The sequence below is a fragment of the Calypte anna genome, chromosome 27 (genome assembly GCF_003957555.1).
Source record: "Calypte anna isolate BGI_N300 chromosome 27, bCalAnn1_v1.p, whole genome shotgun sequence".
Classification (NCBI taxonomy): Eukaryota; Metazoa; Chordata; class Aves; order Apodiformes; family Trochilidae; genus Calypte; species Calypte anna.
Genome location: NC_044272.1, coordinates 5,613,855 through 5,749,075, shown reverse-complemented (window position 1 = coordinate 5,749,075; position 135,221 = coordinate 5,613,855). Strand labels below are relative to the sequence as shown.

General features: G+C 45.4%; 8 protein-coding genes across 12 annotated transcripts; 6 read left to right on the top strand and 2 right to left on the bottom strand.

Annotated features, from left to right (window-relative positions):
• The first annotated feature begins 16,987 nt into the window (after positions 1-16,987).
• On the top strand, positions 16,988-22,050 carry SDR39U1 (short chain dehydrogenase/reductase family 39U member 1). Of its 4 annotated transcripts, XM_030466079.1 has the most exons (7): positions 16,995-17,061; positions 18,006-18,112; positions 18,349-18,431; positions 19,053-19,174; positions 19,832-19,975; positions 20,194-20,634; positions 20,685-22,050. In XM_030466079.1, the coding sequence occupies exons 1-6, from the start codon at positions 17,046-17,048 to the stop codon at positions 20,607-20,609; spliced, it is 888 nt and encodes a 295-aa protein (XP_030321939.1). In that variant the 5' UTR covers positions 16,995-17,045; the 3' UTR covers positions 20,610-20,634; positions 20,685-22,050. The 4 variants fall into 4 exon arrangements, with proteins under 4 accessions (XP_030321940.1, XP_030321939.1, XP_008495060.1 ...); XM_030466080.1 differs by having other exon boundaries at positions 16,988-17,033; positions 20,194-20,739; XM_008496838.2 differs by having other exon boundaries at positions 20,194-20,739.
• Positions 22,051-36,846: 14,796 nt separating this feature from the next.
• DAD1 (defender against cell death 1) lies at positions 36,847-39,020 on the top strand. Its single transcript, XM_030465901.1, has 3 exons — positions 36,847-37,137; positions 38,188-38,338; positions 38,831-39,020. Exons 1-2 carry the CDS (start codon positions 36,903-36,905, stop codon positions 38,316-38,318), a joined length of 366 nt encoding a protein of 121 aa, XP_030321761.1. The 5' UTR covers positions 36,847-36,902; the 3' UTR covers positions 38,319-38,338; positions 38,831-39,020.
• A 5,342-nt stretch (positions 39,021-44,362) lies between these two features.
• Positions 44,363-124,297, bottom strand: LOC103531214 (M1-specific T cell receptor alpha chain). Its single transcript, XM_030465835.1, has 6 exons — positions 124,240-124,297; positions 123,599-123,894; positions 57,447-57,522; positions 46,424-46,687; positions 45,924-45,971; positions 44,363-44,765 (listed from the first exon to the last, which is right to left on the bottom strand). Exons 1-6 carry the CDS (start codon positions 124,286-124,288, stop codon positions 44,656-44,658), a joined length of 843 nt encoding a protein of 280 aa, XP_030321695.1. The 5' UTR covers positions 124,289-124,297; the 3' UTR covers positions 44,363-44,655.
• Positions 75,555-86,569, bottom strand: LOC115599782 (Ig heavy chain Mem5-like). The gene is given in 8 exon segments (XM_030465832.1): positions 75,555-75,667; positions 76,279-76,398; positions 76,846-76,908; positions 77,501-77,785; positions 79,475-79,523; positions 85,698-85,934; positions 85,936-86,027; positions 86,496-86,569. Coding segments are annotated over 7 exon segments (906 nt in total). The 5' UTR covers positions 86,557-86,569; the 3' UTR covers positions 75,555-75,667; position 76,279.
• Positions 99,003-102,443, top strand: LOC103531211. Its single transcript, XM_030465836.1, has 2 exons — positions 99,003-99,346; positions 101,833-102,443. The coding sequence occupies exons 1-2, from the start codon at positions 99,026-99,028 to the stop codon at positions 102,154-102,156; spliced, it is 645 nt and encodes a 214-aa protein (XP_030321696.1). The 5' UTR covers positions 99,003-99,025; the 3' UTR covers positions 102,157-102,443.
• On the top strand, positions 108,215-111,716 carry LOC115599783 (feather keratin Cos2-3-like). Of its 2 annotated transcripts, none has more exons than XM_030465834.1 (2): positions 108,215-108,526; positions 111,369-111,716. In XM_030465834.1, the coding sequence occupies exon 2, from the start codon at positions 111,390-111,392 to the stop codon at positions 111,687-111,689; it is 300 nt and encodes a 99-aa protein (XP_030321694.1). In that variant the 5' UTR covers positions 108,215-108,526; positions 111,369-111,389; the 3' UTR covers positions 111,690-111,716. The 2 variants fall into 2 exon arrangements, with proteins under 2 accessions (XP_030321694.1, XP_030321693.1); XM_030465833.1 differs by having other exon boundaries at positions 108,441-108,697.
• Positions 124,298-125,161: 864 nt separating the features above from the next.
• On the top strand, positions 125,162-126,127 carry LOC103531216 (olfactory receptor 6F1-like). Its single transcript, XM_030465779.1, has one exon. It carries the CDS (start codon positions 125,162-125,164, stop codon positions 126,125-126,127), a length of 966 nt encoding a protein of 321 aa, XP_030321639.1.
• Positions 126,128-129,296: 3,169 nt separating this feature from the next.
• LOC115599808 (feather keratin Cos2-3-like) lies at positions 129,297-129,701 on the top strand. The gene has a single exon (XM_030466030.1). It carries the CDS (start codon positions 129,297-129,299, stop codon positions 129,594-129,596), a length of 300 nt encoding a protein of 99 aa, XP_030321890.1. The 3' UTR covers positions 129,597-129,701.
• The last annotated feature ends 5,520 nt before the right edge of the window (positions 129,702-135,221 follow it).

Here is a 135,221-nt window from a genome sequence, read left to right as displayed (position 1 = left end):
AAACAAGGCAATTTGTAATATCCTGCTGCTTCTAACAAAACCCTCCCAGAGAATTGTCCAATCTCCTTTACCTTAATCCTTTGCCAGAGGCCCCTCAGGCATTTTAGTCTGAACTGGATGCCGAGGCACCACCTGAAAAAACACACAGTTTATGTTTTTTACTTCAGTACTGCTCATAACGTTTAGCACTTCCAGCAGCCAATTTCACAGTGCTCACCTTCCAAATGTCATGTCCCATTGAGATGAACTGCCTGCTCTACACAGCTTTGCAACCTAAAAAAAAAAATTAAAAAAAATCCATTAATGCTACTCATAGAGCAATGGCATCCACCTGCCCTATGACAGACTTTACCAAGCCTTGCTATGACATTCAGTAACCACCTGCTTTGCTTTTTGTTCCATGTTCTGGACTTCTGCATCTGAAAGCAATAAATCAAACTAATCTCAGGGATTCTAATAAATATTGAAAGCACCTCCCCACCAACACCAAACACTGACTAACCTTCCAGATGGCACCCTTCTCTCCTCCTCCAGCCTTTTCCTGCTCGTCTTCGTCACACAGCATCTGAAAAACAGTATTATGCAAGTCACTGAAATGCTGCTCAACAGCTGGAATATTCCTTTAGGGCTCTTCCAACAAACCCTGACACTACAACTCCAGGCAGGGCAGCTCCAAACCAAACACTCAAACAAACTCAAGACACACACAACCCGGAAAACCATGAGACTATGTCAAGAGAACACCAAGCAAGAAGCATGTCTCCGGCATCCAAGACTGCTTGGCAAGAAGACCTAAAGCAATGTGACTGCGAAGCTAGGAAGTGAAGCGATGGATGCCAAAAAAGATGGACTTCAAGACCATGTTTGTGTCCATGAGGACACAAGGATGTGGGGATCGATTCCCGCTCTGGGAAAAATCTATGACCAGAGATGCTGATGCAGGTGGCAATGATGTTTCAGAAGATGACCATCAAGAAACTTCCAAGATGAAAGACCAATCTGTGGTTTACATTTGTCATGCAAGAAAAAGATGCTGCTGACCAGCACTGTGCTGATCAGGAAATGCTTTCCAGGGATGATGCCCAAGATGCGGGACTTGCTCTGTGGGGACACAGAGGAGCGTCAAGGCCTGAGGAAGGTCTAAGACAAAGATGAACAACACAAAATGTGGAAAATCCATGGAGGCTTAAGGACAACACATAGTCACCAATATGGTTAAAGTGAAGTCGTCTATTAACAATTTACACTCGCTTTATATAGAACCCTTGTTTATATAAGGATATCTTGCAGGTGACTATATCTTGGCCACAAATCCTGTTCTCACAGAACTTCTGTTGGCTACATCATTATTCTGTTATCCTTCTTTTCTGCTGCCAGCCTCTTATCTTTTTCCCATAGCTCATCTTTCAGTAACCTTGCAACTAGGCCTCAAGGCCCTTAGCTTACTCTAGCTAAAGCTAAATAGTTAGGATTGCTCACATGTCTTTTTTCTTCCAGACAGTTTCCCAACATATCCCCCTTTTTGTTTTTGAGCAATCCTGATTGCTTCATTATGCAAGATAACATGCTAATGATACGTTGCCATAAACAACATACTAATAATACAAATGCAATAATAACATACTAATAATCAAAACCAATAATAACAAATATAATTGATAAACCTTGTCTAATTAAATCTCTAAGCTATCCCCATATCCTTAAATGATTTAACCATTCATCTAACCTAGTATATGCAACAGTTAATTTTTTCATGTTATCTTAATCGTTTTCTGTTGTGAATTGACTCTGAAAGATCAGATAAATTTATACTATACATTCCATCAAAGTCTTCACAAACACAACCTAAAAGCTAACAATAAAAAGTCAGTGGCAGCACGATATTGTAAAACTGCATGTCTGACACTATCAACATCTTTTAGCATCTGTGTTAAAATACCAAAAGTTAAGTTCATCTGCTTAGCAGTGCAACAGAATAGCACAATCAACAATCAACGTATAGATGAGGGATCCCATAACCAACATATAAACCATCACATGAATTACAACATTAGCAAAAGCCAGTAATCAATGCAATACAAAAAAGCACATTTCACACTGCAGTGGAAGGACTTATATACTTTTTTAGTATGAGGAAGGTCAGGTGTCCACTGGCACATAGAGCCAAGGGGGTAGAGAAGGCTTATCCAACAGAAATTCATCGAGGGGGCCCCAAAAGCGTCCCCAGACCCCTCCCAAGTCATAGCACGGTGGAGTCCTGGTTTTCCGTTCTCTTTTTTTCTTTTTTTTTTCCTTTCTCTTTTTCTTTTTTCTTTTTCTCTCTTTTTTTCCCTTCTCTTTTTCTTTTTTCTTTTTCTCTCTTTTTTTTTCCCTTCTCTTTTTCTTTTTTCTTTTTCTCTCTTTTTTTCCCTTCTCTTTTTCTTTTTTCTTTTTCTCTCTTTTTTCCTTTCCTTTTTCTTTTTTTTTCCTCTTTTTTCCTTTCTTTTTTTTTTTCTTTTTTCTCTTTTCTTTTTTTTCCTTTCCTTTTTTCTTTTTTTTTTCTTTTTCCTTTCTTGCTCTTTTTTCCTTTCTTTTTTTGCTTTTTTTCTTTTCTTTTTTTTCCTTTCTTTTTTTTTTTTTCACCTGGTAGAGCTCCAAGCAGAATACAACCCCGAAGCAGACTGAGCCAGTCCCTAAAGGTGAAAGCTTATATGCCTCGGCTCGGCCCGGCCCGGCCCGGCCCGGCCCGGCCCGGCCCGGCCCGGCTCGGCTCGGCTCGGCTCGGCTCGGCTCGGCCCGGCTCGGCTCGGCTCGGCCCGGCCCGGCCCGGCCCGGCCCCGGCCCCGCCCGGCCCGACCCCACCCCGGCCCCGCCCGCCCCACTGCACTTCCCACAGTCTTTTGGGAAAGCTCCCTTATCAACCTGACTGCCCACACCTGGGCTATCCCAGCCCCAGCTGGAGCCCTTCAGAGAACATCATCCCCTGCTCTGGCCACAGCTGGGAGCTCTGTCCCCCAGTGCTGCCAACCCCAGCTCCACCCCCACCCCACTCAAAGCAGGAAAATGTTCATTTAGACTCCTCAGAAATCCCAGTAGAGCTGAAGACAAGGCTCAGAGCCTGAACTGAGCCAGAGAAAAGGAAAGAAAAAAGGAGAGCGAGGGAGAGAGAAATTGGGAGGGGTGGGAAAGAAGGGCACAGCCACACCCATAGGGGGAGGAGTAAAAGGACAGGGCCACAATGACAAGAAGGGGGCAAGGAACAAAGCCACAACCAGTGCTGCCAATGAGCATCACACCAGCCACTGCCAACCTCTTCAGCACCCGGCTCCTCAGATCCCCCATGGTGTTCTGCTCATTTCAGAATCTGATGCTGGGCCTATGATTTCTTGACGTACAGAAGATACAAGCAAGACACAAAAATTCCTGTTGTGTTTGTCAGAAGTCACCTGCCCCCTAACCCTCCTGGCTACCATCCCAGCTCACCCCAAATGCCCATCCAATCCCAACAGGGCGTGCTCAGCACCTTCAAACACAATTGGAAAGTGCTGCACTGAGTTGCCACAAGTTACTTTCCCTTGGCACCAGCCTGACTGAATACCATACATCTGCCACAGCCACTCATGGGTATGGAGCTTACCCACCCTGAAGCACAGCCCTGCTCAGAGCGGGTGGGACCTGGCACAGGATGGGGGCACCCACAAGGGTAAGGCTAAAAATGGGCAGGGGAGGGTTCTGTGTGGGAAACTGGGGGCAACAAGGATACCCTATGAGCAATGGGGATCTCTGTGGGGCGGTGACAGACTCTGGGGCAGCCAAGACTCTAATGGGGCATTGGGGAGTCCTTTGGGGCTTTGGAGGACTATGGGTGGTTAAATGCCTTATGAGGCACTGAGGATCTGTGTAGAGCAGTAAGGGTTCTAAAGGGCAGCTGAGGGGCCTATGTGGGCAGCTAAAATGCCCTGTGGGGCGCTGGGGGGCCCCTTAACGGGCTTACTGGGGGACTCTGGGGCAGCTTTGGATGCCCAACAGGGCACTGGGGGTCTGTGTGGGGAACTATGGGGCAGCAGGGATGCCCTACGGAGCAGTTAAAATACCCCATGGGGCACTGGGGTCTTTGTGGGGCAGGTTGGGAGACTATAAGGCAGCTGAGACACCCAGTGAGGAGGTGACCATGGGTCAGGTGGGGGCTCACGCTTGTTCCTAGGGGTTGGCATGTGTCCTGTTTCCCCCCAAAACACCACTCCGCCAGTACCTGTTCCCACCTGCGGTCCAAGGCAGGGTGGCTCTCCTGTCACCTCAGTGCCTCCCTCTGCTGCCACAAGCCATGTCTGCTGCTGTGCAGACATGTCCCTCTTATGGGCGCAGGTCCTGCCCCATTCTCTGTGGACATACACACAGGTGCACAAGCCCCCGCCCCCTCTCGGGTGTGGACATGCCCCCCCCCCACAACAAAACCCCTGTCTAGAGGTCTCATGCACACCCACCCTTTGTGTAAAAACCCCGCCCCCTCCAAGAAGACACACCCCAAGACACGAAGCTGTGCCACCTTGTTGTGTGTGTGTGCGTAGGCACCCACTCTGATGCAAAAAGCACACAAGTCCCACCCTCCTGAGATTGGACACAACTTCGGGAGAATGTTCCCGAATATTCCGAAAAGGCAGGGAGTGTGACCCCTTTGCCATGCTCAACCCCATGTTTGAGGGGCCAATTAGATCAGCCCATATTCTGCGCTTCCTGCCCCAGGGATTCACACAGGTAAACACACCAGGTGTCCATAAACGTTATGATGTTGGTGGCGGGGGTGTGGTCACAGAAACACTATATAAGTAAAAGTTACTGCGCAATAAAGTTGAAGCTTGTTTACCAACCATATTGGTTGCATTAGTTTTCCCTCACCATTTTCCAACAAGTGGCGCCTGAAAGGTGAAAAAGGCCCTGAACAATCAAAAAGTTTGAAGAGTTTTTGGAAAAAGTTTGAAAAGTTTCGGAAATCGACAGGCACACGCCCCAGAAGACCGATTTTCGCCAGGGAAGCCTTGTGGAGGACCGAACTATCGATAAGCAGCCAATCCAGTTTGGCAGGTAAACCACTGAAACCAATAATTTGGCTGGGAACGGAGGGCAATAAGTTCATCTCGACGCAGGCGTCAGGGAGGTGAATCGTGCCTGAGCGAAAAACGAACGAGTTTCACTCGCCGCTGGAGAAGGGCTACCGGTTTTCAGTCTTAAAAAAATTGCAAAAGGCCCGCTAAAGGCTCAAATTAAGGCTGCACCAAAATAATAAAGGGATAGTTAAGTGCGCAAAAAATGGAGAATGAAGTAAGCCTAGACCTTTTTATTAGCTTCTTAAAGAAATGTGCCATAAAAGACTTAGACCTTAAAAAGACCCAGCGGCGCTTGTAGAATATGCCCGCACATACCAGTTTTTTACTGACCCTGCTAAATTGTTTGATGAGAAAGAATGGAAAAATTTCGAGGATATTTATGGCATAAGGTAATAAATGAGGATAAAACAGCTCGTAAGTTAGCGAAACTGTGGCTTGCAGTAATTACTTGCTTGCAGCATTACTGCAGAGAAAAAAAAATGCTGCGGTAGCCACTGTAAACTTAGAAGGCCAGCTGCTACCAGGGTTATATCAGTTAGGGATTGATTACGATCCGTGCCCCCCCCCACAAGGGAAAAGATAATTGTACAGCAGTTGTCTTCCTGTACCTCCTGTGCAATCAGCAGACAAACTATTTATCCAAAAGCAATAAGTGGTCCTACGTGTCAGATGCACTGTCTCCAAAAACCAAACAGTGCGATACGTGCTAAGAATTGAACACCCCAATGCACACGGCCGCGCACTGAATATAAGAAGATACAAAACCATTGACCAGCATTGAAAAGGAGAAAAAACGAAGAAAAAAACAAAGGAGAAAAAACCAAACTAGAAAAAATGAAAAAGAAAAAACAAGAAAAAATGAAGGAGAAAAAACAAAGAAAAAAAAGGAGAGAAAAAAAAAGAGAAGAAGAAAAAAACGAAGGAGAAAAAAAAGTAAGGAGAAAAAAAAAGAAGGAGAAAAAACAAAAGAGAAAAAACGAAGGAGAAAAAAAGGGAAAAAAGAAGAAAAAAGAAAAAGAAAAAAGAAAGAAGGAGAAAGAAAATAAAAGAAAGAAGAAGAAAAAAGTAGAAAAGAAAAGAAAAAAATAATTAAAGAAGGAAAACAAAGAAGAAAAAAGTTAGAAAGAAAAGAAGAAAAAAAAGAAGAAAAAAGTAGAAAGAAAAGAAAAAAAGAAGAAAAAAAAAGAAGGAAAAAGTAGAATGAAAAGAAGAAAAAAAGGAAGAAAAAAAGGAAGAAAAAGAGAAATAAGAAAAGAAAAAAAGAAAAAAGTAGAAAGAAAATAAAAAGAATAGGAAAAAAGAATAAAGGAAAAATAAAAGAAAAAAAAAAGAAAATAGTAGGGAAAAAAGAAGAACAAAAGAAAGAAAGGAGAAAGAAAGAAGGAAAAAAGAAAAAGAAGAAAAAGAAAAGATACAGAATAAAAAAGAAAAGTATGAGAAAAAAAGAAGGAAAATAGAAGGAAAAAAAGAAAAAAAAAAGAAAAAAGGAAGAAAAATAGTAGTAAGAAATTAAAAAAGAAATGAAAAAAGTAGAAAGAAAAAGAGAAGAAAAAAGAAGAAAAGAAAAAAAGAAGAAAAAGAAAGAAGAAAAGAGAAAATAGAAGAAAAAAATAAAGAAAAGGAGAAAATAGGAGAAAAAAAGAAGAAAAGAAAAAAGAAAAAGAAGAAGAAAAAAAAGAAGAAAAATAGTAGAAAAAAGCAGAAAGAAAAGAAGAAAGAAAAGGAAAAAAGAAGAAAGAAAAAGGAAAAAAGAAGAAAAAGAAAAAAAAAGAAAAAAAAAAAGAAGAAAAAAGTTGAAAGAAAAAAAAGAAAAAAAAGAAAAAAGAGAGAGACTTATGGATTGGAAACTAAACTACACAACTTAATTGAAACAGTAATGATAAACAGAAAAACTACTAAATATATAGATATATACAACTATACAGGAAAAATGATACCACATTCCTCCCCCCCTCCCCCAATAACTCTCACGTCACCACCCAGGCTGCAGGCAGCCCTGGGAATGTCTAGCCTGGACTCCTGGAGTTGGCAGCATTGTGGAGTTGGAGGCAGAACACACAGATCCAGGCCGGCACGGATCAGGAGCACAGGCAGAGGAATGGATGGAATCCTCCCAGGATGCCAAAGCAAACAGGGAATGGGTGAAGAAAGGGAAGCAGGAAGGCAGGAAGGGCAGGAGGCTGGAAGCTGGAAACTCGAAGCTGGAACCTTGTGATGCCTCAAATTTATACTGAGTATGACATATATGGGATGGAATACGCTGTTTGGTCAATTCTGGCATCCATCTTGTCCGTTCCTCCCCAAAGGAGGCTGCAGGTGGGACCTCTTTATTCCTTCTGGAGGGTAAAATGTTCCTCAGAGCTGAGCAGTGTCCTTGGTTCTGCCACACCAGTCTCTAGCAGTAACTATAAACATCAAGTGTTATCAATCCTAGAAGCAGGACACTGTCTGAGAAACTTGCTGTTAATTTCAGCAAGTGCATCTACATACAAGAGACTTAGCTAAAAGCAAGAGTACAAGACAGAAAATCACCTTTATCCTGGCCCAACCAGGACATTCCCCCCCCCTTATTCCATACCATTTGCGTCACGCTCCAGTCATTACTATCTCTTACCCCTAAACATGTCTATACACAAATTATTACTACCTCTCTGTACTAAAATTCACAAAGTAATTCAGTCTATGATTGCAGATGTTCGTCTATTGAAGCATCTTCTCAAAACAAGGAGCAATTATCACAGTTTATTTCCATGGTCCACAAGTTGCAGGTTGCAGATGTTAACTTCAATGAAGTTAATGGATGCCAGTCGATGAACCTAGTTCTGGTTTCATCACCACAAAATCATCCTGAAAAACACTCACAGAACACTGTTAGTTTATGCAATAATTCACATAACAATAGTTAATGTGGGATACAAGATCATGACTCCCAAAGATTCCATGCATTACTGATTAAGCTAGACAAGCAAAAATTAGGAATTCTCACCTAGTGTTAGATTCCCTTGTGGTACACATTGTACTTCTCCATCTTTCATCATCACCCACCAAGTGTGTCCAGGCCCTTGAGCAAAAGCAACCCCACGAATGGGTTTGCCTTTGCCTGAGGCAGGATAAACCGAAACTGTTTTCCCCAGCAGATTCTTTTCATGCACCACAGGCACTTTGTCCCCATCTAGGAATCTAGGACTGTTGTCAGAGGATGTAGGGAGGCAATTAGGAAAGCTAAGGCCTCCTTGGAACTTAACCTTGCAAGTCAGGTTAAGGATAATAGAAAGGGCTTTTTCAAATACATAGCTAGCAAAACTAACACTAGAGGCAATATTGGCCCACTAAGGAATGAGCTGGGAGCCCTGGTGACAGAGGATATAAAGAAGGCAGAGGTGCTGAACGCCTTCTTTGCCTCTGTCTTTACTCCTGCAGGGTTTTCCACATGAGCCCCAGATTCATTTAGCCACAGAAGTAGTCAAGATAGATGAGGAGTTTGACATGGTAGATGAGGATTGGGTTAGGATCAGCTGAGTAATCTGGACATCCATAAGTCGATGGGTCCAGATGGAATGCATCCAAGGGTGCTGAGGGAGCTGGCGGAGGTCACTGCTAGGCCACTCTCCATCATCTTCAGTAAGTCATGGGTAACAGGAGAGGTGCCTGAGGACTGGAGGATAGCAAATGTCACTCCAGTCTACAAGAAGGGCAAGAAGGAAGACCCGGGTAACTATAGGACCGGTCAGCCTCACCTCCATCCCTGGAAAGGTGATGGAACAACTTGTTCTTGTCACTTCACACAGCACCTGCAGGATGGACAGGGGATCAGACCCAGCCAGCATGGGTTTAGGAAGGGCAGGTCCTGTCTGACCAACCTGATCTCCTTTATGATCAGGTGACCCGCCTGGTGGATGAGGGGAAGGCTGTGGATGTGGTCTATCTGGACTTCAGCAAGGCCTTCGACACCGTCTCCCACAGCATCCTCCTGAGAAAGCTGGCTGCCCACAGCTTGGACAAGCGTACTCTGCACTGGGTTAGGAACTGGCTGGAGGGCCGGGCCCAGAGAGTGGTGCTGAATGGGGCTGCTTCCAGTTGGCGGCCGGTCACCAGCGGTGTCCCCCAGGGATCAGTACTGGCCCAGTCCTGTTCAATATCTTCATGATGACTTGGATGAGGGGATTGAGTCCATCATCAGCAAGTTTGCCGATGACACCAAGCTGGGGAGAAGTGTTGATCAGCTGGAAGGCAGGAGGGCTCTGCAGAGGGACCTGGACAGACTGGAGAGATGGGCTGACTCCAATGTGATGAGCTTCAACAAGGCCAAGTGCCGGGTCCTCCACTTTGGCCACAACAACCCTATGCAGCGCTACAGGCTGGGGACAGAGTGGTTGGAGAGCAGCCAGGCAGAAAGGGACCTGGGAGTCTGGATTGACAGGAAGCTGAACATGAGCCAGCAGTGTGCCCAGGTGGCCAAGAAGGCCAATGGCATCCTGGCATGTATCAGAAACAGCGTCACCAGCAGGTCCAAGGAGGTGATTCTGCCCCTATACTCAGCCCTGGTAAGGCCACACCTTGAGTACTGTGTTCAGTTTTGGGCCCCTCAGTTCAAGAAGGATATTGAGGTCCTGAACAGGTCCAAAGGAGGGCAACCAGGCTGGTGAAGGGACTCGAGCACAGATCCTATGAGGAGAGGCTGAGGGAGCTGGGGCTGTTCAGCCTGAGGAAGAGGAGGCTCAGGGGAGACCTCATTGCTCTCTACAACTACCTGAAAGGAGGATGGAGTCAGGCAGGGGTTGGTCTCTTTTCCCAGGCAACTCTCAAAAAAGACAAGAGGGCATGGTCTTAAATTGTGCCAGGGGAAGTTCAGATTGGCTATTAGAAAGAATTTTTCACGGAAAGGGTGATCAGACATTGGAACGGGCTGCCTGGGGAGGTGGTGGACTCTTCGTCCCTGGAGACATTTAAAAAGCGACTCGATATGGCACTCAGTGCCATGGTCTAGTGACTGTGGCGGTAGTTGATCAAGGGTTGGACTCGATGATCTCTGAGGTCCCTTCCAACCCAGCCTATTCTATGATTCTATAATTCTATCTCCAGGCATATCAAGGACATGGGGGTCATCAAGAGCAGTCAGCATGGTTTTATCAAGGGTAAATCATGTTTGACTAACCTCATAGCCTTCTATGAGGAAATTACTAGGTGGATAGATGATGGAAGAGCAGTAGATGTGGTTTATCTTGATTTCAGTAAAGCATTTGACACCGTCTCTCACAGCATCCTTGTAGATAAGTTGATCAAGTATGGGTTTGGTGATCAGGTAGTGAGGTGGATCAGGAACTGGTTGAAAGGAAGGAGTCAGAGAGTTGTAGTCAGTGGGGCAGAATCTGGTTGGAGGTGTGTGACTAGTGGAGTCCCTCAGGGGTCGGTACTGGGACCGGTGTTGTTCAATATCTTCATCAATGACTTGGATGAGGGTATAGAACGTACCCTCAGCAAGTTTGCTGATGACACTAAGCTGGGAGGAGTGGCTGACACACCAGAAGGCTGTGCTGCCATTCAGAGAGACTTAGACAGGCTGGAGAGTTGGGCAGGGAGAAACATGATGAAATTCAACAAGGGGAAGTGTAGAGTCTTGCATTTGGGGAAGAACAACACGATGTCCCAGTATAGGTTGGGGGCTGACCTGCTGGAGAGCAGTGTAGGTGAAAGAGACCTGGGGGTCCTGGTAGACAAGAGGATGACCATGAGCCAGCAATGTGCCCTTGTGGCCAAGAAGGCCAATGGCATCCTGGGGTGCATTAGAAAGGGTGTGGTTAGTAGGTCAAGAGAGGTTCTCCTCCCCCTCTATTCTGCATTGGTGAGGCCGCACCTGGAGTATTGTGTCCAGTTCTGGGCCCCTCAGTTCAAGAAGGACAGGGAAGTGCTTGAAAGAGTCCAGCGCAGAGCTACTAAGAGGATTAAGGGAGTGGAACATCTCCCTTATGAGGAAAGGCTGAGGGAGCTGGGTCTCTTTAGTCTGGAGAAAAGGAGACTGAGGGGTGATCTCATCAATGTTTTCAAATATGTAAGGGGTGAGTGTCAGGGAGATGGAGTTAGGCTTTTCTCAGTGGTGACCAGTGATAGGACAAGGGGTAATGAGTGTAAATTGGAGCACAGGAGGTTCAAGTTGAATATTCGAAAAAATTTTTTTCCTGTAAGGGTGACAGAGCCCTGGAACAGGCTGCCCAGGGGGGTCGTGGAGTCTCCTGGAGACATTCAAAACCCACCTGGACACGTTCCTATGCGAAGTGCTCTAGGTGGCCCTGCTCTGGCAGGGGGGGTTGGACTAGATGATCTTTCAAGGTCCCTTCCAACCCCTAGGATTCTATGATTCTATGATTCTACTGTGTTTAGAAGATCTGACTGAGCAGGACCAGCTGGACTGATGGAACCCCTGGTGTTACCTATCCAGGTAGCTTTCGCCAAGTGCTTGTCCCAGTTTTTGAAAGTTCCACCACCCATTGCCTTTAAGGTAGTTTTTAACAGTCCATTGTACCTTTCAATTTTAACTGAGGCTGGGGCATGATAGGGGATATGGTATCCCCACTCAATACCATGTTCTTTGGCCCAGTTATTTATAAGACTATTTTTGAAATGAGTTCCATTATCTGACTCAATTCTTTCTGGTGTACCATGTCTCCACAAGGCTTGTTTCTCTAGGCCCAGGATAGTGTTCCGGGCTGTGGCATGAGGCACAGGATATGTTTCCAGCCATCCTGTACTTGCCTCCACCATTGTAAGCACATAGCGCTTACCCTGGCGGGTTTGAGGCAGTGTGATGTAGTTGACTTGCCAGGCCTCCCCATACCTATATTTTGACCATCTCCCTTCGTACCACAGAGGTTTCAACCTTTTAGCTTGCTTAATTGCAGCACATATGTCACAATCGTGGATAACCTGCACAATAGCGTCCAAAGATAAATCCACCCCTCAATCACGAGGGGTGTTCCATCCCTGCCTTGATGACCTGAAGCGTTGTGGGCCCATTTGGCTAAAAACAGTTCACCTTTATGGTCCCAGTCCAAATCTATTTGGAACACTTGAGCAGCCTCATCTGCTCGTTGGTTGTTTTGATGTTCCTCAGTTGCTCGATATGAAGGTACGTGGACATCTACGTGACACACTTTTACATCAAGTTTCTCTAACCTAGTAGCAATGTCTTTCCACAGTTCAGCAGCCCAGATAGGTTTATCTCTATGTTGCCAGTTGTTTTGCTTCCACTGCTTTAACCAACCCCATAAGGCATTTGCTACCATCCATGAGTCAGTATAGAGACAAAGTCTCGGCCACTTTTCTTGTTCAGCAATGTCCAAAGCCAATTGGATGGCTTTTACCTCTGCAAATTGACTTGATTCACCATCTCCTTCATCTGTTTTTGCAACTAGTCGTGTAGGATTCCATACGGCAGCTTTCCACCTTTGATGGCCTCCCACCAGACGACAGGATCCATCAGTGAAAAGAGCATATTTTTTCTCATTCTCTGGTAGTTGGTCATATGGTGGGGCTTCTTCAGCCCGTTTTACCACTTTTTCTAGCAGCATTCCAAAGTGTTTGCCTTCTGGCCAATGTGTTATTGCTTCTGCAATTCCTAGACGATTGAGTCTTCCTATCCTAGTCCTCTGTGAGAGTAAAGCAATCCATTTACTCCAGGTAGCATCGGTAGCATAATGGGAAGATTCTCTACCTGTGTACATAAATCCCAGTACATGTAATCATGGCACCAGGAGGAGCTGTGCTTCAGTAAATTACCTTTATCCTGGCCCAAACCAGGACAGCAATTTGTACATTATACAATTATAAATTTGTTTTTGTTAGATTTATGATACAAAAACCTGTGAGATAACTGTTTGGCTTTCATTTTTGAAGGATGATGGAGAGAGGAGAGGGTAAAACTGCAGAGTCAAAAAAATCCCCAGTGCTGCAATATATGAGGTTACCAAAAAGGACTTTTTGCTTTTTTAATACTGCTGGCTGTACCAAAACATGCAGAGGAATGAATTTTCATCATCTGAGCTGCTGCAATCAGGAACCACAAAACCAGAAACACCATCAACCTGAGAAAGATGTGCTGTGCTTCCATCTTGAGAATGACTTTCTCCTTTTTTTGAAGGAGTAAGAGCCTTGTTGCTGGTGACTTCCACAGACTCTGTTGGGATCTGCTCTGATGGGGAGTTTCCACAATGCAACATCTTTGAATGAGAGGCATTTCTGTTTTGGACTCTCTCTTCCCATATTCTATCAATATTCATGCTGAAGGGCAGTTGTTCCCAGTCTCCCAGCTTAGCTTGCAGCAGTCCAGGGATCAGAATCCTTCATCGAGAAAAGGCACATCAGGTAACTGGTATATTCCTGCAATCACCAGGCTCGTCTTCATCTTCCACAAAACTGCTCTTTGGGCACACTGGTCACTTACCTCACCCAGTCACTTTCGGTGCAGATATTCCACTTTGCTTACTCACTCTGCCTTCAAAAAAGATTTAACACAGAATGCAATTGGATAGCCACCAGAAGCAGAACCCCTCCAATACTAGACCCTGACTAATTTTCTGATCCCACTCTGCTATTTTTTTCCTTCTTAAAAATACATCCTTCCACTTCCATCTGAAAGACCAGTATTACACAAGTCACTGAACTACTGGGCAGCAGCTGGACAATTCCAGGTATCTCTACCCAATTTAGGAACCCGATCTAGAGAACTACTACCTCATGATACTAACAAAAAAGGCCCGAAAATATTAAGCCTCTGTACATGCACTTAATGACTCTGAGGATCAATCTCCTGCATTAAACAGGAAAAAAAATTCCCAAGTGAGTCCCATAACCATCAGTAAAAAGCATCAAAGCAACTGCCCACCAAGCATGAATGAGTCTGTTAAATCTAACATGACTGTATGGCCTAAAAACACCAGGTGGACTCTTACCAAAAACCTCGAATATACGACCCCTCAGCAGCCACTCTCCCACTGTTGCTCAATAGGGCTCCCAAAACTCCGAATGAATGGGACTGGCAAACAAATGCAAAGAGTGACCACTGAAAACTTTTGCTGGCCCTAATTCTCACATGGAATCTCTACCCACAGCACCTCGAACAATCGGGCTATGTGTTTGCGTTTTACCAAAAACCTCGAATATACCACCCCTCAGTGGCCACTCTCTACTGTTGCTCCATAGGGCTCCCAAAAGTCCAAACGAATGGGACTGGCAAAACCATGCAAAGAGTGACCACTAAAAACTTTTGCTAACTAAAACTTTTGCTAAACTTTGGCCCTAACCCTTACATGGAACCCTACCCACAGCACCACCAACAATCAGGCTATGGGTTTGCGTTTTACCACAAACCTCGAATCTACCAGCCCTCGGCAGCCACTCTCCACTGTTGCTCAATAGGGCTCCCAAAACTCCAAATGAATTGGACTGGCAAAAAAATGCAAAGAGTGACCACTGAAAACTTTTGTTGGCCCTAACCCTCACACAGAACCCTGCGCACAGCACCACCAACAATCGGGCCCATTTAATTTAGCAATTCATGTCATCCTAATGTAGACATTCTGCTGTGAGGAAACTTGGATGAAAAGCTCCCTCACCTCCCATTATACTAGTAATTTACAGGGTATATTCTTCACACCTTATTCAGGCATGTAATTTAGAAAAGTATTGCTATTAGAATCATTCTGTTGTCATTTGAAAGGAAGTGTAATTTTTAGAAGCTGATCCATCCCATCATAAACTGAAATTTTTACTTGTGTTTCCACCCACCCATTTATTCTTGGTTTGGGCCAGGATAAAGTAATTTTCTGTCTTTTAATTTTGCTTTCATCTTAGTCTCTCATAGAGTAACTGCACTTGCTGAAATCAACAGCAAATTTCTCAAACAGTGTCTGCTTATGCAATGTTTACCGTTACTGCTAGAGACTGGTATGCAGAAGCAAGGCCACTGCTCAGTTCTGAGGAACATTTTGCCCTCCGGAAGAAGAAAATTAATAAAGAGGTCACACCTGAAACCCTCTGTTAGGGAGTAATGGAAAAAATTAATTACCAAAATTGACCAAACAGAATATTCCATCCCATACAGGTCCCCTCAAATTTGAGGGACCGCAAGGGCCAAATATCTTCCTTCCTTCCCTTCCTTCTTTGCCTCTCCCTGTTTGCTTTGGCATCCTGGGAGGATTCCATCCGTTCCTCTGCCTGTGCTCCTGAGCCATCCCAGCCTGAATCTCTGTGTTCCTGCCTCCAGCTCCCGACTTTTGCCAGCTCCAGGATTCCAGCCTGGACTTTCCCAGGGCTGCCCTGCAGCCTCAGTGGTGATGTGAGAGTTATTGGGGGAAAGGAGGGAGGAACATGGTATCAATTTTCCTGTATATTTGTATGTATTTAGTAATTTTTCCTGTTTATCGTTACTGTTTTATTAAAGCTGTGTAGTTTAGTTTCCAATCCGTAAGTCTCCCTCCCTTATCCTCTCTCCTTTCTTTATCAGGGAGGGGGATTAATATAGAGCATCTGATACTTGGTTTAATTGCCAGGCAAGTGTTAAAACCATGACACACTTCCACCCTAAACAAGTGAATCTTACCATGTTTGTGTTACTTCAGAAAAATTAAGGAAGAACAAAGTTAAGATGGATATGTGTCACTGTTGAACACATTCTACAGATAATTTTGCTTTTGTGAAAATATTTTAATAGTTATTTCTCTCAAAATTTTCAAGTTTTTATTAAAACTAAACAAAAAATTCAACGGAAAATTAAAAAAAAAAAAAGTTGTCTTTTAATATATATTTATTATTCTGTTGTACATCTTTGCTCTTACTGATTGCTCCTCTGTATGGTTTTTAAGTTTTCAAATGTTTTGGCTAGATTTTTTTTTCCTGCAAGTTTTCAAATGTTACATTAAATATAAAAATTAACCCATATAAATAGCAAAGAAGGAGTTAAGGTAATGTAAGCTTGTTCTATGGGCTTCCCTGCTATCCAGTGGAGGATCTGGATGTCTCAGGTTTTCTGTCTCTGTATAAGATATGGATAGAGTAAAAGTCATAATACCAGCCCTATGGAAATGTTTTGGTTTATTGCCATGTATATTGCCTTCTTTATATGCTAACTGTAGAAATTATACATATACATATAAACTCCCTTAATGTCTGTGGCAGTATTTTTTTTTATAACTCTTTATTTTCAAGTCGATGCTGCTTTGTTTCTTATTTCTCAAATCTCTCATTTTGTGCTGTTGCCTTGGCCTTGACAAGACAACTGGCACTTACATGTATGTTTCTCCCCAAGCCTTTAGTGTTTCTCCTGTACCCTCAGTCTCTCTAAAACTCCTCTTTTGCTTATGACTTTTCAAGAAATATGTTTCCTGTAAAAGACTGACAAAACAGTCAATGCTGGTTAGTGGAGAGGCAGATATTAGATCTTTCATATTGATCAGAAAATCCTACAACTGCTCAGACTGGAAAAGACCTTCAAGATCATTGAGTCCAGCCTCATCCTAACCCTTTTACTCTGTTCCCGAAGTCCACCACTAAACCATGTCCCCAGGCACCACATACAGGCGATTTTATACACATTCAGGCCGGAGACTCAACCACCTCCCCGGAGAGCCTGTTCCAGTGCTTAACAACCCTTCCCGTAAACAAGTTTCTCCTGATATCCAACCTATATCTCCCCTGGAGCAACTTGAAGCCATTTCCCTGTCCTGTCCCCTGTCACCAGTGAGAAGAGACCAAGCCCACTCTCACTACAGTCTCCTTTCAGATGTTTGTGAGAGTGATGAGGTCTCCCCTCAGCCTCCGTTTCACCGCTCCGAGGGTTTCGGTGCTCCGGGGACTACTAGGTCCACGGGATTCAGGTCTCCGGGCCGCTCTGGGCCGTTAGCCGCGGCCCCTCCTCCCGCGGCCGTGCGCGGGGCGGGGTGGACATGCGCGTGCGCGGTAAGCGCAACCATGCGGGTGTTGGTGGGTGAGTGCGGGTCGGGGGCAGTCCGGGTCGTGCTCGGTATCTTTGTGCGGGAGGGTCCGGGTACCGCTGCGCTTGGGTGTGCGGGGCAGTTCGGCAGTCCGCGGCCCTGTTCCGCTCCGCTCGGGGCTGCTGATGTGGGAGTGGGTCTCACCCAGGCCGCTGCTGGGAGCGGGGTGAGCGCGGGAGGCCGTAGGGAGCTCGTCCCGGGGGGGCTCGTCCCTGGGGCGGTCTGGGGACTCTGTGAGGGGACAGCGGTTTGGGAAGCGGGAGGGGGGGGGGGGGGGGAAGGGGGCTTGCAGGGCTGGAGTGGGAGGAGTGGTGATGTGCGGAACACACAAAAATGATTTGCACAACACACGGAAATTTATAAAGTGTCAGGGGCATCGCTTCTCCTAACCTGCACACCGGAGCTCAATGCAGGCAGATATTTTTCACACAAAATTATACATATGCATTACATAAACATGCATTTAAGAAGAGAGCTTATGCAAATCATGTTAACGTAAGTTCCCACCCATCTCCGCATGCACCCTGTCCCCGGGTGGTCGTGGGCAGGGGTCTCCTGGAGGAAGGTTCCAAGTCCTCCTCAGGATGTCCTGTACACCTTTGTTGAGCCGGCAGTGCTCCACACCACAGAACTGCTTTTTTCTGCTTCTTTTCTGAGGAGTAAACCTTGAGGACAATGCATCTTCGGCTTCTTGCTTACCTAGACAAAGCTCCTCTTCTCTATGACAAAGACAAATGAGTTCTCTTTCTAACCCTGCTTTTCTACATTTTAACCTGTTATTTTCTAAATGTGAATCAGTGGTGTCCTCTGGGTGCTGAGCAGGATGGAGGGGTCTGGGCTCAGAGTGGGGCCCCCAGCAAGGTGTCTGTGATGGTGGAGATGCCCGTGCAGGTGTGAGGGCAGCCCGGGCAGCACAGCAGTAATGTCTTTCTCCTAGGTGGTGGGACTGGATTTGTGGGCAGAACCCTGACCCAGCTGCTGCGGAGCCGTGGGCATGAAGTGACCCACATCTCTCGAGAAGGGGGCAAGGATCGGATTAGCTGGGTATGAAATGAGAGCACTGACAGAAGGGAGAACGTGTCAGGGCTGGGGCACAGGGAACAGGGAGTGGGGCGGGTGGCTCCTGGGGATGTACTCGTGGAGTTCTGTGTGCTTCATTGGGATGGGTACTGCTGTACCTTTAAAGAGCAAATCCTCTGTTTATGCTGGAGTTCTGAGGACTGGGAAGACTTGAGCAGAGGGGAGACTGCATGTGTGATGTTTCTGTTGCCCTCGCCTAGGGAGAGTTGTCCCACTCTGGACTGCCTCTTTGTGATGCTGTAGTGAATTTGGCTGGTGAAAATGTCCTCAACCCTTTCCGAAGGTAACTTCATCCCCAATAGTGCTGTTGGGGCAAAGTGAAGGCAAGATAACTGGGTGCTGTTCAGAAAATGTAGAAGGGATCTGGAGATGAAACAAGGTGTCCAGGAACCGTTTGGGTCACATAACCAATGTCCTCAAGTATCCAAAATACTTCTGTGGGTATTATCTGGCAGAATTTTTAATGACATGTCAATTATGAACGGACATTTGGAGACCAGGCAATGTAGTTCCACATTTCCAAAATGACATGGGGCGCCTACATTTAGATAATGCAATATCAGAACTAAATTTTTATTTTTATCAGGGTGTTTTTGGAAATGCCTCCACTGGGCACTTGGGAAGAATTCACTGCAACCAGATTTGGTGTCCCTCTGTTACCTTTGGTAGCACCTCTGCTACCTTTGTCCTGAGGTAGTCCAAAACCTACAGCCTTTTCTGGGAAGTGAAGAGCCACCATTTCTCAAGGTCCCCATGCATTTAGGTAGTAAGATCCCACATCCTCACTGTGGTCTGGGGTGGGCAGGAATTCATGTGATCACTTCTGTGCTTGTGAGCAGGTGTCTGCTGGGCCCCCCTTCACTGCTGATGTGGAAATTATAATCAGTGGCTCTCCCTTTCACAGATGGAGTGATGCCTTCTGCAGGGAGGTCATCAACAGCCGGGTTGAGACCACCAGGACCTTGGCCAAAGCCATTGCTAATGCTGAAGAGCCACCCCATGCTTGGGTCCTCGTCACTGGCGTAGGTATTGGTTGTGTCTGGCCAAGGCATGACTTGTGCTGACCTGGAGAGGTACAGTTCTGGGCAAACACACTTTTGGAGGGACATGTCTTGCCTTGAAATGCCAGCTTCGTTGCCATCACTGCCACTGTGTTTAGGCAAGCTATGATCCACTTTTTAATACTGCTGGAGAGGAATTTGCATCCTTTTGCTTTCTCTTGGTGTTGTTCAAACAAGTCTTTTTCTCCATTTTCTTATGAAAGCTTTTATGCACCCTGTAGAACCAGTTTGTTTGAGCAGAGGCTCAGCTGAATACCTGCATCTTTGCATTTCTGCTAGCCACTGTCTTTAAACCTACCACAGTTTAGCATCTGAGATGCCTAATTTTGGAGCAAGGGCCATTCCACTCAGCCAGCTCAGTCTGTTGCATACTCATATAATAGGCTCTTGGGGTTTCCAGGTCAACCTGAGTATTAATGCATCCTGCTGAACTTTCAGAGTGTATTGGTAGTTCAAAAAGTTGTCAGCTTTGCCATTTGAGAGACTCTGTGCTGTTCAAATAAGGATGTCCTCAATGGAGTGGTCAAGTTTTGGTCACCTGGAGGCAGAGGGGCCGATTTGGACAGGGGGTGGCTGGTGTTGTGATCAAACCTTGACCTCCTTTCTGGTTTTACACCCACAGGCTACTACCGCCCTAGCCCCACAGCTGAGTATACTGAGGACAGTCATGGTGGGGATTTTGACTTCTTCTCTCGCCTGGTGAGCGCCTGGGAGGCTGCAGCTCTCATCCCTGGGAGCCCAACTCGTGGTGTTGTGGTGAGATCTGGTGAGATTGGTGCATCATACCTGTTCAGGGTGGATTTACTTCAGTGCTGGGGCAAAAGGGGGAAGAGGAGGGAGGACATCAGGTCTGTACCTCTCATTGTAGGGGCAGTGATCCAGTCCAGCCCATTAAGGATTGTCCCCTGGTTGAAGGTCTGAGGGTGAAGGGAGCCTTTGTCCTGTGCAGAGGAAATCTTGGTCTCATTCTTGTTTTCCTCCCAGGGGTAGTGCTGGGCAAAGGTGGTGGTGCAATCTCTCAGATGCTCTTGCCGTTCCGTCTGGGATTAGGAGGTCCCTTGGGCTCTGGGCTTCAGCCCTTTCCGTGGATCCACATTCAGGACCTGGCTGGGATTGTGTGTCATGCCCTGGAGACTGAGAGCGTTCAAGGAGTCCTCAACGGTGTCTCCCCATCTTCCCCTATGACCTCCAATGCCACCTTTGCTCAGGAGTTCGCTGCAGCCCTGGGGCGCCCAGCACTGCTCCCAGTGCCTGCCTGGGCAGTCCGGGCTGTCTTTGGATCAGAACGAGCCGTCATGCTGCTGGAGGGCCAGAAGGTGGTACCAAAACACACCCTGGAGAGCGGCTACCAGTTCATCTTCCCTGACCTGTCTGCAGCTCTGAGGGACGTCGTGGCTTGAGGACTCACCTGGGTTTAGCCCTGGTTTAGTGACCTCACTGGCTCACATGGCTTCCCCTGGGTGAAAGAGGGCAGTCCTGCCTGTTCTTAACACTTCCTCATCCCAATACAGAGAGAGTGAGCAAACTCTTCACCTTCTGTCTCCTTTTGTTCATCCCCAGTTTAGGAGTCATCCCTTCTCACCTGCTTTTGGGAAGGTGTACAATGCCCTGGGATTGTCAATTCTGAATCTTCCATCATCCCTTTCCCAAAGTGCATGTGAGCTGCTTGCAGAGCAGCTGGGGGTGTATGTAATGTCTCCTGAGAGACAAGGGTGGCAGCAGGAAGGAGTTGTTTGGGTGTTTTAGTTCTTCATGTTACAAGACATCCCTTTTCTTGCTTCTCCCCATGTCTTAGCCCTAGTTACACAGAGACCCATTTAAGCTTTACTGCTTTGCCTTTCTCAGTCTCATAGGGAATGGAGATGTGGGAAGAGATAAAACCTGAGGAGATACAAAGGGTGCTGGTTGCAGATGGCTTGAAGACTTGGCCATCTTGTTTCTTGTGGTGGCTAGGTACCAAGTACCAAGTTCCTCAGAACCTCCATCTAAGTTTAAGCCCAGACTCAGGAAGACCCAGGGCTGCAGTGTTTAATTTTGACGATGATAAGCAAACCTTGGCTCCCATGGTTCAAGACTTGTGATCCTAATTACAGTGTTGTGCTATCCCAACACTGGCACAGCCAGCCCTGTTGTGCTGAGGGCTAGTAGAGTGTTTTTGTAAGCATGTCCCAGCCAACTGCAGTGCTTCAATTTACTTTGGGAACAAGTTTTTATGTCCCTCTGTTCTAGGTGAATGCTTATAGTTGTTAATACATATTGAGAGCAGCAGCTGCCTCCAGCAGCTCTGGCCCACGGCCCTCCTTCTCAGCTGCTGGAGTCCCAAGTGTTCAAGTACCCCAGGTCCCTGCCCAAGCTGAGGGATGCAGCTGCTGCTTTCCTCTTTACAGGTTCAGTCGACCCTCAAGTTGAGCACTCATCAGAGGCACATGCATGCATAGAGACACACACAGAGGTGACATTGACAGGACTGCTCACACAGCCTGCTGCAGCCAAGAGGCTGCCACACTTGGCACCCATGTCACATAAGCAAAACCAGCCATGTCCCTTCCCATCCTGGGGTTGGCAGACTCATGGCTTCTTCAGGGTTCCCAAGCACATTCACAAGACCCTTCTACCCACCACCTCTACCTGAGCCCCTGCCTTCTGACCCACCCCATGGTCCAGCTTGATATATCCAACGTGCAGCGCTCACATACTCATCCCAAAGGCACCCCACACTCAGGTACCCACAGCATGGACTCCCTACATAACTGATGCCTGAGGCTTACATACCAGCTGGTCCAGGTTGCTATTTCCTGGTGGATATTGAAGCCCAAAAAGGCCAAGCAAAACTGTTTAGAGACAGAGTTTTGAGTCTTTAAACAGCAAAAGTATTTATTTTCAGATCTGGGGAACTCCCAGCTCGTGCTGGACAAAGAGTTCCTGGCCCCAAGGGAAAGAGCTAGGGTATTTATACAGTTACAGGGGAGGTTACATACATATTCATAAGCTTGAATTATAATATTCATGACAGGTGAGTCTAGGCAGAGCCCAGGCGGAGTCCAGGCGAAGCCTGGGAGATGTCGGTGGGGTGTCCTTGGGTGTTCTTTCTCGAAACTTAACTCTTTATCTCTTCTGTTTTTGATGACTTCATCCTCTTGTTATAGAGCAAAATTGGACCCTTGCGATAATCTTTCCCTTATCTGCTGGTTGTGGCTGCCTCATCCTGTCCCTGTGCAGGTGTTCACACTCCCCCAGTGCCTAGCTAGCCTTGGCAGTGCCTTGTTTTGAGAACAAGACCTACACTTTTACAGAAGTTAATCCCCTCTCTGCCTAGTTGGCCTTGGCAGTGTCTTGTTTTTAAAAGTGAGATCTGTGCTTACAAGACGGAAGATGTTCACACTGCTTCAGTGGAAAGTTACAGGAATTTATCCCGCCAGGAGTTAACCCTGTCAGGGTCTTTCTCTGTTTCAATATGTGACTGTATCTTCTTTCACCCAATTTGTGGGAAATCCAGGTGCTCTTCTGCCCCAGCATCTAGCACCTAGCACACAAGCTGTGACCTCCTGTCCTACACCAGCTGCCTTTGCAGAGCCCCTTACTTATGCTGGTTTCCCCAGAAACTGGATTTGTGGACATGCAGGGTTACTGCCACAGGGCTGTACAGTGAGACCCCACTGGCTCCAGTGTTTGGCACCACAGGCCAGGGGTGCCCACTCCTGACTTCAGTAGCCGGCACAAGAAGCACTCATGCTGGTCCCCTGGTAGCTGGCACTTAGTCATTGCATCATACATAATGCAGGATAAGGTGAGATTAGGCAGAGAGAGGAAAGATTTAATAAGACAGGACAGACTGCAGTGCACAAGCACACAGCTCACCCAGAACAGCACAGACTGGCCCAGCTTTACAGCAGACCAGTCTGTTTTGTGCCCTTTTTCTATCTACCTGGCTCTTTGTTGCTCCCAGCTCTCCTACCCGTGCACATTTCCTTCACATCTGGCATCTATCTCCATCCAACATCCTGCACACTCAGGTCTGCATTCTTACAGGTTGCAAAGTCCTGGCTCCTATAGTTAATCAATTTGTGTAGCTGATGATGTTTGTTTCTGGTTATTGGCTTTGTTACTGATAATTGGTCAGGTTTTATGACTCTTTGTCTCCCTCCCTTAACTTTCCACCTGGTAAAATAAATATTCTCAGACTTGATCCATAGACATTTACCTATTAGAATGACTGATCTGGTTTGTTCTCATCACAACCTCCCTTATCATGAGTCAGCTTTGTGTCTTCTTGATTATACCACCTTTGCCCATATAACCGTAGAAGAGCAGACACATGCCTTCCAGGTCCCCTGACACTCCCCAACTGACTAGAAGAAGCAGCATCAGAAGAAGCAGCAGCACTCCCATAGAGCCTGAATGGGACCCACCAGTGGGCTGCACATTGGGTCATTAGTCCTTCTGAAACTGTTGAGCTCTGTAAGTGTGAGAGTTTGAGTAGTTGAGTTGAATGGTTTGGCTTTGGTAGCTCAAATTCTTCAGGCACTGAGCCAGGGAATGTTGATGGCCAGGTGGATCCTGCAGTTTTGGTCTCATTTGAGCAAATTACACTGGTGATGTACTTTGGGGTTAGTTCTTTGCCTACTGCTGCGTCACATCACAGCATCAAAACCAGCTAGGACTACTTCTTAGGCTTTTTTAAACCAGTGGTAGTTCTGCATGCTTTTTGTTCATCATTTTGTGCATAATTGTGCATTGATGTTTGTGCATGTTACACATTTTTTCACAAATTGTAAGACACTATTGTTTTCCTAGTTCAGGCTGGCATTTCCTTCCTGTACCCCTTCATTTCTGTTTACCATGGCTTAGACTTGACTGGGACCATTTTCTGAGATTTTAGAGGCATGTTGTAACTTCTATTCATATATATTTCCCAATCCAACCCAATGTCCCTTCCTACAATTTAAAGAATTCTGTATCAGAAGCCTCATTGATACCTGTTGCTGTCAGTATCCTGTGTTCCCTTCCCCCGGGCATCTCTCATAGGTTTGTAGAGTTCTGTCTCTTCCCCCACAGGCTGTATCTGCATCCAGGGTACAGTTTCACAGTCTTAACAGTTACAAAGTCCTTGTTGATCTTCCTGGCACCACAGTTGCTTGATAGCCCATCATTAAGTGTGAATGGTAAGGTTTGTTTCTTATTCTAGTATTCAAGCACACTTCTTATTTTGTTTTAACAATCCAGATTCACACCAATCGCTTCGTCCGTCTCTGGCTGGCCCCCTCGTGGATGACACGGAAACGCAAATCGGGACTCCGCAGTTGCTTCGCAATTAAATTGCGTCTCAATTACTCACTTTCACGCACACATACGCAGTTTCAGTCAGAACTTTGCACGGGTAAAATTTTACATAAAACCTTACACGTTGCTTTACCGCCTACGGTCACAAGATGCCGCTATAAACCACGAATACCTGCCGGTGTTGCGGCAAAAGACCCCCCGCAACCCTCCCTCGAAGATGAAGCTGTAAAACTTTTCTTCGATAGGGACGCGTAATTGGTGGTGACATCTTTATGTTCTTCTTGTGCGGATGTTCACATCCTTTGGTGTCCAGCAGGCGCCTAAATGGCCTTGGCAGTGTCTTGTTTTAAGAACAAGACTTGTTTTAAGAAAAGAGTTACAGAAGAAAATGACTTACACTTTTAATTATTCCCGAGCTAGAAGTTAATCCCATTAGGACCTTGTATTGGTTACATTGTTCTAGTAGGAAAATGACATGTCTCAGCTGCTTTGTATGGGAAAGTGAAATGTCTCAGCTGCTTTGTTAGCTTCTTTCTCAGTTTAACCCTGAATTCTTAGTAGTTATGAATACAAATTCATTAGCATATATTACAAGTCTTTAGTCCTGTCAGGATTTTTCTCTTTTTCATTCCCCCTTTTCCTTAGAACTTACGAATTCTTTCGTCAAGTTCCAAGGGAAGGTTCTCATGCCTTTGAATCATTGCCCACAGTACTCGGATCTTTTTGACTATATCATTCAATTTGTAGTATAGCCACACATTGAAGAAGGATGTTGGGAGCTGAACAGCCTCCAGCAACTGTAGGATTTCTGCTGCATATTTTAGGGGTCTTCCCTGGGCAGTCAGCAGTCCTTGCTCCATCCAGATTGCCCCATGGGCATGCACAACAGAGAAAGCATACTTAGAGTCCGTCCATATATTAATTCTTTTCCCTTTTGCCAGCTCGAGGGCTCGGGTAAGAGCTATTAGTTCAAACTTCTGTGCTGAAGTTCCCACAGGCAAGGGATTTGATTCTATTACCTGCTCTGTTGTAGTTACTGCGTAGCTAGCCATCCTTACTCCCTGCTTTACGAAGCTACTGCCATCCAAGAACCAGTCATCTGCCCCTTCGAATGGCTCTTCCTTGAGATCCAGATGACTGGAATACACAGCCTCAATGGTTTCTAGACAGTCATGCTCAATTGGCTCTGCTGACACTCTTCCTTCTAGGAATGATGCTGGGTTGACAACATTAGTGACTTGAATGGTTATGTCATCTGATTCAACTAAAATTGCCTGGTACTTCAGGAACCGAGAAGGTGACAGCCAATGGCCACCTCTCTGTTCCAGTACTGCTGATACAGTGTGGGACACCAATACAGTCATTTTCTGGCCCATAGTGAATTTTATGGCCTCTTCTATGTTTATGATTACTGCAGCCACTGCCTTCAGGCATGTGGGCCATCCTTTACTTACTTCGTCTAGTTGCTTAGAGAAGTAAGCCACAGCCCTTTTGTATGGTCCCAGTTGTTGAGCCAGGACTCCCAGGGCCATTCCCTGGCGTTCATGTGAGAATAGCCAAAATGGTTTTGTTACATCGGGCAGGCCTAATGCCGGGGCTTTCATTAGTTCTTGTTTCAGTCTTTTAAAGGCTGTTTCTGCCGCAGGAGTCCAGAGCAGAGTATATTTAGACTCTTTCAGCAAATCATAGAGGGGTTTAGCAAGTATGCCGTACTGGTATATCCACAGGCGACACCAACCTGTCATTCCTAGGAAGGCTCGCAGGTCTCTCACCGTTTCAGGCCTGGGCATCTGGCAGATGGCTTCTTTCCTTGATGTTCCTAGGGATCGCTGTCCTCCAGAGATCTCCTGTCCTAGGTAGACCACCTTTTCTTGCACCAGCTGTGCTTCCTGTGGGGAGACTCGATAACTGTTTAAACCCAAGAAATTTAACAACGAGATTGTCCACTCAACACCTTGTTCTTCTGTTTCAGTTGCTATCAGTAAGTCATCCACATATTGCAGAAGGGTGCCCTCTCCCTGTGGCCGCTCCCACAGTTCCAATTCTTTGGCCAATTGATTTCCCAATATTGTAGGACTATTTTTATAACCTTGAGGTAACACCGCCTTCTCTGCTTCTAATCTCACTTTCTCCATTTCCAGTTTTGCTCTTTCTTCTCCTATCTTTGCCATTTCTGCCTCCCTTTCCTTTTCCTTTCGCTCGGTTGCCCTTGTGTAATATGAATGGCTAGTTCCTCCTCCGGGATCATCTCTCAGGTTTTCAGTGTCTGCTCTGTTCTCTTTCTTCTTCACCTTTTCCCTGTCTCCTGTGGGGCTTTCTCTTCATCTTTATCTCCCCCCGCCGACTTTTGTGAAACACTTTCCAATTCCTTTCTTTTCTCACTTTCCAATTCCTCTCTTTTCTCACTTCCCAATTCTGTGGAGCTGCTGCTGCTTTCCTGTTGTGACATTGGCACTGGTACTCCACATCCTGGCACAAGAGGCTGATATTCTTGGAGGCTAATGGTACTTTCCGCTTCACTGTTTTTTTTTCTTTTGACTTAAGGCACCGTTTCCCTGTACTACAAGCATCACAACAGCGTTCCTTAACTTCACTGTTTTTCTGATCCCGTTCTAGGGCTAAAACAAAGGGATCTTGGGGTGATACATTTGTTCCACAATCCTTTTGCCATTCCAGCTTATCCCTTAAGGTGAAAAACATGTCTGCATATATTACTTCATCCCACTTTCCTCTTCTACGGAGAAGCAACATAAGTTGTAGGATGGTATTATAATTTAAGCTTCCCTCCAGTGGCCACCTTTCCCCATCATCTAGTTTATACAGCGGCCACCAATCTTGTCAATATTTCACAAGCGTCTTTTTCCTTATATTTCCCCCCCAGAATTCCACCAAGTTCTTTCCAATGTTTTAAAATGCATCCCAAGGGGGTTTTAGCATCAATTTCCTTACTCTGTTCAGTCCTCATTATGCCTAGTTGAGAGGTGACAACTGTGGGACCCTTTCTGGATTACCAAATTCTATTCAGATTTCAGCAACTTAAGATTTCAACACGTTACTCAACTTATTCTAGTATTCAAGCACACTTCTTATTTTGTTTTAACAATCCAGATTCACACCAATCGCTTCGTCCGTCTCTGGCTGGCCCCCTCGTGGGTGACACGGAAACGCAAATCGGGACTCCGCAGTCGCTTCGCAATTAAATTGCGTCTCAATTACTCACTTTCACGCACACATACGCAGTTTCAGTCAGAACTTTGCACGGGTAAAATTTTACATAAAACCTTACACGTTGCTTTACCGCCTACGGTCACAAGATGCCGCTATAAACCACGAATACCTGCCGGTGTTGCGGCAAAAGACCCCCCGCAACCCCCCGAAGATGAAGCTGTAAAACTTTTCTTCGATAGGGACGCGTAATTACCCAAAACATTTAATTCTCTTAAAAAGCGGCGCACCAAACACTCAAAACACTTAGATTACTTACAAGCAATACAAGAGAATAACACAGTCATCAATCACCATATGATCATATGAACCACAGCGTTACCAAAAACCCTTTATCAACACAATACAACACAGAGAGTGTATCTTCCCACTGCTGTGAATGAACTTCAATTCTCCTGGGGAATTGAACCCCGGAGAGGGACGAACTCAGCACTAGACTGGACTCCAATCCGTCAGCCTGGGGGCGTCCCCCACATCCCTGTGAATCCTGAGGAACCCAAACCTCCCGGGGACTTCAACCCACTGGGGGACTCTAACCCCCCTTCCTAGAGGCCTCAAAACCCAAACAAATATATATAAATACCTTTTCAGTATGAGGAAGGTCTGGTGTCCATCGGCGCGTAGAGCCAAGGGAGTAGGGGAGGCTTATCCGACAGAATTCGTTGGGGGGCCCCAAAAACATCGCCGGGCCCCCCTGGATCACGGCACGACAGAGTCCAGTCCTGCCACAGTCGCCAAAAATGAAGCCGAAAAAGGCCAAGCAAAACTGTTTAGAGACAGAGTTTTGAGTCTGTAAACAGCAAAGGTATTTATTTTGGGATCCGGGGAACTCCCAGCTCGCGCTGGACAAAGAGTTCCAAGGGTTAAGGGAAAGGGTTGGGGTATTTATACAGTAAAAGGGGAGGTTACAACATCATTACATTCTCAGTTCTTGCTGACTTCATTATATTGTTACAAGGCGATATCAGACCCCAGCCAGAACTTTCTTCTTATCCGTTGGTGGTGACATCTTTATGTTCTTCTTGTGCGGATGTTCACATCCTTTGGTGTCCAGCAGGCGCCTAAATGGCCTTGGCAGTGTCTTGTTTTAAGAACAAGACTTGTTTTAAGAAAAGAGTTACAGAAGAAAATGACTTACACTTTTAATTATTCCCGAGCTAGAAGTTAATCCTGTTAGGACCTTGTATTGGTTACATTGTTCTAGTAGGAAAATGACATGTCTCAGCTGCTTTGTATGGGAAAGTGAAATGCCTCAGCTGCTTTGTTAGCTTCTTTCTCAGTTTAACCCTGAATTCTTAGTAGTTATGAATACAAATTCATTAGCATATATTACAAGTCTTTAGTCCTGTCAGGATTTTTCTCTTTTTCATTCCCCCTTTTCCTTAGAACTTACGAATTCTTTCGTCAAGTTCCAAGGGAAGGTTCTCATGCCTTTGAATCATTGCCCACAGTACTCGGATCTTTTTGACTATATCATTCAATTTGTAGTATAGCCACACATTGAAGAAGGATGTTGGGAGCTGAACAGCCTCCAGCAACTGTAGGATTTCTGCTGCATATTTTAGGGGTCTTCCCTGGGCAGTCAGCAGTCCTTGCTCCATCCAGATTGCCCCATGGGCATGCACAACAGAGAAAGCATACTTAGAGTCCGTCCATATATTAATTCTTTTCCCTTTGCCAGCTCGAGGGCTCGGGTAAGAGCTATTAGTTCAAACTTCTGTGCTGAAGTTCCCACAGGCAAGGGATTTGATTCTATTACCTGCTCTGTTGTAGTTACTGCATAGCTAGCCATCCTTACTCCCTGCTTTACGAAGCTACTGCCATCCAAGAACCAGTCATCTGCCCCTTCGAATGGCTCTTCCTTGAGATCCAGACGACTGGAATACACAGCCTCGATGGTTTCTAGACAGTCATGCTCAATTGGCTCTGCTGACACTCTTCCTTCTAGGAATGATGCTGGGTTGACAACATTAGTGACTTGAATGGTTATGTCATCTGATTCAACTAAAATTGCCTGGTACTTCAGGAACCGAGAAGGTGACAGCCAATGGCCACCTCTCTGTTCCAGTACTGCTGATACAGTGTGGGACACCAATACAGTCATTTTCTGGCCCATAGTGAATTTTATGGCCTCTTCTATGTTTATCATTACTGCAGCCACAGCCTTCAGGCATGTGGGCCATCCTTTACTTACTTCGTCTAGTTGCTTAGAGAAGTAAGCCACAGCCCTTTTGTATGGTCCCAGTTGTTGAGCCAGGACTCCCAGGGCCATTCCCTGGCGTTCATGTGAGAATAGCCAAAATGGTTTTGTTACATCGGGCAGGCCTAATGCCGGGGCTTTCATTAGTTCTTGTTTCAGTCTTTTAAAGGCTGTTTCTGCCGCAGGAGTCCAGAGCAGAGTATATTTAGACTCTTTCAGCAAATCATAGAGGGGTTTAGCAAGTATGCCGTACTGGTATATCCACAGGCGACACCAACCTGTCATTCCTAGGAAGGCTCGCAGGTCTCTCACCGTTTCAGGCCTGGGCATCTGGCAGATGGCTTCTTTCCTTGATGTTCCTAGGGATCGCTGTCCTCCAGAGATCTCCTGTCCTAGGTAGACCACCTTTTCTTGCACCAGCTGTGCTTCCTGTGGGGAGACTCGATAACTGTTTAAACCCAAGAAATTTAACAACGAGATTGTCCACTCAACACCTTGTTCTTCTGTTTCAGTTGCTATCAGTAAGTCATCCACATATTGCAGAAGGGTGCCCTCTCCCTGTGGCCGCTCCCACAGTTCCAATTCTTTGGCCAATTGATTTCCCAATATTGTAGGACTATTTTTATAACCTTGAGGTAACACCGCCTTCTCTGCTTCTAATCTCACTTTCTCCATTTCCAGTTTTGCTCTTTCTTCTCCTATCTTTGCCATTTCTGCCTCCCTTTCCTTTTCCTTTCGCTCGGTTGCCCTTGTGTAATATGAATGGCTAGTTCCTCCTCCGGGATCATCTCTCAGGTTTTCAGTGTCTGCTCTGTTCTCTTTCTTCTTCACCTTTTTCCCTGTCTCCTGTGGGGCTTTCTCTTCATCTTTATCTCCCCCCGCCGACTTTTGTGAAACACTTTCCAATTCCTTTCTTTTCTCACTTTCCAATTCCTCTCTTTTCTCACTTCCCAATTCTGTGGAGCTGCTGCTGCTTTCCTGTTGTGACATTGGCACTGGTACTCCACATCCTGGCACAAGAGGCTGATATTCTTGGAGGCTAATGGTACTTTCCGCTTCACTGTTTTTTTTTCTTTTGACTTAAGGCACCGTTTCCCTGTACTACAAGCATCACAACAGCGTTCCTTAACTTCACTGTTTTTCTGATCCCGTTCTAGGGCTAAAACAAAGGGATCTTGGGGTGATACATTTGTTCCACAATCCTTTTGCCATTCCAGCTTATCCCTTAAGGTGAAAAACACGTCTGCATATATTACTTCATCCCACTTTCCTCTTCTACGGAGAAGCAACATAAGTTGTAGGATGGTATTATAATTTAAGCTTCCCTCCAGTGGCCACCTTTCCCCATCATCTAGTTTATACAGCGGCCACCAATCTTGTCAATATTTCACAAGCGTCTTTTTCCTTATATTTCCCCCCAGAATTCCACCAAGTTCTTTCCAATGTTTTAAAATGCATCCCAAGGGGGTTTTAGCATCAATTTCCTTACTCTGTTCAGTCCTCATTATGCCTAGTTGAGAGGTGACAACTGTGGGACCCTTTCTGGATTACCAAATTCTATTCAGATTTCAGCAATTTAAGATTTCAACACGTTACTCAACTTATTCTAGTATTCAAGCACACTTCTTATTTTGTTTTAACAATCCAGATTCACACCAATCGCTTCGTCCGTCTCTGGCTGGCCCCCTCGTGGGTGACACGGAAACGCAAATCGGGACTCCGCAGTCGCTTCGCAATTAAATTGCGTCTCAATTACTCACTTTCACGCACACATACGCAGTTTCAGTCAGAACTTTGCACGGGTAAAATTTTACATAAAACCTTACACGTTGCTTTACCGCCTACGGTCACAAGATGCCGCTATAAACCACGAATACCTGCCGGTGTTGCGGCAAAAGACCCCCCGCAACCCCCCCGAAGATGAAGCTGTAAAACTTTTCTTCGATAGGGACGCGTAATTACCCAAAACATTTAATTCTCTTAAAAAGCGGCGCACCAAACACTCAAAACACTTAGATTACTTACAAGCAATACAAGAGAATAACACAGTCATCAATCACCATATGATCATATGAACCACAGCGTTACCAAAACCCTTTATCAACACAATACAACACAGAGAGTGTATCTTCCCACTGCTGTGAATGAACTTCAATTCTCCTGGGGAATTGAACCCCGGAGAGGGACGAACTCAGCACTAGACTGGACTCCAATCCGTCAGCCTGGGGGCGTCCCCCACATCCCTGTGAATCCTGAGGAACCCAAACCTCCCGGGGGACTTCAACCCACTGGGGGACTCTAACCCCCCTTCCTAGAGGCCTCAAAACCCAAACAAATATATATAAATACCTTTTCAGTATGAGGAAGGTCTGGTGTCCATCGGCGCGTAGAGCCAAGGGAGTAGGGGAGGCTTATCCGACAGAATTCGTTGGGGGGCCCCAAAAACATCGCCGGGCCCCCCTGGATCACGGCACGACAGAGTCCAGTCCTGCCGCGGTCGCCAAAAATGAAGCCGAAAAAGGCCAAGCAAAACTGTTTAGAGACAGAGTTTTGAGTCTGTAAACAGCAAAGATATTTATTTTGGGATCCAGGGAACTCCCAGCTCGCGCTGGACAAAGAGTTCCAAGGGTTAAGGGAAAGGGTTGGGGTATTTATACAGTAAAAGGGGAGGTTACAACATCATTACATTCTCAGTTCTTGCTGACTTCATTATATTGTTACAAGGCGATATCAGACCCCAGCCAGAACTTTCTTCTTATCCGTTGGTGGTGACATCTTTATGTTCTTCTTGTGCAGATGTTCACATCCTTTGGTGTCCAGCAGGCGCCTAAATGGCCTTGGCAGTGTCTTGTTTTAAGAACAAGACTTGTTTTAAGAAAAGAGTTACAGAAGAAAAGACTTACACTTTTAATTATTCCCGAGCTAGAAGTTAATCCCATTAGGACCTTGTATTGGTTACATTGTTCTAGTAGGAAAATGACATGTCTCAGCTGCTTTGTATGGGAAAGTGAAATGTCTCAGCTGCTTTGTTAGCTTCTTTCTCAGTTTAACCCTGAATTCTTAGTAGTTATGAATACAAATTCATTAGCATATATTACAAGTCTTTAGTCCTGTCAGGATTTTTCTCTTTTTCATGTTTTTGTTTTTGTCAGGTATATGTCAATGTTTTTATTGTCTCTTAATTTTCTCATCAAACGAGGAGGCCTCTGATCAGATCAACTCATTGTACTAAACATTCTCACACTTCTATATGCCCTCATCAATTAGTGTGACAGACCAGGTTCAGTTCTCATTAGTGTTTCCCTTATTTGTCACTCAGGTTTGTGTCCCTGTATGTTCTTGCTTATGACTGTCTCCATTTCTTGTTATCTCTTTGGTACATTTGTGTTTGCAGTACTTCTCTTCCTCACTGATTAGCTCTCAAGCTTATTCTTGCTGACATCAGTTTTATCAGCCCTCTCTGAACCACATGTGAATGCAAGAAAGCTGAGACCTAGACTTACCTAATCCCTGTCTCTCTTATCCCCTGTTTCCCTGAGTTCTGCCCAAATACCAACAGCTTTTCAGCTACCTGACTTATAGTTCACTCCACACCAGGACTCTGCATTTCTGATGCTTTCTCAACTTAAAAGTTTGAAATCCTTCAACATCTGCCAACAGCTTCAGTCTTCATCTCCCTTTCAGGAACTCTGTTGGCAGTCCATCATTCTGACCTGAAGTCTTGGTGTTTCGGCTACAAATCCTCTCCCCCCACACCACTATATTTAGTCCTGCTGTGCATGCACCAGAATTTTGGCTCATTTGCTGCCATCTCACCATGGGATGTAGAGAAAAGTGTTTTCTGGCACCTCTTCCCTCTGCTTCCTCACCTCCTTGGTCTCTCTGCTCTGGCATTGCTCTTCTCTGGTGGTTTTCTCTCCACATGTTGCTTTCTCCCACTTACTCCTCTTTTTCTGCCCTGCTTGTATCTCCCCTTCTTGAATATGTTAATCAGAGAGGTGAAAATATTTTTGCTCACTGATGGGCTAAGGTGGGCCCAGGTATCTTGAGGCAGGGATAGCTATTCTAGCTGCTTACGTGAGCCATCCTTGGGGGAGGGGACCCTTCATCATCTTCAGTGCCCACAGCTAAGGCAGGTTCCACACTGTGTTCAGCCTGTCCTCAGGAGGGGGCTTATTTTGTCCCAGGGGCAGAACTTCACAAATTACCATACTGCAATTCCAACAGGCTCTTGCATCAGGTAAACAGCATTGGAAAGGCTTTTGGGAGACTTTAGATAAATCCACTAAGTTCACTCAAAATAAACTCTCAGGTCCAAGCTGCCTCTGTAGGATCTCTCAAAGGTCTACTTCAAAAGGCTGATTCTGAAAGTCAGTCTGCTGAGAACATCAACTGGACTTTTGTGTACTTTTAGCAAAGCCAGAATATAGCAAGGCTTGGAGAAGAGAGTTACTTCAGTCCATGCCTGAAATAAATACTGATACTCAAAAGCAAAATGTTACGAGCATTTTAATAATAAAAGCAACAAACAAGCAGGAAAGTTCAGAAGGAAATACTACTGCTGACATTTTTTTACAGTGCATACATTTTTTAACTGTCAGAAAAGTTTCCATTTAATCATTTCTCTACCGTTTATTGTTTTGCTGATGGTTATATTTTTGTTTTGCTTTCTTAGTATTGTTTTGGCTATAAAGTTATGAATTTCAAATGAACAGTTCAAACAATTGCCATATCCAAAGAAGTTAATCCCTCTATTCCAGATGTATACATTGTTCCCATCTGAAATTTCTTTGCTGTATCTTCCCATGTTCCCATCATGGAAATGCTGAAAAATGGTGATAACGTCAGAGAAAAAAAGCCATCCCAAGTGAATGCTCTTATCCACAGCTCTATCTCATTAACTCTGTAATTCCTGAATCAGTCAAGTCAAAACTCAGCTGTGCTGTACATCTGCTAAATTATCTAGCAAGACAATGACATTCTCTCCTGCATGTGCATTCAGTTTTTCTAAATTAATTTATGTTCATTCCACTATTTAAACATTCCTTAGTCTAACTGCTCTTGAAAATTTCTATCACATGCCCATACTCCCCACTGAGCCAGCTCTTTTCAGGGTTCATATCCCGAAGAGACTGGAACACAGTGGGATCAGAGTAAACTTTCAGCCTTTTTTTTTATTTAAGATTTTTTCCTTTTTTCACTATAAATACCTTCAAATTCTTTTGAAATCGTGATGAATATTCCTCCTATTTCTGTGAATAGTTGTACAATAGATAAAAACAGTGATAATTAGAGCAGGCACTATAATGAGAACTGTCTTATTCCCTGCACATGAGTCAAGGTTTGACTCTGACCATTTGTTCCTTGATCACAAAGATTCTTTTCCTCTCTCTGCTTGATTCCCATTGGGATATAAACCACACTAATTTCTTTTCAGAATATCTTCCTTTCCAGTCTTCTTGTCATAGGTAATTAAAACAAATGACAAGCAAAAATGATGTGGTATGTATCCATCCATACATCTGGGAGCTCCCTAATTATCTACACAATGCTTACAGCTCTGCAGGGAGTTGCAGAACACCACACACAGAGCTCATTATTGGTGTCAGTATTTTAATGAGCCTTTTGAGGAATGTGGTGCTACTGTCCTGTTACTCGGCAGCTGTGGCAACATCTGGCAAGCTGGCTTGAAGAGATGACAGAAAGGTCACAGAGTTTAAATGGAGCCTGGTGTGAGATGTGAGAGCAGAAACGTGGTTGGAAGATGTGTTCTCACTGGGACTCATTAGAGCATAAGTTCACAGACCTGGTAACAGGCAGCACAGAAAGCCACAGACTTCTCCTGTACCAAACTTCCCTTACAGAAGTCAAACAGCAGTCCCTAGCTGCTGGGAAGGTGGTCTGTTCAGTCAGCAGTCTCCATGGACATGGAGACATGTGGACATGGGCCCACCTCTCCAAACCTGCTCTTTCAAAATATTGGTAGATGCACAGGTCCTGCTCTCCAGGTTTCAGTTAAAAGGTCAGGACACTGAATGCAATACACACTGCTGACACATTCATGAACCACAGTGCTGCTGACAGGCTCCATTCTAACTCACTGCTCCCTCCTTCCACCCTGGTCTGGGTCATCTTCGTATTCACACACGTAAAGTTGTGCCTCTTCCCCCATTCGCTCTTACGTTAGACCTTGAACACCTCCATGCACTCCATGAGATTGACATCATGAGGACACAGTCTGAAGGGTTTCTTATCCTCCTTCCACAGCCTCTGAAATCCTGATGTGTTAAAGTCGCACTGGTCATGGAGATAACTGGACCTCACCATGCCTATTCCCCCAGGATTTCTCTGCAGTGGCCATAAGGAGACTGGAACCACTCTAACAGCAGGAGCCAGCCTGTTAAGTTCCTCAGCACTTCTGTTTCCAACCAATTTATAAAACAAACAAACAAACAAAAAGCCACAAGACTTCACTGCCAGCCTGCTAGGCTGGTGTTAATACCGCTGCTCCATCAGGGATGGAGGGAGACCTGTTGTGAACGGCAGCAGTTTGCACTGTGACCCCTCCAGCGGTTGCACTGCTAGTACCGTCCTCACGCGGGAACACGGGACTGCCGCGGGCAGGGCCGGAACGAAGCCGCTGTCCCTGGCAGCAGCGCTCCGGTGGAGGGGACACCGGGGGTCAGGACCCCCACAGCCTCTGCGGGGCGAGAGCTGCCACGGGGGGCGAGGAGCGGAGCTGCTGCGGCTCACGGCTGAGGCTCTCTGTAATCTGCCTAGCAACAAGCACCGCTGAGCTCTTATTGGCTCTTGGAAAGCCCGCGGCGCGCGTGCTGTCTGAAGGCGCGGACTGACTCCGCTTGGCCACTCGTGCCCACGCGCATGCGTGCAGCCGCGCCGCTCACTTCCGCCCCCACGCACCTCTGTGCCCCGGAAGTGCTTCTCCCGCCACTTCCGGCCACCTCAGCCCCACCGGAAGCCGCAGAAGATGTCGGGCACGACGGGAGCAGCGGCCGCGGGTTCGGTGGGTTCTGTCGTGCGGCGCTTTCTGGCCGAGTACGGCAGCGGCACCCCAAGCCGCCTGAAGGTGCTGGACGCCTACCTGCTGTACGTGATGCTCACTGGGGCGCTTCAGTTTGGATACTGCCTCGGCGTCGGCACCTTCCCCTTCAACTCCTTCCTCAGCGGCTTCATCTCCGCCGTCGGCAGCTTCATCCTCGGCGGTCAGTTCCCGGCCGTGCCCTCACCGGTCTTCCCAGAATCCCCTCCGCCTCCGGGCACTCTCCATAGCAGAGCCGGAGCAGCGCCCGCAGGCTCCCGGCCATCAGATGCACCAGAAATACCTGGGGATCTTGTAGAAACATCGGCGTGCCCATAGTAGCCACAGGCATTCCCCCAAAACCCCAGGGAGTCAGCCACGGCCACACAGTTCCTCATGGGAGCCTCCAGGACCTCCCCTCGCCCCTTTCCCTGAAGCACCCGGTTCTCTTCCAGAAACCCCCCCCTTCCTGCCCAGCCTGTCCCCAGCAGAGTGCTCGACAGCAGCTGTTACCTGCGGGAGTCTGTGCATATCCACCCCAGAGCCCAGCTCCTCATCAAGCCCTGGAACAGGCTGCCCAAGAAAGTCACCTTCCCTAGAGGAATTCAGAAGATGTGGTGCTGGGTCTGAAGGATGTGGTTTAGTGGTGCACCTGGTAGTGCTGGGTTAAGTTGTTGATCTTAGAGGTCTTTTCCAACCAAAATGATTCTTTGATTCCACAATCAGCCCCAAGGTGTCCTTGCTACTCCCTAGCAGTCAAGGTACCTTGTTTTGGTGTCCTTTGCAACCATCCCATGGTGAAATCCAGCCTCCAGCAATGACTTCTTCAGGGTGGTGTTCTCCCATAATAACCCCCAAAACCACCTTAGAATCATTTAGGTTGGAAAAGATCTTTGAGATCATCTGTGCATCCTTCCCCAACACACCCTATAAAGAAGATAATAGCAGTGCCATTTCTGTGTGAATCCCATCCTATTATAATCCTGTTCCCCTCAGGACTCACTTGGCCACCCAGATGGTGTAGGGGTGATTGCAGAGATGGTGAGAGAGCTGATTGCATAAAAGCCCTGTGCAGATTTCCTGACAGTGTCCTGCTTATGGCAAAGATGGAGTTACCTTTTCTTTTGGTCCTCTGGTAGAACAGTGACATGGGGTGGGCTGCGTCAGGAAGGCTGTGCTTTCTACCATGACTTCCTTCTGTAATTCCCTAATCTCCTTCTCCTCTGCCATGCAGTTTGCCTCCGGATCCAGATTAACCCCCAGAACAAAACTGAGTTCCAGGGCATTTCACCAGAGCGAGCGTTTGCTGATTTCCTCTTTGCCAACACCATCCTGCATCTTGTTGTCATCAATTTTGTTGGCTGAGCTGAAGAAGAGATGATGAGGTACTGATCCATGAGACACAAAAGCAGCAGCCACAGCTCACACCACTTCAGGACTTCTGTGGAGCTGGGAGAGAACCAGAGAGCAAGTGAATCCAGGAGTCCTAGCTCCCAGCTTCCTCTTGGCCAAGTCCTCTGGAGCTGTTATCTCCTAGATTGATGCAGGGGTAGCATCTGTGGCTTTCTGGTTTTGTGCCTGTGTTTTTTTACTTTTATTGTTTTAAAGGCAGTTTAACTGGGAGTGTTATAGAAAAATGCCTGCATTTCCAGCTTATAAACTGGGCTTTGAGAGCTGAAACTCTTGGACTCTGCATGTCATGGTATGGCTGATGTCCGAGTCTGATCAGATGAGAGGAGGGATTTTGAGACAGGTGTTGCTTGGTGCTGGAAAGTGGAGGGCATGCCTTGTTGTTAGGGTTGCAACCTTTGGAGCTTTTTGAATATTTTCTCTCCCTCTGCTGAAACATCGCTCACATTGCCTTCCTCTCTTTTCAGATCTTTAGTTGCTCCTAAGCCTGGTGCTGGGAAGTGCTGTTCTCCATCAGACTCTTACCTACTTCCTTGGAGGAGGAAGGGAAACAGGGTTCAAGATTTTTCCACACAGACTGTGCTATGAAGGGGTCTGCTGCCTCATTACAGTCATTGTAATCTTTTTGTCAATAAAGCCCTTTAAAATATTGCAGTATTGGTGACAAATACTGACTTTCTTCTGACACCCAAGTTCCCTCTAGTATGTAACTCTGTTTTTAATCCTCTCCCTACCTTCCTACTCAGCAGGATTTTTTTCTGGGCCCCAGTTTCAGAGGGAAGCAGGAAATGGGTCCTCATGGAAACTGAGTTGTCATCCACACTTCTCATCTCCTTGTTTCCTGCCCCTTTATCTTATGGAAAGTACATTGTCAATTTGCCCTCAGGCTTTAAAGCTGTGGAAAATTAGTGTTAGGCTGTGGTTAGCTGTAATGAATGGAAGTGGAGGGTGTCCTCCAGCACACCCCAGGTGCCCCGTCCTCCCACAGAGCCTCCCATATCCCTCAAAGCCATGTGGGCCACTGTTGGATGTCCCAGCTGAACTTAGAGGCCCACTGAGGCCTGGTGGTGATAGAGCTGCCCTACCACAGTGTTTGCTTTTCTTCACTCTGATGTGCTGATAAATGTGGTGATGTTGGCAGGGGCTGCCAAGCTGCATCAGTGCCTCAAAGAATTGCACTGAGCTGCTGTGGGCCCGTGGAGGCCACCTCTCAGGTATCCTCACTGAAATCCCATTTCTCTTTTAACACATTTTGAAAGGGTTAAACTCAATCCTGAGACTACATCCTTCTGATCCTGCTTCACACTTGGCTGGTTTGCTCTGCAGCTGCAACACTGGAGAGGTGGAATTTGCATTGAGGCAAAATGCTCAGGAGATAAAGCATAAGGAGGGCTGAGAGCTTCAGCCTCAGCGTGGCACATGGCTCCTGTTTACCACCTTTTTCCTATTAGCATTTCCAGCCATGCTGCAGCTATTAAATCCCTAAAAGTGTGAAACCAGAGGCTCCTAACTCTTACCTAATCTAGACTGAGGAGTGAGGTAGGAGGGAGCGGGATCTTTACTCTCAAAGGACACTCTCTGGGTCAGTTTTACAAGCAGAGAATTGGTGCCAACTCTGACACTGCCCCAGGCCCAAGTGTTTAAGCTGTTCTGTTAACAGTGGAACTGCTTTGTGCTGATAGGGAGCAGGCAGATGACTCCGTGCAGGGATTGGGAATGAGCCCCCGAGCTCACCCATAAAAAGGGAGCCAGGCTCAGGGCACCCATAGCCGGCATTTTCACAGGGGGAGCAGATCAGGGTCCCCTTTGCTACTGCAGCTGCTGCTGTTGGCGAGCTGCGAGTGCCTCTCTGTGGCTCTGACTCTTGCCTCCTCACACTTCTGTTTTGGGGAGAAAACCGAGGTCTGGGACTCTCCTGTGGCCACTTCTGGGAACAGCACCGGAGCCTGTGGAAAAGGAAAAACCATGGGGTTTCTATGGGGCTTCTTTTTCACTCTGATTTTTACCAGCTTGCACTCTCTAATTGTCATAAACTCAGAGTTAAGTTCTTCTGCAACATCTGATTGAGCACCCACAATTCATAGGATCATAAAATTACAGAATATGCTGAGTTGGAAGTGACCCATCAGGATCATCAAGTCCAAATCTAGCTCAAGAATCACACCATGGGCCTGAAAGCATCATCCAAATGCTTCTTGAACTGAAGTAGTGGCTACTTCTCTGAGGAGCTTGCTCCAGTGCTTGACCAAAAAACCTTTTCTTGATATCTGACCTAAACCTTCCCTGATTCAGCTTTCTGCCATTTTCTGAGTCTTGACTTTGCTTACACAAGTGAAGAAATCAGAACCTGCCCCGTCTCTTCCCCCTATGAGGAAACCATAGACTGCAGTGAGGTCACCCCCCAGCCTCTTTTTCTCCAGACTGAACAATCCAAGTGACCTCAGCTGCATAAGTCATCCCTTCCAGGCCCTTCACCATCCTTGTGGCTCTGCTTTGGATGCTCCCCAATAGGTTGATGCCTTTTTGATATTGTAGTGCCCCAAATTGCATGCAGTTCTCAAAGTGAGGCTGCATCACTGCAGAGCAGAATGGGACAATCACCTCCCTTGACTTTCTGGCAATGCGGTGTTTGATGCACCCCAGGACATGATTGGCTCTCCTGGGCAAGTAGATATCTTTGAGTCTGTAGGTATCTTCAAGCTCTCCTACTTGTAAAAACTATGCTTCTGTCCCTGAAGAGGGCAGGCAGAGGGCAAGCAGTTCATATAAAGAGTACAGTTCATATAAAGGGCAATTTTAATGAGAAAGAACAAATGCCCAGTAGGGTGTTTTCTTCAAGAAAAAGAACAACCTAGAAATGCAAATTTGAATTAATCTCCTACCCACAGTTAGGTATTAGAAGCTGGGATCTAGCACAGGGGAGAGGGTTCTGGAGATGGACCATGGCAACATTTCCTTCCCTGCCAGAAATAACTCTCTGGCCTGCTCCTTCTCTACCTCCCTGCCTCCCTTTGGGGTCAGGAAGAGTAAAAGGAATTTTCAGCTTGGATTCACTGCTTGTATAATAGCATTCAGAGACTTATTAGCAGATTCAGAAATCTTGCACATTCCTAAGATCTGTCCCTGCTACCCATCACATAATGTATTTTCTCCTTTCCCCTGCCTATTCTATACATAGCTAAATCTTTTCTGCTGGACCCAAAACAACTCCCCCAGACCCAAACCACACTGTGGCAAGGGCACAAGATGGGAGGGTGCCTTGACTTCATTCACCTTTGGCTTGTGGTCTAACGTCTGCTTGGTTTTTTCCACACACTTCTCCCCACCACGTGTCATACCAGCCCTGCTCCCCACCCACAGGATGTGCTTCCTTTTCCAGAGGATGTGGTTTCTGTGGCAGCATCAAACGGTGACCCAGATCTCGACTGTGGTGTCATGTAACTGGTGGTGCCCTCTTCCTGTCCCACCTGGGCCCCTCACTCCTTCCACATCCTGGCCTACTGTTTTATTTCCTGCCTTTACTTTGCACTGTGGTTTTTTTTTTTTTTAATTTCTCAAAATAAATAAAGTGCAAAGTGATGGTGGGGGGTGGGAGGAATGCAATGTGATGGTGGGAGCTGTCAGTGTCTTTGAACTAGACCCACAAATTAAGTGTTTTGCAGATCACGTGCTAAGAATCACTTGAGTCAAAATATTTAATTTTACACTTATCCTTTCACTAGGCAAATCTTATAGCTGGGGTTGTTTAACCTGGAAGAGAAAAAGATAGATGTGGAAACAAGAGCATGCTGTCTGTCTTCCTTGGCCATCCTGTTCAGGGTGGATTTGAAGTCCAACTCAGAATATTTAAGGTGGATACTAGTTTTTCAGTGTGGTGCTAAAGGTAAATGAGTGTGGAAACCTTTCTTGCACATTTCTGAAGATTTCTGAAATGAGGGTAATCAGTTGGAAAGCTGTGAAATGTGATAACTTGCTTTGTAATTAAAATATGGTTTAGGGAACTTCATTAAGCTCTTTCCCAGTGACATGGCAAACTTCATAATGAGCAAAATACAAGATCCTGACCTACCTGGAATCTAGTATTTAAAGAGCTGTGGGCTTTCTGTGGCCGGGGGGAAATGGGTGACTATTCTGTCAGTGGAGAGACAAGAGAATGAGTCCCTCTACATCTGTACTATAAAATAATCAGGGCAATAGACCCAGAAAGTTGGAAGTGGAAGGGTCCTTCCTTGGCAGGAAGGGTCAGTAACTCTGTCACAGGGTGTCAGGTCAGGGGGACACACCTTACAGGAAACCAGGAGACAGTTGTGTTGCTGCTTAGCTTTGTGTAGTCCAATCCTGCAGCAGGGATGATGGCATGGTGTCAACAGGGGATCCCTGTCCCATGCAAAGCATGAGGGCTTTTGGCTAAAAACATGAGACGTGTTCCAAAATCAGAGTTCTCTGCACTGGCTGTGAATCCAGCAGGGTGAGACCTATCCCATGAGAGGGAATAACTCCCACCCGTCTGGTGAGACTTTCCCATTCACTTTGGACATTGCTGTGGGGTACAACTGAAAAAGAGCAAGGAGGCTGTGAAGGGACTCTAGTACAAGTCCTGTGAGGAAGGGGTGAGGGAGCTGGGGGTGTTCAGCCTGGAGAAGAGGAGGCTCAGGGGAGACCTCATCACTCTCTACAACTCCCTGAAAGGAGGTTGGAGCCAGGAGGGAGTCGGTCTCTTCTCCCAGGCAACTCTCAGTAAGACAAGAGGGCATGGACTTAAGCTCTGTTAGGGGAGGTTTAGGTTGGATATTAGGAAGAAATTCTTTCCAGAGAGGGTGATCAGACATTGGAATGGGCTGCCCAGGGAGGTGCTGGATTCTTTGTCTGGATGTCTTTGTCTTTTTAAGAAGAGACTGAATGTGGCACTGAGTGCCATGGGCTGGGAACCACGGGGGTAATGGATCAAAGGTTGGACTTGATGATCTCAGAGCTCCTTTCCAAACCAGATGATGCTATGATTCTATGATTCTAAAGTTTAGGCTTTGCAGGGCAGGTGTGTTTCCTTCAGGGCAACCTTCTTTTTTCTACCTCCAAAAGAATCTCTGGTGCTTATAAGCAGATGGAGAAATCGATGTCACAAAAAGAGAAAATTTCCTTTCCAGTGACAGACTAACCCTGGAGACAGAATTAAATTCAGAATTTAAATTCAGAAAATGTTAAGGACTAGTAGACTTTAAAAAATACTAAAAAACATTATTTTCTTCTGTGATAATGAAGTGAGTATTTATCTGAATTTGGGACATCTGGGTGACCTAGCAGAAAATCTTTTAGCAAAAAAAAAGATACACTGCTCTTATCTAGCAAAAGATAGCAGGACAGGGTGCATGGCACCTTTATAGGACTCCCTTTGCTTTTCAGAGTGTTTCATTTGGAACTGAGATAGTGTCTACAGGGGTGCACTCTACATACTGAAAGCTATCAAAATATAAAAAATTCACATTCAAATGGTATTTAGCTTGTTGTTTTCAGCAACAGTACCTCAAGCAGAAATTGTGTGCCATTTTTATTCAAGTAGTAGTGATGTTTGGCAGTTTATAGTCATAGCAAACTATGCTTCATGCTGAAAAAGGCATTGTCATGCTAAGCAAATCAGGCATGTGGGGAAGCAGAATGCTGGGAATTTGAAGCTTTTTTTTTTTTTTTTTTTTTTTTGTAGCTTTTAGACTACTGTGATCACAGCAAGTGATATCCCTTGCAAAAGAAATGCCCGGGTTCCTTCTTGCACATGATACTCTGGTAAAGATTCCTCAGTAGATTTTTTCAGTATTTCAGAATGACACCATCTGGTTATTTTCATTCCTGTAATAAAAATAAAGATATATGTTTGGGATACAGGATTAGCTACACAACTGTAGATCTGAAGTGTCTAGGCAAGAGAAAGGAGAAAGAATCTGAGCCAAAACTGATACATTAGGTCTGAGGTCTTAAAGTCAATAGGCATCAGGTTTTCCTGGGAGACTGCTTAGGGGATGGATGAAAGCAGACAAGGGAAGAGATAGCTGTAGAAAATGAAGGGAGAGGTATGTAGAAACAAGACGAAGTTAAATTTACTTGCGGATAAGCAAAAATAAATAGGCTTGAAGGGTGGGAAAAAAAAATGATTGTGGCCAAAGAAGTGGAGAGGTTATACTGTTGGTAGACAAATGGTGTATGGAGAAGCTGCATAAACTGTTCTTACAGAGAGAAGGAACATTCATAGCTAATGATCTGATCCAGATATTTTTTGACAGTTTTTACCACCCATGTATACTCACTTTTTTTTCCACATAAGCATAGTCATCAGCACATTAAAAATTATTCCTTTCATTAAAACTATTTTCAGGCCAAGCTGTGATAAAGACAGGATGTTCAGGTTTTCATCTGTAAAAGTAACAGAGAAGTCAGAAGACATTCCAACTGAGACATCCTCACATCCACACAGACTTAAAAGCACTTCTTCACGAAATTCTTCCACTTTGTGTGACTGAGTCAGCTGCTGGGATAGCTAAGAAGACAGTGAGCAGGACTGTCTCACTGAAAGACTGTAATTCCTTCCAGTTGGTGTTTCAAGTTGGGTTTTCGTTTAATAAACACTTAATTATCCAATATGCAAATCTGCCATCATCTAGCTGGTTTTTTTATATACACTGTATTACGAACCCAGGGCACTGGAAGCTTCCCTCCTTCCTCTCCCTAATTTTTTTTAGGATGGACAGGGGGATGGTAAGTTAAATTTTATTCAAAGAACACAAAGTCTACTTGGATTTTCTATTAGTCGTAAGTTACAAAGCCATTTTCACTTGAAAATACATTGATCTATATTAGGGAAGCAAGGAGCTGTCACCAAAAAGTCATTTTATGTTTATCATTGAAAACCTCGTTCTGAAATGAGTGATCAAGTCAGCCAAGCACAGTCAGGAGTATTTTTCTGTTACACAAAGCGGTGTTTTGGAAACATTCAGCTAGCTGCTTGGTGGTTTGGATTTTTTTCATCAAGGCTGCAGTTTCCAAAAGTGCAGCTATTCTGCAGAGGCAGGCTCAGCTCCTTTGAACTAGCAGGAACAGCAATTGCTTGGGTTCCAGCACTGCCTGGTATAACCCCACAACCATGAGCTGAAGCAAAGCTTGCTCAGAGGCACAAATTCTTTAGTGCAACCTCGCTTCTGAGTGCACACTGCAAAAATCACCTGCTTAGCATTTGGTTTATTAAGTGTTTGTGCACCCCAAAATAAAAAACAACTCTTTTGAAGTCAGGAATGCAGACAGATGTCCAGTAAGGCTGACTCATGCCTTAAGTCATTATGTGATGGAAAGTGGTTGTTAGTCCTAGCAAGAGCATGTAGGCACTGACTACACTGATCACATAAAATGACTAGCTCAGATCTGGAAGACTAAGTAAAGCCAATGACTTCTAGCCCGTTGGACCCCTTTGGAAATTTCTAGTCTGGCCTTTTGCTCCAAGAGGAATTCTGCAAAAAGGCAACATTAGCAAAAAAACTTGAGAAGCCAAGCTTTATTTCTGAAATGCTGTGCACATACCTGTCCTGAAGTGTAGAGCCACCCCAGTAACACAGACACTGCTTGTACCTGCAGATAGTAACAAGAAATTCGGTTAATAGCAGAAATGTTCCTCTTCCTGAAGCTGATGAAGATATCTATTTAGGGGTGATGAATTAAGTTTCTGGCCACTAAACCCTCCCATAATCTTTTCTGCTGTTTTCAGGTCAAGCATAAAATAAGTAATAAAACTTTAGTGACCCATTGGACAAAGGAATTTCAGGCTTTACATCCCACACAGTATGATTTTAAGATCTCTCTTTTGTGACCATACCAGTCTGTTAGACCCTTAATCTTGTTTCCACCAAGGATGGAGGGAGACAAAGGAAAACATAGGCAACAAGACAGCATTCCTCTGGAGTGTGGGAACCTAATTCAGCAGTGCATGCAGGACTGGGAAGCGTGAACAAATGCTGCTCAAACTAATAGCACAGTGAACAGAGTACTTCCAGCCCTGTACATACATCCAACAATGCCATTACCACTTTCAGGATCTTTGCCCTCCAGTTTTCCAAAGCCCTCATGGTTTGCATCACACTGCATTTCATCTTTCTTGGCCCAGTAGGTTGCCAGGTAGCTTGCTTCACGCTTGTTCTCAGGTGTTTCCATCTCCACAATAGCACTTGTTTGTTTATCAGTTGAGTTAAGAGTAAGGTCTTCAGGGGAGTAATCTGTGATAAGGCACATTTCCAACTCATCATCATCTTTAGAGGCCAACCTGTAGGCTGAAGGAGATGGAGTAATATCTGAAAATGGAGAAGAGACATTAGATCAGAGTACATTGTCATAGTTCCTTCAGTCTTAACATTACAGCCACTTAGGTATGGAGGCTTTTCCCTTATTCCAGTGGGAACTGTGTGCTAGGACATCTTCACATAATCAAAGCATCCACAACAGAGATGCAGGACCTACATGTTGAGTCTTATATTGATTTATGTTGTGTGGGAGACACAGTGAGGGGTTGGGCAGGATCCGCAGAGTATCTCAAATGATATGTGCTCCCCCATGTCCTAGATGTCCACATCTAACTTGGTCACTCCTCTTGTAACCCATTCAGCTCTACCCTGCAGCCTGGGCTGCATTGAGCCGTATGTGTGTCAGAAGGACAGTGGATAAACTACCAACTCTTAAGGGTGTCCACATTTATAAGTTTATGAATTTTCCTGTGGAGGAAAGCTTGAAAAGGCACTGCACAGTAGGAACACATGGATACATTTAGGGGAAGAATGACGAAACAAGTGTTTCATTATTTTCCACCCCTTGACAGGGCAGTGTGAGATTTTTTGACTGAATTTTGCTCTGCAGAGGAGGGGTTTGGTGAACTAAAGTCTAAAGATCCAAGACACCTGGGATTTATTTCTGTTTTCTTGATTAAAATTCCGCTAGAAAGTCAGTTAGACTCAGATTTTCCACACATATCAAAAAGCTGTGATCGGACTCTTTTTGCACGCTTAGCTTAGTAAACATACTCTAAGCAAACATTTCATAGAATCATAGAATCATAGAATTGGCTGGGTTGGAAGGGACCTCAGAGATTTCACCTTGTTCAGGTCTTGTAGTCTGAATCTTTGAGAAGGTGCTTTCCTAAATCTTTTTTTCATGCGTAATAATAACATATTACAGGCATTGCTGTATTCTAACTAAGAATAAATGAAATATAATTAAAAACATACTGTAGCAAAGATGAGATTTGGAGCTCTCAGCAAAATTCTGCCTTAATTTTTCACTGGTTTTGACTATCATGGATTTGAACTGGAGCTTCAGTCAACATTTATAAACTGACAAAGTGTAATCATGTCGGGTTGAGAGTTTAGATTCATACTTGCTTTATCCTTGTTCACACACCACACTGGTAAATATTGTAGAAATATTAAAGACATCTTAGCTCCCAAATGAAGTTTTAATTTCTTCATGCAGAGGCAAATAAGACCAAATCTTGGCTTTTAGAAACCATCTCAAAATCTGTTTGAGTCCCAGCCCTAGTTCTATCACTAATGTTTTTCATCTGTTCCTTTGTCTGTTGTCTGCACCTTATAGAAATAGCCACGCTTCTTTAGTAGTATGAATTCAGAAAGAAACTTAACTCACAAAGCCATTCATTCTCTGGCCAGTCTCCTGAATTGCAGTACCTTTGTCCCAGCTTTGTGTTGGCTTTGAAAAATTTGATGGGACTTTCTTTCCCAGCTATGCAGAATATGGCTCAATGTATGACTCCCCCAGCCCTGCTCCTCACTTCCCATACTCCTTGTTATTGTTTTGGAAATAGATTTCAGTGATCATTTGTTAGGGAGAGGAATGCAGGAGCAGATAAAAAGCTTGAGTGTAGATCCCTGTATAAAATATAGATGAACCAGGGTACAGCCTTGTCATGGAGTACAAAGATATAAAAATGTAATTGTTCAAGCTGTTCTCTCCTAATGAGTACTACGCTTTCTGAAGAGCTTCATATCTCTGTCTCTCAGAATTAGGGTGGTTTTCTACCTTTCAATCTGTGCAATCTTGAGCAGTTAAAAAAAATAAACTGTTTGTTGTTTGTTCTTCAGGAAGCTTCAGCAGCATGTGTTTTGTGAAATATTAATTTTTTATTCTTGCCCAGAGTAGCTTCTGGCTTTGTTCTGTTACTGGGTGTTTTCCTGATAGGTTCCTTTAAACATCTATACACTTTTTCACAGGTCTGCAGATAACAGTCTTGGTAAATATCAGCTATTATAACCACAGCACTGTGACTGATATTTCCTGCTACTCTGTCTTAACATGTTGGTGGATGTGTTGCAGATGTTGTATTGATATTTATGACCTATATTTGCAGGAAGGATTGAGAAGTAAAGCATGGTATTCTGAGCTGCCTAATTTCATCTTTACTGAAGGATATCTTCCAGGTGGGAGATGTTTGAATTCCATTCCTGATGAGCCTACAGAGAAAGCCAACTCCAGAGGCTGATTTCAGGGTTGGAGCAGCAGAAGCCTGTTCCAAAATCAAATTGAGATCTAAGCCCTTTTTCTTTTTTTTCTTTTTTTTCCCCCAAACATAAAAATCATGAACCAGTTTAACATATAGCTTGTACTATACAGAGGCTTATCAGCATTCCCTCTAAAGCAAATTCTCTGAATCTCTGGTCAGACTGGAAATGGTATGATAGAGGTCTTTGGTCCTCTTAGAATTCAATGTGAGACAAGATATTCCACAGCTAGAGTCAACCTGGAGCTATCCCCCAGCCCAGAGAAATTATCTATCCCCTCACACACCCTTACAGACTAATCTTGACCCCAGAGCAGCACCTCCTGTGACTTAATAAGCACTTTAATGTTATTTTCTGGAGGTTCCAAAAGGTCTACCAAAGATCCCCGTGAAATCTGCCAGCCTTTTCATGGATGCTAGGATGTCTACAGTAAGGCTGGATGGCCACATTTAATATCTGAACCCTACTCTATAATTCCAATACTTGTGTCTGGCAGCATGGAGATAAAAAAAGCCAGGTCCTAGTCCAGCACCAGCGAAGTCATCCAAAGTAAAAGGATGATTCTGTGCAGAAATTCAATATTTGCAAATACCAAAATGCTGCTTCACTTACAGGGATCAGATATAATTCTGGTCTCCATCCCAAAAATGTGTTTGTCATTGCCCCTGTAATTACACTTGGGGCAGTCAAACCACCAAAACCATCCAAGATCATTCTCACAAATCTTTAAAGAGGAACATTTCTAGCTGAGCCAAAAACTAAAGAGAAATTAATACAGGAAAATACCCAGTGTTTGAGGAGAAGTAAAAAGTTCACTGGACTAAATAGTTCTCAAGTACTGAACCAGAATAAATGCTTATACCATATACTCACATTAAGGAGAAGTAGAAATGAAGTTTCTTTAAATTTCATGTTGGGAAACAATACCCTAATGTGTCCTTATATTGATTTTTTCATACATCACCTAAATAAAGAAATTTGCTATGAACTCTGCTGCTCCTTTCAACAGTGTTAGGGAAAGATTTTTTGGGGTAGAAAGAACAATTCTACTTATCTTTACAAATTAAATTCAGATCTTTAAATTCAAAACTTAAATTCAATCTTTAAAATTCACAGGTGGATGAGATTGCTTCATGCATCTGTGTAACAATTGTCTGGGAATAAAAAGACTTGAAGTGACTGCTCATCAACCTCTGTCTGTTTCACAGAATACTTCTGCATGCTTATACTTCCAAAATCGGAGTGGGTTTTAGTTTCCAGAAGCAGCTTTCAATATTACATGCCAGATATTTATTTTCTCAGAAAGAGTTCATAGAATCATAGAATGGTTTGAATTTGAAAGCACCTTTAAATATCATCTACTCCAAACCTTAAGTCAAATAATTTCAAATCCAAAAAAGGAAACTTTCTGAATTAGAGATTAGCTACTCCTGTGGTGCCAGCCAAAAAGCTCCCATTTGTTTAGTGAGTAAGAAAAACCATCAAGATACCATGTTCAAAAGAATTAATGTAAAATTCCTTTCTAAAACTAGATGGAAGAAGGAATTTTTTAAGTTGAAATAAAATATAGGAGAACTTTTGACCTTACATTTGTGGATTTTTCTCAGGTGTAGATGTCTATTTCACACCAAAATTTTATCTTTTCCTGATTGGTCTGTTTAATGGGTACATGTAATTAGATAACATATTTGAGATCATAGATAGCATTTCCAAAAATGACTCTCCTAGCTGTGGTTTCCCACACATTTCATTTTGAATGATTGCAAATACCATAGTATAAGTCACCTAGGAAATTTCTCCCCAGTGCAGTGTGAAACTGTGAAGTTCAACATGAAACAGAGATACCTCTCTTTTTCTTTTTTTTTTTTTCCTCTCAATCTAAGGAAAAATGCAGATGCTGGTGTCTGCAAAATAAAGCTAGCTCTGCCTAGGCTAATATTTTGCTACTTATAATTACTGCATAAACGCTGTTACTGTCTAACAGGACTCAGAAGTTAATGTTAATGATAGGCCCAAATATATTTCTGATGCTATCTCATTTCCTGCTATTTCCAGTCTCCCTGTTGCATCTTCACAAACACCCTGTTGAGAAATACTCCTGGGTTCATTTTCTCTCAGTCTTCCCTTGTCCCTCCACTATCCATCTAGAATTTATATTCATTCTCAATAATTAGACCTATTCAGAAACACTAACCAGTGGACATTGTCCCCACCTTCATACCTTCATAGCTTGTCCTTCTCGAAATCCCTGGGTTGACTTTCAATCTAGAACCTCGTCCAAACACAAATTTGTATCTAAGTTTCCTGCTCAACAAGAAGCCTTTGCAATTAATTCCTTCCTACCAGCCACAAATTCCAATGGTTACTCATCCAAAATATGTGGGAAATCTGTTTACCAGAGGATGACACACAAAGATACTGGAAATTTTCTCCCATCTATTCAGGTTTCTAAAGCATTTTAAAGTATAACTGAGAAAAGGAAAGAGGCTGTTCATGCATCACAACAAGTTTTGTTCCCCTTCCAAATACACTGTTTCTAGTTCCTGACTGCTCGCACTTTAACAACAGTTCTTACAAATGTGGAAAGAGATTTTAAAGCAAAAATAATATGGCATATTCTCTTAGACTAAGAGTTAGAGAATCCAATCTCTAAGCCATTAGTCAGAATAACCTTCAGATATTGTATATTTATTGTTTTAAGGATGCAAAAATTAAATCAGGAAACCTGAGTAGCCAGAAGCTATGTAAAACTGCTAAACTTACGTAGCATTTGCCCATGTGTGTATTGCTTGCAGCACTCTATGCATGACTGCCCCATGCCATGACAATGAAAACTGTGTGAGCATTATATTCTTCTTTGGCTGTTCTTTTCTGCAGTGGGTCACTGCACAGTAGCCATACACCTGGATTCCAATACAACATCTCTATTCCAACTAGTTTTTGTCAAGGGAAACTGGAAAGAAGCTGGAACATGCTGCCATGAAAATCCCTAATCCATCTACCCAATCAATAAATTATTTGCCAGTCCTGGTGTTAATACAAAATAGAAAGCTTAGACTTACTTGGAATAACAAGGAGTTGGGTCCCAGTTCCAAATGTGAGTTTCACGTATCCCTGATTGGCACACTGGTGTCAACCTCTACAAAAATGTAGACAGTTCTTCCCAGCTGATACTGAAAATGAGGTCAATAGACATTCCAGAGCAGGGAATAACTTAAGGGAGCACTGGTGAAACTCATTGTTTAAGTTACCATCAAAGTACCAAAGAAATCTACTAGAAAATTATCAGGACCAAAGTTAGAGAGATCGAATAATCATTACAATAAAAAGTCCCAGATCTTGGAGCTTCACAGGGATTTGAGAAGGCCATCTGAGCCTTCTAGTTCTATTACTTCAGGATCAACACACCCTTGTTTTAATCAGATTCGTGACAGCAGAAGTGAGCATTAATGCTCACAGCCTTGTAGCTGTGACAGCTCAGCAAATCCTGATTCAAGTCCCAGTCGCAAACACAATCCACTTGCAATGTTTGTGGATAGCACAGTATGTGTACATCAGACAAACCAGCTAAAGACAGTCCAATTCCCCTTGCAGCACTAATATTGAAATTCTTGAGAGTACACTGTTCCTTGATGGGATTCTGCTACAAACAAAGAACAGATAAAATTATGATAATCACCTTAAATGGATACTTTCTAAATATTATGGCCATTCTTGTGTTTCAATACAGAATCACAGAATCATTCTAGTTGAAAAAGACCTCTAAGGTCATCAAGTCTATCCAATACATTTTAATTTGATTTATATCATCCATGACTTTGCTTGAAGCCAATGGAAGTGGCATGGATTACCCTTAGAAGAGAACAAATCCATGTGACCTACTTCATAGAAGACCAAAACCAGACTTTGTCTTATTTTGTCACTGAAATGATTCAATTGGTTGAAGAACATTGAAAGCATATGCCTGTCTGCACCTGCCTCAAGACTACTTGGATGGTGGCCATGGAATAAAATCCACCACTTAGGATGAAACTCTAGGCTACTATATCTTTGAAAGCTGCCATTTCCCAGATCTTGCTGTGTATCCGCAACAATCTAGCAAATTGGGCAAAAAATCAAGGTAAATGTACCTGGGGAAACCAGAAGTACTGTTCCAGATCCAAATGTGAATTTGTAGCTGCTTCCATAGTCACACAATAGTGCAGCCTTCTACAATATTGAGTGGTATTGAATGGAACCTTCAACAGCTAAGTACTTCACCAAAATAAATCCTCTTTATGTTTGAACACATCATATAGCTGGGACTTTTCTTCTGTCTAATTTGCTTTCACATGGTGTTTTACATCTTTCCAGTTCTCAGGTATCTATTTCTTAATATTCCCCTCCATCATATTTACCGCATTTCTTCCAGAAAGCCACCTGCATCACAAGTTCTATTTTTCTTCTCATTCCTCATTTATTTAGTCTGCCAGTCAGATTCCTCTATCAGAAATTAATTTGCTGTTACTTCACAGCTGACCGTGTGATCATTGGCATTGTACACACCTCACCATCTAATTCCCTTTGACTTCCCACCTGAATTAGTCAAGAGAAATTTCAGAGCATGGTTCCCATTTAGTGTTTAAGCACACATTCTATGTGGCAAGGACACCATTGCTTATTCTGCCATCAAACTCTGAGGTCTCAGTATACATTTGGAAAGCTCTTAGGAATGTATCTGAAGGAAATGTTTATTTTGCTATATAGGCTGAGGAGATTCCCCATAATGTTTGTTAGATTATTCAGTGAGAATCTTGTATTGCCACATTCTCAGGTCTCAAGTCAGCATATGTGCATGCCAGGGCACCCTTTTGCAAAGCTCCATTGCTCATTCTCTTTCATAAAATCATAGAATCATTAAAGTTGAATCACTCACTACAGTCTCATTAATACCACAAGGAAGAGCCACAAAGCAATTCCCTTTCCATCTCCATCCTTGACACAGCCAAACCTGAACCACTCACTAAAGACCATTAGGTTTTCCTCACATCTCTCCTCTTGTATTTCACTCACTTGTGTACACTTTTCCCTTGATCCCTTTCCCCAGGATGGATATTTTTCTGGTGCCCGTTACTTAGAACGTGTAACACTACTGCCCAGGGAAGGCTAAAGACATCCCAGATTGCTTCACAGAGCCACTACACTGTTATTTTTGAAGCCAAAGAACAGGGATTTCAATGTTGAGTCGACCTTGACTCAGAGAAGAGACAGCTCACCTGGAGCAGTGAGAAGTTTGGTTCCACTCCCCCATGTGAGTTTTTCCTGTCCTCCCATCCCGCACAGCGGGAGAGGTCTTTACAAAATGGGCCTCTTCACTCAGCTTCCTGAGTGGATGTTGGAGGCTTTGGACACATTCAGTCATGGATCTGCCTCTGCTAGAGATGATAAATACTCAAACAGATTATAGTCACCTCAGGTATAGGAATATGGGAAGAACCTACTCTTTACTAAGAAGGGAACACCTTATGATCCCTGCCCCAAAACCTTGTTGTACAGGAATGGAAGAAAGAGATAGGAATAACAACATGAAACCACTCTAGGGTCAGAGTAACCAAAGAAGTCCATTTTCCTATTTGTCCATGTTTCCATCTGCAGGTGGGTTCTTTTTACAAAGCAAGATATATTGCAGCTTTTTTTTTTTTTTTTTTTTTTTTTGACAAGTTACAGCATGGCCTTAGGGCACAATTGCTGGGTAAGACTGCAACACTCTTTTCACTGTCCAAATCTTATCCAACTGTAAGCAATATCATAAGGATTCACAGCACGAGATCTGAACCTTGCCTGTTAGCTGTATGTCCTAAGGTAAGGAACAGAACTCAACCCCCTTTAACTCTCCCCTGTGGCCTTCCACAGTCATATACAGTCACTGTCTCGGCCAATCTGCCCATCTGTCAGGAACCATGAATCTACTTGTGCTTGCTGATGGAATATCAGCATCGTGGAGCACTTTATCCTCAGCACATTTCTCTAAGCAGTAAAAATCGTGCACCATATGCACCTTAAAATAGCATGCATGTTCTTCTCCCCCTCTTTTCTGCATATGTAACCAGGGCTCTCTGAGGGACACTCAAGGATTATTGTAAATAAGTATCATTCTTCCCACATCTACCATAAAGCAGATACAAGTGTGTCTGACAGGGTGCTACATTGGGCATTCCAGAATTTTAAACAGAGAACACACAAAAAAATTGCACACACATGGCTGGACTGACAGTCTGGTTCATGAGCCAAAGGTCAGCTTGTCATAGCCAGAACCTCACAGTATTTTCTTCCATAACAAGAAGCCCATGAAGCCACTTCAGAAGCAGCACCTCTCCCCAAGCCTTTGCCCAGCCATGGCAAGGCTGGAAGGAGCAGCAGAAGAGGGACAGTGCTTCCCACTGCTATTTGGCAGGATCAGTATTGGTCCTGTTGGTCAAAAACCCATTTACGGGGCCTGCTGCTTCTCCTGAGCCCAAGTCAATCTTGGAGGAAAGCAGACAGCATGTGGACCCCACAGATGATGAGGTACAGCCCCAGGAAAAGGGGTGGCAAAAAGCCCACTGCCCATTGTGCTAGGAATGAGTCTGATCTGATCAGCCAAATTTGAATGCTCATGGAGCTGGCAAGGCAGGATTGAGATAACAAAGCACAAGGAATACCTACAGCTGGGCAGCAGTTGTACTTACTGGGCTTCACAACCAGGCGTGTCCCTGTCCCCAGTGTCAGTTTGTAGTTCACTGTATTCACACAGTACTTCACAGCCCAGCAAAAACCATCAGCTCTCATGCCAGTTACTCTACAACTAATCTCCAGGACATCTGCTTCTTCCCATCAACATCAGGAATTTGAAAGCAGGAATCATCACTGTAACCTTGATATGAAATCTCTTGACAAACACATCTGAAGGAGGGATGACAACTGGGATTCTGCCACAAATAGAAGCATTATTGATTTGTCCTTCAGAACACATGGCTGTGCTGAACAGAGCCATCCACAGCCCAGCCCAGATTCTCACAGGTACCAGCATCCATGGAACTAAATGTCTATGTCTGAGCAGAAGGCCTCAGGATCCAGATGTGCTTATGTGAAAGGCAGAGAGCAGCAGCAAGCAGAAGAAGCCTTGTTGAACCAAGGTCTGTGCTGCTGTTACATAAAGCAAAGAACATTTTACATACCAAGTGGAAACTATCCCTACCCTTGTATTCTGTAGTGCATTTTGTCCTTCAGGCTCATTCATGACTCTCTTCCGCAAAAGACAGGGTTGTGTACTTATGTAGCAGCCCTATCAACCTTGTTCCTGTCCCAGAGACAACTTTCTCTCCAGCATCATTCTCTCTGCTCCAGGGGAGCAAACTCTCTCAAAATATCACTGAGCACATCTGCAGTTGTCCTTTCCACAACTCCTGAGACTCACCCACTGAAAAGGAGGAAAGACTCCCTCCAATCTCTGGCCATTTGGTCTCTGTTTAAATGTATTTTGCCCCTGAAACACTCTTACTTGGACCCTGAACCCTAATCATGAGGTCTCATTTGCCTGCAGTTCTGTCCTATGCCAGTATCACGATCATATCTCAGAAAAAGAGAACTTGTGCAAAGAGCCAAATCATCTAGAGACTGAGGATACCAACAGGCTGAAAGACTTGGACAATAGCTTTCTTTAGGTGCCTCACGAGGTCCTGAAGTATTATGGTGGAACTGAGTCCCTCAACCATTTCCACACCTTTCAGTATTTTCAGAAATGTTAACCCATAGAGCTGAGTGCCCAGCTCAGTACTGCAGGTGTTGACCAGCAATCACACTTAGCCAGAATATCCCACGCTGCTCAGAAGGTCTCACAGTTACAATGATGCCCCTGCCAAACATCACCTTTCCCCACAAGCATTCTCACTGGGTTCTACTGGGCGGCCCCTCCTCCCTTCTGCATTAACTCACTAGACTCTGGAATGGCAGTCACCATGCCTCATCCTGGAGGGTGAAGGAGCAGAACTGATAAGGGTTTTAACCAGAGTGATGGACAGCAGTGGATGAAGCAAGGTCTACAGCAGTAGCACCTAGGATTCTAAGGGAGACACACTGTTGCCAAAAAATTGGAGTGCTTTTGAACCATTGGAAAATTATGTTTCAATTATGTAGCCATCTAAACCAGCTTCCAAAGATGCTTAAGATGAGACAGGAGCAGGCTGGTAAACTGATCTGAAATATAATTGCTTGCAGCAGATGTCCCCATCTAAGTATAGAGCGAAGGCACAACCCCTCATTTAGATTAACCTACACTCTGTAAAATACTACAAAGGAAGTCAAAGCAATGGAATGTGACTAAGGCAAGACCTTGGGTCTTTTGGAGAATTTCATCATTCAATGGAATGGAACTCTCCCGATGGTTTACTCTGTATGCATTAAATGAAATAGCACCTATCTTCTCATTCCAATGTTATGTGATTCAGATACAAGTACTTCTAAAGGGTGGCCCAGTGGACACCCAAAGGTTTTTGACAGAGGACACAAAAGAAAAGTACACACTCACGTGGTTGGACGGACAGTCTGGTCCCTGAGCCAAAGGTCACCTTGCCATAGTCATAGTCAGAATCACACAATATTTCCTCCCATAACAAAAACCCCAACAAGCCACATTAGAAACAACAGAAACAACACCTCTCCCCAAGACTTTGCCAAGCCAGGCCAAACCTAGAAGAACACAAATCCTCTGTCTTTCTGCAGTGCCACCAACCTGCTGATAGGGATTTTCAGAGCATTTTGTGCCTTTCCCAAAGGTGAGTTTTGTGCTACTCTGTCAATAGTTCACCCAACATCCCATGGCTTGAGGACTTTACAACTACAAACAGCAGAGAGGAGCTGTGAAGGGATAAGGAGCCTTCAGGAGTGGTGGTACTGGTGGCTTCCAAGTGACTACCTGTGGACAGGCCAGGTGCTGCTTTAGGGCACACTGAAGTTCATCTGCCTTTTCTCAACACACCCCAGTCCCATCTTGGTACTGAACCCATGAAAATGACCTGTGGGTCTCAAAGGCTGCTGGGAGATGATTGGTCAGTGGCCATCGCATGGTGCACAGATGGTGACCATCCTCAATGAAGGACAAGAATTTAAAGACAGGGATAACTGGGCCATTGTCATGGAGGTATCTGGAAGAAGACGAGGGATTCCTGGGTTTCACTCTTCAGTTCCCAACTAAATATAAAGGAAGATGTGAAAAAAGGTTCCAGTTCCAGATCCAGTGCAATTGGCTCGCTACAGGCTAGAACTGGGAGATCAGCTTCCTTTCCAAAGAGACTTTCTCTGCACCATATGCATTCTGACAAATTTCATAACAAAAATGTCCCTGTCAGCCTTGCAAATGACCTTGTACAAAAAGTTATGGAAAAGCTCTCCGATGCAAGAGGCTCATCAACAGTGCTGCTACACACAACAAATCTGTTCCTGAAATAATGTTCCTGATAAACTTACTCTTCCAAGTGGGACTTCAGTGCACATCCACTGTCTTCGAAACTCCCCTTGTGGGTTACACACTTTGCCTTGAGTTGAAAGCCTGACCATGTTCTCCTTCCCATCTCTATCATGAACCAGATACCAGTATGTCTGGCAGGGCACTACACTGGACACTCGAGAACTTTAAACAAAGAGTGAACATGAGAACTGCACACTCACTTGACTGGACAGACAATCTGGTTCCTGAGCCAAAGGTCACCTTTTTGTAGCCAGAATCATAACCCCACAGCATTTCCTTCCATAACAAAAAGCCCAGCAAGCCACTTCAGGAGCAACACCTCTCCCCAAGACTCTGCCCAGCCATGGCAAGGCTGTGAAAAATCAAAGTCCTCTGTGTCTTCTAGCTGAGGCTCTGACTTCTCTTTTTGGTCTGGTTTGTTTGTTTTGTTTTTTCCTAAAAAGCGGGAAAAATGCAAGGGTGGGGAGTCAGGGTAAAATGGAGAAGCAAGAGAAGAAAACATACTTGGCAAAACATGTAGCTTTGTCCCTGGTCCAAACTGGAGTTTTCCTAAGTTGCTGTTCACACAATGCTACATGCCCTAGCAAGAACTCTCTCTTCTCTTTCACCCTCTCTTGCCTCTTTTTTGAGACAAGATGCATGAGCCCCTTGGGAAATGCAATACCAAGGGGAGGGAAAGGTAAAAATTCAGGAATGACTTTCTTAGGCTCTTAGGCTTCTGGAAGAAAACACTGATGGACAATGGGACTTCTCAGGACAAACTGTCAAAATGGCTTGGTTTGTTATACTAAAGAAAAAAACCACAACCACCCCCATTTAATATCAGAAATCAGTCCACGCATTCACAGAAGGCTGCATCTGACCTAGCAAATGGAAAAATAAACCAAACAAAGTTCCCATAACCAAAGCACAAAAAGAAATGACAATTCGGTTTGCTCTCAGACCCAAGGACAATGTAGGATTAAATTTCTGAGGAAACAGAGTTAACATCTACACCACAGATGACATATTAATATCTCCTTCAGCCTCCTTTCAGTGGAGGAAAAAAATTGTTTTTCACAGTCTTCAAAGAGTGTCTTACTTCTCCTTACTAGTTTTTCTTCTTTAAAAGTAAAAAATCTCCAAAATCATCTGCAATTCTGGCTGAAAATTTACCTCAGATTTAATTAATGAAGTAATTTTACTGGAGGTTTCTTAGGCATGAGTATACATGTTCAGTTCTCAAAGGAGAAAAGTATGATTTTTTTTGTCAAGTTGCATTGTGTATCTGCAAATCCGAGCAGGAATGGGAAATTCCCTCCTTCTTTATAGCTTCTTTTCACATGAAGGAAAGAAATAGGCTACAGACCATGTCTCCTGTTCTACAGTATCCAGCAGGTCTTATAGTAGCCAGATTACTTGTTAATACTTTTGGGAAACAACCTGCTTCTGAACTGCACTTCATAACTCTCCTAGACAATGTTTACCTTGTTGTTTTTTTTTTTTTTCCACCAAATCACCTAATCTCGCAAATCTCAGAAATCTTACTTGGTTTTATCACAAGCCTGGTTCCTTGTCCAAATGTAAGTAGGTAAGTATTCATAGACACTGTGTTGTTTCCCATAACAAAAACCTTTGTGCCCTTCCTACACAACCCAGTCCACCTGAATAATTTTCCTCAAGGAAATCCTTCATTTCCTCCACACACACTTCCATTGTATTACATTGTACTGCCAGCTCGATTGCTCATTCTATTTCATAAAATCATAGAATCATTAAGGTTGATTCACTCACTACAGCCTCATATCACCACAAGGAAGAGCTACAAAGCAATTCCTTTTCCATCTCTGTCCTCAACACATCCAAACCTGAACCACTCACTAAAGATCATTTTTCTCACATCTCTCCTCTTGTATTTCACTCACTTGCGTACACTTTTCCCTTGCTCCATTTCCCCAGGATGGACACTTTTCTGATGCCCTTTACTTTAATAGAACATGTAACACTACTGTCCAGGGAAGACTAAAGCCATCTGAAATTGCTTCACAGAGCTCCACTGCTATTTTTGAAACCAGAGAATTTCTCTGTTGAGTCGACCTTGACTCAGAGAAGAGACATCTCACCTGGAGCAATGAGAAGTTTGGTTCCACTCCCCCATGTGAGTTTTCCCCATCCTTCACTGTTAGCACAGTGGGAGACGTCTTTACAAAATGGGCCTCTTCACTCAGCCACCTGAGTCTTCAAAAAGACTTTCTTGCCCTTCACAGAACACATGGCTGTGCTGAACAGAGCCATCCACAGCCCAGCCCAGATTCTCACAGGTACCAGCGTCCATGGAACTAAATGTTCGTGCCTGAACAGAAGGCCTCAGGATCCAGATGTGCTCATGTGAAAGGCAGAGAGCAGGAGCAAGAGGAAGGAGCCTTGTTGAACCAAGGTCTCTGCTGCTGCCAGCTAAAGCAAAGCCCCACAGATTGAACTGGTCTACCTGCCCCTCAGGTCAGGTAATGATCACACAACTGTTCCAGCGAATAGTGCTGTAAAAGGCTTAAAACTTACTGGGATTTATCCTTAGCTGAGTTCCATGTCCAAAAGTGAGTTGGTAGCCATAATTAGTCACACAGTGTTTGCCTTTGCAACAAAAACTATCTTAGACACTGTTGCCCTGAGCTAGCTCTTTTCTTCAAAAGCTGTGGTTCCCTGTCTAGGCCATTTTTTTTAGAAAGTTGCAGGTGGTGATCCTTTTCAGCTCTGACAGAGATGACCCCTGAATACATCTATATCTCGTGAAGAGAAAAGAGGCAGAATTAAGATCACAACTCCTGTCTCAGCCCTAAAATTTTTTCCTAAAAGTGGAAATCTTCCCCTGGGTTCTCCTGCACATCTTCAAAAGGACTTTCTTGGTTCTGGGTGTATGTCTCTCACAACACAGACACTCCATCCCCATGTAGATCAGTTTCCAATACAGATCAGCTGTTCTTTTTCCAGGAAAGGAATGTGACTTTCCTCTCCTTACTCATTCGGGCTGGCTTTCTCCCTGCCTGGCTGCACTACCAGTCATGTCCCACTCTCAAGGGCAATGTTCAAGGTGGAATCAATCACACAGTGACCAAACCAATAACAAAACCATACAAAATTTATTGCAGAAAGCAGCAATACCACATTAGATTCCTCCTTTCACTGTCCATATCTTATCCAGGCTTAAAGCATCCTGGAGCACCAGATTGAGAACATGTTTCCCTAAGCAACAGAAATTTCTACATGAAACACTTTAGGTGTAAAAGCATCTGGAATGAGCATGGATTTTCTCCTTTCCCTATAAAAGGTGTCAGTTATATAAAAATAACATCTACAGACTGCTCCAGAGGACTTTTTATGAAAGACATACAGCAAAACGGTCACACTCACATGGCTGGACAGACAATCTGGCTCCTGTGTCAAAGGTCACTTTCCCATAGCTGCTGCCATAGTCACACAGTATTTTCTTCCATAACAAAAAGCCCATAAGCCACTTCCGAAGCAGCACCTCTCCCCAAGCATTTCCCTAGCCATTTCAAGGCTTCGAGTGGTAGCAAATGGGTGATCATTTTGGACCCAGATGACATGTTCCCTTAATTCAAAGTCCATCTCTAATCCCTAATAAGGCACATATGTGACCATATCTGATATGGTCACGCATAAATGACCAAACACCAGCCAAGCTGCTGCTCTGAACCTCCAGTGAAAAGTTTCGAGTGAATCAGAAACCATGGCAGATGTGTTGGACTTGTGTGGTGTGACAGTGATTCTCATTCTGGAGCCAAATATTTGTTTTAAGATTTAACTATTTCTTTTAGGATTCTTTGAAACTTGATTTCATAATTAGTTTTGTGCCTGTTCCAAAGATGACTTCCCAGAAAGATTCAGTTGTCCTGCAATAATCTCACCATTAAAAACCAGAACACACTATTGGGTATATTGAAGCAGTTTGAAATTTCCACCATTTCTTTAAAGAATTAATATAGCTGTTTCTAAAGTTTTTCATGGTCTAAAGAAGGAGATTAGACATATCTGTCAGCTAGTCAGTCTCAGAAGATAAGCAAGGGAGCAGAGCTGTAAGAAAAAATTCAAGAAAAAAAAAATAGAAGGAAACTCCCAGAGAAAACCAAACTAAGATCCTAATTTTTCTTGTTTATTCAGTGAGAAATGAACTCAGTAAGTGATCCAAACCTTAGTCCCAGAAGTCAGTTTCACCTAACTGCTAGAACAAGAAAAATTATTACGAGCACTGATTTCAAATATATTCACCTGTAGGGTTCCTCCTGACTAATATAGTGCTTGCACAACAAAAAGGTTATTCACTGATTTTAACAGAACAATAGCAATTCCTGATATGTTCCACTTACATCAAGATGAAGATAATTGTTTAGAATGTGCTCTTCTTCCCTATGCCCCTTTCCTAGATATTTTAAAGAAGCTCTTCCCTCTGTCTTTTAAAAAATACTGACAAAAAACCTATAGAACTCTGTCTTTCCTAACCATATAGGTGAAGAGATACTTACTGGGCTTTATCAGCAGCCTGGTGCCTCTTCCCAAGATGAGTCTGGTTGCACTTCCTGAATACACACTGACAAAATCTCCCTTACAAAAAAGCCTACACTCTTCTGCACATTGCAGGTTCCACAGCAGGAGACTGAAGTCATTGAAATAAAACTGTATGAGCAAAATGCTTGTTAGATATCCTCACAAAATGAAGGCTGGGGTACCTCTTCGATGTCTCCTATCACGTTTCACAGGTTTGATGTCAATACATTTTGTAGGTGATGAAAATGTAAGTGCCCCAAACATGGGATGCTTTGGTATAGTTAGGAATAAACTGCAACCCTCTCTACAGAAGTAATTTTAAATCATATTAATCATATTAAATGACTTTTTTTTTTTTTTTTAATAGGGCAGAGACTTTCTGCATCTCTGAATGGTCATCATCTTCTCTCTGTTTCTTGGTGATGTAATTCCACACATGGGTAGCCCTTGAGGTATTCATTAAAAGGGATAAATATATAAAGCACAAGGGAAATACATTGTTTTATACTCTCTGTAATGGCTCTTTCTACCAAGGAAAAGAAAGCTCAAGTAGCTCGAGAAATGAGACAATTCTGTATTTTGGGGAAAGATTTGTCACATCTTTCTGGCACTCTGTGATGATTTACACTGTTCTCATTTTGCTGGGAATCTCATTCTTTCTTCTTTTCTGTGAGAAAAACTTTCCACTGAAATTCCTGTAAGAAGGACTCACCTCACATTACAGCTTGTCTCCCTAAGCTATTACTCTCAGACCTTTTTAAAAAATCCAGACTTTTTATTGCTACTTTCTTTACTTTACATGTTCCAGCCACTCTTTGATTTCAACCCTAGAAGCAGTAGAAGTGGAAGGAAATTCCTTTCCCAGTATATTCCTAATCCAAATACTTGTGAAGATACTTTTGTCCAGATCATTCACTTACTTGGTCTAATGATGAGCCTTGTTCCTTTGCCAAACTGCAACTTGTCATAAGTTCCTGAATTCACACATCATTTAATTCCTTTGCAAAAACCTTTCCTGCTCTGCCATTGTCCAAAACCCACAAAAAATTGCTTGATCTGTTGTGGTTTCTGGACAGGAATTAACCAATATGACTCCATCCCAGACTTGCTTAACCTGGCAAAGAAAATCTAGGCATATATTTGAAATGATCTGACATTACGGAGCAATAACTTGAGCTGGATACATTTGCAAAATAGCTTTAGGAAACGAAAGGTTGGGTTTTTCTTTAAACTAAATTCAGAGCAAGCAAAATTGACCCTTCAAATTATATTTTCATGTTCTCTGGTAAATTTGATCACCTTACCCTCCTGAATCTAGCAATCCCTGGCCTTTGACCAGGTTCCAGAAGAATACCCTAGGAATTTTTATTTTTTATGTGAAAACATGCACTCAGTGGAATAAAGTGCTTAATACTACTGAGTATTTGTCTTATGATTTATATTCAGCTTTCAGTTTCTCTCCCTAGCACTTTATCTTCAAAGCCAGATAGATCTCCATGTTAAAGAGTATGAAGAGACATAAATAAAAAACTCGAGTGTTGTTAACTAGACTACACTTACTTGATAACTGTGTCCTCTGTCCAAATATCTGATTCTTTCCCTCTACATTTTCACTGCCTGAGAGTCTTCTACAGAAATCAACTCTGAAGTTCTAACTTAAAAATTCCTTGGCTAAACACACCCTGGTAAGTCCCAGTACCTGGCTATAAGGATATAAGGAAAAAGTTATGCCTTTATAGTATGAAATGGAAAAAAAAAACAGTCGTGTAGGTAAATATTTTATCTGAAAAGCTACTTGAACTCTTTTTTTTTTTTTTTTACCCTTTTTTTTCTTTAAATTCCTCTAGTATTTAACTGAAATTGCAAGGGCAGATCAGAATTTAACAAGAAGCTGAAGTTAGCCTGTCTGTTTTATACTGCTATACACTTCTAGGATGAATCTGATTGTGCATATGCTCTGGGAGAAGATATCTGTGGCAAAAGCACAGGAAAACTTCTGTCCAGCTCTGCTGAGGACACAGAAGTCACACGGAATGGACTCCCACTGGATCTAGAATGGGCTGAAACACTGTGGTCTGGGATCACTATTTTTAGTGGAAGACTTACTTGGAAGAAGAATCAGGTGAGTTCCTGTGCCAAAAATGAACTTTCCATAACCACTGGTCACACTGTGACAATGAGCTTTACATAAACCATTACAGGAAGACTTTAACAGTATCCCAATAAATGACAGTTAAACATTGCCTTTACAAAATATTCAGGAACCATTATGATGTAAAATATCTTGCTGTGCTGATGACTGTATCCACAGAAATCTATTTTTGTTGGTTAAAAATTTGTTAGACCAAATCTTATCACAGATGGCATCAATTAATATTTTACTGTCTACAGCAGTATATATTTCAGGTCTATAAAAGCAAACAAATTTTAAATTCCACTATTTTTCCATGAAAGAGATTTCAGATTAATTACAAATACAAAATGAGAACATTATTTAGCATTACATTTCTCTGCAATCAATATTGTGCCAAAATATATAGATTTAAAAGAATAAAAAAGATTTGTCTGAATCATTCCATACTACTGGCCTAGTAAGGCAGTAGTTTGGGAAGGCCATGGGCTTGGCATAAGAAAAATCAATACTGAAAGGTTTCTCAGTCTTATGCATACCCACCAGAAGAGAGACAAAATTTCATAAATATTTAAACAAATGACATGCTATAAAAAAGAGCACATGGAAATGTAGCGAGTAAAATTGTGTTGGTATGAGAATCTGTAACTTGGAAATGGATATTAGACTATTAATGCACATGTATGAAACCCTTTAATTCTTACTTACTTGGTTTTACAACAGTTCTCATTCCTTGTCCAAATATTAATTTCCCAAGGCTTCCTGTTTTCACACAGACAGCAAGTGCTCTACAAAAACCATCCAGAGAAATATATTTCCCTTTGCAACTCCTCCTCAATCAGAAGTTGGCTAACTGTAACTGGGAGGACTAAATGATGATATCCATATTTTCTCAGTGGATGAGGATTAACTGAAGACATCACCCTCAACCTGTCACATATACATTTTTAGATATAAATAGCAATAATAATATTTCTTGTAGAAGTATTAATCACTTCCTTTTCTCTTCACTTTAAATGGAAAACTGATTTCTTTCATCACAGTAATTATCACCCCTCTTATCTAGACATGTACTTTCAACTATAACAACATTTGGTTTTACCATGGGTTTATTTCCATTCCTGAATATGAATTACCATTTGCAGGGAGAACTCTGTTCAGAGTTCTCATGCTAGATATATATCTGTATGCATGTATATCTCATGCTAGATATACAGTCAAAATTATGGCATGGCTTCATGAACAAAGATTTAAGAAGGGCTCTCTCCATGCTTGCTGCAAGCATGCTGATGGCTGATAAGGCCAATGCAGGATAGGGAAGTCCAATTGCAAATGGCACAGCAGAAAGTCTCCCGTGGTGGGACAGCCAAGGCATGGTTCTTTCTGCGTTGTCTTTTCTCCTCGAGACTGATTCTCCGTGTGTTCTCAAAGGAGGCAGCAGCGATATGGATGGTGTTGTATACATGTCTCCTGACTGGAGGCCAGAGTGGATCACTGATGGCAGTCAATATGGCCAAAGCTGAGGGATTGTTTCAGGGAGTCCTTGTATCTCCACTGTGGGACTCCTCTGTTGCAGCAGCTGGTGGCAAGTTCACCATATAGCACAACCTTAAGGAGGTGGTGATCCTCCATCCTGGAGACATGCCCTGCCCAGCACAGCTGTGTCCTCAGTATCACAGCCTCAATACTGGTGACCCCTGCCTGTTCAAGGACAGGAACATTGGTCAAGTAGTCAGTCCAGTGGACATTTAGGATTGTATGAAGACAGCACTGATGGAAGTGTTGGAGGGGTCAAACGAGGTGGCAGTGGATGACCCGTGATTCAGACCCATATAAAAGAGTAGACAGAAAATGGTTCTGTAGACACTAATCTTTGTTCTTTTCTTCAGATGTTTATTGCTCCAGACTATTTTATGAAGTCTTCCGATTGCACTGTATGCCTTTGCTAATCTGTAGTCTATCTCTTTGTCGACCTTGGCGTCCAAAGAAATAATGCATCCCAGATAGCTGAACTGCTGGAATGAGTTGATCTCTGATTAACTTATGGTGATGTTTGGATGATGGAAGTCTTCCTCTGGTGCAGGCTGGTAGAGAACTTCTGTCTTCTTCAAACTGACTTCCATCCCCAAAAGATCTGCAGCCTCTGCAAACCAGGATGTTATGTGCTGCAGAGCTGCTTCTGTGTGAGCAGCGAGGGTGGCATCATCAGCAAAAAGCAACCCTTGGACATAGGGATTTAGGGTCTTGGTGTACCTTCAATAACCTTAGGTTGAACCAAAAGGTTTAACAAACTTACTTTCTTCTAGTACCTCATTTGCGGTCAAACACATGATCAGAGGTAGTTGCTCTCTGCAAACACTGCCAAAACACACTGCAGGAAATTTTTTCTGCTTCTGCTAAAGGATTGTGTCACATCCAATCACACAGGCAGGAACAGTCTCATTCATGCAAAGTATTGAGTTGCTCTAGGTGAGATGAAAACTGCTTTTTTTTGGACAGCATTTGGAAGTCATCTGGAAAAAATTGAAAGCAGGCACTTCTAGAAAGTGCTAAGTTCTTACCCGTTTCTATCAAAGATCTGATGTTCGTCTGCCTTGAGGCAAAAATCTGTTCATAAGTTATCTTCTGAGCACTAAAAAACCTGATTGCCAAAACACTAAGAAATCACTGATGAAGCTAAAGACACTAAAAATATTTTTCACCAATAGGTTTGAGTGAACAGGGCCACAGCAAAGGACACTAATAAATTCATAACACTTGTGTTATTCTAGTGCTTTTAAAACCTAGGGTATATGTAAATTAAAATGCATATTTTTTACAAAAACACAACTTCCACTGCCTCCTGAAATTTAAGATATTTTCATTGCACATGATGAATTTTAACTATTCCTTATCACATAGTGGCATTGATAATTTTTATTTTAAAATAACATGACAATTTTATGCATGGATTGCATATTCAATGCCATGTAAAGAAACCTTAAATTAAATAACATCTCAACAAACATAACATTGCCTGCTGATAAAAGGTAACCAACATAACTATGATGAAATAAATAATATATATGTGCAAATAAGTATAATATATAATTGTAAATTATGTAAATTATATATAAATTACAAAAAATTGTATGAAAAGTTTCTTTAAAGCAAAAATCAAATTTATTCTATAACTTTTACTTTTCTCATGAATGCAATCTTTCTCTCTGTGTCACACTCCATAGACAAGAAAAATATTTTGAGTAGATATTTGGGACTGTCTGAAAAAAAATCTGGACATCTCTTCCAGAGTAGCTTAGTCAATAAGTTACATTCCAGTCAAGCAGTATCAAGCAGATTTACTTGCAGAAAATGAAAGAATAAAAATAATTAGAACCACAGATGATCAGATATTTTTCTTGCATAGGAAGCACAGCATGGGTTAAGTTATTACTCAGTTGCAGCGGCTGAGTTGAAGAGTCTATGTGGCTCCTGTGCAGCAGTAAATTCTCATTTCAACTCCTAGGATCACAGTGTAATACTACTTCACAAAGAAAATCCCGCATACCATGGCCAGATCAATTTTTATCTGTAAGTAAGCCATAGCATGAATTTGCATTTGAAATTTTTCTTTGAGTGCCATTCCCACTTTCCAGAAGTACTGTAGACTGTACTGAATAAGAAGGAAAGGAAAAAGGGAAAAGGAGGGAGAATGGAAGGAATGTTTATTATGAGTTTAGTGATGTGAAAGTCTGAACTGTTTTAAGCATCTCATCCAAAGTTCCAAAAGCACAAATTGTTTCAACAAATGGAGACTATCCCACTGATGCTACAAAAATTATATAAATGGAACAGAATTTAAAGCAAGAACAGACATATTCCATCTTTTTGCTTAAGTCAATAATCCATCTTCTTCCAATTCCCCTGCAGCAGCAAGGTAGAAGAGAAGTGTTAAGGAATTTCTCTCTCCTTTTTCACACAAAGTAGACATGAAAGAAGTAATTTTATCTGAGTTCTGTAGCAAGTGACCATTTCTAAGGCCAGACCTTTAACATGCACCCTCACCCTGACTGATTGTACCACTAAACCCTATTATGCCCAAGAGCACACCCTTCAGTATAGTAATTTCTGTGACTGTAATACACCTAATGAAGAGGATTTCAGTGTATGGCACCCTGTATTCTAGTTCAATTACAGAAAAGAATTATTATATGCACAGGTTTGTAGCATGCAAAATTTCAACAACAAGCAGACTTACCTGTTTCTAGAAGCAGTCAAGTCCACAGACAGAACTTGATGGAGCTGACATGGTATTCCACAGTAAGAATTCCCTCTGCAGAGAACCTCAGAACTCAGTGGAGCACAGAGCCTCACCAGAAGAGCACAGCCCTTGAGTGCATCCAGCTGTAACCTTCCTAGATGCAACAACTTGTCCCTCAAATTTTTAATCACAGGGCACCAGACACCTTATTATTTGTACTAATCTTCTTATCAGCCTTTTCACTGCCTGAAGACAGAAATCCTGTGCTGCATTCCTTCCTCCTTGTTTAGCAAGGCATCTATACCTCTGGAAGACCTTAGCCTGCTTTAGATACAACAGTTTTTCAGGGCACAAACACATCCATTAATTCCATTTTTCCTCCAGCCTAGGACATTCTGACCTCTGAATTTCTTGAGAAACGTGCAGTTTAAAGCTCCCTTAGAAATACAAATTAATTGTAAAAGCAGTGCTGTGCTTCCTATATTCTGCCCCATTTCATCTGTTACAAGTCAGGTATAGCTCTACAACTTTTAGCTTAGATCTTCAAATAAATTTTTGAACTTTAATTGACCTATTAATCCTTTTTAACCTGTAAATTTCTGGCACTGAGTTTTCTAAACCCTATCATATACCAAGGGGTTTCATACTGGCTTACTGGCAATGCAAGAACACAAATGAAAAGCAAAGAAGTTTAATCTATGGCATGTGAAGACAGCAGTTATTGTGGGGCTTGGGTGCTTGTTTGTTTTTTGTTGGGGTTTTGTTTTTTTTTCCAGTTGACCTATTTACTGGATTCATCAAAATGAAATATTTCATCAAACATGAAAATGCTGTCAGAACAATGAACACCTTGACCAGTAGGTAGCAGGAGAGATCAAGAAAACTTATTTTAAATATTTCCAATTTCATCAAGAGCTTTTTAGTATTTTAGAAAACCAAACAGGCAGGTCAGACTATGCCCAGAAAAATGAATTAAAATCTTTATTATACTTTATTTTCAATACTGTATAACACAAAAGAAGGATGCAGTACAAAAAACTATTTAATATTTACAATTTTCATGCAGTTTGATATTGTTTAAAGTAATAACAAGAGAATGATCAATTTTCAATTTATCTTCAAAATGGTTCTAACAGGTTGTATCACCACAAAGAGATAAAAATATCTGGTTTACCATCTCAGTTGTAAAATTTATATTGAAAATAATATACTGATAGAATTTTTTTTTAAGTTGTTTTTTGTTTGTTTGTTTGGGTTTTTTTTTCACCTAATTTTCATGTATTTTAATTTATGTCACCAAGTTACAACTCCCAGAAATTTTACAGTAGTGAAAAATACACATCATTACCCACATTACATCCATATTCATTTTAAGAGCAATTTACAACAAACTTCCCTACTCTCATTAGGCAAGCAAGTACTGAATAAACCCCAGGTCTGGTCAATGTGCTGTGCATATAAACAGCTTCCAGACTTGAGGAAGTGTTCTAATTTTACAATATTTCTTTACATATGTTTGGTAATTATTTTGTTTGTGTTCTAACATATTGTGAGGGGATACAAAATCCTGTGGTGTTATTTGAGGTTGGCCTAAGCACTCTTCTCTGGCAGTCTACACACAAAGACATTGATACTATCCCTAAATGTCTTTCTTTCTCCAACATTCTGTGTGGCTCTGAAAAAGCCAAGACACTAAAGATTGGGGGTCTTGCCCTGTGGTGCCAGAGCCTTTCTGTCTATGAAGCTTTATCATGTTTTATCTTGGGGGGAGCTGAGCTCTGAAGTCTTACAGATATTCAATTTTGCTTAGGGCATTCCCATACATTTCTGTAGAGGAAAGAAATGTATAGGCTAAAAGCATAAATACTCCTCTCCCTGTACATAAATAGAAATATGAGAGAAAATGCAAAATATTCTCCATGCTAGTCAGTTTTCCTTGTTCTTCATGACACTTTTCCACTTAGCTTCTTGGAAAATTCTTTATTCACCTAGAGTGCTTTTAATGTTCCTTGCGACAGGAGAGAGCTCTCACCATTTTGCTTGCTCAGCAATAAGGGACACACAGGTGTTACCATAGTGTGAAGCCCTCCCAAGGATAAACAAGATTGAGCTTGATTTGCTGGAGGTCAACTTTTGCCTGAAAGTATTTAAAAGATTTTAAAAGATTTTCCTTTTACAATGGGAGGACCCAATGGTGAACTTTCTGAGTCCTACAGGGCTCTGTGAACTCTTCTCCACTCCCGTCCTGCCTAATACCATGCAGGAGAGGACAAATGGCTGCTTAGAAGGCTTTACAGCCTAGAGGAGAAGCTATCTGAGAGCAGATCTCCAGTAGCAAGGTGAATATGTAACTATTTCACGTAATGAGCTGAATCTTTTGCCAGAGAATGCCCATGAGTCTCAGCAGCAGTCAGAAAAGAATTGCAGGCTTAAACTGAGGTAGGATACTGCTAGGGATTTAATGCTTCAGACAATTCTGACAAAAAGATCTGAAGTATTCCTGAGTCAGGCTGGGATTTAAGGACTACTGATGTGTAAAACATAAGTGTACCATAAAATGATAGAATATTTTGGGCATGTCCCACCAGCCCAGGTTGCTAAAGGCCCCATCCAACCTGGCCTTGAACACTTCCAAGGAGGGGATATTCACAGCTTCCCTTGACAATCTGTTTCAGTATCTTACCACCCTCATAGTAAAGAACTTCCTCCTAATATCTAAACTAAAACTCTCCTCTTCAAGTTTTAAACTATGGCCCCTTGTCCTCTTGCTACCTGCCTGTGCAAAATGTGCTACCCCAGTTTTCTTGTAGGCCCCCTCCAGACACTGGAGAAATGCTTTAAGATCAGATCCTCTTATTCTGAAAACAACAGTGTAGGAAGCAGTTTCTCAACCCTAGCCCAGACTTCAGCGTGAAGATTACTCCCTTAGACAAGAAAGGTATCAGTCATTAGCAAAGTAACACATTCTCTGGGATACAAAAAAGTTCATTTACACCTCTGAACAACAGCTGGTCCTAAACTGCACAGATCTTATTTTTCCATATGCACACACATGAGAAAATGAAGTTGTTGGATAACAGAGTTGATGTAATCTAATTAAGTGCTCTTGGAGTAGTAGTAGTAATAGTATTACTTTCTGTACTCCTACCAAGAGACCTTTAAGCTTGAATATTTTTGTCTGCTTCAAAAGTATCTCACCTATTTGTCTATTTAATAGCACATTGTTCATCCAACCTGGTTTTCAAGAAATATCAGACTGTTTTCAGGCTCTGTAAGCCTTGGAGTTGCTGCATTAGCTGAGTTTCTGCTGGCAGTCTGCAATGCAGGATGTTTTTCTGTGGAGAAAAATTTCTTTGCAAAAACATTCCTTTGGCTCATATTAGCTGGTAGAGCTATAGACTGAGCCCTCTTCTGTGGAATCAGCCACACCAAGACAGCCTTATCACTGAGCTGTACAAAATCTCCCTGTTAACTGATTTTCTGCTGCTAATAATGGTATTCTCCTGTTTCTGTATTGCGTCAAAATTATACATTTGTGTCTGTAAAGTGAAAAGCCATTGCTAATGGGAGACAGTCACATTCTCAGGTTGTTCCTGGGGAGATTTAGATTGGCTATAGGAAGAAACTTCTACATTAAAATGGTTATTAAACACTGGGTTAGGTTTCCCAGGGAAGTGGTTACATCACCATCCCTGAAAGTGTTTAAAATACATGTAGTTATGGTACTTAGGAATATGCTTTAGCACTGGACTCATTTGAGTTGAATTAGTGCTTGAACTTGATGTTCTTATAGGCCTTTTCAACCAGAATGATTCTGTGATTCCATATGAAAAAGTTTAATTAAACCAGTCTTAACTATGTACCCTGTAACGTCTGTCTTGAAGGCAGCAGGAACTCAGTCAGTCTGTGAAACACTTGTTTTCTCCTTCAGGATGTGGTTAACTTGTTTCTCAAAACAAGGGGGAGTTAATCTTGCCTGGTGTAACTTGGTCGTAAATGTCAACCACAGCTTCTCGCCTGTTGCTTGTGAAAGAAAAAGTACTTGGGGAACATGTATGCTTGGGCTCTTTTTGACTCATAACCAAGTTTCTATGGAACCAATTTCCTGTTGGCCTCTTCCTTGTATCAAGGAGTGGAAAAAACCCAGCATGTTTTGTTCTCTTCTGATACATATATTTTCCTTCTTTGTGCTCATACCAAGATGTATGACACGATGTTTGACACAACTGGTGGATGAGGAGAAGGCTGTGGATGTGGTCTACCTGGACTTCAGCAAGGCCTTTGACACCGTCTGCCACAGCATCCTCCTGAAAAAGCTGGCAGCCCGCAGCTTGGACAGGAGCACCCTGTGCTGGGTTAGGAACTGGCTGGAGGGCCGGGCCCAGAGAGTGGTGGTGAACAGGGCTGCATCCAGTTGGTGGCTGGTCACTAGTGGTGTCCCCCAGGGATCAATATTGGGCCCAGTTCTGTTTAATATCTTCACTGATGATTTAGATGAGGGGATTGAGTCCATCATCAGCAAATTCGCAGACGACACTAAGCTTGGGGGGGAGTGTGGATCAGCTGGAAGGCAGGAGGGCTCTGCAGAGGGACCTGGACAGACTGGAGAGTTGGGATGATTCCAACGGGATAAGGTTCAATAAGGCCAAGTGCCAGGTCCTGCTCTCTGGCCACAACAACCCCATGCAGCACTACAGGCTGGGGACAGAGTGGCTTGAGAGCAGCCAAGCAGAAAGGGACCTGGGAGTTTGGATTGACAGGAAGCTGAACATGAGCCAGCAGTGTGCCCAGGTGGCCAAGAAGGCCAATGGCATCCTGGCCTGTATCCAGAACAGCGTCGCCAGCAGGTCCAAGGAGGTGATTCTGCCCCTGTACTCAGTGCTGGTGAGGCCACACCTCGAGTACTGTGTCCAGTTCTGGGCCCCTCAGTTTAGGAAGGAGATTGAGGTGCTGGAGCAGGTCCAAAGGAGGGCAACCAGGCTGGTGAAGGGACTCGAGCACAGACCCTATGAGGAGAGGCTGAGGGAGCTGGGGCTGTTCAGCCTGGAGAAGAGGCGGCTCAGTTGAGACCTCATCGCTCTATACAACTACCTGAAAGGAGGTTGTAGCCAGGTGGGGGTTGGTCTCTTTTGCCAGACGACTTTCAACAAGACAAGAGGACACAGTCTTAAGTTGTGCCAGGGGAAGTTTAGGTTAGATATTAGAAAGAATTTCTTTACGGAGAGGGTGATCAAGCATTGGAATGGGCTGCCCAGGGAAGTAGTGGATTCTCCATCCCTGGAGATATTTAAAAAGAGACTGGATGTGGCACTCAGTGCCATGGTCTAGCAACCGCAACGGTGGTTCAAGGGTTGGACTAGATGATCTCTGAGGTCCCTTCCAACCCAGCCAATTCTATGATTCTAATTCTATGTCTCGTAACTAATTTCTTTCTGATGTGCCTCTTTTTTGCTGTGATGCAAAATAGCTTGCTGGGGTCTCTTTAAAGTGACCTGAAGGACCAGGACTCATTGGAATTCCCCAAGCCTAGAACCCACAGCCCTACAGAGGCTTTTTAATATACCAAAGAGAACCTCCCCGTCCTTGAATCAAGTCTAGAAAAGAGAAATTCAGCCAACAGGAGAGCTAGGTTATCAAAGCTCTATTTCTAAACTCACTGGCCAGCAGCTGGATTTCAGCAATCTCCATCCCAAATTCAGAAGAAAAAGTACAGAAAAAACAACAGCTTCCTATTTTAGCTTAACAAAATTTTATTTTGGACATTACTAGAGTAACCTGAAATGCCTTTGCAATATATTTTGCAGGAGAAATATAGGTTTAGTAGCGAAATGCTTGAACACTATCTGGTTCAAGTGAATCACTTCAGATCAGCACAGACCTTCTCATCTACACCAGAAAATTGTTGTTATCAAAGCTATCTAAAAAACATGAAGCCATAAATAGCATTTACTATGCCTAAATTCTGTCAGCAGCAATACATCAGATTGAAAAGAATGTAATGCAGTAAATGTCTGTAAAAGGTGTTTGGAAAGGGCCATACATCTGTAGTATTTTCTAAGCTATTTAAGCAGGTTGAATGCTTTCATGCAAAAAGCACAACGATGGGGAGTTCATGTTCTGCTTAGCAGAGGGAGGAGGAAAAATGCACTCTCTTCAGTTCACAGAGAAACAGAAATGGCAAAAGCAGTTACAGAACCTGACATAAATTAGTTAGGCAGGCTTCAACAGTGTAAAATGTCTGGAATGGAAGGTGATGTGTGTGTTCTGAGCCGTTATTGTCATCAGATTTGACACTGGCTGTTTAAACAGTTGTGGTTCATGCTCTCTCCTCCTGATCTTCAGATCGCTGTTGCCTTGCTTCCCCACTGCCTGGAAAAGCAAAATGTGTTTTAAAGTGTATTTAATGCAATTGGGCCCACATGCCACTGTTGGATAGCTGTCAGATCAAGATAGGTAGACTCACAGAACTTAGTGTAGGCTTTCTTTTGTGCCTCTTTGGATACCTTAATTTAAAAATCCTTCCACCTTCTCTTTCTCCTCACACTATTTCACATGTTTGTGTTTTGGGAGCCTTACTTTTTACTCCTTACTTGTCTTGATTTTTCTCTAGGCTTTGTGCTCTGCCACTTGTAATAGTCACTGAGATATCTCCTGGGAACTTCTGGCAATGCCTGAGTTGCTTTGGAAAAGCAGGTTTGCTGCAAAGAATATTTGGAGACGAGCCACCAAGAACTGAGCTTTGGAACCAGAAAAGTTATGTTTACTTTGTAGTTTAGGAGGCAGGGTGGGTTTGGGATTTTTTTGTGGTTTGTGTTTTATTTTCTTGGAAGGCAGTGTCTTTTGGCAGGGAGGGGTGATGGTGGTGGGGTTTTTTCCCCAGAAATCCCCAAGTGTGGGCTGAAACAAATACACAAAGACACTTGGTCATTCTTGGCCTTTGCTTCCAGTATTTCTACAGATTAAGCTATGTGCTTCCTTACCTCAGAAGAGAAACAATTTGACACTCATGACTGTATTGAAAGCAATGCTTTTTGCCATCAGGATTCTCAAACCCAGCACAGCCATAGCCAGCATATTTGTTTTTTCCACTTTGGGATCTGCTTAGTGATAGAGAAAAAATGGCAGAGATCATGGCCTCAATTTGGGTACTGGGATATTGGCACAAAGTGAACAAAAACCAAACCAAAACAAACAAACAAACAAAAAAACCCCCCAAAACAAACAAACAAACAAACAAATAAAAAACCAAAAATAAACCAAACAAAAAACCCACAAAAAACAAAACCAAACCAAAAAAACCCCCCCAAAACAGGCAACAGTTTCAGGGGGAGAAACAACAACAAAGGATGATACAGAAACGTGACAACAACAGGGGAGGAGGGTGTCTGTCTAGATGAGGTTTTGCTTCCTGTTGTTTGTTTCTAAACTAGCACCTTATGTTTGATTAATATGTTGTTTTCTGATTCCTCTACCCCTGAGAAAATACATTTCTGTGCATTTGTCCCCAACAGAGAAATGTAAGTTCACAATCTACTTAGGTAACTGACCTTCTGCAGAATTGCCTGTGGTGCTGCAAACCTTCCCTGATACTGGTCCTTCAGCCTTCTGTTCTGTAGCATGATAAAGCAAAGGTATTAAAAAGTACACCTAGAGCTTCAAAAGGATTAAACAAAATGTTCACATTACTTCCTCATAGGAACATGCGGGCAGTGCAGTCTGAGGCTCAGATGATTGGTCAATAATTATGACATTAATTTCAGGAGAAAATTCCCCATGCAATTGCAAGAAACAAAAGAATTTCTGAGTTGTTCTAGCTTTACTCTTTACTATTTTCATGAGCTTCCTGATTAAAAAAAAAAAAAATTCCCAAAATACAAAAAATTATTTAGGAAAAAAACAGGCACGCCACTACTTTAACCTTATGTTGTTTTTAGAAAGGGTCTTTCAGCCTGTGTGCTATGAGATTTGATGCTATGTTGTGAGGTGTTTAGTCACAAATAAATATACATTTGAAAATTGATTTTATCTTCCTCTCCTCCTCCTCCTCCTCCTCCTCAAAAAAAAAAAAAAAAAAAAGTGAAACATTTAAGTCTTTCCTTTTTCTACTCATTACCCAGGACGATGCTTACCAGCAGGAGGAATAACAAGCACTAGAAGATGTGGTCTCTAGTAATAAGTGGCAGTTGTACCACAAAACTGTACCTGGCAATGTTGTGTTGGCTGTAAGAGTACTGCCATCAAATTTGGCCACACAGGTCACATCCATGTTGTTTTTCACACTGACCACCTTAATGGTATTGTACAATGACTCTGATGTCAGGATGGATCTATTCTGTTCATATAGGACCTCATCAGAGGACATCTCCAAGACGATGTTCTTTGTATAAATGTTTCTTGCCAAACAAGCTGCTTTCCCAGTGCTGCCATCTTCCTTCAATTTCTTTGATTTAATCATAATGACTTCTGGGTCAGAACTTTTTTGTATTTCTGGAAAAAAAAAAAAAAAAAAAAAGGAAAAAAAAAAAAAGGAAAAGTAAAAAAAAGACAAAAAAGAAAAATCAAAGGACCAATGTTTGGACAGGATTTGATTTAATTACAAGCTTGCCTGAATGCTGAGTCACCTGAAGTTCATATACACCGCAGCTGGGACTAATTCCTAGTATTATCAAAGAATAATTGCCTTTTTTTTCATTATTCCTTTCTGCTCTTTCCAAAATCAGATTAAAGACAGAAAGCATGAATTAAAGTAATTTTATTTTAATAGGAGCTTTTATTCCATAGGCTTCTAAACTTCCTTTTCCCAAAGCTCATGCCTAGAGTTGAGATCTTTATTTTTTAAATAAGGTACCTGCAAATGACAAGAAATCTTTCATGAGTGCCACTCCAGAAGTTAAATTAACCTGTTCCCTCAACAGTTTAATTCTAAAAATAACAGTTCTGTCAAGGACTGTGTTAAATATGCATGAGACACGAGGGATTAACTGCTTTTCCTCTACTCTCCTTCCCCTCCCCTAAATCTTCTTGCCTAAACCTGAAGGGGAAATAATTCCTGGAAACAGCTCATCTCAAAATAATTTAGATGGCATGATTTTTTAAAACTAAAATATCTTTGCCCACAGGTGAAGAAACTGGGATGACTTCACATACAAACCTCAGAACAAGATTAACAATATTAATTTTAATAAAAATATGAAACCACAAGAAATAATCTAATATGCTTCCTTAACAAAAGTTCAGCTTACAAAATGTTAACATACAAAAAAGATTTACATGCCAAATTTGACAAGAGCATCCTAATGGGCTTCTTTGCTAATGAGAGGTGAATTAGAGACAGCATCTGTCTTGCAGTCTGGTCAAGTGATCCCTCAGCTCTACCCTTTTTTTCATGAGAGAGAATTTCTTTAAATTCTATTCAAGGGGCTCTGATTTTTCTCTTTCCCCCACCACCCACTTGCCAATACAGAGGAACTGAGATGAAATGCAGCCAGCAGTCTACCATAACTTCATGGGCTGGCTCTACTGATAAAACAGGCACAATTCCATGCTTGTCAACACCTGCAGGAAATAAAAATCAAGCATCCATTGACTTCATTTGACCTGTTCAGCTTAGCTCAAGCTCTGAACAATTAAACAAGAAGAAAAATATTCCATAAAATTCCATTTAATTCTTCTGGATATTATTCTTCCCTCCCCCCAAAGCTCACTTTTTAGCTCTGACAGATTAGAAATTATTCAGAACCTAAATTTCAGCCTCCACAGAATTTTAAATTTTCCTCCACAGAAATTTTAGTTTCGTTCAGGCTGTCCAAGCATGGCTTTGAACACTATGCAGTGCTTACAAGGATGCCTCAGTAAATGGATAGATGTCAGGTCCCAGAGAAATTCAGCATGGTAGTCACCAGGATTTGTCCTTGTGGAGCCCAAGTTCTATGTTCTAATTCCCATAATTACTGTGCTCAGCAATGTTGTTCTACTTAAATTGTCTAAGTACATATCAAAAAGTTATGTATAGAAAGCCTGAAGTCTAATTTCAAATCATGGGGGAGCAGCTGCCTGAAATTTGGGAAAGGCAAGGAAAAGGCAAGGGAAAGGAAAGGCAAAGGGAAGGAAAAGGGAAAAAAGGGAAAATCTGAATAATGACAACTCAGAAGAACTGCATGCATAAAGTATACTTACTTGGTTCCACAGTCAGTTGAGTCCCAGTCCCAAAGACAAGACGAGCAGTAAATACACAGTTAAAATGTGTAAATCAAAAAACGTTCATTTTGCTTTTCCTACTACATACATTTCCTTTCCAGGTACTGTAATGTGGTTTTGCTGGAGCCTCTCAGTCCTGTGCATTTTTTTCTTATCTGGGAAGATCCTTGAGGTTTTTAATTTTTTCTTATCTTCAGCATTTCCAAGCACTTTGTATTCTAGGAAGTTGCTTCTCTGGCACAACTCACTGAGAAAGATCCTCAGCAAGAACAAGTGTACGCTGTATAGCTGTAGGCTGGACAGCAGAATTACTTCTTTTTCAGACCCCAGAAGACTCAACTGATTCTCATAGGGATTATGCCATATTTACTGCTAATGCTTGCTTTCAGCATGTCAAAAACCTCATACATGAGAACTCAAGATCTGCTTAAAAACTTCTCTCTATTGCCAGCTTTTTACTGAGCAGAGCATTCTTGATCTAAATGAGATAGTGAAAATCCATTGGAGGATAGGACACTTCAGAATAAATTCAGGCTAGAGTGCTATCCAAACTGGGAATAAATGGTAAGATATTAAATTTAAGTAGTGTGCACCAGGTGTCTGTGGTCATGGAGTAATGTTGATAGAGAGGTAACATAGTTACTGCTCTACAGCCTTCATAAGCAGATACAAACTCAGGATTCAGTTAAAAATTCTTCCTGGAGAAAGAGCACTCTAGGAATTACTGCAGCAGAAAATTCTTATTATCCATGTGTGCAACCCAATGAGGATATCCAGAGCCACAAAACTGGGCAGGGAAAAACAAGAACTGAAGACTTTAATGATTTCACATAGCTTGATTGAAGATGGAATTGTCAAGTTCTGCCTTTCTTTCATCTTTTAGAAACCCTGTGAGATCTACATTTCCAGGATAAACAGAAATATGACAAGAATGCAGCAGTTGTCTCCTTAATAATTTTGGTTAAGCATTGCCTTTCTTCCGCAAATACATTGGCTTTTTTCCATCTTTGGGTTTTTGTACAGGGACTTATGTTGTTTGTATCATTGTGGTACTCCAGCCACGAGCACAGTGATACATTCCACTGCAAAAAACACCTGTTCTTTTTCACTACACAGAATTTTTGATTATGCAGGAAATCACATGACTTCTTGAGTGGCTTCTGTCCCAATATGAAACATGATATGGCTTTCACAGAATAGTCTAAAATAAGACTAAAATGTCAAATTATAAGTCAAAACTTTGTGATTACACAGCACCTCTGAAAAGTCTCACAGAGATAAATTGAGCAGAAAGTAGGAAAAAGCAAATAAGCACTTTTATTTGCTATTTCAAAGCATTTATGAAAATCTCTGAGACTCTGCAGCTCTCAAACAGGAAGCCTGCAGAAGTCATTACACCTACACTCAAGTAATCCCTGCTTGCTCTTCCATGTGGTTATTAATGATTCTGCCAGGGGAGTTCCAAAAAGTAGCAAGCAGGCTCTGGCGTGATGGTCAAGGGTATGTGGGCCCAGGTGAGTTTCTCCTTGCCGATGATGGGGGGGGAAAGGAGTGGACGGATCCTGCTGGTCATAGTTGGTTGCACAGCTGGCACTAGCAAAAGGGAATTGTTTTCTATGACCATTGGAGCCTACTTGAGGACTGAGGACTGTTTGGAAGGACCTGACTAAAAGGGACAAATCTATCTTTACTGATAGGCTGGCGACCCTGATAAGAATAGTTTTGAACTAGAAATAACGGGGGAAGAGGAGGATGATCAATGATCAAGTGAGAAAGAGATAGAAAGGATTGTACAAAAGAGGCCACATAGTTTCTGGGAAAGCAGGATGAATGTGGGCCTCTTTAAAGTGCCTGTGCACAAACACATGGGAAATGGAGAACAAACAAGAAATCATAGCTCTGGTAGTAGCTGCAGGACAATGACCTCACTGACAACACAGAGATGTGGTGGGGTAGCTCACACAACCCAGGAACTGCAATGTATGGTGAAGTGCAGGTAAGTGAACTCCTGCCAATCATGGGCCAGTTCTTCCTCTGTGACCTGGCTGAAGAGCTCTGGGATCATGGACAAACAGTGCAGTAGCTTAGGGAAGTACTGTAGTGGATGGAGCTAGGCTGTTTAGGAAGGTCCTGCTGGGAAGGTGACAAGGGGTGATTGCCCTCTGTGTCAGGGAGCACCTGGAATGCATGGAGCTGTGATCTGACATGTCCAGTGAGCCAGGTAATAGTGGAGGTGCCAGGATTAGAGGGCAGAGCAGCATGGGTGACTTTGTGTTGGGTTGCTACTAGGGATCACCTGATCAGGAAAACACAGTAGACAACTGGAAGAAGCCTCATGTTTGCTAGCCCTGGTGCTCATGGGACCACTCATGAACAATGCCAAATATCTGCTATAAGGACAGCACAGCAGGGCCCAAGCCAACAGGCAGTTTTCTGGATTGTACTGATGAAAATGTCCTGAAAAAAAAGGGACTGAGGATCCATATCTCCTGCTTGCAATTGAGGAAGAACTGGTGGGGGATGTGAAGGTCAGGGGCAACCTTGGCTGCAGTGGCCTCATGCAGACTGAACTCAGGATCCAGAGAGGAGGAAGCAATGCAAAAAGCAGGACCATGGCCCTGTATTTCAGGAGACCAGAATTCGGGCTCCTCAGAGACCTGCTGGGAAGAATCCTATGGGTTATTGTCCTGGTTACTGGTTTGCCTCTTAGCAAATATCAAGAGACTTGGGGTGAAATATTAAAGAATATTTTTGGACCAGCTGCCCCAGTCTCATTAATTTTCAGTTAAGTTTCATTCTGCCTTTCCCAGCTCTTTCTGGACCTTCAAGTACTTATGTTCCCAGGCCCTATTTTCATGCCAAATAAAAAATTAGTCCATTTATGAATGCCTCAATAGTTATTTTTGTTTAGTTGATGGTTGCTCAATGGACTCTCTTGATGTGCTAAAGTTGATTTTTTTAATATTTCTTGATTAAGTACAATTTTTATAAGGGTCTTGGGAGTGCTTTCCTAATTATATGCACCACTTTTTTTCTTAGTTTCTTTGATCTTGTAAACTAGATTATCTGACCACAGAATTGCCTATGCTTTGGCCTTATGATTGATATGGTTTTAGCTGAGCTTGAAAGTGGGGAACATCAAGTTATGGTTGACTGAAGTTGGCTGTCCATTTGATTTTTATCTGACTTTAGTTATTTTGACTAATGGTTACCTGGAGTTGTGTGGGTAATTCAGTTTCTGAATCCTCAAATGTATTTCTAAGATCCAAAAAGAAATAACATCCTTTCTTCTTGATCACAAACCTGCCAGGTTCCACACTGTATTACTCAGTATGTTTATTAGCACCATTGATGTTGTCACTTGCAAAAGTCTATTTCTTCCTCTTAATAAAAACAAACAAATGAAATTAATTGGGTTTTTTTAGTACCAGTGCCTGTGTGTTCCACTGCTAACATGGGCATGTTCATCTGCTGTTCTCTTTATTGTGTCAAATTGTTTTCTCCTCACCGCCTCACTCGTGAACTGCTGGCAGAATGAACAGAACAAGCTCTAAATGCACCCTGCCACAGGCCTGATACATACAGGTGCCTCTCCCACATCCTTCACTTGCTGCTAAATGTTCACAGAGCAGTGAGACCTCACCGTGCTTTTCACTGAGAGCTCAGGTGCAGTTGAACAGACTTTCTCCCTCTGGGTGACTGCAGACACACAGTTGCCTTCATAGCCACCTGCAAGCCACACGCTTGGATTTGTTCCATTTAGTTGATCTGCCTTCGGTTTTGCTTCCTCTGTGGTGGTGCACCCCTTCCAAAACATTGCAGGAGGTGCTCCAGTGCTGCTACTGAGATGTTAGAATGTTTGGACTCTGTGTTCCATGAGGTGATACTGAAAACTTTGAACTGAGTTCTGTTTCAGGGCTGGTCACCCCATCACTTTCCTGGGCAGCCTCTTCCAATGCCTGACTATGAAAGAATTTTTTCCTAATGTACAACATGAACCTCCCCTGGCATAACTTGAGTCAATTTTCTCTGTCTTGTCACTGATTACATGGGAGAAGAGACTCCTACCTCTGGGCAGTGGGGTCACCACCTCTCTACAACCTCCTTTCAGGCTGTTGTAGAGAGCAAGGAGGTCTCCCCTTATCCTTTTCTTCTTCAAACTAAACAATCCCTGTTCCCTCAGTGACTCCTCATAGGACTTGTCCTCCAGACCACTCACTCTCTCTGAACATGCTACAGCAACTCAATGTCCTCCTTTTAGTGGGCAGCCCCAAACTGAATACATTATTTACTGCACTGAGGTGAGGCACTGAGAAGAATTTCTTGTTCTTCTGTGGATGGAACCATCTCATTCAACCCTTTATCCAAGACAAATGGTACTTGTCATGGATTCCCTGGAGACACTATAGGTGTTCTTAGGAAAACAAAGTCCTTTTCCAACCAAAACTGCTCAGTGATTCTATTTGTTTTCCTAAGAACACCTATACTGTCTCCAGGGAATCCATGAGTCCAACCATTAATCCAGCACTGCTACCACTAAACCACAGACCTCAGCACCACATCTATGTGTCTTTTAAATACTTCCAGGGATGGTGACTCCACCACTGCCCTGGCCAACCTGTGCCAGGACTGACAACCCCTCTGCTGAAAAAATTTTTCCTAATATCCTGTCCCAGCCTCCTCTGGTGCAACTTGAGAACATCTTCTCTTGTCCTATTGCTTGTTACATAGAAAAGGAGACCAGCACTCTAACAACTCCTTTAAGGTAGTTGTACGGAGTGACAGGGTTTCTCCTCAGTCTCCTTTTCCCCAGAGCTACGGACATGTCAGGCTGCAAGTGATAAGCACAGCTTCAGAGAGCCATGCAAAACCCAGAGGCTGCTCAGTTCCTGGGAGTCCATCACTCATTTCTCTCACCTGTGATGGCCAGTAAACCCACAAACATAGCAGACCACATGGCCCACCAGACCTTCCCTGCTTGTGCCTCTGCCACCGCAGCCAGTCTTGGTCCCTCCTAGTTACACCCTTGCTCTATGACAACACTGAAGGTGAGAAGGTGGGGTTGGAGGAGCTGTAGAATTTGAAGCCTTTTGATGCTGCTGCTTCTACAGCACCTCTGCATTCTTTTCCAGGAAAGCCAGACCACACTATTCCAGAGAAGCTTTCTTGCATCCAACCACAAAAGACTTTGCTAGATTAAAGGTCCTCCCTTCATTTATGCCCCGACCCTGCCTCTGTTTCAAGCACTGTGCCCTTTTGCAGCTCTCTCATGCTGCAGAAGTAGGTGGCTGAGTCTGCAACTGCTAGCGAGAGCATTTCCAGAAAGAGCTGGTTCCTGGAGGGATCTGAAGAGCTGTTGACTTGTGTTTGGAAGGATGAAGCAATGAGTTGTAGTCCCGTGAAAGGATACTGCAACACTAGATGCTGCAGGTCTTTTCCAGGAGTCTGACGTATCCAGTCCCAAGCATAGTTGCTGTCAGTGATGGGTACACCAGAGATGTGGCAGGTGAGTATGAGGGACTCTGAGACCTTTGCTACCGTGGGTCCAGAGGCTTCTATCTGCACCTGAGAAAGGGTACCTGGAACACCAGAACATGAGACTGAACAAGCAGGAACAGCTCAAACAACTGCTTAATCTATTCCACCACTTCCCAAGGCTTCTGCTTGTCATCTCTGGGACACTGCAGATGTATGCAGACACCTCACAAACTTGTGTTTGCATTATAGTCTCTGATCTGGGAGAGCACAGACTTCCCAGTTCTCCCACTCAGCTCCCAAGTAATCCTCTGTAGTTTACCCATTTCCTCTGCTTGCTCCTCAGGTAGCAAAACTAATGGTTTAGACCAAGTCAACTTGATTCATGCCCAAAATGAGAGCAGGGCTATTCACACCTCAACAGCTGGGCCACGACTTGGTTCCTGCCCTACTGAGGAATAATGGAAATGGCAAAACTTGTTTCTAAAGATGTTGCAGAGTTACAGGAGTGAGGTTTGGGGTGAAACATGGGAAAACAGCAAGAAGGGCTGGAGCTCATTTGGGACAGAAAAGGCAGCACATCCCTGTAAGAATCAAAGACTTGAAAACTGTATGCTTCAATATGCAGCACTCGGGGAGCAACCTTAATGCTCATGTGATTCATCTGCCTTCCAGCGCCAAAGTACCGACGCAGCACCTGGAAGGAGGTTTTATTAAAGCTCAGCTTCCTATCACTCTGCAAGTGGTACAGAATGGCACAGTAGTAGCGGGCAGAGTCCTGCAGATGCAGGTCACGCAGGGAAAGATATGACTTGGACTGGGAGTTGTCCCAGGATACTGTGACTCGACCTTCCATTACTGCACCATAAAAAGCTTTACGCAAGGCCCAGCAGATGGAAACTAATTCACGTATTCCATTCGGTGTCTGACGGTACCACCAAACTGCATAACGTTCAAAGCTGTTCAAAGACAGAGCCGTGGCAGGAGAGGTTCACAGAGTCCCCAGCTACTCGTAGCCCTCTGCCGGTCTCCACCAGCCTCAGCTGGGCCCACACCCCTGCGGACGAAAGCGCAGGCAGACGGGCAGGACTTCTCCAGGACCCGTGGATATTCACCCGCAGCCCCGGCAAAGCTCCGCGCCTGGCACAGTGACAGCCGCACCTCCTCTCTCCCGGCAAAGCCCCGGGCCCGGGCCGGGCCCCGCTGCCCTCCCGGGGCTGAGCCGCGACCGACACCGACACTCCGGGTCCGGCAAAAAATCCTCCACCTCCCTCTCCCCTCTTCCCTCTCTCTTAATTTATCTCTCAATCTCCCTCGTCCCTAATCCTCTCCCTCCTTTCCCTATCCATCTCTCTCCTTCTTCTCCCTCTGCCTTCTCACACTCCTTCTGTGTCCTCTCCATGTCCTTGTGCCTTTACCCCTCACTCTTTCATTCCCTCCTCTCCCCTTCTCTACCTCTCTCGGGAGGAGCCCCCTCTCCCCGGGCCCAGTACCGGTTTCTCTGTCCTCCCCGCCCGTCTCTGACCTGCCGGCCCCAAGGCCACCAACAAGGCCAGGAGCCACAGCCCCAGCCCGACCGCCACCATGCTCTGTCGCTCCGGGTCCGAGACAAGGGACAATCCTCTCCTCTTCCCTTGCTCCACCCTCCTCCTTGCCGTACCGCAAAGCTACACGCCCCCCACTCCGCCACCACCTTTTCATCTTCTCTCCCGTTTCTTACAGTCTCTTGTTCTTCTGTCCTACCTACAAGGATAAACAGCAGAGTGGGGCAGGGGGGAGATGTTGCTAGGGAGGTTTTCGGCCTGCAGTGACATGCTCAAGTCCTCAGGACACGGATCTCTTCCAGCAGCTTACCCAGGATGAGAAATAACCCCCTCTACTGAGTCCTCATAGCTAGAACTGCTTCAGCTCACTTGCCCATGTCTTTGCCCAGATTCACCATTCTCTGTCACCACTGACAATCAAACTTTTACTTCACTTCATGTCCCGGGCACAGCCATGTTGCTCCCTTGGCACTGGTCTTGTCTTTGACTACCCTGCACCCAACAGCTGAGAGGAGATAAAGGGCAAGTAGCTGGCATTGTTAGGACTGCCTCTGGGGTGTCTTCCTATTGTACCTGACAGCACAAAGGAAGGTGTCCCTCAGCTTCAGTGTGGTAATGCCCTGTGTACTACAAATGTATTGGCCGGGAAAATTTCTTGTGGGTGTCAGGGCTGAGATGACTGCAGAGGGCTCCTCAGCCCTTCCTCGGACGCATGGAAGACTACATGTACCAGGCCCTGTGCATGTAACACAAGATGGCCCTTGAGGTGCATCACAGGGTCAGTAGCTGCCCTTGCTTATTACTGTCTGGCACACCTTCTCAGCTGGAGCTCCTCATCCTGTAATGTGCCTGAAAACAGGAGGGGATATTCATCAACTGCTTCACTCCAACCAGTTTATGGAGCAGGACAAGTTGAAAGGATGGAGGTGGGATATGTTTCTAAAGTCCAAAGGTTTAGGGTGCATCTAATTGTCCTAACCAGAAGCCTTTTCTCCAGGGATGACTTGGTGATCCACCTGAACGGATTGACGTGAGTACAGGCTTTTACCTTGGCCTGCACCTAGTTCAGGATCCTCTGCAATGTGTTGTGCTGCACATTTCTCTGTATCAGGAGGGACTCAGCCACCATATCATAGTGGAAGAGTCTGGAGGTGCCACCAACAGTATGTCTGCCCCAGTCCATGTTCTCCTCGCTACAGCTGTTGCTACTGTTTGACATCTCACTCATCCTAGAAGGACAACCTGAAACTGAGCAAAGGAACAATGAGGCACTTCTGTGTCATAGCTCTGGACAGAGATGTCTGAGAGATGAAAACCGGGAGGAATAGGTTTTGCTACATCTTAGTAAAACTGGGATGCAACTAAGCATGCAGGGGAATTCAAGAAGTCCCCAGAATTAGAGTATTTGTGTGCTTTGCAGCAAGTACTGCAGGGGTCCACCAGGCTGTTGCTGATACCAGACCTCATAAATATAGAAAACATTGGCGGTGTAAGTGCATCATAAGATCCCAGTGTTCCCTGCTCACCACCTTGTGCCTTAGATCTCATCACCCTTAAATACCCCTGAAACAAAAGCAGGGCTGCTCCTCAATGCTCTGCTCTCACTGGTGCAAGAAAACATCACGTGAGTAGCCAGGCTGGTTGGGTGACACAAACATATTGAACTATCTCCTCAGAATAAAAAATAAAAAAACACTGCAACTGGGACACAGGAGATAGAAACCATCAGTTTGTGAAAAGGGGGTCTTGCAGAGAGGCCAGGACTGCCTGAGGTGCACAGTGATGGCCTGTCTCTTCTGAAGAGAGTCTGAGAAATCTCAACAATTATCTGCTCAAAACTTCGTGTATCCTGTGCTAAGTCCTAGAAGGTTTGTGTTAAAGCTTAGCTGGATTTCCTATATCCACATGACCTGTGAATGGTGCAGAAGTAGTGAGCAGGGTCCTGGGGGTTCAGGGCATCCAGAGAGTGAAGAGTCTCAGTGGCTCCCTGCATTTTTTTCCTTGGGTTTGCCTCTTTCTTCAGAAGATTTACACTGCAAGGGAAAATATCTTCCTTGCAGTAGAGATATCTGCTTTTGTGTGCTTTTTTTTTCTTTTTTAGAGTTAGACTACTGAAAGCACAATGTATCCTCGTAATGTTCAGGGTGCTGGGAAAACCAGGTGTTGTGTTCAAAGGGTTTCAGGTTTCGCTTAGTTCAACCTGTGTTAATTGGAAGCAGCTGTTTGGTACAGCTCCACAAATTAAGACTCAGAGTCAGGGTGAGGCAGCTGATAAGGAGATAAAGGTATTTTCGTGGGTGAATATATAAATTTATAAAATATGGGAATGGACTCCACATTCCTATGGGTTGGCTCAGTACTGGCTGGAGTAGGGCAGACAGGTGGGGTGTCAAAGCAGAGGAATCTGCAGCACAATCCCCATCATAATTGTACACCTGTGCAAGGTATAAAGGCAGGACTTGGGGCTCCCCAGCCACTGCTGCCACTAATGAAAGTAAATGGACTAGGACTGGGGCAAGGACAAGGGCTGGGGGCAAAATCCTGGTGTTTGGAGCCGGTGAGCAGAGAAGTGCCAAGGAGCAAGTCTGACACTAGAAAGAGATGCTCCTGGGCAACACCTTACTCCCTTAACTGTTTCCTGGCAAAGCCACACCCTTTGCTGTGTTTCTCATTTAGGTGGATACCTTGCATACTGTGGAGATAGAACCCTTCGCTGATGTGCATCTAACTCTGCAGTAATACACTCTGGTAACCAAGGCTTCAAGGTGAAGGTGGCCATGTAAATCACGGACGCGCAGCTCAAATCTGCCTAGACGGTGAACATCAGTGGACGAAGAAGCCATCAGTCTTGAAGGAAATGCCTGCTTCCCCTCCCCTCTCCTGTGCTGCAAACATCAGCTTCGGAGCGGCCCGGGGCTGTCCCCCCGCCCCACACTCCCGGCCCCGCCCGCCGCGGTTCTTGCGCGGCCGCAGCCCCGGATCCTCTCCCCGTGTCTCCCACGGCACAGTAATACACCGCCGCGTCCTCGCGCCGGGGCCCGGAGAGCCACAGGGCGCTGGAACGGCGGTCTGCCGCCACCGACAGCCGCCCCGGAGGGGCCGACAGCTCTTTGGAGCCTTTGTGACCGAATGCGACGAATGCCAGTCCGTGGCCCGGGAACTGACGGTACCAGTAGATGTATTCAAAAGGCTGGAGGTTGGGGTGTGAGCAGTTGATATTGATGGCGGTGCCCTCGGTGGTTTCTGCTCGTGGCTCCTGCTGCACCTCGGCTCTGCCCACAGCCACTGCCAAGAAGAAAAGAAGAATCACTTTGCTTCAGCAGGAAATATGCAGCAGGTGATGAGAGAAGAAGACGGCTCAGAGAAAATGGGGATGTGTTCTTAGAACAAAGGAGGGATAGATAATTTTTCTGAGAGTGGTTGGTTGGAGATGAGAGAGTCTGAGGGATTTATGGAAGTACAGTCAGAGTGAAGGAGATGGGAATGAGGGAAAGAGGTTGGCTGGGAGGAATGGATGGGTGGATGGAGTGATGGGTACAGAAATGGAGCAACTGAGTGAGAAAGGTAAGCTGGGAGCGAGTGACCTCATTGAGGACAGAAGTCATGACTGTAGAAGGGAGGATAGAAGGGGAATAAAAAAGGAGAAGGCGCAGGAGGGCGTGTGTTGAGCCCCCGGTCTGGTGCTGCACCCACATAGCCCCCGTCCAGCACTGCACCACGCACCCAAGAGCGCCACGATCAGCCCTGCCAGATCTTCACCCCAGCACCGCCTCATCCTGACGCTCTGCAGCCCGTGCCTTGCTGCCCCCTGCCAGTCCCTGCTCCTGGCTCACACTGCAGCACCTACTCCCGCCCCCTCCCAGCTCCCAGGCTGCATACACCAGCCAGTGAGCATGCAGGCATCAGGGAGGGCAGGGGTCTAGAGGACTCATCGAGTCAGAGTGCAGATCAGGAGGGACTTTCAGAGGTTATCTACATAAGCCCTTGCTTGGAACAGATTCCATTGCATCACTCTGCTCCAGAATGGAGACTGTAAAAACTCCTCTCACTGACCCCCCATATTCTAATGGCTTTATTACTTGCCCTCCCATATATCTTTTATCTCCTGCAAGATCTTCTAATGGGTCTTTCCATAAAGCCCAGCATTAGAACAGACCTGGGTGAGAAAGCACAACTTTCTCATCCCAGGCAGCAGGAAATGGGGATTCTCATCTATGTAAGCGTGAGTCATAGAGACACTTCTCTCTGTGGGAAGACAGTCTGCGGAGGCTTAAGGATTCCATATGCACACCAATATGATTGTATGAAATCGTTTATTAACAACTTGCACTCACTTTATATAGAGAAGTCTTGTTTACACCATCTTATCATGCAGGTGGCTTTGTATTCCAACTACACATACCATTCTCATGGAACCTTCTTCCCACATAATTATTTTCCTCTTCTGTTGCCAATTAAGTTATCTCTTTCCCAGTAGCTCATTCTCAGAAAGCCTCTAACTAGGCCTCAATAACCTTTAACCCAATGTGGCCTGAAGTAAGTCAGGATTGCTCACAACCTGCATATTTCTGAACTGTTTCCCCAACATATTCCCCTTTTTGTTTTTTGAGCAATTCTGACTTATTTCTTACGTAAGATAACATGCTAATGATATATTGTCATAAACAGCATACTAGTAATGCAAAAGCAATAATAACATATATACTGATGGAAAAGCCATAATAACATAGTAGTAATATAAAAGCAATAATAACATATATAACTGATAAGCCTTGCCTAATTAAATCTGTAAGCCAACAAGCTAACTGGTATATTTTATGATTTTTATCAATTCTTACCAAAGGCTTTTCCTCTTGCTATGTGTGATACAAATGAAACAGCAAGAAACCCAAATTTCAAATTTTCCCTTATATTCTAGGCCCAATTGTTGCATTGACCAGTTTGATCACAAATGTTATTGATAGCTCATTAGTGCTCTCATCATGAGGTCACGCTCTTTTTTCTTCCCATAAGGGTAAACGCTCTTCCCTTATCTTTCCCCTTTTTTTTTTTTTGTTTTTTTTTTATTATCGAATCATGTATTCTAATGGTTTCAAACTAAACTTGAAGAAATTTCTTTGTATCACAGCACTCCCCTGCACAGTATACAGTATTTTGCAGTGCAGCTTTGAGCATCCTTTAAACTCTTCTCTTAAATAATAGATCAAATTATAATCAATGTGCCCATCAAAGTAAGTTGTTTTAAAATAACTGGAGTTTGCATAAAAGCAGAGTAGTGACACTACCTAACTGAAGTTAAATTTTTTTTTTTTTTTTTGATTGTAAATGTCTTCATCTTTTGTATGGCGTAACACATTAAAAAGATTCTATTTCATGGATAGCTAAAATCTCCTTTCAAGGAAAAGAAAATATCACTAGCTTTCATGAGTAGCAGGTAACCCTCAAGTTACTGCCTACCAAAATTCAGGCCTGGACATTTGATGCCCAGAACTATGTAAAAATATTTCCCACTTCTGCTTCATACCTTACAGAAGGCATTAGAGAAACTTTTCTTTTTTTGTCTCTTTAAGGAGGCTCTGTGGTGTCCTTTCCTCCCCTCCCAGCAGGGCTCACAGCTACAGTATCTGCGGGGGCAGAGGCAGCACCTGCAGCTGTAGCAGCCTTGCTGGGAGCAATCGCCAGGCACACGAAGGGGGGTTGAAAAGCAGCCGCGGGGGAAAGAGGCGGGGGGGGGGGGAAAGTTTCTCCCCGCAGCATTTCTCGGCCTCTGAAAAACATTCTCATGAATCTATCGTACTCCTTACCAATATATGAGAAAAATTTAACACCTACCAAAAACTTTAAAAACCAAAACACTATTACTACTAAAATCTGGTGGAATCAGCCTAAAATAAAATAAATCAATACAATCTCCCAAACCAGATACTTATATCAGAAATATTATCACTTGTGAATCCACATTTAAAGGCATTTGTTTCCATGGTCAAACCCATCTGCTCGGTACCCAACGCACTCCAGTACCTGTAAGTAAGCACATGTAACCTCGACCAGTCAGTTTCACTTCTGCTGGCCCTTCCCATTGTCTAGTGATGGAATCCTTGAATTCCACCAAAATTTTGTGGAAGGTTCTGAAGCAAAGTCTGCAAAAGCTTTTTGGTGAATCAGTATCGGAGGTTCTGTACGATCTCCTGTAATGCGTAAATAGTTCATGACATACACAGCCTTACTTAACCGGTCCTGAGGAGGACTCCCTTCCTCCTCCCTTTTTGTCTTTCAAGGAGTGTCTTTAGTACAGAATGGCAACGTTCCACTACTGCTTGACCCGTAGGGTTATGAGGAATACCAGTAACATGTCGAATACCCCATTGTCCACAAAACTGTCGAAAACGAGCAGAAGAATAAGCGGGGCCATTGTCCATCTTAATAGACTGAGGTACTCCAAGAACAGCAAAGGATACATATAGATGTCTGATAACATGTTTTGTTGCCTCACCAGTCTGAGCAGAGGCCCAAACGGCCATAGAAAAAGTATCTATAACAACATGCACATATCTTAAGCGTCCAAACTGTTGTACAAGAGTGACATCCTTTTGCCACAGTTCCAAGGATTTTAGACCTTTAGGATTGACTTCCATCTCAGTACCAAGATCAACCTTTTGGCAATCAGGACAAGATTTCACAATTCCCTGGGCATCCCCCAGAGGTAAATGAAATTGCTTCGCTAGCACTTTAGCAGCTTGAGAAAAAAATGCATGAGATTGTCGAGCTTGTGAAAAAACATCAACAGAAGAACCAGTCCACACTGGTGCAACTAAATGGTCAGCTCGGTTATTACAGATAGCCAAACCTTGGTCACTAAGATGACTCCGGATATGAGTGATAAAATAAGAATGTTCTCTTTCTGCTAAGAGTCTCAATAACTTCTGCAATAAGAAATACAAATGCTTATTCGAAATTTCCTTCAAAATGGCATGATACATTCTCAAAACAATACCTACTACATAAAGTGAATCAGAGACTATATTTACAGCAGTATTATTCCACGTTTCAAAACCCCAAATAACCGCAGTAAGTTCAAGGGTTTGCAAAGAGTCAAATGACTTCCCTTGAATTAAATGTTCTTTCCATTGCCCAGGTGTCTCCTCCCAGGTAACAACAGCTTTACGGGATTTTTTTTCCAGCATCCATAAAGACCGTTATGCCATCCACTGGACTGTCAGGCAAAAAACTACATGATTCCCACTGCATGTTAGATAAAAGTGGTAACAAGAGATATAAGCGTTAAGAATTCGTTATTTCCCCGCCAAAGCTATTTGCAGGTCCGTTAAAGTTCGCAGTAGCCAAACCAAATAGTCTTGCATAAGGGGCAAAATGATCTGTCTCGGGTCCACTCCAGTGATGTCTTGACATCGCGCTCTGCCCTTTTTTTTTTTTTTTTTAATCAAAACCAATAATAACAAATATAATCGATAAACCTTGTCTAATTAAAGCTCTAAGCTATCCCCATATCCTTAAATGATTTAACCATTCATTTAACCCAGTATATGCAACAGTTAATTTTTTCATGTTATCTTAATCAATCGTTTTTGGTTGTGAATTGACTCTGAATGATCAGCTAAATTTATGCAAATACACTCTATCCAAGTCTTCACAAACACAACCTAAAAGCTAACAATAAAAAGTCAGTAGCAGCACGACTTTGTAAAACTGCATGTCTGACACTATCAACATCTTTTAGCATCTGTGTTAAAATACCAAAAGTTAAGTTCATCTGCTTAGCAGTGCAACAGAATAGCACAATCAACAATCAACATATAGATATAGATCCCATAATCAACATATAAATGATCACATAAATTACAACATTAACAAAAGCCTGTTATCAATACAACACAATACGAAAAGCACATTTCACACTGCAGTCGAAGGACTCAAATAACTTTTTAGTATGAGGAAGTTCAGATGTCCACTGGCGCATAGAACCAAGGGGGTAGAGGAGGCTTATCCGACAAAAGTTTATCAGGGGGCCCCAAAAGCATCCCCAGACCCCTCCCAGATCATGGCACGGTGGAGTCCTAGTTTCCTCCATGGTTGCCAAATTGAAACCCAAAAAGGCCTAATAAAATTGTTTAGAGACAAAACTCCAAGCCTATAAACAGCAAAGGCACACACACACACACAATTTTCTTTTTCTCAGCTGTGGTGTCTGCAGCAGGGCTCATATTCTGAGCAGCAGCAGTGTGTGCGGGGGGGCGAGAAGCGGCTGTGGGGGCAGGAGTGTGGGTGCTATCTGTACCAGGAGCAACTCTCACTCTCCACAGCAACTTTCAGCCTCCAAAAAGGCATACTCATTCTCATAACTGTGTTTTGTTTTGTGTTACTTCTCACCAATATATACAAAAAACTAACAACCACCACTAGAAGATTCAAAAATGAAACGATATTGCCACTAAAATCTGGTAAAGTTACCCTGAAACAAAATGAAATGGTACAATTTCCTAAACCAAAACTGCAAGTATAATTACCAACCAAGTTTTTTATCTCTGTATGAAACACCAGTGTACCATGCACCACAATATACATCAATATTGAGAACTATATTGCAATGATGGTTCTTAAGCAGCCTTATCTTAAGCATCTTTACCTCAAGCAGCTTCTAAGAATTGGGCTGCTGTAGCACCTTTTTGGGAGTAGTCCTAATGCACTTTTAGTTTTTTCATTAGCATTGTCATATGCCGACATATATACAAAAAAATTTTTTTTTCCTTTTTCTTTTTTTTTCCTTCTCTCTTTTTTTTTTTTTTTTTTTTTTTTTTAACAAATTGAGATGTGATATTACCACTGAAGAGAAGTGATCCACAAATTTTGAATATGACTCTGCTCTCCTCTGTTTAATATTTGTAAAAGAAAGGGGTTGCTTGTGCAGGACCATTAACAATTTGCAAAGCTTTATATCCCAATTCTTGTGAAAGTTGTAACACTTCAGTTTGAAACCATGCCTGGAAATCTGCACATACAAAAGGACAAGCACCCAGTAACATTTGTGCTTGCACTCCGTGTAATGCATCAGTGTTCTGTCTAGGAATCACAGCTGCATTTTCATGTAGCATTTACCATTTATGATGAAATTGCAGTTGTTGAGAAGGAGTTAACAGAGTATCAATGAGCATTTTTGTGTTGTATGGCATCAACAATTGAGCAGTAAAAAGATGTTGCAAAAGAGATTGAGTAAATGACTCAAACCGATTTCAAACCGTACTGCGCGATGGCACCTTTGGCTTCTTTTATCAGTTTCCAATCTGATGCAACCCATTGACCTCCTCCTCCTGGTCCCACAATCACTGGAAAACCATTGGACTCATATTGGGAACCATTTCTCCTTCAACTATAGCATTTGAATAATTCTCTTCCATCTAGTTACTGGATACACACTACCACCCCCCCCCACTACCCTCCCCTCCCCATGTCGGATCTGGAAGAGGTAGAGCAGCGGGTGTTAAAGGGTTAAGGGAAATAGGAGCAGGAATAGGGAATGGATCAGGGGGTAAAAATGGATTAGTGCCCCATGGTTCGGGATGTTCCCTGGAGCAAAACTAGGGTTTTTTCAGGGGTATACTCAACTTTGGTCTCCAGTTCTGTCAGTTTCTTCAGCAGCTTCCTTAGTTGCTTGTCTCCAAGTCCCAGTTCTTTCCTTGGTTGTTGCTCTATAACAGGCACTGATGGTGTTGACAGGTGACGCAGAGGATTAATTGATGGCAACTGTGGTCAAGAAGATAAATCAAACTTTGGAGGTGGAAAGGTGGCAGAGCAGTCAGGAGCCGTGGCAGGCAGGCACAAGGTCGGGAGTCTGCATTCCAAGATTCCTCGCCTGTGTTCTCCGGCTTCTCTCCCTCTGGGTCCTCCGACGATTCTGGTGGTGTTTTTGGTCGCTTTTGGTCTTGCTTCTCGGTCCCATTTTTACTTTTCATCCAACCCCCAGGGTCAAATGGCACAGCTGACTAAGCTTGAATCAATATAGTCCCTTCAGGTGCTGGTAAGGATATTTTAGGTGTCTCAACTGTTTAGAGGTCAAGCCCACATTTTGAGCATTCATCGGTACTCGCAAATCAGGCGTTAAGGCAGCAAACGCTGAGGCTGCTGCTGACCTCTCACTTTTCATTTCTTTTAAGGTTTCTTTAATCAACTTCCAAAGTAATGCTAAGCATCGTGCCTCCTTATCTCCATCACTAATTTTTTTCCACAGGGCAGTACCTATGGCTTCCCAAGTAGGTAACTCAAAAACAGTACGCATCGAGGGGATCAAGTCTCTATCCCGTGCCCATTTCAGTAATTCATGTAAGGTCCTGCCTTGGTGTAATAAACCTCTCTTAGAGAGAATATATTGGAGGAGCTTAACTACTGCCTCTTCTTCTTTAGAGAGTGTAGACCCCATCTCCTCCCCAGCCACTCACCTGATCAGGGCAAGATTCTTCAATTCAGAGCTCATTTATTCCGTAGCCAGGCACCAGCTACACAGACTGCCGGGGCAGCAATCTCCTTTCGACATGCTCCTCCGCTCCTCTCTCATTCAAATGTCTTCATCGCTCCTGGAAGCAACAGCATGAGAGTCCCTGTTCCAGGCCATCCTTCGTCCCTCGTCCGGGCCACCCTGGGTCCCTGTTCGGGTGCCATTTGTGGAAAGACAGTGTGCGGAGGCTTAAGGATTCCATGTGCACACCAATATGATTGTATGAAATCGTTTATTAACAACTTGCACTCACTTTATATAGAGAAGTCTTGTTTACACCATCTTATCATGCAGGTGGCTTTGTATTCCAATTACACATACCATTCTCATGGAACCTTCTTCTCACATAATTATTTTCCTCTTCTGTTGCCAATTAAGTTATCTCTTTCCCATTAGCTCATTCTCAGAAAGCCTCTAACTAGGCCCCAATAACCATTAACCCAATGTGGCCCCAACATCTCTCCAGGCATCTCACTCTGTCTTCTCATTCCCTCTGGCTCATTTCTCCTGTGGACATATTTCCCCAGTCACTTTTTTCCAGCAGAGCCTGAACTTTATTTGTCTCCTCAGAAGACCTCACTGTCAACAGATGCTGTTATGGCCTACTGAGATGACATCACTCCAGAAATTAGACTATGTTGGTTTGCCACCATAATTTTACAGATTCCTCTACAACTTCTTCTCTCCAGGGACAGCTATTTGCTTTCCAAAACAGAATGAACATAACAAAAGATTCATGAACAGAGGGACAAACCAGATCCCAGAAATGCACATCCCAGAAATGCAGCCACCAGCAGCTTTATATTGGACAGAGAACCCCCAGGGACTCTTGCACATGGGGATGCCTCCCCACCATTTCTCCCCAAGCCAAGCATTGGTCAGACTCCAGAGCTCAAGAAGAGACATAAAAATGAAGGCAACAGATCAAGGAGTTGAATAGAGAATCTTGTCTATTGTTTTACATGACAAGAGTGTTGCTGGGGTTGCTCATATTTGGTCAATCAAGCCTGACTGAGCTTTTCCTGGCCCCACAAGTCAGAAGGTGCTTGAGCATTGTCCCAGGCAGACAGACGCTGGTGGTGTAGAAGTGCTGGTTCTCAGCTGCAGGTCTCACAGGCAAAGGGTGCTGGGGCATCTAAAATTGAGGTGGTAATCAAAAGGAAGGGATCAAGCAGTCTGCTGCCAGGCAAGAGGAGGCTGCAGGCAGTTTTTCTGATCCAATGAGCTCCTTGTTCCTTAGTAATGTCTGCACTGAGATTCTATCTCTCTCTCTCTTGACAGGGGTTTTTTATCCCTTCTCAAATGCTCTGGAAGAGCACTTATTGTTAACATCTCACAGAGAATGAGACAAACCACGTGTCTCTGGCAGGAGGACATTCAGCACTACCCCCTGCTTCAAAGGTATCTATTCCCTATTCATCCAGGTATAAGAATGTGGCCCCTTTCTGGGCATAGCATCTGCCAGAAGGGTGAGGAGAGGATCATCTCAGAAACTGAGAGGTGCTTCTGCAAAACAAGGTGACAGAAAGAGATGAACTTGAAAATTCCCCCTGTACTGTACAAGTCATGGGATATTTCAGGGAACCAGTAGAGACTGTGAAAGGGAAGGATCAATACAGTTTGGATTTCAGTGAGTACAGGAAGAAGGATGGAGATAGGGCTGAGCAGGGCCAATTCCATGTGTATCTGATGCAACTACTGGACTGGCCATGGCTGTTGCTCTGCCTCAGTCCACATGCAGAGAATTTTCGGGAAACCTAGACAGGAATTCCAGCTGGGAGACGGAGCAGAGCTGATCCTTCATTCTGCTCCTCTGAAGCCTCTGGCCGAGGATTTGGAGAGCTGGGTCAGCACGGACAGACACCGACAGCGCCCCGGGCCCATTCCTGCCCCGCTGGGGGGGCCGTTGCCAGTGTGATGGGGGATTTCTGTCTGCGTGCCGAGAGAGGGCGGATGGTGCTAATGCCGGTGTCGGTGTCGGTGTCGGTGTCGGTGTCGGTGCGGATGGGGCGGGGGAACCCCCGGGGCCCGAGGCCGAGCGGAGCGGCAGCGCTCCCTGGCGGTCCCGCCCGGGGCTGTCCCCCCGCCCCACACTCCCGGCCCCGCCCGCCGCGGTTCTTGCGCGGCCGCAGCCCCGGATCCTCTCCCCGTGTCTCCCACGGCACAGTAATACACCGCCGCGTCCTCGCGCCGGGGCCCGGAGAGCCACAGGGCGCTGGAACGGCGGTCTGCCGCCACCGACAGCCGCCCCGGCGGGGCCGACAGCTCTTTGGAGCCTTTGTGACCGAGTGCGATGAATGCCGGTCCGTGGCCCGGGAACTGACGGTACCAGTATATTAATTCAAAAGGCTGGAGGTTGGGGTGTGAGCAGTTGATATTGATGGCGGTGCCTTCGGTGGTCTCTGCTCGTGGTTCCTGCTGCACCTCGGCTCTGCCCACAGCCACTGCCAAGGAGAAAAGAAGAATCACTTTGCTTCAGCAGGAAATATGCAGCAGGTGATGAGAGAAGAAGACGGCTCAGAGAAAATGGGGATGTGTTCTTAGAACAAAGGAGGGATAGATAATTTTTCTGAGAGTGGTTGGTTGGAGATGAGAGAGTCTGAGGGATTTATGGAAGTACAGTCAGAGTGAAGGAGATGGGAATGAGGGAAAGAGGTTGGCTGGGAGGAATGGATGGGTGGATGGAGTGATGGGTACAGAAATGGAGCAACTGAGTGAGAAAGGTAAGCTGGGAGCGAGTGACCTCATTGAGGACAGAAGTCATGACTGTAGAAGGGAGGATAGAAGGGGAATAAAAAAGGAGAAGGCGCAGGAGGGCGTGTGTTGAGCCCCCGGTCTGGTGCTGCACGAACATAGCCCCCGTCCAGCACTGCACCACGCACCCAAGAGCGCCACGATCAGCCCTGCCAGATCTTCACCCCAGCACCGCCTCATCCTGACGCTCTGCAGCCCGTGCCTTGCTGCCCCCTGCCAGTCCCTGCTCCTGGCTCACACTGCAGCACCTACTCCCGCCCCCTCCCAGCTCCCAGGCTGCATACACCAGCCAGTGAGCATGCAGGCATCAGGGAGGGCAGGGGTCTAGAGGACTCATCGAGTCAGAGTGCAGATCAGGAGGGACTTTCAGAGGTCATCTGCATCAGCCCTTGCTTGGAACAGATTCCATTGCATCACTCTGCTCCAGAATGGAGACTGTAAAAACTCCTCTCACTGAATGAACTAATCTCCAATTTGTCATAAAGGAAGTATGAAAGAGGCTGTTAAGGTCCTTCTAATCACTAGGCACACACATCCCCTTCATGTTACTTGCCCACAGTGACTATTAACTCTTCAGAAATAAATGATTTTGTCTGTCACCTACACTGGAGCCTCAGATCAGAAGAAGCTCCTCAGGGAAGGAATCAGAGCTCCCTGAAAAGTGATTGCACTGAGGTCAGAGAAGGAAAGGAGGTAAGCCTTGGCTTCGCAGTCTTGAAACTGAAGCTAAGCCAAGGGAGTCAAACATTCAGAAGGAGAGATGGGCTCAGGAACTTTCACTCACCTCGGGGAGTATTTTCTGGACACCCTGGTGGGACAGCAGAAGGCTTTCAGGATGCAATCTTTAATCCAGCATCCCAGACCATAAGAGGCAGTTGCTGGGCACTAAGACTGAGATTCCATTGCAATAAAAGTCCTTGTCAGGTCAAGTCCAAGGCAGCCATCAGGTCTTTGGCTTTCCCTCTGATAGACAAGAATTCTCTCCTTCCACTGAGAGCAAAGCAATATCAGAGATCCTGAGCCTTTCATTCAGCACCTGCAATGTCCAAGGTCTCAGCTTATTCTCTCATGATCAGGGACACCAAGAACCATGACCTCTGCTGAGACAGTCAGTCTGAGAGGGCTCTCCTGGAAACAGTGTTAGGCTCGATGTAGTCAAAACTGAGCAACACAACACATACACCCTGGGATGCAACAGCAAGGGACAAAGAGCAAGAGGACATAGAGGTGAGCTTGAGGAGAGATGGAAAGGGAAGACCATGGAGTGCCCTCATGCATTGCAGCCCATGGCTTCTGGCTGAGGTTTGTTGAGCTTCTGCCTGATAATGACACTTCAAAGAGCCCCACCCGAGTGACTCATGCTGACTTCACTTACCTGCTCTGTTCCCATCCAGAACCTGAGCAGAGTCTTCCATCTGCACGGCTGAATTCCTGCCCTAGAAATATTGGTGAAACCTTTAATCCTGGTGTTCTGAAGACGCCTTCATTGGGAAATGGGCATGGCTAAGACCTGGAAATGAAAAGGCAGCAGTGCTGGAAACCCAAGCACAGCCCATATCATTAGCTGTCATGGTTTGCATCCAAGATGAGCTTGTCGGGAAATAGTTACCTATGCTAAGGGTGCCTCTGCTCCTGCAGCTATGAAGAGCAAATATAAAAGGCTGCCCAAGTCCTCACTCTCTCATTCCCTTCTCCTGCCACCTTCTCCTTCAGAATCAGGTGAGTCTGAAACCCTTCTCCTCCTCTTCCAAGTGAGATTTCTCTTCAATGTGTAGCTTAGCTTAGATTTCCTTTGCCTGGTGCTGGGGCTTGTATCTTTCCTGACAGAGAAAAGTGGGGAGAAGTTCTACTTAGAGAGCCTGGGACATGGCTGCGGGAGCTTTTGGTTTACAAAATTTGTAGAGAGCCTCTCTGGACCAGGCTGCTATGTATCGGGCAATAAAAATTTTGTGACATCTTGCCAAAACTCCAGCACCCCTTTGTGACAGGTTAATCAGGCTGCCTCTTATTTGACCTTGTGCTCTGCTTCCTCCTTTTACACTTTTACCCTCTCCCAGGTGCACCTCCAGCCCCAGGACATGTCCTGCTACAACCCCTGCCTGCCATGCCGACCCTGTGGCCCAACCCCTCTGGCCAACAGCTGCAATGAGCCCTGTGTCAGGCAGTGCCAGAGCTCCACTGTTGCCATTGAGCCTCCTGCTGTGATTGTGACCCTGCCCGGACCCATCCTCAGCTCCTTCCCACAGAACACCGTCGTGGGTTCCTCCACCTCTGCTGCTGTTGGCAGCATCCTCAGCTGTGATGGAGTGCCCATCAACTCTGGCTGCTGTGACCTCTCTGGCATTTCCAGCCGCTACTATGGCAGAAGGTTCCTTAACTGATAAAGAAGCTGTGAAAGCCCAAGGAAGACACCTCAAGGACAGGTGCTGGGAGGTGCTGGGAAGAAAATCGATCTTTTGGACTTCTTTTCAGTAGGGGTGAATGGCTTTGACCTTCTTTCATATATTTGCTTTGGTTCCCCTTTGCAGCATGGTGGTGCCACAGCCAGTGTGGTGGGAACCATTTGTTTCCTCTCACTATGGGTCAGGAAGACAGATTTAATGTAGGAATTTCTCTGTGTTCCACAACCACAGAGTCTTGGCTTCCCCTGATTCTCACTGCTGACCTACACTCAGATTCACTTTGTTCCCCTCTTTCGTCTCATTAAAGTTCTGCTGCATTAAACCTGTTTTCCATGTGGTGTTTCCTTTTGTGGACATTCCTCAGTTTCAAAGGAGGTAGGTGTTGCTCTGAGGTGGAATGGGATGAGGGAAAAAGAGACCCCCGTCCATTCACAGAGGAATGGAAGGATGGAACCCCACCTTGCAGTGCCTCCTTTTTTGGGCCTGATCCCTTTGTGCTGCAGAAGGCATTCCTGGATGCTCTGCTGCCAGTGACCATAAGGCCTTGCCTTGCTGTTTCCTTTCCCCAGATGACTGAGGGCTCAGCAGCCTCATGAAGTCTGGAGGAAGGGTGCTCCACAGCAAGCGCTGGAGCTATGCTGGGGTGGTAGGGGGTTGGTGTGGTGACCCAGGAATGATTTTCACTGCAGAATGTGAAGAGTGGTAATGTAGAAAACAGCCTTTGGGATCACCCATGGCTGTTCTTCCAACTTCCTCTCCCTTTGACCACCCAGTGTAGGGGCCATGGCCAAAAGCCATGGGCAAGCAGTTGCAGGGAAAAGTCACTGATGCTGCTGGATGTGTTGAGACTGGAAACTGGAGATTAGGATGTGGGAGTTGAGAATATTCAGCACAGAAATGGAGACAGCGAAATGATATATTTCTGAACTGGGACATATTCTGGGGAGAGAGGATGTTTCCACATGTGAACGTTATCCCTTCTGATTGGTGGAACTGCCTCTTGGTAACTACTAGTCTCATATCCTGTTTTCTGCATGAACATCCATATGACATGAAAAAAGTGCAGGAGTGGAAGGATGGAAATCCCCACACCTATCTCCTCCAACAAAAGCACATTATGTGTCATGAAGTGTACCTCAGAATGACTGAAGGCCATAAGGTTGATGAGAGTTCTTCACTTGTGTGTCTGAAATCCTTTACACCTCCTCACAGATGTCTCAACATATTCTTCCCATTTCACTGCTGTGGTGTTTCAATGGCCCATGTGTCTTCAGCTACATGGGAGGCCATTCAAAAGTGTCAATAGACCCAAGAGTGGCTGTTTACATTGTTTCTACTCCCCTGCTGAACCTTTTGACAGAGGGATTCAACAGATGCTCTGAGCAGGTTCAAGAGCTGGCATTTGTTGACGTGAAGGAAACAACTGGCAGGGTGCCTTGACCCTTACCCACTGATCAATAGGGGGCTGCAGCAATGGGGATGTTCTCTACTTTTCATGTTATCCTTCCCACACAGATGTGAGATGTGGAGAAGCTGACTGTCTGAAAAGGCCATGGCAGCCTTGACTCATCTGTGTGTGTGTTTGGCCATTGTATCCACAGCTGTGTGTGTGTGTGTGTGTTTGAGCACAAACGTGCTTTCATACAGGACAGCATGAATGTGTGTGACTGGTGTGAATACATGGACCTGTTGGGGCACAGGTGTGTGTAGAAATGTGTTTTTGTCTGTGTACATCTGTCTAGAGAACACATGCGTACATTTTTATGCAAATGAAAAGAGGGGCTGTTTGTCTGGATTCTCTGGGTTTTTTTGTTTGGTTGGGTTTTTTTGTTGGTTTGGTTTGGTTTGGTTTTTGGGTTTTTTCACATCTCAGTAAAAGTAAGTGTTTAACTTGCCTCAAGGGCTACAATAACAATTCCCCAACAGCTGACATACATGTGTGTAAGAAAGTTCTTGCTAAAATAAAGGGAGCCCCCAGACAGTGCCCCTCCCTTTTCCCACAGTGCCAGTCACTTCCTCACAGAAAGCCATGAGGTTGGGGAGGCAGAATTTGCCCCCAGTAAACCCATAGCAGTTGCTTCCAACACCCTTGCTTCCTGTCATGACTTAGAGAAGGGTTCCAAGAGTATTTGCTCCATCTGCTTTCCAGAGACTGAGCAGAGACTATCCAGTCAGTGTCTTGAACACCCTAGCATTCATCCCAAGAGACCTCATGGATTTGTGTATGTCCAGAACAGTGTGAACTCCTCAGTCTTCATTCTGCTACAGTGGGTTTTGCTCCACTACCAGAGAGTCTCTGGGGAGGTTCAGGGAGGTGATACACCTGAGGAGAATCCCTACCCATAAAAACTGAGGAGAAATAGATAATGAGTACTTCAGTCTTTCCCCTATCATCACTTGTCACCATGTCCCCATCTTCACTGAGCAGTAAGTCTGCACCTACTTAGACTTCCAGGCAGTTCCATCTCAAGGTCAAGCCCCATACCTCTGTGGAAGGTAGTCAAGAGCAGACAGAGCTCGCCCTGACGGCAAGCATGGATAAGTCTTCCTTTCACCACAAAAGATGACTGTGATGTCCAACACTAATGCAGTGTGTCAGGGAGGGAATGTGGGGATGGTTTTGTGTTAATGATGCTGGTGCCTCTCTGATGTTCACAACAAGGGAGATGACTGAGTCCAAAATGAATGACTACCTGTCTCTTTTGGAAGCAGTGGTGGTTCTGGAGTTGGTTCTATGTCCACCTGTCCTAGGCATCTGGCTCTGACACCTGCAATCAGGCACAGGGCACCAGTGGGGCATTTACAATATTGTTTTACCTTGCTTATGCTGTAGCCTCCAAAGGACCTGCCTCAAGTCAAGATTCTAGGCCTCTTTTCGTCATCAAAACCCTGGATACAGAGGAAGCTGTAAAGTCCCACTGGTGTGTGCTTCACAGCAGCACAGGCTGGGGAGGTAGAGGCCCAGCATCACCACAGCCTCAGTTGCCACTGCTGGGCAGGCTGAGCACTGAGCTACAGGCAAGCAGGGAGGGAGCTGCTCCTCAGAGCACCCAACACCTTTCTGTGCAGTGCTGCAAGCTGTGGGCACCAGTGTGGGCTCAGTGCACAGAAATAGGCAGCGCTGTCCTGGAGCTCCACATCCTGCACATGCAGAAGCACCTGGGAGTCCTCTGCAGATAGCACAGAGGAGAACCTCCCCGAATCCATCTGAGGTTTCCACTTATCCACCCACAGCAGCCTTTGAGGGGACTGGTATAGGAATTGCTGGTACCAGAAGATATAGGGATTGGAAATGCTGGTGGAGAAATTGCAGTGCAGAGTTGTATTGTGTCCCACCTGGATGGTCATTTCTGCTGGAGACTGGACCACAAAGTCTTTTTGGGCATGACCTGTAAGGCCAGAAACAGCTTTCAGCTTGGCTTGCCTCTGTCCCCATCCACCTGTCACTTCACCAGCTTGCTCCCTGTCCCCACTTCCCATCTCTCTTTTCCTGGACTCTGAAAGGCTGAGCTGTGTGTCCCTGCACCCTTCTGTCTTCAGGATCTTCCCACTCCTCACCTCCGCATCATCCTGCTTTGCAGCCATGCCTATTGGTCTTCTGATTCACTGATTGTCTCTCCATCTGTCTCTCTTAAAGACTGCTCTCTGCTTCAGCAGCAGAAGTCCTGAGCTGTTCCTCTCCCACCTCTGACCATATCTTCTTGCCACAACAGTTCCTCCATGAGGCACACAGCATCCTCTGCCCTTGCCCTTCCCTTATGTGACATTTCAGCTCTTCTTGCACCCATTCAGCCTTCTCTGTCCCCCAGGTTTTGAGACCATCCCTACAGAGACTGGAAGCATTGTCTCTAACACATCTAGCAGAGAAGCTCCTACACCCTGTGTCACTCTGTTCCCTAGCATCTTACTCTCTTCACACACAGCAGTATCACATTCAGGAGTCCTCAGTGTCTGCAAATTTAAGGTGGGATCTTATTCCTCCTCTGATGCCCATTACTCTTGATGTTTCCCAGATTATTTGCAGCACTTTTCTACAGCCTCTGCTCCTCCAGAGAGACACTCCCAGGTCCCACAGGGAGTCAGCACTCATGTCTCCTGCCTTCCACCACCAACTGCACAAACTCTTGCCTCATTCCCCCAGCCTTCAATTCACAACTCACCAAAGTCTGCCAGTCCCACCAGGGCTGCCAGGAAAATCAGGACCATGTCATGTTCTCCCTTGGGGTCCAAGGACCTCACAGAATGAGAGACCTGATGCTTGCAACTTCACCTCTTCCTCTGCCAGATCAAAGAGTCCTCAACCAACAGCCCTGAGGGTGGAGCACAACTCTCTCCCTGGTGCTCCAGACAGGCTTCTTTGGGTCTGTCCCCCAACTTCTACCACAAGCAGGCTCTCTAGAGAGTTAACAGACTCATGGTTCCAGTAGTGTCCATCAGAGAGACAGGCATCCCTCACAAACTTCCCGACACCAACTAGCCAGCCAGCTGCACAGCCCTGCACCCAGCTCTGACAGAGATTGAGAAGGAACCTCTGCACTCACCCTTGTCCACCTGTCCCTGTCAGGATGGACTGTCTGGATGGAGAGAGGAGCAGGCACACAGTGAGATGCCTGAGCTCACATGTCACATGTTCTCTCCCTTCTCCTCTGGCCATAGAGGAGGCACCTGAAGAGAAACATTCCTGTAAAGAGCAGCTGCTGCAGAGGGACAGACACACTCCTGCACTCTGGCAGGGAAAGGACATGGCAGCACAGCTCTCTATTGTACAGGCAGTCCCCCTGTGTCCCTGTACCTACCCAAACTTCCCAGAACAACCTTGTCCCACCCTGGGACCCAGAACCAAGGTAAGGAAAAGGACTACCTGACTGTAATGTCTTCTGCTGTCTGCTGACTGAAGGAGGGCTCCTCTGCCTCTTCTTACCCAGAGCCCTTCTTGCAGGAACTGCAGGAAGCAAGTTAGTACCATAGCAGCCCCCATCCACAATGTGACTCTCACAAGGACTTCAGGATCATTTGAGGCCATGGCAGAGGGATGGTGGGCTTCCCTCTGCTCTCCAAGGACTGTAGACCTGCCATGTTACAATACCACAGGAGCTGCCACAACAGTCTCCAGCTGAGGCAGGGGAGAGACCTGAACATTTCCTCTCTGCCTCTGAAGCCTGCGAAAAGTTCCAGAGCTATGTCAGCTCCTGCAGCTACACAGGCCTGGATGGCGACTGGCTGGGCCCAGGACCCCATACCCAGAGGCATATTTCCAGATCTCACTCATATCAGATCTTCAGCCCTGTAGGGCAGCTGAGCAGATCTCTTTGGGGGTCACTCCTGAGGTCTGAACTGGGGACTCAGCTGTGTGCCTCAGCAAGTGCCCAGATCATACTTATGTCCTGTTTCCTGGGCTTGGCTCCAACACCAAACAATCTCAGTGTGAGGATAAGGGGAATTTTGTGCAACAAGCTCTGTGTCCCAAGCACCAGCCACTATTGAGAGATACATGCAGGTCTCTGTGGCAATCATTCTCTTCTCATGTGGCTGCTGAGGCAAAGCTGCCAGCTCTATAGGATGCCTTTCCAGCGCCAACAGGATGAAACATGAAGAGGCCTGTGGAGCTGGAGGATTCCACCTGTAGTTATGTATCTGAGCCTATTAAGAAAGTTACCAGAAAGAAACAACTTTTGGTTGTGGTTTCAGTGCAACGGCTTCAATTAGCACTACAACAATTGTTTTTTCTATTCTAAGGGTGGTGTGAAAGAGATCTGCAGTCCCTGCCCATTGAATATCACATTGGGCCAGGTCCGTGGGTGAGGAGCAAGGGCTTCCCGGCTGCCCGTGGGCAGGAAGCTCTCTGCCGGACGCCTCCCTGTGCAGAGCTGCAACAGCTCCTTCCCGGGCACGGCCGAACACCGACAGCGCCCCGGGCCCATTCCTGCCCCGCTGGGGGTCCGTTGCCAGTGTGATAGGGGATTTCTGTCTGCGTGCCGAGAGAGGGCGGACGGTGCTGATGCCGGTGTCGGTGTCGGTGTCGGTGCGGATGGGGCGGGGGAACCCCCGGGGCCCGAGGCCGAGCGGAGCGGCAGCGCTCCCTGGCGGTCCCGCCCGGGGCTGTCCCCCCGCCCCACACTCCCGGCCCCGCCCGCCGCGGTTCTTGCGCGGCCGCAGCCCCGGATCCTCTCCCCGTGTCTCCCACGGCACAGTAATACACCGCCGCGTCCTCGCGCCGGGGCCCGGAGAGCCACAGGGCGCTGGAACGGCGGTCTGCCGCCACCGACAGCCGCCCCGGCGGGGCCGACAGCTCTTTGGAGCCTTTGTGACCGAGTGCGATGAATGCCGGTCCGTGGCCCGGGAACTGACGGTACCAGTATATTAATTCGGTTGATTTTATGTTGGGGTGTGAGCAGTTGATATTGATGGCGGTGCCCTCGGTGGTCTCTGCTCGTGGCTCCTGCTGCACCTCGGCTCTGCCCACAGCCACTGCCAAGGAGAAAAGAAGAATCACTTTGCTTCAGCAGGAAATATGCAGCAGGTGATGAGAGAAGAAGGCGGCTTAGAGAAAATGGGGATGTGTTCTTAGAACAAAGGAGGGATAGATAATTTTTCTGAGAGTGGTTGGTTGGAGATGAGAGAGTCTGAGGGATTTATGGAAGTACAGTCAGAGTGAAGGAGATGGGAATGAGGGAAAGAGGTTGGCTGGGAGGAATGGATGGGTGGATGGAGTGATGGGTACAGAAATGGAGCAACTGAGTGAGAAAGGTAAGCTGGGAGCGAGTGATCTCATTGAGGACAGAAGTCATGACTGCAAAAGGGAGGATGGAAGAGGAATAAGCATGGGGAAGGAGTAAGAGTGGCTGTGGTATGTCCAAGGCCCAGCGCTGAACCCATGTAGTCACTCTCTGGCACCACAGCACCATGTATATAATCCACGCACCCAAGAACACCATGATCAGCCCTGCCAGACCTTCGCCCCAGCACCGCCTCATCCTGTCGCTCTGTAGCCTGGGTGTTCGGTAGCTTGCCAGTCCCTGCTCCTGGCTCACACTGTGAAGCTCCCACACAACCCCTCCCCTTCCTTCTCTCTCCTCCCCCCTCCCACTCTCTACTCCCCTCTCCTCAGCAGCTCCACAGGGAAGGAATCAGGGCTTCCTGGAAGTGATCGCACGTTCAAAGGGGGGAAAGAGGTAAACCTTGGCTTCACTGTCTTGAAACTGGAGCTAAGCCAAGGCAGTCAAACATTCAGGAGGAGAGATGCGCCCAGCAACTTTTACTCACATCGGAGATTCTGTTCTGGACACCCTGCTGGGACAGCAGAAGGCTTTGAGTGATGCAATTTTGAATGTAGTATCCTAGCCCACCAAGAGGCAGTTGCTGGGTACTAAGACTGAGATTCTAATGTGTGGCATGAAGGTCCTTGCAGGTCACTTCTAAAGCAGCCATCAGGTCTTTGGCTTTCCCTTTGTAGACAAAGGTTCTCTCCTTCCACTAAGAGCAAAGCAACACCCGAGACCTTGATCCTTTCATTCATTACCTGCAAGGTCTCAGCCCCTGCCTGGCTCAGCACCAGGCTGATGAACTGCACAATTACATTTGGTGTTGACATGGACATGAGAGAGGCCTGTGTCCCTCTCCTGACACCACCAACACTGCACTGGAAGCAGATCCACTCTGGGATGGCCAGCACATGGTCAGCAGGATTCCTCAGCCTTTCTCCTCACCCATAAAGCAGTTCCCATCCTTTTGAGATCTCTGTCGCTGGAGTAAGCAGCTGTGTCCTGGCCTGGAGAGGCAGGGAGAGGTGACTGCCAGACGTGCTGAGCCCCTGTCAAGAGTGTTCCATGAAATTAAACTAAGGATCCAAACTGGAGTGAAATCACACTTGTTGCAGCCTGAAATCATCATCAGCAGAAGAGTGTGATCTTCGGAGGCTCTGGAGAAGGAGGGCTCAGGAGGCAGGGGCTGCATTTCAGTGCCTCTTCCCTGGACAGATGTCTAGCAAGATGCTGCCACCACCACTCAGGTGCAATCAGGATCCTTTCAGCCCTTGAACCTGCTGCTCTGTGGTGCTCATGGAGGGAGCAGTGGAGAGTGTCCCTGCCATGAGCAGCACATTCCCTCATGATCAGGGACACACAAGGACACTCTCACACAGGCTCATTCACACCAGCATGGAATACTCCACAAATCTGTGCTCCCATGTGCATCCACACAAACCTGGCTGCTTACAGGTACTCACATGACAAGAACACACACAGGAATACCATGAACCATGGTCTATGCTGAGGGTTCTCCTGCACACAGGGCACTGTTAGGCAGGCTGGGATCAAAATGGAGAAGTACAACACATACACCTGGGGAAGCAACAGCAAGGGGAAAAAAGCAAGAGACCATTGGGGTGAGCAGAGGAGAGGGAGAAAGAAGGCCATGGCATGTTCTCATGGATGGCAACCCATGGTGTCCGCTTCAGGAGTGCCGGAAATTCCATCTGACAATAACACTTCAAGCAGCTCCATGTGAGAAACTCAAGTTGATGTCACTTCCCTGTCTGGACCTTTCCAGCACTTGAGCTGAGTTTTCTGTCTGGATGGTTTAAATCCTGCTCCAGAAACTTTCATCCCAATGTCAGTAAGAAGCCTTAATTTGGATATGGCCATGACTCATACCTGGAAATGAAAAGGCAGCATTATTGGAAACCCAGGCACAGCCCATATCATTAGCTGTCATGGTTTGCATCCAAGATGATGGAAATTGTTACCTATGCTAAGGGTGCCTCTGGTCCTGCAGCTGTGAAGAGCAAATATAAAAGGCTGCCCAAGTCCTCACTCTCTCATTCCCTTCTCCTGCCACCTTCTCCTTCAGAATCAGGTGAGTCTGAAACCCTTCTCCTCCTCTTCCAAGTGAGATTTCTCTTCAATGTGTAGCTTAGCTTAGATTTCCTTTGCCTGGTGCTGGGGCTTGTATCTTTCCTGACAGAGAAAAGTGGGGAGAAGTTCTACTTAGAGAGCCTGGGACATGGCTGCGGGAGCTTTTGGTTTACAAAATTTGTAGAGAGCCTCTCTGGACCAGGCTGCTATGTATCGGGCAATAAAAATTTTGTGACATCTTGCCAAAACTCCAGCACCCCTTTGTGACAGGTTAATCAGGCTGCCTCTTATTTGACCTTGTGCTCTGCTTCCTCCTTTTACACTTTTACCCTCTCCCAGGTGCACCTCCAGCCCCAGGACATGTCCTGCTACAACCCCTGCCTGCCATGCCGACCCTGTGGCCCAACCCCTCTGGCCAACAGCTGCAATGAGCCCTGTGTCAGGCAGTGCCAGAGCTCCACTGTTGCCATTGAGCCTCCTGCTGTGATTGTGACCCTGCCCGGACCCATCCTCAGCTCCTTCCCACAGAACACCGTCGTGGGCTCCTCCACCTCTGCTGCTGTTGGCAGCATCCTCAGCTGTGATGGAGTGCCCATCAACTCTGGCTGCTGTGACCTCTCTGGCATTTCCAGCCGCTACTATGGCAGAAGGTTAAGATAAAGATGCTCAAAAAGCCCCAAGGGGACACACCAATGAACTCAGAACATGGCACTGCACAGATCAAGACTTTTCAGAGTTGTTTCCCACATAGCTGAGTAGCTTTGCCTTTGTTTGCCTTTTCTTGGTTTGCTTTGCTTTCCTTCAGCAGCAAGGTCCCACCAAAGCCAGCCTGGTGGGAACCATCTGTCTCCTCTCCCTCTAAGAAGGGGCAAGCAGCAGACTCTTGGCTTGTCTCGGAGCTCTATGCACTGCCAGTTGGAGTGACTTCCTTTCCCTCTTTGCTCTCATTAAAGTTGTGCTGCATTCAAACATGGCCTCCATGTGGTCCTTCCCTCTGTGCACATGAGCTGTGAAAGGAGAAGGGTGTTGCTCTGGGATGCAAGGGTGTGAGAGTACATGGAGATGGATGTCCATTCACAGAGTAATGGGTGATTGGGGCAACATGGTCTGTGGCCAAAATGTTGTGGTGAGGGGAGTTCAATCCAGGGTGCAGCTGGTCACAGGTGATGTTCCCAAGGGGTCTGTGCTGGGGACAGTTCTGTTTCATATTTTTAGAAACCCTCTGTAGGATGGGATCCATGGCATCCTCAGCCAGCTTGCAGATGACACAAAATTTGGCAGCTGTGTTCATCTGCCTGTAGGGCAGGAAGGCTCTGCAAAGGGATCTGAACAGGTTGGATCATTGGGAGGATGCCAACTGTATGAGGTCAAACAAGGCCAAATTCCAGGTCATTCACCTGGGCCAAAGGAGAAGCAGAGCTGCCAGGGGAGAGCTGAGGGCCCCTTCCCCCCAGCTCATCCTTGCACAGACACAGCCCCTCCCTTTCCCGGGTTGTTGCACAGCCAAGGAAGTTCCCTGCACCAGGGTGTCACCCACAGCACAGAGGTACAAGGCACTGTCAGAGCCCTCGACCTCCTCCAGCTGCAGGAGGCTGTATTTCCCTGTGGTATTCAGCAAGGTGGTGAGACGGCCTCTGTGCTTGGAGCCAGCTGCTGCGTGAAATGAGACCAGCTGAGGAGCTTGGCCTTTCCTCTGCTGGTACCACTGCAAGGTAGGAATGTAGGAGGTCTGGTACATGCATGTGGTCTGAAAGGTGCCTCCTTCCTGTATTGTGATTTCTCCTTCTTGCTGGGTGACAGTGGTCTGTCCCATGGTGCCTGGAAGAAATCAAGAGTCAGTGTCCATGCAAGGAGAAGACATCAAATAGAAAACAAGAGGAAGTTATAGAGCACACTGAGTCCAAACAGATGAGCAGAGAGTCTGAGACATATGGATGGCTGGCAAGAGGTCTAGGGTGATTAGAAGAGGACCTGTTTCAGTCTCATCTTTTCTTGGCCATCAGTAACAGCTTCTTGAGAAAGCAGTTGTGAAACCACCCTTGTGATCTGATGGTTCCCACCATTTGCCCATCATCCAAGAGCAGTCCCTGCAGAGAATTGTAGAGGGGTGAGGGTCTCCTGGGTGTAGGAGGAATCGTGCTGACAGGCAAAGCCAATGCTTACCCAGTGGTTGCCTCAGGAAGGCTGCGAGGATGAGGTACCCGAGGTGCATGCTGAGACCAATCCTGCTGCATATGTGAGGGAGACTCAGGAACCCACACATCCCCAGCAAGAGCCCCAAGAGACTGTAGCTGCAGGAAATGACTCTGCAAGGAGAACAAAGAAGGAAATGGGGAGGAGGAAATGCTTGTTCTTAGCATGCTTGAATAGGTCATGTCCCATACAGGTCAAAATAGCAGATGAGATATAAATGGACAAGCCCAAGATATATTGTAAATTATATAAGATCTTAAAAATTCATCTAAAAGGCACAAATTGGATTTTCCGAACATGTGGATATGAGGGGAACAGAATAATAAGGCACTTTCACTACAGAATAGTAACAGAATATGCAGATAACTCTTACACAAATGCTAATTGTTTGAGTGTTAACAACTTAGTTTTAAAGGCCTTATATTAGATCTTAGACAGTAATTAAAATAATTTCTTAAGGCAAGGTAGTAAGATGATGATTGGCATCTTCTGTCTTACATTTAAAGGGATCCCACAGTCTTAAGTTTTAAAAGATTAAAAGTTAATGATTTTTTTATGATTTAACACTCTCTACTGAAGATATAAATATGAATTATTATCTATGGATTTCATATGTATATATTTATATATATTTATATAAGACCATTATTAATGGTCTTAAACAGCATACTTACAAGGTCAAACTTAATAGGGCTCTGAGCAACCTAGTAAAGATGTCCCTGATCACTGTAGCGGGGTTGGACAAGATGACCTTTAAAGGTCCCTACCAACCTAACACATTCTATGATGCTATGGTTCCTATCCCCAAGCTCCTGTCAACACACACCAAGTCTCTTGCAAACATGATGGTCAGTGCTGTAGAAAGCAGCTGCCCCACTTCATCCATTCAGGCACTGTGAACTTTCTCCCTCTAGCCAAAAGAAGTAAACTCAGGAACCAACAAATGAAATTTCCTGCCACATTGCACATCCCATCTCATAAATCAGCTTGAGAAAAGCTCATTTGAGGCAAAAAACAAACAACGCACTTTCCACTTGATCATAACCCTTCCATTCTCATTTTCCTCAACACCAGTTGGATCTGGAGTTTTCCTCTCCTAACTTCTAGCTCTTAATGGACAACCTGCAAAGTGTTTCTATTCTTTCCTTAGTACAATTTAGGTTGTACAGGACCTCTCCAGATAACCCATTCCAAGTCCCTACTCAAAGCGGATCTCATCATTTGGTGCTGAATGGGACTGCATCCAGTTGGCAGCCGGTCACTAGTGGTGTCCCCCAGGGATCAGTATTGGGCCCAGTTCTGTTTAATATCTTCACTGATGATTTAGATGAGGGGATTGAGTCCATCATCAGCAAATCTGCAGATGACACTAAGCTTGGGGGGGAGTGTGGATCAGCTGGAAGGCAGGAGGGCTCTGCAGAGGGACCTGGACAGACTGGAGAGTTGGGATGATTCCAACGGGATGAGGTTCAACAAGGCCAAGTGCCGGGTCCTGCTCTCTGGCCACAACAACCCCATGCAGCACTACAGGCTGGGGACAGAGTGGCTGGAGAGCAGCCAGACAGAGAGGGACCTGGGAGTCTGGATTGACAAGAAACTGAACATGAGCCAGCAGTGTGCCCAGGTGGCCAAGAAGGCCAATGGCATCCTGGCCTGTATCAGAAACAGCGTCACCAGCAGGTCCAGGGAGGTGATTCTGCCCCTGTACTCAGTGCTGGTGAGGCCACACCTCGAGTACTGTGTCCAGTTCTGGGCCCCTCAGTTTAGGAAGGAGATTGAGGTGCTGGAGCAGGTCCAAAGGAGGGCAACCAGGCTGGTGAAGGGACTCGAGCACAGACCCTATGAGGAGAGGCTGAGGGAGCTGGGGCTGTTCAGCCTGGAGAAGAGGCGGCTCAGGTGAGACCTCATCACTCTCTACAACTCCCTGAAAGGAGGTTGTAGCCAGGTGGGGGTTGGTCTCTTTTGCCAGACAACTTTCAACAAGACAAGAGGGCAGGGTCTTGTTGTGCCAGGGGAAGTTAAGGTTGGAGATTAGAAAGAATTTCTTTACGGAGAGGGTGATCAGACATTGGAATGGGCTGCCCAGGGAAGTAGTGGATTCTCCATCCCTGGAGATATTTAAAAAGAGACTGGATGTGGCACTCAGTGCCATGGTCTAGTAACCGCAATGGTGGTTCAAGGGTTGGACTCGATGATCTCTGAGGTCCCTTCCAACCCAGCCAATTTTATGATTCTATGATTAGTTGAAGCTGGTCAGAGCAGTGCCCAGTAAAATCTGGACCAGAGTTTGCACAACATCTGTGTACAGTGTATTCCAGTACTTGAGAGTTTTCATAGTGAAAAAAAAAAAAAAAAAAAAAAAAAAAAAAAGGGTTTCAAATATTTAAACAGAATTTCCAAGGTTCCAGATTGTGTTTTTTGCCTTTGTCCTACCCCTGTGCACTTTGAGAAGATCCTCGCTGCATCTTTTACACATCCTCGGAGCATATACTGGTATTGTGGAGTGCAGTAGGTCTGCTTTGCCACAAGGGTACACTGCCACCTCACATTCAGCCAGCCAGCCAGCTTGCACCCCTTGCTTTCCCAGCAGTCTTGCCTGTCACCCCTGTCTGCAGTACTGCCCAAGCAACATCAAGAGGCTGAAAGGTGTCTGTCCCCAGAGGAATTGGTTGCTCTTGTCTCAGGCGTATGGAGAAAAATCCTCTTCTGTTGATTCCTATGTGGATGGTGGCTTCTGGTGGGAATGGAAGCACATGTTCCTTCTGAAAATCCTCTGATGTGATTTTTCCTTCCTTTCTCCTGCATTCATATCTGTCACTTCATCAGTTTTCTACCTGGGCTCATTCTCCACATCACTTTCTATAAGCTCGCAAAAGGCTCATTCATGTGTCTGAACAGTCTTGTATTGCAGGCTCGAGTTTCATCCAGTTCCTAGGTACCAGGCAAGAGGGATTTTCTCTCCTTGGGCTAGTTTGGCCAGGGAATCAATCACAGGAGCCATCATGTCTCATGCCAAGAGCTGTATTTTCCAACAGCAGCCACTGGTGGATGATGAGGGAAGCAAGGGAGTAAGTCAAACAGGTGAGGTTGATGAGTACCAGCTCCTGTGTCCCAAGTCCCTGGGCTTGGATTTGACTGAAATAGACACACCTAAACATGTCCCAACAATTTTCCTCCCTGACACACAGGCTGAGGAGGCACAGACCCAGCTGAACCACAACCTGCAGCATGATGTTTCCTTCTGCTTTACAGACTGTCTCCATCAATTCCTCTAGGTACCCATGTGGAGAACCCCTGGGTGCTGGTATAGCCCTGAGTTCCAGGACACTGCCACTGAGACAAGTATGCTGTCTGGACAGTGGGAAGCCCATCCAAGGAATGCCTGTAGAAGGATCCTTTGCCAGTTCAAGACAGGGTGTCTCAGCTTAGTGCGTAGGGCAAATCAAAACCAGAGAATAGAACTGCTCTCCTTTACTCCTCTCCACCCTTCCATGGCAATATAAAAAAGGAATAAGGAAGAGAGGCTTAAGGGTTGGAAGCTAGCACTAGAACAAGTTATTGGAATAGGGAAGGGGCAGTAACACGTGTTATCAGAAACAAAAATACAAATGCTAATAAAAAACCCATCTTGATGATCACAGAGATAAATGTCCAAAGGTCCCTTTCAGCAGGGACAACTTGGGTAAAAGGGTCCACAGATCTTCCCGGAATTTGACTGATTTTTTATTCTGCTGAATATGTTGTGAATTGATGACAAAACAGGAGCCTCTCTCTAAGACCTGCAAGCACAGTAAAGCAGCGAGAAAGAAAGGATCAGAAAGGAATCATAGAATCATAGAATCATAGAATTATAAAATTGGCTGGGTTGGAAGGGACCTCAGAGATCATCAAGTCCAACCCTTGATCCACTACTGCTGCAGTTACTAGACCATGGCACTGAGTGCCACATCCAGTCTCTTTTTAAATATCTCCAGGGATGGAGAATCCACTACTTCCCTGGGCAGCCCATTCCAATGTCTGATCACCCTCTCCGTAAAGAAATTCTTTCTAATGTCCAACCTAAACCTCCCTTGGCACAACCTAAGACCTCTTGTGCCCTCTTGTCTTGCTGAGAGTTGCCTGGGAAAAGAGACCAGCCCCCCCTGGCTACAACCTCCTTTCAGGGAGTTGTAGAGAGTGATGAGGTCTCAACTGAGCCTCCTCTTCTTCAGGCTGAACAGCCCCAGCTCCCTCAGCCTCTCCTCATAGGGTCTGTGCTCGAGTCCCTTCACCAGCCTGGTTGCCCTCCTTTGGACCCACTCCAGCACCTCAATCTCCTTCCTAAACTGAGGGGCCCAGAACTGGACACAGTACTCGAGGTGTGGCCTCACCAGCGCTGAGTACAGGGGCAGAATCCCTTCCCTGGACCTGCTGACCACGCTGTTCCGGATACAGGCCAGGATGCCATTGGCCTTGTTGGCTACCTGGGAACACTGTTGGCTCACGTTCAGCTTCCTGTCAATCCAAACTCCCAGGTCCCTCTGTCTGGCTGCTCTCCAACCACTCTGTCCCCAGCCTGTAGTGCTGCATGGGGTTGTTGTGGCCAGAGAGCAGGACCTGGCACTTGGCCTTATTGAACCTCATCCCGCTGGAATCATCCCAACTCTCCAGTCTGTCCAGGTCCCTCTGCAGAGCCCTCCTGCCTTCCAGCTGATCCACACTCCCCCCCCAAGCTTAGTGTCATCTGCAGATTTGCTGATGATGGACTCAATCCCCTCATCTAAATCATCAGTGAAGATATTAAACAGAACTGGGCCCAATATTGATCCCTGGGGGACACCACTAGTGACCAGCCACCAACTGGATGCAGCCCCGTTCAGCACCACTCTCTGGGCCCGGCCCTCCAGCCAGTTCCTAACCCAGCACAGGGTGCTCCTGTCCAAGCTGTGGGCTGCCAGCTTTCTCAGGAGGATGCTGTGGGAGACGGTGTCAAAGGCCTTGCTGAAGTCCAGGTAGACCGCATCCACAGCCTTCTCCTCATCCACTATATGGGTCACCTGATCATAAAAGGAGATCAGGTTGGTTAGGCATGACCTGCCCTTCCTAAACCTGAGCTGGCTGGGTCTAATCCCCCCCCATCCTGCAGGTGCTCTGTGATTACACTGAGGATGATCTGTTCCATAACCCTGCCAGGCACTGAGGTCAGGCTGATGGGCCTGTAGTTTTCCGGGTCCTCCTTCTGGCCTTTTTTGTGGATTGGCGTGACATTCTCCAACTTTCAATCATCTAAGATGTCCCCAGTGAACCAGGACTGTTGGTAGATGATAGAGAGAGGCTTGGCAAGCTCTTCTGCCAGCTCTCTCACCACCCTTGGGTGGATCCCATTTGGTCCCATAGACTTGTGGAGATCCAAGCAGTTCAATAGATCACTGACTGTTTCCTTTTGGATTACAGGGGGGCTGTTTAGATTCTTGTCACCTTCTATACGCTCCAGAATCCAGCTGTCCTCAGGATAACCTGTCTTACTGTTGAAAACTGAGGCAAAGAAGGTGTTAAATACCTCAGCCTTTTCTTCATCTTTGACAACTATATTCCTGCCCATGTCCAGTAAAGAATGGATGTTTTCCTTGCCCCTCCTTTTGCCATTGATGTATCTGTAGAAGGACTTTTTGTTATCCTTCACAGAGGTGGTGAGATTCAGTTCAGTGTCTCTCTAATTTTCTTTCTACACAACCTGACTATATTCCTAAATTCCTCATGAATAGTTAGCCCTTTTTTCCATAATTGGTAGGCCCTCTTCTTAACCCTAATTTCTATCAAAGTCTCCTCTTCTTAACCCTAATTTCTATCAAAGTCTCCCTGTTCAGCCAGACTAGTCGTCTTCCCCACTGGCTTGCCTTTTGGCACACCGGGACAGCTGCTCCTGTGCTCTCAAAACTTGCTCCTTGAAGTACGTCCATCCCTCCTGGACCCCTTTGTTTTCAAGGGCTGTTTCCCAGGGTATACTCTGGACTAGTCTTCTGAATAGGCCAAAATCTGCCCTCTGGAAGTCAAATGTAGAGGTTTTATTGACAACTCTCCTTGTATCCCCGAGTATTGAAAACTTTATTGTTTCATGATCACTGAGTCCCAAATGTCCACCGACCACTACATCTCTCACCAACTCCTCTTCTTGTCTTGACTTCTTGTACCTCTGGCTTTTATAGAGAATGGCAGAAAATGTGAGGGGATCCTGACCCCTCTCTGTTCTGGCTCCCAGATCTCTCAGGTTCCAAAACATCTTCTCTCTAGATCCTCATATTAGTACCATGAAATTAGACTGGACCCCTTCAAAACATGAAACCGGGGCCTTTGCCATTGTAGAAACCAGGCTTATCTCCCTGCTTCTGAAGCCCAAAAACATGAACATCTTCTCTGCCTCCTCTGATTTTAGTTTAGAAAGTTTAGTTTAGTTTAGAAAGCAAAGTCTTTCTGAGCCACCTCCTCTCCATGATTGTCAACCCAGTTCCCTCAGCTTATCTTCATACGCAATGTTTGACAGTGTCCTAAACCTCTTGACTGCCTTTGCTGGAGTTGATTCAGGATGCTGCTCTATTTCCATGTCTGGGGAGACCCATTCTAGAAGAAGCACTCCAGATATTGTGTCCAGTGGAGCAAAGGAGAAGGGTCACCTTCCTGGAACAGGTGGCAGCAAACACTATGGCTATTGCACCTCAGGATGTAATTGAGTCTCCAATAAAGTGGCTGTTATCTCATCAGGAAGCAATGAGTTTGGTCTTTGGCTACAGTAGAGCCCGACCACAAAAGTGGCTCCATGGAGAGGGGAGTCAGCCCTGACTGAGATTTCTCAGCAGAGCTCCTTGGCTTACCAGGGTGCCTAAGGGAAGGTGGGAAGTCTTCAGCTGTTCTGCCTCCAATTGAGGCTTGAGGGCAAGAAAAAAAGAGGGGACATGGGTTTAGAAAATTTACCAATTGTGCACAGACCTTGTCATGTTCTTCTGAACATGACTAGAGGGAGCACCTGCCTTTGGGGTATGTGGTCTCAAATTCCTCCCTCCTCAACAAGTTTCCCAGATTAAGTTTCCAGTGCGAAGTATGAAAGTCCTTGCCATCTCAACTCTTTGGCTTTCCTATGCAAGCAAGAGCTTTTGTCTTTCCCCTCACAGAACAGAGATATCAGCCTTCATGGTCTCAGCCCCTGCCTGGCTCAGCACCAGGCTGATGAACTGCACAATTACATTTGGTGTTGACATGGACATGAGAGAGGCCTGTGTCCCTCTCCTGACACCACCAACACTGCACTGGAAGCAGATCCACTCTGGGATGGCCAGCACATGGTCAGCAGGATTCCTCAGCCTTTCTCTGTAGAGAAACAAGATAAACCAGGTGCCTCGAATTGCCAGTGAGTGGGTGTGAGTCCACCTGTGCCTGATTAGGACAGGCCCCTATTGGGCATGAGCAAGACCAGGGGGCCAATAAAGGTGGGACACACACCCACAGAGAGAAGCTCAGCTCACTCTGGTGCGAGGCATGAAGAGGCCAGCAGCTCGTCGAACCTCTGGAGCAAGAAAGGCTTTTCCCACTACACTTCTACCCTGGAAGTGCTGTGTGGTGGCTGGAGTCCTGGAAGAGACCAGCAGCTCGTTGAGCTTCAGGAGCAAGAATGGCTCCTCCCGCTACATTTCTCCTCACCCATAAAGCAGTTCCCATCCTTTTGAGATCTCTGTCGCTGGAGTAAGCAGCTGTGTCCTGGCCTGGAGAGGCAGGGAGAGGTGACTGCCAGACGTGCTGAGCCCCTGTCAAGAGTGTTCCATGAAATTAAACTAAGGATCCAAACTGGAGTGAAATCACACTTGTTGCAGCCTGAAATCATCATCAGCAGAAGAGTGTGATCTTTGGAGGCTCTGGAGAAGGAGGGCTCAGGAGGCAGGGGCTGCATTTCAGTGCCTCTTCCCTGGACAGATGTCTAGCAAGATGCTGCCACCACCACTCAGGTGCAATCAGGATCCTTTCAGCCCTTGAACCTGCTGCTCTGTGGTGCTCATGGAGGGAGCAGTGGAGAGTGTCCCTGCCATGAGCAGCACATTCCCTCATGATCAGGGACACACAAGGACACTCTCACACAGGCTCATTCACACCAGCATGGAATACTCCACAAATCTGTGCTCCCATGTGCATCCACACAAACCTGGCTGTTTACAGGTACTCACATGACAAGAACACACACAGGAATGCCATGAACCATGGTCTATGCTGAGGGTTCTCCTGCACACAGGGCACTGTTAGGCAGGCTGGGATCAAAATGGAGAAGTACAACACATACACCTGGGGAAGAAACAGCAAGAGGAAAAGAGCAAGAGACCACACAGGTGAGCTGAGGATTCAGAGACAGAGAGGGTCATGGCATGTCCTAAAGCATTTAAGACGATAGCATCCATCTGAAGATTGCTGGAGATTCACCTTGACACTCGGACTTCAAAAAGTCCCATTAGAGTGACCCAGGCTGACATCAACAGCTTAATCTGGATGCCCCCAGCACTTGAGCTGAGTCCTCTGCCTGCACTATTGCATTCCTGCTCTGGAAATCCCGGGGCCTTTCATCTTTATGCTCAGAAGAAGCCCTTCATAGCAGAATGGGCATGGCCCAAACCTGGAAATGAAAAGGCAGCAGTGCTGGAAACCCAAGCACAGCCCATATCATTAGCTGTAATAGTTTGCATCCAAGATGAGCTTGTCAGGAAATTGTTACCTCTGCCAAGGGTGCCTCTGCTCCTGCAGCAGTGAAGGGCAGGTATAAAAGGCAGCCCAAGCCCTGGCTCTCTCATTGCCTTCTCTTGGATCCTTCTTCTTGGGAACCAGGTGAGTTTTAGATGCTTTTTCCTTCTCCTCCTAAATGAGATTTCCAGACAGTGGAACTCTCAGCTGATACAGCCTCTTTCCTGTAGTGGATATTTGGATCTCCAAGACATGACAGAGGCAATTGGGAAGAAGGTCTCCTTGGAGAGAAGCTAGGGTGTGGCTGAGGGGGAGTTTGGGTTATGATAAAGGAGAAAATCTCTCTGGGCCAGGTTGCTCTATATTGAGCAATGAAGACTGTTTGGACCACGGCCAAGCCTACAGCTCCAGATACATTTTTTACCGGGGATCATTCAGTGTAACCAGACTGCTCTGCTTCCTTTCCCTGTCTCCCAGGTGCACCTCCAGCCCCAGGACATGTCCTGCTACAACCCCTGCCTGCCATGCCAGCCCTGTGGCCCAACCCCTCTGGCCAACAGCTGCAATGAGCCCTGTGTCAGGCAGTGCCAGAGCTCCACTGTTGCCATTGAGCCTCCTGCTGTGATTGTGACCCTGCCCGGACCCATCCTCAGCTCCTTCCCACAGAACACCGTCGTGGGCTCCTCCACCTCTGCTGCTGTTGGCAGCATCCTCAGCTGTGATGGAGTGCCCATCAACTCTGGCTGCTGTGACCTCTCTGGCATTTCCAGCCGCTACTATGGCAGAAGGTTAAGATAAAGATGCTCAAAAAGCCCCAAGGGGACACACCAATGAACTCAGAATATGGCATTGCACAGAAGATCAAGACTTTTCAGAGTTGTTTCCCACATAGCTGAGTAGCTTTGCCTTTGTTTGCCTTTTCTTGGTTTGCTTTGCTTTCCTTTAGCAGTAAGGTCCCACCAAAGCCAGCCTGGTGGGGACCATCTCTCTCCTCTCCCTCTAAGGGGCAAGCAGCAGACTCTTGGCTTGTCTCGGAGCTCTATGCACTGTTGTCTGGGAGCTCTATGCACTGCCAGTTGGAGTGACTTCCTTTCCCTCTTTGCTCTCATTAAAGTTGTGCTGCATTCAAACATGGCCTCCATGTGGTCCTTCCCTCTGTGCACATGAGCTGTGAAAGGAGAAGGGTGTTGCTCTGGGATGCAAGGGTGTGAGAGTACATGGAGATGGATGTCCATTCACAGAGTAATGGGTGATTGGGGCAACATGGTCTGTGGCCAAAATGTTGTGGTGAGGGGAGTTCAATCCAGGGTGCAGCTGGTCACAGGTGATGTTCCCAAGGGGTCTGTGCTGGGGACAGTTCTGTTTCATATTTTTAGAAACCCTCTGTAGGATGGGATCCATGGCATCCTCAGCCAGCTTGCAGATGACACAAAATTTGGCAGCTGTGTTCATCTGCCTGTAGGGCAGGAAGGCTCTGCAAAGGGATCTGAACAGGTTGGATCATTGGGAGGATGCCAACTGTATGAGGTCAAACAAGGCCAAATTCCAGGTCATTCACCTGGGCCAAAGGAGAAGCAGAGCTGCCAGGGGAGAGCTGAGGGCCCCTTCCCCCCAGCTCATCCTTGCACAACACAGCCCCTCCCTCCCCCGGGTTGTTGCACAGCCAAGGAAGCTCCCTGCACCAGGGTGTCATCCACAGCACAGAGGTACAAGGCACTGTCAGAGCCCTCGACCTCCTCCAGCTGCAGGAGGCTGTATTTCCCTGTGGTATTCAGCAAGGTGGTGAGACGGCCTCTGTGCTTGGAGCCAGCTGCTGCCTGAAACAAGACCAGCTGAGGAGCTTGGCCTTTCCTCTGCTGGTACCACTGCAGGCTTTCAAAATTAGAAATCTGGTACATGCATGTGGTCTGAAAGGTGCCTCCTTCCTGTATTGTGATTTCTCCTTCTTGCTGGGTGACAGTGGTCTGTCCCATGGTGCCTGGAAGAAATCAAGAGTCAGTGTCCATGCAAGGAGAAGACATCAAATAGAAAACAAGAGGAAGTTATAGAGCACACTGAGTCCAAACAGATGAGCAGAGAGTCTGAGACATATGGATGGCTGGCAAGAGGTCTAGGGTGATTAGAAGAGGAGCTGTTTCAGTCTCATCTTTTCTTGGCTATCAGTAACAGCTTCTTGAGAAAGCAGGTGTGAAACCACCCTTGTGATCTGATGGTTCCCACCATTTGCCCATCATCCAAGAGCAGTCCCTGCAGAGAATTGTAGAGGGCTGAGGGTCTCCTGGGTGTAGGAGGAATCGTGCTGACAGGCAAAGCCAATGCTTACCCAGTGGTTGCCTCAGGAAGGCTGCGAGGATGAGGTACCCGAGGTGCATGCTGAGACCAATCTTGCTGCATATGTGAGGGAGACTCAGGAACCCACACATCCCCAGCAAGAGCCCCAAGAGACTGTAGCTGCAGGAAATGACTCTGCAAGGGGAACAAAGAAGGAAATGGGGAGGAAGAAATGTTTGTTCTTAGCATGCTTGGATCACCTGTGCTGTGTTCCCCCCTACTTCAGCAGTGCAAGCTGTTGCTCCTGCAGCTAAAAGCTCTTCCCTTTGTAAGGTGAGAGGTAAAAGGGTGATTAGCTTGCCCTTGGTGACCAATCTCTTTGACACATTCCTCTGTGTGCAACATATTAATATGTTGCACCATCATAGAATGGTTTGGGTTTGGATGGACCTTACAGATTATCTGCACCCATCCATGTAAGAAAATCTCTCCAAGTGCCACGATGTCCTGACAGTTTTCTGATCCCTCAGTCTCAACTGCTGAAATCACAACTCAGTATTGGCTGCCCTGAAAAGTGCAGCTTTGATATTCCCTTCCTCACTGAAACTTCTCTTCACATAGATGGAGACTCTCAGCCATAGTTCCACTGTCCATAATTTCTTGAATGGGATTTTCATGTCACAAAAGGACTGAAGTCACCATGTTCTAAAGGAGGTGCCTGCGTTTGATCTGATAAATAACTCTCCAGCTTTCTCTGATGTTGTGTGTCTGATCTTGAGGGTCAGATCCATTTGTCCAACCACATCTCTGCAGTGAAGGATTTCCCTAACAATTTTAGCTTAGGGTAGATGCTGCTTTCCCATGCTCTGTCCCAGCTACTTCTGCAGGGATGATGCCTTTGTTTTACTACTTGTAGCATCTGAAGGACCAGCACAGGCATGTAGTCTCCCACAGAAGCTTTCTTGTCTTTTCAGATGGACCTCAGCACTCGGGAGGACGTGGCAAATGGAACAAGTGTGGAAGAATTCATCCTTCTTGGCTTCCCAGGCACATGGCATTTCCGAGTCTCCCTTGTGGTGGTGTTTGCACTGACATACTCCCTGACAGTCACAGGCAACACATCCATCATAGTCCTTGTGTGGATAACAGGAACCTCCATACCCCAATGTACTTTCTTCCTCTGTTATCTCTCCTTTCTCGAGATCTGGTACGCTACAGGTGTTGTTCCCAAAGCCATTGGAGTCATGCTGGGGACAAGCCAGACCATCTCCTTCAGTGTCTGCATTCTCCAGTTGTTCTTTCTTCTCACTTTAGGCTCCACTGAGTGTTTTCTCCTGTCTGCCCTGGCCTATGACCGCTACTTGGCCATATGTTACTCCTTGAGATACAGCTCCCTCATGAACAGTGTCCTCTCTGCTTGGCTGGTGCTCAGCTCCTGGCTGGGAGGATTTCTGGCCATCTCACTGCTGGCCTTTCTGACAGCCAGGCTGACATTCTGTGGGCCAGATGTCATCAGTCATTCCACCTGTGATATAGATTCTTGCCTTGCTCTCTCCTGCAGTGACACATGCCCTGTGGAGCTGGCAACCTTCCTTATCTCTATAATTGTTGTGGTAGCCACCTGTGTAGTCACTCTGGTCTCCTACATATGCACCATCTCTTCCATCCTGAGAATCCAATCAGCCCATGGCCGGAAAAAAGCCTTTTCCACTTGCTCTGCCCACCTGAGTGTTGTCACAATCTGGTTTGGCTCTGCCATATTCCCATATGTCAAACCATCGACCCAGAACTCCCTGGATCTGAACAAACTTGTGAATACCTTTAACACAGTTGTAACTCCTTTGTTGAACCCCTTCATCTCCACACCCAGGAATACAGAAGAGAAGCAAGCTCTGAGGAGGTTTTTCCAGGAAAACTGGAATTTCAAAGGGCCTCATTGAGAAGAAACAGTCTCATCCCTTCCCTGCCATGACTTCTACCCTGCAGCAGTTCCTCTGCAAAGTGTAGGTGCATTTGGCCACCACAAGTATGAAAAGTCAATACTTCCACAGTGAATTCATCTCACTCACAGACATCTTATCCTGATCTGAATCTTGACTCTGATGCTCCATCCCTTCACTTCTGGGTAAATTCAGAACACCCTATACTGCTCTGAAGAACAGGGTATAGAAGAAATCACAATCTTATTCAGAAACTGTTAGATCCTCCTCAGTCCCCTGAAGAAGTCCCACAACTGTCTCATTGCTTTAGGAAATGGACACTTGTTTCTTCATCATGTAGCCTGAAGTTTCTGTAGAAGTTTCTATGTCTCATTCTGGTGGATGTTCCATTGAATCACACTCTGGTTCAAGATAAAATATGACATTGTCGAGTGTCTCTAACTACAGCCATTATCCCCTGCATAAGACAGTGAAAAAAATTTCACTCCTGTGGAGGACTGGTTAGCCGAACAGGGGCATACGGACTTGACCAAAGTTGCAGACAACTTAGCAAGGGTCAGAGTGCAAGCTCTCTGACTTGCTGAGGTTGCAAAAGTTCAGAAGCTTGCAACCTTGGAGTCACAAGTGTCCTTGTACGTGCTGCTCAGCACGTTGTAATCCGTAAAGCAGGATGAAGAAAAGGCCGTATCAGTGAATAAAAGTAACAAAGAATGAAACTAACCTTCAAATTAGAGCACCAATCATGAGCTCAGATTTTGCAATATGTATGAGCTTATTTACAAGAGTATATTAACCGAACTTGGAATGCAATAAATGAGCTTGGTTGATTCTTATATTAAGTGTCTCCTTCTTCCTCATCGCAGCACACTCCCCTTGATTCTATCCGGTGTCTGAATTGAGTCTTAAATTTTTAATTAAAAATATTAAAATTTCTATCTTTCATGCTAGATCTGTTAGTCCATTTCCACTTCTAAAGGCACATCAATTTACACCAGTCCATTGGTTCACTCATCTTGGGGCTTTGTTGTGGAAACACATTCAAGGGGCTGGCAAAGTCCCCAGGCTGCAGAGCTCTGAAAGGCTGGCTGGCTAGCCAGGCCCTCTTTGCACTCATGAGGAAGACATTAGCACTTCCAAAGGGCACTTGCTTTTCTCCTTCACAAGATTTTCACTTTAGAACAGATGAATCACCTTCTCAAAGCTCTTCTTTCTGCACAATGACAGTGAAGGGACTCCATGTGACCACTTCATAAGTAAGAATCCTCAATATGGCAGATGTCCCTTTGTGAACAATATAGGATTGATTTCACCTGAGTGTAGAGCTCTCCAAGCATGATGACTGACTTCAGCTTGAACACCTACTCCTCCCTTCTAAAACTAATGGTATTTCTGAGGTGATTCATCAACCTCCTGAACCCACCTGTCCTGGGGACTCAGCTCTTAGTCCAGCAGCCAGGCCCAGGCACCAGTGCCCAATGACAGACTGATGCCCACCCTTGTCAGCTGTGCTCTCTTTCTCAGTGGCATTTGGGAAAACCCCTGGGACAGCACGTTGAGGCTGGAGAAAGAACCTGAGCCTGGATCTATCCTCAGGTAACCATCACTGCTTTTCAGTCATGCTAAGAGCTGATGCTGATTTGGAAGGACAGCTGTGTCTGTGGTGTGTTGGAGCACTCTGCAGCCCTGGGGAGCAATGAAAAGCAGGAGCTGATGTCCAAGCTACTCTACAAATAGTCGAGTGAGAGACACTGAGGGCTTTTGTCAGTTCCCCATCAACTCTGCATTGAGTCCTCTCTGATAACTAGGGTCATGCAAAGCCTCCAACATGGGTGCCTGAGCAGACTCGTGTTACTCTAGAGAGGAAGATCCCACCAATAGTGGGACAAAGACGAAGGTTAAGTGGATGCTTCACGAGCAACAGTCTCCAATTCACAGGATGGGATCCAGCTGGAAACCCAACACCTTTCAGCTGAGTTTCTGTGTACAATGGTGGAGTGTGTTCACCTTAGACTGGGTCTCTAGAACCATTTCTGTTGCCTGTGAGAGGGCAAGTCAGTAAGTACAGGAAGGTTATGAACAAGGAATCCTGTCCAGTGTCTGGCTGATGGGTCTTTTTCCCGTGCTGGCATGCAGATGAGGGGCGAGGAAGGGCTCTCCCCCCCTTGGGCTACTACTGCCATGTAGCAAAACCATAGATGTAGTTGTGCCTCCTACCAAAAACATCCTCCGCCATCTGTGGCCATCATTGGAGGCACAGAGAAAGGGAAGAAGAAGACAAGGTGCTTACAAGTACTCACATGACAAGAACATACATTGGAACACCATGATCCATGGACTCTAATGAGGGCTGTCTTTAAGAGAGCATGGCACGTTCTGAATCATGGAAGGTCGTGACATCCAGTTGAAGATTGCTGGAGATTCTCCCTGACAGTGTGATTTCAAACAGCCCTATCAGAGTGACCCAGGCTGACATCACCTGCTTAATCTGGATGCCTACAGCATTTGAATTGATTCTTCTGCCTGCACTGCTGCATTCCTGCTCTGGAAATCCTGGGGCCTTTCATCTCTGTCCTCAGAAGAAGCCTTCCCTGGGGAACGGGCATGGCCCAAACCTGGAAATGAAAAGGCAGCAGTGCTGGAAACCCAAGCACAGCCCATATCATCATCTGTGATGGTTTGCATCCAAGATGAGCTTGTCGGGAAATTGTTACCTCTGCCAAGGGTGCCTCTGCTCCTGCAGCAGTGAAGGGCAGGTATAAAAGGCAGCCCAAGCCCTGGCTCTCTCATTCCCTTCTCTTGGATCTTTCTCCTTGGGAACCACGTGAGTCTGAATCCCTTTCTAACACTCTTCCTAAGCAGGATCTCTCTTTGACTGACCTCTCAGCTGATACAGCCTCTTTCCTGTGGTGGATATTTGATCTCCTTGTCATGATAGAGACAAGTGAGAAGAAGGTCTCTTAAGGAGGTGGGACATGGTGAGGGTGAGTTTGAGTTACGACTTAGGCGAGAATCTCTCTGGGCCAGGTTGCTCTATATTGAGCAATAAAGACTGTTTGGACCACGGCCAAGCCTACAGCTCCAGATACATTTTTTACCAGGGATCATTCAGTGTAACCAGACTGATCTTCTTCCTTTCCCTGTCTCCCAGGTGCACCTCCAGCCCCAGGACATGTCCTGCTACAACCCCTGCCTGCCATGCCAGCCCTGTGGCCCAACCCCTCTGGCCAACAGCTGCAATGAGCCCTGTGTCAGGCAGTGCCAGAGCTCCACTGTTGCCATTGAGCCTCCTGCTGTGATTGTGACCCTGCCCGGACCCATCCTCAGCTCCTTCCCACAGAACACCGTCGTGGGCTCCTCCACCTCTGCTGCTGTTGGCAGCATCCTCAGCTGTGATGGAGTGCCCATCAACTCTGGCTGCTGTGACCTCTCTGGCATTTCCAGCCGCTACTATGGCAGAAGGTTAAGATAAAGATGCTCAAAAAGCCCCAAGGGGACACACCAATGAACTCAGAACATGGCACTGCACAGAAGATCGAGACTTTTCAGAGTTGTTTCCCACATAGCTGAGTGGCTTTGCCTTTGTTTGCCTTTTCTTGGTTTGCTTTGCTTTCCTTTAGCAGCAAGGTCCCACCAAAGCCAGCCTGGTGGGAACCATCTGTCTCCTCTCCCTCTAAGGGGCAAGCAGCAGACTCTTGGCTTGTCTCGGAGCTCTATGCACTGCCAGTTGGAGTGACTTCCTTTCCCTCTTTGCTCTCATTAAAGTTGTGCTGCATTCAAACATGGCCTCCATGTGGTCCTTCCCTCTGTGCACATGAGCTGTGAAAGGTGAAAGGTGTTGCTCTGGGATAAAAGGGTGTGAGAGTACATGGAGATGGATGTCCATTCACAGAGCAATGGGTGGTTGGGACAACATGGTCTGTGGCCAAAATGTTGTGGTGAGGGGAGTTCAATCCAGGGTGCAGCTGGTCACAGGTGATGTTCCCAAGGGGTCTGTGCTGGGGACAGTTCTGTTTCATATCAATGAGTAATCTGGAGGAGGTTATCAAGGGCACCCTTAGGCTTGCAGATGACACCAAATTTGTAAAGTCTGTTTATCTGTCTGGAGGGTAGGAAAGCTCTGCAGAGGCATCTGGAAAGGCTGGATCAATGAGTTGAGATGAACTGTATGATCTTCCAAGGTCCTTCACTTGGATGCACAGGGGAAGTATCACTGAGAAGTGGAAAGGACCCTTGAAGGACCCTTCCCCCTTGCTCAGCCTTGCACAGACACAGTCTCTCCCTCCCCAGGATTGTTGCACAGCCAAGGAAGCTCCCTGCACCAGTGCGGCAAGATGTCTAGGAAAGTTTTGAGTACCTCCCAGAATTGAGATTCCACAGCCTCTCTGGTCATCCCCTGCCAGGACTTCCTCACCCTCACAGAGAAAAAGTGGTTCCTGGTGCCCAGACAGAATTTTCTCCATTTCAGTGTGTGCTCATTTCCTCTTGTCCTGTCACTGGATACCATGGAGAACAGCACAGCTCTACATTCTTCCCACCCTCTTTTCAGAGATTTGTACAAATTGATGAGAACACCCCTGAGACTTCTTGGTCCTGAAGAGTCCCAGCTCTCTCAGCCCATCACCATGTGAGAGTTGCTCCATCTCTTCATCATCCATAGTGGCCCTTCACCTGACTGTCTCCAGTTTGTCTGGGACATACATTTCCCTGGTGAAAATACGCACAGTTACCCACTCAAGCCCCAAGCACACCCACATTTGTTCATCCCTCAAATATCATTGCAGGCCCCATCCCATCTAATAGCACATCCAGGATCCTCAACCCCCTCACCCAGAATTTGCATTTCCTCATTCTCTCTGGCTATGCCAGCCTGATTTTTTCAAGCATATAGATGTGTGTAATGACCCACTCATCTCACAATTCCCCCACACTCTGGGATCCTTCAAACTTTGCTGTAGTTTGGCAATGTCATCCTGTGACATGTTTTTTCCTTCTCCAGTTGCCGGCACCCAGACCTTTCTTACACCCCAGTCCCTTCAGCTGCTGGCACAGACACTATCACACCCTATGACCAGCGGTCTTTTCTCCAGTTGCTGGCACTTAGGCCTTGCAGCACTGTCCTGGTTTGGACCAGGACAGAGCTAATTTTCTTTCTTGTAATTTTGCTTTCAACTAAGTCTAAATAGCTGCACTTGCTGAAATGAACAGTAAGTTTCTCAGTCAGCGTCTGCTTCTAGGACTGATAACGCTCAATGTTAATAGTTACTGATACAGACTGGTATGCAGAACCAAGGACACTACTCAGTTCTATCTTGGACTCCAAAAAGAGAAAACAAGTAAGGAGGTCACACCTGCAACCCTGCTGTAGGAAAGGGCAAAACCAGACAAGTTGGGAAGAAAAATAGCTCAATCTACTTATATTTTATGCTCCCATCACTCACTTCTTCTCTGACCTTGGTGTATTTCTCTGGCATTTCTCTCTCACTTCATCCTCTACTCTGCTCTGCGGGTCCTTTTCTTATATTTTTGCAGTTAAACTTTCCCTTTCTCGAGCATATCACTGGCAGAGCTGCACCCATCTTCCCGTATCTGCTGGGCCTTGGGCACAGGCAGGGCAGGGATTGGAACAGGGGGAGATTCCAGCAGCTTTTCACAGGAACCAGCGCTGTGCCTCCCCCAGCTCCAAAAGATCACGCGCTAACCCAAAACACGTCGTCAGCAATGGTCATTGCGTGGGTGAGGAGCGAGGGCTTCCCGGCTGCCCGTGGGCAGGAAGCTCTCTGCCAGACACCTCCCTGTGCAGAGCTGCAACGGCTCCTCCCGGGCACGGCCGAACACCGACGGCGCCCCGGGCCCATTCCTGCTCCGCTGGGGGTCCGTTGCCAGTGTGATGGGGGATTTCTGTCTGCGTGCCGGGAGAGGGCGGATGGTGCTGATGCCGGTGTCGGTGTCGGAGTCGGTGCGGATGGGGCGGGGGAACCCCCGGGGCCCGAGGCCGAGCGGAGCGGCAGCGCTCCCTGGCGGTCCCGCCCGGGGCTGCCCCCCCTCCCCACACACTCCGGACCCCGCCCGCCGCGGTTCCATCTCGCCCGCAGCCCCGGATCCTCTCCCCGTGTCTCCCAGGTCGCAGTTTTGGGTATCCAGAGAGACCGTACCCTAAGCAAAACACCATCTGCAAGGAGTCAGTGGTCTTGGGCAAGACACATCTGCTCTGCTGGGCCTTGCTGAGAGGACTGAGCCCCAGCATGAGTGGAACAGAATGTGCTGGAGTGGCTGTGTCATCCTGTGCTGCACATGGGTATTAAGGCAGAAATAGCTTTCCAGTATTCAAGAGGATGTGCTTTCTTTTGGGAAACATCAAATAAGAATCACCAGGGAAGCAGAAGTTCATGGACATGGTCTTTGCAGCATGTCATTGGAAAATTTACCTGGGTTGTTCTGATGCTAAAGCAAGTGCAGGGTTCCCACCACCTGAAGGGATGTAAGGTTCACTCACTGTCTATATTACTCGATTTAGTCTACCTTACTGAACTAGCATTATGGTTTTTATGTTGTTTTTTTTATACTTTTATTACACATTATTCTGTTGTTTCCTCTCAGCTCTTTCTTTCTGAGATGTGAAAAGGATGCTGCACCAAATTCTTCACCCATGCCCCCTCCCTGGTGTTGAACCATAGCAGGAAAAAACAGCCAGCACAATTTTTCCTGGGGAACACTGTTAGGAGGGATATTTCCAAGCACTATTAGGAAGAATATGGTCAAATGGAGCACTTCTCACCTCTCTGAGCAACTTCTCATCAAGAGTACCAAAAAGATGCCTCAAAACAGTGACCCTTTACTGGACTCTTACAACAGGTGAGGTGAATCGCCTGCTCACACTGATTTTTTTTTTTTTGCTTCAGAAATGCTTAGGCTTCTTATCCTGTCCTGCAAAAGATGCCTCCACTGAGGCATAGCAGGAAGTGAAAAGACAGCAATTCAGGAATCCAAAACAACCTATAGCATTAGCTGAGATGTTTACATTCAAGATGAGCTTGTCACAAAGTAACCACATCTCCAAGGGATGCTTCTGGAAGCCTGGGGCAGGAAAGATCCGTGATAAAAGGCAGCCCAGCTCGTCACTCTCTCACCCACTTCTCTTGCCTCCTTTCCCTGGGAAGCAGGTGAGTCTGAAGCCCCTTCTTCTCCTCTGCTTTCTCTAAATGAGATCCTACCCCAATGGACCTCTCATCCGACACCCTCTTTGTTCTGTGCCAGATCTTGGGGCTCCTTGTCACAAACAGGCACAAATAGGGAGAATGATGTTTATGGATGAAGGCTGGAAATGTACTGGGTTGTTTTCTGGGCTATGAATGAGACATTAGCTGAATAAAACCTTTTGGCTCTTTCTGGCAGAATGATGACAAGAAGTCTTCATATACTAGAGGTCCACCTCTAGTCTTGCATGTGCATGTTCTTTGCCTTCCTCATTAGGAGGTGTGGTAACATGCTCCTTCTCACAGATTCCCATGTTATGCCTCCTCCCAACAGCTCTCTCCCAGGTGCACCTCGTGCATCCAAGGCATGTCTTGCTACAATCACTATCAGCCCTGCTAGCAGCCCTGTGGCCAAACTCCTCAGGGACAACAGCTGCAATGAGCCCTGTGTCAGGCAGTGCCAGGACTCCACTGTCATCATCCAGCCCTCCCCCGTGGTGGTGACCCTGCCCGGACCCATCCTCAGCTCCTTCCCGCAGAACACCGCCGTGGGCTCCTCCACCTCCGCTGCCGTTGGCAGCATCCTCAGCTGTGATGGAGTGCCCATCAACTCCGGGGGCTTTGGCCTCTTCTGCATTACCGGCCACTACTGTGTCAATAGATGCCTCCCCTGCTAAAGGTGCTTATAAGAACTTTGAAAAAGGACCCACATGAACTCAGAACATGTTGTTTAACAACATACTGCATGCTGTTGATTCAGGAGCAGTTAGTCATCTCTGGCTTTCCCTGAAAGTGTCACTCTGGGCTATTTGAGAGCATGGCTGATATCCACTACTCCTGCCTTTCACTCTATCTTTGCATCTCTTTATATTGTTGTCTTGTACTTCCCTAAAATCTGTTCTGGGGACTCTAGAAACCAGCCAGGTGTGACCTAATGCCATGTCTCCCTTTGTCAGGCAAGTCTACAGGTATCCTGTGGGAATTCCAGCACAGGAAAAGAAGAACTGCTTCCTGACTGCTCCTGCTCTTTCTCAAGCTCTGAGTGACCTTCTTTCCCTCTTTACACTCATTACAATATTGATGCAACCTCCCTGTGTCCCTCAGGTGATCTTTCCATCTGCATACTGACTGCTGAGGGATAATCCCATTGCTCTGAGTGGAAATCAGGTGGGGGCTCAGGGGAAAGTTTCAGCACTATAAGAGGCATTGGAAGGTAAGACACAGTGCATCAAGTTGTCTTCCAGGCACTGGAAGCTGAGGAAGACACCCTTAGTTACTCTTCAGCCAGTGGCCATCAGTCCTTGCCTTGCTCCACCTTTGCTCAGAAATACCTCCTTGTCCCTCAAGCATGTTGTGTGACCAGGAACCCTCATCACTGCTGTCCTCCACAGAGGTTTTGTGTTTACAAGTTACCATTGGTACCAGCTACAGTAGGCTCAACTTCACTCAGAATTTTCTGTTTCTCCTCCATCCCAGCTGAACCCAGCGGATGGTGAGTGGAGGTTGTGGTCAGTTCACCATGTGTTGTCTCTGCTGCACTTTCCTCCTCACAGTCTTCCCCAGCTCCTCTGTGTGGTCTCTCTCACACAAACTTCTCCAATGTAAGTCCTTCCCACAGGCTTCTCTATGAAGTGTTTCAGGATGTGTCCTTTAAATGTCATGCAGTCCTTCAGGAACAGACCTCTCCAGCATGGGTCCCTCACAAGACCACAGGTCTTACCAGAAACCTTTCTCCAGTGTGGGCTCCTCTTTACAAGGTCACAGGTCCTCCCAAGTACCTGCTCCATCAGGAGATTTTCCATAGGGCCACAGACTCCTGTAGGCTCATCCACCTGCTCTGCTGTGTGGTCCTACAAAGGCTGCAAATGGATATCATCTCCATCTCCATAGTCTGCAAGTGT

Excerpts from the sequence above, each read along its gene's own strand:
- SDR39U1 (XM_030466079.1), top strand. Across the intron at positions 18,113-18,348 it reads GCAAGGATCGGATTAGCTGG|GGAGAGTTGTCCCACTCTGG; the intron begins GTATGAAATGAG and ends GCCCTCGCCTAG. Across the intron at positions 18,432-19,052 it reads GTCCTCAACCCTTTCCGAAG|ATGGAGTGATGCCTTCTGCA; the intron begins GTAACTTCATCC and ends TCCCTTTCACAG.
- DAD1 (XM_030465901.1), top strand. The coding sequence starts at position 36,903 with ATGTCGGGCACGACGGGAGCAGCGGCCGCGGGTTCGGTGGGTTCTGTC. Across the intron at positions 37,138-38,187 it reads CGGCAGCTTCATCCTCGGCG|TTTGCCTCCGGATCCAGATT; the intron begins GTCAGTTCCCGG and ends TCTGCCATGCAG.
- LOC103531211 (XM_030465836.1), top strand. The coding sequence starts at position 99,026 with ATGGGGCGGGGGAACCCCCGGGGCCCGAGGCCGAGCGGAGCGGCAGCG. Across the intron at positions 99,347-101,832 it reads CCGTGGCCCGGGAACTGACG|GTGCACCTCCAGCCCCAGGA; the intron begins GTACCAGTATAT and ends ACCCTCTCCCAG.
- LOC103531214 (XM_030465835.1), bottom strand. The coding sequence starts at position 124,288 with ATGCACCTCGGGTACCTCATCCTCGCAGCCTTCCTGAGGCAACCACTG. Across the intron at positions 57,523-123,598 it reads GTGCTGTGGATGACACCCTG|GAAATATTGTGTGATTCTGA; the intron begins GTGCAGGGAGCT and ends TTGTTATGGGAG. Across the intron at positions 46,688-57,446 it reads CAGACTGTCCGTCCAACCAC|ATATTACTCCATCTCCTTCA; the intron begins GTGAGTGTGTAC and ends CTCCATTTTCAG.
- LOC103531216 (XM_030465779.1), top strand. The coding sequence starts at position 125,162 with ATGGACCTCAGCACTCGGGAGGACGTGGCAAATGGAACAAGTGTGGAA.
- LOC115599808 (XM_030466030.1), top strand. The coding sequence starts at position 129,297 with ATGTCCTGCTACAACCCCTGCCTGCCATGCCAGCCCTGTGGCCCAACC.